General features: G+C 44.5%; 1 pseudogene; it reads right to left on the bottom strand.

Annotated features, from left to right (window-relative positions):
* Positions 1–37,709: 37,709 nt before the first annotated feature.
* On the bottom strand, positions 37,710–128,173 carry LOC102116681 (uncharacterized; annotated as a pseudogene).
* Between the last annotated feature and the right edge of the window lie 16,006 nt (positions 128,174–144,179).

Raw genomic sequence — 144,179 nt, 5'->3', positions numbered from 1 at the left:
TCTGACTCTCTTCTTGGTCTTTTTTGTACTTTTCAAATTTTCTATGATGGACACATTTTAGCCAGCTAATCAGAAAAACAGTAAATGTTGTGTGTGTGTATGTGTGTACATGTGCAAATGCTTACAGAATGTGCTCTATTAAATAGGAAGGCCCCCTGGGAAAGAATACCCTGCTGAGTATTCTATACGGTGGCTATATGGTGGCTCATGCCTGTAATCCTAGCACTTTGGGAGGCCGAGGTGGGCGGATCACCTGAGGTCAGGAGTTCGAGACCAGCCTGACCAACATGGAGAAACCCCATCTCTACTAAAAATACACAATTAGCTGGATGTTGTGGTTCATGCCTGTAATCCCAGCTACTCAGGAGGCTGAGGCAGGAGAATCACTTGAACCCGGAAGGCAGAGGTTGCGGTGAGCCAAGATCGTGTTATTGTGCTCCAGCCTGGGCAACAAGAGCAAAACTCAGTCTCAAAAAAACAAACAAACAACAACAACAAAAAAACCAAAAAGACTTCCCTTAATGCTGACGCACTGCTCTCTTCCTTCCCGGTGTGGGCTGCTGTGAGTGTGGAAAGGGTGGTAACGAGGGCCCAGGCGGCAGGGGTGAGAGGGCCCTGAAGGGAGAGAGGGGTGCAGAGGAGAGCGGCTTCAGGGGTGGTAAGGAGGAATGCTGCCCTTTTGCCCTGAGCTGGGAATTATGAATCCAAGAAAACAACAGTCATAAGCTATTTTCCTTGGCAAAGGAGCTGTATTCTGAGGTTATAACATTGCCTTGAGGATTAAATGATGGTGAGTGGAGGAAGGGGGGAGATGATTAGGCTTGATCTGGGAAGTTCACCCCCTGTGATGTCAATAAAATGCCCAACTGGCAAGATTGAGAGGGTATTTGTAGAAGTTGGCCCTAAACGTGGGGTGTGAGCAGCAATTGTTGGCACATACCCTGGGGGCTGCTGTGGCTCCGTGTTGGGGGACTTGCGCCCAGAGCAGGCAGGGTGGGCACGGAGAGATCTTTCCAGTGCTGGCTCCTGCCGGTCTCAGAGCCTCCGTGCGTGCCCGGGCAGTGCGTGCTGTGCCGAGGCGTGTGGGCTGTGGAGGCAGAGGGCTCTGGATTCCCTCCTGACTTCTCCACTTGCCGAGTGGCCTTGTGTAAGTAATAATACTCACCTTCGCTAGCTGCTATGTCTGGAATGGAGATGGTAACTCCTGTTTTCCTTTAGAAACTCCACTTGCCCCTTAATTGAGATTTTCTAAAATCTGTGAGGGATTCAAGTTTGGGTCAGAGAAAAAGGAAGAAAAAGGAAAAACATAAATAGCCTTTGAGCAATAATTCGACCTGTGAGACCCAAAGAGACTTTGTTAAATTCTATAATTTCTGGAATGGTAGTCCTAGAGGTGGCGGCCAGGCCAGTCATTTGAGAGTTGGGGGCCGGTGAGAAGGAGACACCCAGGATCCTGCTTCAGGCTCCAAGGACGCTGGGCTATGTTGATCTTTGGTTAGAGAATCACAGACTTCTAGAACTGGAAGAGGTCTCAATTTAACAGGGAGAGACGGGGCACTAAATAATTGGCACACAACGCCGGGCGCAGTGGCTTACACCTATAATCCCAGCACTTTGGGAGCACCAGGTGGGAGGATCGCACCACTGCACTCCAGCGTTGGGTGACAGAGTGAGATCTTTTCTCAAACAACAACAACAACAACAACAACAACAACAAAACACCCTCGGCACTGAAGATTGTGTGGCAGATGAACAGCGGATTCCTAAGTGAGGAATATAGTCCCTCTTTCTCTTGGTGTGGCTTCCTGCTTTTTTCTCCTGGTTGCTAGGCTATTAATTTACTGCCAAATGAAACACGTGTGAAAACTTTATACCTTCCTTGGTTTTAATTTTCTTTTGAAACACAATTTCACGCAAATATCTAAGTCCAGATGATTTAGTAGAACGATCCTTTCAGGACTTTCTGTTCTCTAAATGCTGGACAAAGAAAGACTGAAAATGAGAGAAAAAACAAAAAGACACAGGGAGAGTCAGATGCTAGATAAACAGCTCAGTGTTCATTCAACAGCACAAGGCACAGACCCTCGGGTGAGGGTGAATGAGGCTAGGGCTGGGTGGTTCTGGGTCTCGACGAAGGCAGCAACACTGGCCTTCTTGGCCTTTCTTGACATCATGGGGAGTGAAAGCACCCCATGTCAGGTGGGGACCAGTGCCAGGACCACTGTGTGAGGTTGGGGTGGGACAGGCCTCCTCTGCCCAGGAAGGGAGATTGAAGGAAAGCAGTGACTGTTGCCTGGCCTCCCGCTTCCTAAAGCTGCCTCCCCAGGACTACGGAAGGGAGCAGATACCGCTATGTAGCCAGGTCCTGGGCAATGGCAGCCTCTGGCTCTGTCCAATCGCCGGAGTCAGCCCCAGGTAGAGCCTTGAGTCTCCAGTATTAGACTTGGTTGTGAACTGGGGTTCCTGGGTCAGAAAGGAGGCAATGAGGATACTGCCATAGAGGGAGGGAGGGATGACACAGAGGGAGGAAAAATGCAAAACAAAACACAGCAAGCTGCAGCTCCAGAGGCCCCTGCAAGCCCAAATTCCAAAAAGGAAGAGGAGAAGGGAGGCTAAGAGAGGTGGTCAACAGCACCAACAGGCGGGAGAACCCACTTCAAAGAGATACAAGGAGAAATTGACTTGGCAGCAGAAGTCCTGGGAATCTGTAAAACAAACATTAGGCAGCTGTGAAGCAAGATCAGATGGATATGATGAAGAAACAACAAATCCTGGAAATAAAAAATTATTAGCTAAAATGTCAAATTATCTGTAAAAGACTAAAAGTTGTGAGTTATTGAATAAACTCAATAATCAGGATAACGTTTAGTTGGGTAGAGTTGAAGAAAGAGAGTGAGATGAAGAAGAGTATTGAGGACTTCACCCAGAGTACACACAAAACGTTTTTAAAATGCAAGAGAGAACTTATGAGAAAATTAAGCCTGACGGAGAGACTCCCATATGTATGTCATTGAATAGGAGGCCAGAAGGCGAGCGTAGAGGGAATGGTGGAGCACCACTTGAAGAGATAATGGCTGAGACTTCTCTAGACTTGAAGTAAACACAGATTGGGCCAAGCAGTGCTTTCCAGGCGGACGTGTTGGGGAGCTGGCCTTTTCTGCCAGTGCCAGACACACAGCGGGTTGCTGTTACATGTGCTATCTCACGTGATGGCCACCACCGCTTTGCGGGATAGGTGTGATCATCCTTGTTTTCAGATGAGGAATATAAGAAACCTGTGGGTGGAGAGGCTGGCCCCATGTCACATGGTCATAAGTGGTAGAGCTGAGCTTCCATCTCAGGCAGAAGTCTCCAAGTCAAGATACAATGGTCAACTTGTCCCTGTTTGCCTGGGACTTTCCCGGTTTTACCACTGAAAGTCCCATGTCTTGAGCTACACTTCACTCCCTGGGAAACTGGGATAGTTGACCACCCTAGGTGACGGGCATGAACTTTGGAGTTTGCCAGATCTCAGATCCCATTTCTATACTTACTGTGTGTGCCTTAATTTTCTCATTTGCAAAATGGTAATAACAGAGCCAATAGGCAGATGAAATGGCAATTCATTTAAAGCGCTTAGCCTGACACCTGACATCTGCCATGCACTCAATAAATGTTAGATGCTGTTATTTATTTATATCATTACTACATAATTTGTGTGCTTCTTATTATGGTGCTCCACTTCTAGAGAGCAGGGCCTGCTTCTAGAGGCCCTGAATGCCAAGGTTAAGGGTACAGATGTCAACCTTTAGGAGAGTAGTTTCAAAACATGATTGCACATCAAAATCAGCTGGGAGCTTTGACTAAAACCTAGATTCTCCAGTGGCTCACACTTGTAATCCCAGCACTTTGGAGACCAAGGTGGGAAGATCACCTGAGGTCAGGAGTTCGAGTCCAGCCTGGCCAACATGGTGAAACCCCATCTCCACTAAAAATACAAAAAATTAGCTGGACATGGTGGTGTGCACCTGCAGTCCCAGCTACTTGGGAGGCTGAGGCACAAGAATTGCTTGAACCCGGGAAGAGGAGGCTGCAGTGAGCCAAGGTCACACCACTGCACTCCAGCCTGGGTGACAGAGTGAGACTCCATCTCAGAAAAAATAAATAAATAAATAAATAAATTTTAAAAACCTAGATTCTCAAAACACATAGTCTAAAAGTGTGATTCAGCATGTCTGGGATAGGATCTCCTGGTCTGCAATAATTGGTCTTTGAAAATTGTTTAAATACCATTGAAATTTTAGAAAACATTCTAATCAGTGTGTTGGGCAGTTTTGCTATGTATGAATATTTTGAGTTGTGGCAAGCCTTAACTGTGGTCAGATCCACCAAGTTAATGCAAGGTTAGGGCCTATCCTAGCCAGGAGAGGAAAAAGGCCTATTGTTTGCATTTTTCCTAGGACTTGAGCCTGCAGGAGGGTGAAACTACCAAGCAACCTGTTGAGACCCCAAATGGTTTCTAACCCACAGAATTTATCATCCTCTTTCCATCCATCTGTCTCAGGGCCTGTGCCTACCCAGCCATGCTCCTGGCCGCCTTCCCAGGCTCCCGTCTCTGCTGAGAAAGGCATTCCCTCCTCATGACCTCATCAGAAACGGTCCCTTCCTCAGGGCAGGACTTCCCACCATAAATTCTCCATCAGCAGAGGCCCCTCCGGCCAACTGAGGGCGAGTATTATGTTCCAGACAGTGTCCTGTAGCTCTGAGTCAACATGGAGACTCTGCCTCAGTACACCAGTCATCCCTGGAAGCAGTCTGGCTTAGAGGGCGTTTCTTACATGTTTAGAGATTGCAGAACAGTCATCAGTTTTATCCAGAACACTTGTAAATAGTTTTTTGAAACAAATTATCAGAGCCCAAAAGCAAAATAATTCTCGCTTCTACTCCTCTTCCTTTTTGAATTGACATATCTAAACAAAAACCAAAAGGAAGATGCTAAATTAGGCTTTGCTGCAATGAAGAGATAGTGTCCTATCTCACTGTCCTAAGAGGACATATGTAAACGCTGAGTTATTTCTTCTCTCATGACACATCTGTGTGTTGTTCAGGGGACCAGCATTCTGCCAAAAAACAATTTAGGAACACTAGGTAAATGAGAAAACTTTGAACCAGGAGACAGAGAGATCTAGGATGTTGATGTGGCTTTGTCACAAATGGGTCCAATGGCGTCTGGGAAAGGCCATCTCTCTAAGAGTCTGGGTTCCTCCTTTGTGATGGGTAATGAGGTGAGGTGGGAGGTGCCTGGGGGTGGGAATGGGTGGGATTAATTTAGAGTTGTTTTCTGATGAGGTGGCCACTAGCCACAGGTGGCTATTTAAATTTAAATGCAAAATAATTAAAATGAAATAGAATTAAAAATTCAAATTTTCAGCTGCACCGGCTGCATTGAAAGTGCTCCAAAACTATGTGTGGCTAATGGCTACCATATTGGACAGCACAGATGAAACATTTCCATCGTTGTAGACAGTTTTATTTGCAGTACCTGCCTAGACTGGAAAGTATAGTGTATGATTCTGTTCTACCTCTCCTCTGCATAGTGTCCCTGTGACAGACATTGCTAATTGATCACAGCATTCTTGTCTACTATACCCTGATGTGTCTTCACCATTTTCCTTGGAGATCCATTTGTGCTCAGTTGACCTGGAATATGCATGTGAGACAAACCATGTGCTTCTAGGGACCAGATCTGAGTTCTTAACCATTTTTGTGCTGTGACCCCTTTGGCAGTCTGATGAAACTTATGAACTCCCCTCCCAGAAAAAAAAATGTTTTTAAATGCAAAAAAACACAATGTGAATTACCAAAGAAACCAATTACAGTGAGATATAGCTATCAAAATGTTAAAAGAATAAATGTTTGACATAACAATAGATATGCTTTTTTATTATTACATCAAATAATAAGATTTGGTGACAGGTAATTTTTTTTTTTTTTACTTATAATTTTATAATGTTAATGTAATTTTGAAGTGGTGCTGAAAGTAAATGGTATTTTAAGTATTTTGCCAAAGCTACCATGGGATATAAAAATAACTTTGATGTCTTTGATGAAACAAAGTCACAGATATTGCCAACATTATTGTGTGATGCTTCCATTCATAACTGAAGAAAATGCTAAATTTCAGTTAGTAGTTAGTAAAAATAAAGACGCAGTTTTCCCATTGTTAAAAGAAAAACTTCAGCTGAATTAAATGTAACGGAGTTTAATTGAGCAATGAATAATTAGCGAATCGGACAGCCCCCACAATCACAGCAGATGCAGAGAGACTCCTGGGATGCCTGCTGGTCAGAACAAATTTATAGACAAAAAAAAAGGAAGTGACGTACAGAAGTCAGAAATGAGGTACAGGAACAGTAGGATTGGTACAGCTCTGCATTTGCCTTATTTGAACACAGTTTGAACACTCAACAGCGTATGAATGGTTGAAGTATGGCTGCTGGGATTGGCCAAGACTTAGCCACTGATACAGGTGCATACTCCTAAACTAGGTTTTCAATCTTGTCTACCCACTAAGTTAGGTTGCAGTTCATCCACAGGGCTCAAATATAGAAGTACGGAGTCCTTCTCAGGACATATCTAATTTGCTTTAACACCATCAAAATTCATGGACTCATTAAGTTCTACTGACAAATTTCTTAAGGTTCCATGGACCTTTGCAAGGAATCCCTGAAGTAGGTGATCTGTGAAGTTCCTTCTGGATTTGCCATTTTGTGGCCACATAAAAAAATTTCTCCAAATTGTTCATGCATTTATGGAATATCAGTGTGCCAAGGCTGATGTCCCTAACCATAATCCCCCTTCTTCAAGAGCATCTCATGCAGTTGAGGAGACGTGGTCGGGAGTGGTGGAGAGGGGAGCACAGAGTGAAGAAAGGGGTCAGAAGAAGGCTAGAGAAATCTGCCACCTCCGTCACTTCCTGTGGGGCAGATAGGGAGGGGAGGGGCTCACTGTCACTGCTGACTGCAGCAACCACAAAGGGCATTCCCTCCACAGTGAACTCAAAATTAGTGCCGTGAACTCCATAGACAAAGCTAGAAAACCAAATGGTCAGCATCTGAAAATGACACTCCCTTCTCTGAGCACCCTCTAAAGACCTTTTATGTTGTGGCCTTCAGTGCCTTTGGAACAGTTTTATGTCTTTTTCAAAACCAATAGAATGCCCACTTGTGAAAAAGGACTTGCTACAAATACCAGTGACAGTGCAGAAATAAATATTTATAGCCTGGGCTCTGAGACCTACATATTCTCATGTCTTATAGAGCCTGGAGCCAGGCCTATGCCAGTGAAAATTGATTTACACAATAATTTTTTTCCCATTTATAAGAAACATATGCCTGCCACTACTTACTTTTCTTTTTTTTTTTTGTTTTTTGTTTTTGTTTTTTGTTTTTTGAGATGGAGTCTCACTCTGTAGCCCAGGCTGGAGTGCCCTGGCGCGATCTTGGCTCACTGCAAGCTCCGCCTCCCGGGTTCACGCCATTCTCCTGCTTCAGCCTCCCAAGCAGCTGGGACTACGGGTGCCCGCCACCACGCCTGGCTTATTTATTTATTTATTTTTTATTTTTAATAGAGATGGAGTTTCACCGTGTTAGATAGGATGGTCTCGATCTCCTGACCTCGTGATCTGCCTGCCTCGGCCTCCCAAAGTGCTGGGATTACAGGCGTGAGCCACTGCGCCTGGCCCCCTGCCACTACTTTCTTCTGGGGATCTGGACAGATCACAAACTCAGTCAAATGTATAATAATCAGCTGGCTGTAGCAGCAACACCCAAATCAAACTCGATTTCCCATTAATTGACATTTCATCATCTCCAGCCTAGTAGCACATAGCCCCGCCACAGTCTCCACCAGCAGAAGCTCTCCCCCGCCAGCCGGGGACAGGCACTCGGTTTCTTTGGCACTGTCTCTCTTGTGGACTCAGAATGCGTCATTTTATTCTTTGAGTTCTTTGTCATTTACTCATGCATCATTCACTCATTCAGTTTGCAAATAATTACTTCACAGTTACTGTACCCTCAGCTCAGGAATAGATATTGGGGGGATGGGAACTAACATTTAGTGGGTACCTTCTATGTGCTCCGCACAGCACCACGCACTTTCTCATTCCTTATTACATGTACTCGCACAACCATCCCGTCATTCCGGAATTATTATCCCCCAATCTTAGCTATAAAGAGCTCAAGGCTCAGAAGAGTAATTAACTACTTATCTAATTCTCTAGAAAGAGAAAAATGAATAACATGATTCTGATTCTCCAGAAGTTTGCAATCGAGGTGGGGAGACAGTATGATACAGCTGAGGAACTATAGATACAAGAAAGAATTAAATAGCAACGCAAGATAGGGTGATTACATTTTGAAATGAGAGAAGATATAAGAAAGGCACAAGTCACATCTGTAATCCCAGCACTTTGGGAGACTGAGGCAGGCAGATCACGAGGTCAAGAGATCGAGACCATCCTGGCCAACATGGCAAAACCCTGTCTCTACTAAAAATACAAAAATTAGCTGGGCGTGGTGGCACACGCCTGTAGTCCCAGCTATTCAGGAGGCCGAGGCAGGAGAATCGCTTGAACCCGGGAGGCAGAGGTTGCAGTGAGCCAAGATCGTGCCACTATACTCCAGCCTGGTGACAGAGTGAGACATGGTCTCAAAAAAAAAAAAAAAAAAAAAAAAAAAAAAAAAAGAGAGAGAGAGAAAGGAAAAGAAAAAGAAAGGCACAGGGATCATTGTAGACCGGGATAGTCAGTGAAGGTGGGCTTACATCCAAAGATGAAGACTTGGGGATGAAAGAGGACATTCCAGGAAGCAGGGTGGTGTTGAGCAAATGCCTAAACTCAGAAGTTAAATGTAATTTGGGAGATGGAGTGGAGCATGCCATGAAAACTCAGACATGTGGAGTGAGAGTATTCCTTAGCACAATGCCTTATGTGAAGGAATGATCAGATGCATCAGAGAATGAAAAAGTAAGTGGTGGATACTGGTATGTAGGTGGGAATGAAGCTGGATAGATGTGGTTGGATTGGGTTTTGGAGGGCTTTGATTGGCAGGTTGAGGATTGACAACCTCTAGAATCTAGAACACCTAGCTGGAGATTTCATCTGTATAGAAGGGAATTGGATGTTATTTGTGATTCTTTATTTGTAAAGCCTACCCTAGAGTCAAGTATATGAATATCATGAAATCCGAATCCAAGCAAACAAAGAACACGAGTAGCTAGACATTTTTTTAAAAAGTGTAATCATGTACAAAAGCCCTAAACATCCCATGATGCAAGAGTGGTTAAGCAAATTGTGGGGTGAGACTGGAGAAAGGGAGGTCAGTTCAGAGGCTGTTGAGGCTGTGATAGTAAATAGTATCGGAGAAGTGACAGTAGGAATGGAGAGAGGTGGATGGATCCCAGAGATACATCAGAGGTAGAATCTACAGGACACGGTAACTGATAGAGTGAGAGATGAAGAAGAGGGAGGAGTCAAGGATAATTTATGCCTGGGTTTCTGGCTTGGGCAACTGAGTAGATGAAGGTGCCATTTCCTGAAATAGGAGAAGATAAAGAAGTCAGTGTGTCAGGGGAAATGATCAATCTGGCTTTCGACAGTTTGAGTTTGGCATCTGACTAAAGGCGTTCGCCAAACAGCCGGCTGTGTGGGTCTGAAGCTCAAGAGAGAGACCTGAGCTAGAGACTAGATTTACAAAGCACCAGCTTCTAGCTGGTAAGTGAAGGTGTGGGATGGACAACACTGCCCTAGATACACAAGCAGGGTGGGAAGCGGAGCTAGGATGAGGCTGGAGGAACACCAGCATTTAAGTGAGGGGAAGAATTGGAGCCCAGAATGGAGATGGGAAGGAGTGATCAGAGAAGTAAAAAAAATGCCGGGGAAGGAGGAGTGGTCAGCACCCTCAGATGGTGCGAAGAGGTCAGGTAAAAAGTGGACTTCATGGCGACTATTGGATGGAGCAACAAGAAGGCCTTTGATGACTGTGGCAAAGACAATTTTCATGGACTAGTAGGGACCGAAGCCAAATCCAGTGGCTTGAGGAGCAAGCGGGAGGTGAGTCTAGCCACGCCATTCCAGAAGTTAGGCTGTGAAGGACATAAGAGAAATACAACAACAGCTGAAGGAGAACAGGGGATAAGGAAAGACTTAAGATGGGCTAGAATGGGATAGACAGAAACATCTTTAAATGCTTCATGTGGAGGCAGTGGAAAGGACATAGGAAAAACCTGGAAGGCCATATACCCACATGTTAACAGCAGTAACCTGTGGGTAGTGTAATCTAGAGGTTTCTGAATGTTCAAAAACAGGCTAAATGATGTTTGTCGGAGTTTTGGTCTTGTCTGTTTAATTGCTACAAAATTCTCCAAGATGTATCCATTTACATGTAGCATCACACAAGTATGCAGAGATTTGATAAATGGAAGCATCCCCCTGCCTGCCTACATTGGACGGCAGGGAGGTTTGCCCAAAGCATCGCGATGATGAATACCAGTGGTGCCCCGCATCCAAGACGGCCCCAGTGAACCACACCTCCTGGCTTTCAAGCCTTTGTATGAAAGCCCTCCCCACACTGAATCAAGGATGTCTGTGTGACCAACAGAATATGATAGAAGTGACAATTTGGACCAAGGCTAGGTCATAAAGGGATTGCCATTTCAGCCTCAGTCTCCTGCATTGCTCACTCTAAAGAAAGCCAGCACCATATCACAAAGACACTCAAAAAGCTCTGTAGAAAGACTCATGTGGAGAGAAACGGAGGCCTCTGGCCAACAGTCAGCACCCGCTTGCCATTCCTGTGAGTGAGCCATCTCAGAGTGGAGCCTCTAGTCCCAGCAAGCATTTGCCGCAGCCCCAGCAGACCCTTGACAGCACTTCAGGAGAGACCCTGAACCCGCACCTCCAGCTGAGCCTCTCCAAATCCCTGCCCCACAGGAATCAGGAGAAATTCCCAATGATTAGTACAGAAGCTGCTACATTTTGGGGTGATTTGTTACGTAACAATTAACTATTGTGGGCACCCTACACGTGTTGTGGGGCTCATGGGAGCGTCATCCACTAGACGACAGTCTGGCTATAACAGCATTTAAAAATAGAGGTACCAATTGTGTGTTCGATTTAAACAAGTCACATGCTCCGGTACTCTCCTGTGTGAGGAGCACAACCACTCCTACCACATCACACACACACACACACACACACACATTGATAACGCTACCTGTTTTGTAGATAGTGTTTAGTATGTGAGTGTTGTGTATGACTCAAGTATGAGTCAAGCATATGTGGAGGTTTTCAGATGCTATAGTTTTAGGATTTAATTTTGGAGGAAGTGAACTTGAACAGTTTCAAACTGCATAATTAATGACATTCCATTTCCATGACAACTACAATAAATCATGCCTGCTATCATAAACTTTTAGCCTGTGGGAGTTTGGGTCTTCCTAGCTCACATGGGAGAACAAATTGTGTTAGACTTTCATTTTTTTTTTTAATTGTGAAATGACTGGGGTTGAGATGAAGTGGTGGGAAGGGGTGGGGTGGGTGTGCTCCCTGAGAACCGCTGGACCATTCATTTAGCACCTGGGTTTATCAAACCCCCTAAAGTCAGGGGTTAGCTCTTTCACATCTGCCCCATGGCCAGTACAGTGCCTGGCACATAATGCCGGTTCCTTAAGTATTTGTTGAATAAATACTAACTCTGCTTCTCTCCCTGTTCTTTCATTCTACTCGTAGAGTTTAATAAAAACCCTGTGGAAGGTTCAGTATGTTTCACCTCTACAGAGAAGGATTGAGAAAAAGTATTTCACATTTCTCTGGGGTCAGTACGACAGGACAGTGAAATCTCCCTTCCCTTCTCCCTCCTCACGCCCTGGAGCAGTGGACCTGGAGGATAAGAGCTACGCTCCTCTCCTGGACCCCTTCCCGCTCTGTGAGCACTAGTTGAGGAGTGTGTCAACAACAGCAATAGTGGCAGATACTTGGGGGTGTCTGGAATATCTGAGGAATGGTCTTGTGTGCAGAAGTGAAGTGACTTAATGAGTGAGACCCATTGTCGTTCAACGGGGCCCTTCTGGTTTCATTGTGCGGCCTAGGGTTAGAACATGGCAGCTGGGAGACACTTTGATTTCCCAAACAAGCTTGGCCAAGTCTCCCTCTGTCCTCTGAAGAGGAGGCAAATCTCCCCTCAGGGCAGTCAGTGGATTTGCGCCTGGCCCTGGCGAATGTGGTCATTTCCAGAAGGAAACAAGAATACTTTTCCACTCCGGCATTCGGGCCACTGCAGGGCAGGGAAACCACTTGCCAAGTCAGACAAAGACATTCCTGGCTCGTCCTGGGGCATTCTTTGAGCTCATCATCTGAACCTGATGACAAGAGACAGGAATTGCTGTTGTGAGACTCATGTGTCAGGGAGCTTTGCTGGTTCAGAGAGAGGATTGAGGTCATGAGACCAGGCAGGCTACCATGGCCACCAGCAGCTCTTTAACTTCCATGATGACTTGTAGATAAGCCTGGAGAGATGGTTGGCTGCAGAATGGCAGGAACACTTGTCCTGGATTTGGGTGGCCAGGGACAATAGACTGCTCTTGCTGGAATACTTAGAGCAAGAGCACTTGTTTCTGAAACCAGATATCTTATCTTATCATAACCAGCTCTTGCCTCTCCATTTATAAAGGATGGGGTCAGCTAGACTTGGGAAAGGACAACATGACACAGACATTAAAACAATTGTGTGTCCAGACCTGCCCAAAGGCTGTGGGCGAGTTGGCCAAGTGTGTTTCTGGTGCCCTCAGGTGCCCCTCTGTGGAGCTCATTTTGGACCCACAGATGCCCCGTGCTTACTCCCTCCTCTGCTCCATCAGAATTTATTTCAGTAAAGGATTCTATATCAGTCATGCATACTATAGTGGGAATTAAAGCCATTTAAGCTTTTCCTCTGAGTGTGGCTCTCATGCCTTAAAAGGCAGTCTACTTTGATTTATCAAAGGCCACAGTACAAACCTTACTTAATTCAAAGAAATTCTAGTTTTTTGCTACTTTAGAAAAAATGAATTAAATGGTTTTTACTTAAAAAAAAACACTTACAAGGGATGTTAATTAACTTTTTAATCTTGTAACTTTGGGAAGTAAGTTGGACAATTATTATTATTATTTTTAGAGATAGGATCTCAGTCTGTCACCAATGCTGGAGCACAGTGGTGCGATCATAGCTCCCTGTAGTCTCAAACTCCTGACTCGAGTGATTCTCCTGCTTTAGCCTCCTAAGTAGCTAGGTCTACAGCCATGTACCAGCATGTGGAGCTAAATTTTTTTTTTTGTAGGAATGAAATCTTGCTATTTTGTCCAGGCTGGTCTCAAACTCCAAGCCTCAAATGATCCTCTCACCTTGGCCTCCCAAAGTACTAGATTTGCAGGTGTGAGCCACCATGCCTGGCATGGACGATTAGTTTTATTTCTATGTTGCAGGGAGGAAACTGAGGCAGAGAGCATGAATGATGTGCACAAGCTCCACAATGAATTAATGAGCTGGCATTAGCATGAAGGGCTGTGACTCAGGCACCAAGGTCTTTCCAGGGACCCTATATTCCCAGGTAGGCCAAAGAAAGCTCCATATACCTCCCCTCTGCAGGTGACAAGTATTTCATGCCTGAGTATCATTCAGCCCACAGAACAGTCCTAGGAGCTAGGGACAGTGCCTGCACTCACAGATGCAGGCATAGGGGCTCAGAGAATTTTTAAAAGTTTTTAAATGTTTGTGGGTACATAGTAGGTGTATATGTTTATGGGGTAATGAGATGTTTTGATATGCAATGCATAATAATCACATCAGGATACATGGTAAGCAACTTGTCCAATTGCTTACAACTAGAAAGAGGCAGCATGAGATTTGAGTCCAGGTCTCTCAGGCTCCCAACAGTGCTCTTTGCTGGTAGTGGGTCATTTACAGAGTCCCCAGACCCCTCTCAGCATCTGAGCAGAGAGGGGAAGAATGACATGCGAGGTCATAGCTTCCAGGCCTTTAGCTCTGGGGGAATAGTTGGTGAGGGGCTCCTGGGACCTTTCTAAGTCACCATGGCACTGGGAGTTCCCATGATGTGAAGATCTGCTGAGCTGGCTGGAAAAATGTAAATGATGCACTTCTGGCTTTTTGAAGCCACATTCCATTTTAGTGATTTATCATCTTATAAAGGCAGAGAAGGGCAAAAACAAAGTATGGGAAGAAGTGATTTCCTCTAGGGAGGAAGAGACTAGTCCCTGCTGTGCTGTTTATTTATATAGGGTGGCAGATGCCGTTCTTCTCCTGGATGTTAAGGAGAGGGGGTCTGATTCTCTGAATTTTTCCTCTGTGCTGTCATGAGACAAGGTGTCTGGTACAATCAAGAAAGGGCTTCAGTGTCCACTGCTGACTGCCCAGCCCCCAACCCTCTCCCCACCTCCATGAGCCTGTTAATTGGAAAGAAAGGTCATAGTCTCTCTAGCAAAGCTGCCAGCAATTCATCAAAATACTCAAAGAATTTCTCCCAGTTCATCTACTTTCGTGCATTCATTCATAAAACATTCACCAAGCATCTGTTCATATGAGATGTCATGTTACATACATGTGTATATTTATATATACACATAGATAGTATGAATAATGTATACATGTTATATGTATACATATAATATATGTGTAATATAATATAATATGAATATATTGCATATGAATTTATATTACATCTATGAATTTATATTATATATGAATATGTTATGTGCATATTCATATTATACACGTAATATATACATATATTTATACATGTATATACTATATGTATGCTATATATATATACACACATATATGTATATACAGATGAATATATATTATATACACATAGTAATAAGAAGCTAATATTTGGTGACACTTTCTATGTCCCCAGGCACCATTCCAAGAAATTTACCTTATAACTCACCTCAGCCTCGTATTTGACCCCATCAGGTAGGTATTTTATAATCCTTCATTTACAGATTAGAAAAACAAGGCACAGAGAGAGATAAAATAGCTTGGCCAGGACAACATGGAGAGTTGAACCCAGTCTGCCTGAGTGCACTGTAGTGCTCTCACCCATCACAGAATGCCATCTTCAGGAAGACAAGGCATTCTAACAGAGGTAGGAACAAAGCCTGGGGAGTGCGGAGGAGGGCGGGGCTGTCTGCCAGGGACAGGCCTGTGGTGAGAGAAGTTTTCACTGAGGAGGTGGCTTGTGAACTGAGAGCTCATCTCAGCCTCGAAAATAATTGCCAGCCGGGTGCAGTGGCTCACGCCTGTAAAACCAACCCTTTGGGAGGTCTAGGTGGGAGGATTGCTTGAAGCCAGGAGTTCGAGAACAGCCTGGGCAAAATAGTGAGACCTTGTCTCTACAAACAAACACACAAAGAAAATAATTGCTTTTATACCAGCATAATCAATGGTTGCTCCTTCGTCTCTCCATGGGAATAGATTGACAACAATGATCGCAGCAGTAAGAGTAGTAGTAGCAGCCGCAGCCATGGTAGTATTAATCATGATACAATGCTTGATTTGCCCAGCACTGTGACAGCGATCCAGGGCTTTAGATCTGCACGTTTCCCTGGTAACTGATGCCTACTCTTTCAAGAGCAACATCTGTGCTGGCTCCAGTCTATGTTCTTTTTATTTTTATGTTTTTATAGAGTCTCGCTTTGTCACCCAGGCTGGAGTGCAGTGGCGAAATCTCGGCTTACTGCAACCTCTGCCTCCCGGGTTCAAGCAATTCTCATGCCTCAGACTCCAAGTCGCTGGGATTACAGGTGTGTGCCACCATGCCTGGCTAATTTTTGTATTTTAGTAGAGATGTGGTTTCGTCATGTTGCTCAGGCTGGTCTCGAACTCCTGGCCTCAAGTGATTGGCCCATCTCAACCTCCTAAAGTGCTAGGATTACAGGCATGAGCCACTGCGCCCGGCCTATTATGTCTTTTAAGCCACTCAACAATTCTGTGAGGCAGCTTTTATTATTCCCATTGTGCACATAAGAAAATGGAGTCTCCAAGGTGTTAGGTAAACTGTATGCCTCAAGGGCCAGGTCTGGATGGAGCTGGATTTGAATCCAGGTCTGCATGACCTTCCCACTTGACCTTGCTACAATTTTTAATTGATATCTTTCTAAAACATGCCTCACCTGTACCTTCCTTAGTAAAACATAGCACAACACAATGTAACCTTTTTTTTTGTTGACTCAAAGTCACCCTTTTGAACATATTTGTGAAGCCATTGTCTGTGGTGTCCGTTTGAGCACTAAAAAAGGACCTAGCAGCCACCTGAGCCATCATTGACTTAGCCCAAACTACTCTGCTGTTCTTTACCTTCCCAGAGATACTTTTAGGGATTATTAAGCTTTATGAGGTGATGGAGTTTTATAGCACTATAAATAGCTCAGTCTGTTCTGTCCTTAGAGTTGTTGTTTTTTCAGATCCCCTGCTATGACCTTCTTTGTTCTCTGTCATCACTTCTTTAAGCCAGGTACCTGTCCATCTGTTTCCATGACCTCCACGCTTCCAAACCAGCATTTTCCCACTCTCAGTTTGGAATTTAGGGTGGAACTGATGAAAGGTTGTCCAAGGAAACCAAGGATTGTGTTTGAAATGAAATCCAATATGATCTGTGCCCAAGAAAGAATGAAATGCATGAGCTCTGAGACAGCGGTTTAGATGGGACTTCCCAGATAGCTTCCTCGTTGATTCCTCCCAACAAGACTGTGTCATGGGTAGAGATGGTGGTATCTCCACAGTTTTACTTGCTTAGGGTCATGCAGACTCATGAGCTGGAATTGGACATCAGGTCTTTTTTATTGCCTAGTTTCCTGCCACTCCCCCAGGTCAGTTTGCAGCAAATGGTCAGACACTTCTGGCCATCCACCTGTGGCTTCAGTGGGACCTATCAGGTAAGATACGGTTGAAAAGGTCCTTGGAATTTGGCTCCATAAATTTTAAGGGCCCCCAAATGACTGCCTCAGCTCAAAAGCATCTCTCTCAGGAACCCTGACGCCACTCTGTGAGACACTGATGGTAGCTGAAAATGGTTTCTGGGATACTAAACTACTATAACCCATTAACATCTTAAGAGTAATTAATTTATCATTCATTCATGCATTCATTTGCATGCCAGGTGTCAAGTTCTTTGGCCATTAAGATACAAATGAAATAGCCTCAACTGCATCCCATATATGGTGGGAACTGCTTTCTTTCCTTCCCTTCACTGCTAATTTTCCCAGGGATTTGGATCAGGAAATGGGCTTGAGTTTTTCTTTGTCACCTGGGCTCTGAGCACCAGCTTCTGCTGAATTCATTCCGTGGATGGATCAATTCCCCATCCCTATTCTCTCTGGCTTCATTCCAGATGTACAACACAGTTGCATTTCTTTGATTTCCCACAGAAAACATCACCCATACAGGGTACCCGAGGGTGCGTACCCTATAAGCTGCAGATTCAAATATTAACCCCTCTTCCTCCCATTTTAAAAAATTCCTTGACCGTTTTTACTTATGCAGGTTCCTATCGTGTTTATTAGCTCTCTCCTTTTCTTTTTTATCTTCTGCCTTCCAGAATTCTATTTCATTTCTTTTGCTGGTCAGTTTTGTTCTCTCCAGCTCCAACCTCTCTGGATAACATTTTCTCCTTCCATTACACGTTCATTCGTTCATTCAACAAGGATTAAGCAGTATCTATTCTAACATTTATTAGCAATAGGCTGCCGAATCATTCAGCTTTGGTATACGATACAAGTCATGCCAGGCACTGTTGAGGATACAAAGGTGAATTAGACATGGATCCTGAGCCCATGGTACTGATAATCTCGTAGGGGAGATGAGTTACATGCCAGATAACCAGAACGGAAGTTAGAATGTGTTAAGAAATGTAAATGTGTGGGAAGACAGGCCATGCTGCAGGTGATGAGATGAACAGGGAATGTAAGGACGTACTAGGATACAGTATCAAAAGAGGGATTAGGCACAGGAAGCCTTTGGGATCAATCTTTCTCCCTCCATTCCCCCACCTTAAAATCCTGACTCTTCTCTCAGACTGAGCTAAAGCAGGGATGAGAAGGGAAGTGTGTCCCCTTCCCTGGAAGCATGGCTTGGACCTCTTGACTCTGTTAATAGTGATAGCCATGATCAATACCCCCAGTTCTCTGTGTGTAACTATTAGAAGAAGCACCTGCCACATAGTAGGTACTCAGTGTCCCTTTGCTAAATGAGTGAATGGATGTTGAGGAGGACCGATAACTCATTTGGGTTTGGTACAAGATACAAGTCATCCCAATGAAAGCATAGAAAGATATAAGAACCTGGCTGGGAGTCAGGAGATCTGAGTTTTAGTTCTGGGTTTAGTCATCTTTTACCTTCTACCTTGGGCAGGAAGTCACTTATCCATTCATTCATTCATTCATTCATTCACTCAGTTGTTCAAAGAGCACTGGAAGTATCTCCTTTGTGTCTGACTCTAGGCAATGAAAGCTGAAGAATGGGCACAAGTGGGACAGACAGAAACATACCCAAATGATAAAGAAGTTTCATACAATTTAGGTAAGAAATGTAATAAATATTAGAATACAGAGGTGCTCTGAGATCCCTCTTAAACTGTTTTGCGAACAGAGAGGATGGGATGATTGTCTTAACCTTCCTTTGTCCAGCCTGTCTGGACAGTCTAATTTAAAGCAATATCCTTAGAGTGCATTTAAATTGCTTATATCCTGTGACACTGGGAATAGCGAACTCTGCTTCATTCTGAAAAGCATGATTGCATCAAGGAGTAAGATGTAGGACATATGGGTCACATTTAATGAAAATACATAAACTAGTTTTTCTTTGATCCCATCCACTTAACATCCTCCAGGTGAGTTTAGGAGGCACTTACACCTCTAGGTCGGAGGAAGGCTGCAGCACGGTTACTGAGGAGGGATGCGCAGTGCCTGTGTGGGACTCAAGGTATAGGACGCAAGCCAAGCTCTGCTTCCACTTGCTGCTCTGCTGGAGCTGAAATAATAGCATTTATTCCTTATTCTAGAAGTATCCTGGGACTCAGCTTCCACTTTTATTATATGTGTGTATATATTTGCAAAAATACATTTGCAAAGTTGAAAACAACAGAGAAGGCACATGTCAAAATGTTATTAATAATAGCAGTCCAGCCAGGCACGGTGGCTCAAGCCTGTAATCCCAGCACTTTGGGAGGCCGAGACGGGCGGATCATGAGGTCAGAAGATCGAGACCATCCTGGCTAACACGGTGAAACCCTGTCTCTACTAAAAAATACAAAAAACTAGCCGGGCGAGGTGGCGGGCGCCTGTAGTCCCAGCTACTTGGGAGGCTGAGGCAGGAGAATGGCGTAAAACCCGGAGGCGGAGCTTGCAGTGAGCTGAGATCCGGCCACTGCACTCCAGCCTGGGCGACAGAGCAAGACTCCGTCTCAAAAAAAAGACAAACAAACAAACAAACAAAATAATAGCAGTCCACAGAGTTCTTACTATGGATCAAGTGCTTTAAAAGTATTTTTCCAGTTAATCCCCATAACAAATGGATATGGCTAAGTATTCTCCCCATTTTACAGATGAGGAACCGAAGGCATCATTAGGTGGAGGTGCTTGCCTGAGCTCAGTGCCCAGCCCTCTCTCTGCCAGGTACCAGGAACCAGAGTCCTCCTCTGCAAGGAGCTCCCAGTCCAGCAGCATCTCTTCTCTCACAGTGGTGATGTCATCTTTTCAGATGAGAGTCAGGACCCTGAAGGAATTATGACAATCAAGGTAGGTCAAGATGGGAGAGTGGCCACATTACTTCAGTTATTCGAAATATACACATAAGATTTAAAATAACCAGATTTCAATGTTAAGCATCATTCTCATTTTTGAAAATAGAAAAAAAAAATGGAAAAAATGTGACTAAAGAGAAAATAAAGTGAAAGCAAAAATCGAAGAGATTTACTATGAGGAAACGAGGTGTGATCATAGATGTAGAAAATTACAATAATTGTAGGCAAGTGCAGGTGTAGCTCTACAGCAACAAATTGGAAAACCTAGAAGAGATGAAGCATAAATAGATGCAATAGGAGGTGAAACACTTGAATAGAGCAATGCAATTCTTTGTATATAATGCTACTTTATTTAGATGACCACTTCTACCGAGGCAGGTGGATCATGAGGTCAGGAGTTTGAGACCAGCCTGGCCAGCATGGTGAAACTTTGTCTCTACTAAAAATACAAAAATTAGTGGTGGTGCACGCCTGTAGTCCCAGCTACTTGGGAGACTACCACTCCTATATTCCTCAACAGATTTAAAGGAGGAGAATATGTGATCAGATTAATAAAGGCTGATAAGACATCCAATAAAATTCAGCAGGCTTTCCTAAAAAAAATTCTGAAGAAGAATAGAAGGAAATAGCTAAATGTGATAAGTATTATCTATCAAAAGCCAACACCAAATATTACAAATGGTGATACATTAAAGCATTTCCATTTAAATGTGAAGCAAGGCAAGGGTATGCACTATCTCCATTATTGTTCAACATCATTTTGGAGGTGTTAACAAGTTCTATAAGATGAGAAAGTGAAATAACTTGTACAGGTTGAGCTTCTCTCATCCCAAAACCTGAAATCTGAAATGTCCCCAAATCTGAAATTGTTGAGCACTGACATGTCGCCACAAGTGGAGGATTCCACTCAAAAGTACTTAACACAAACTTTATTTCATGCATAAAATTATTTAATATATTATATAAAATTATTTTTAGGTTATGTATGTAAGGTGTGTATGGAACATAAGTGAATTTCATGTTTACATTTGAGTTCCATCACCAAGATATCTTTTATATCTATGCAAATATTCCAAAATATAAAAAAAGTCTGAAATCTGAAACACTTCTGGTGCCAAGCATTTTGGATAAGGGATACTCAACTTGTATAAAATTTTAGAAAAGAAGAGATAAAATTGCCCTTTTAGCCGGTGCCATAATTGGATCTAGAAAACCCAAGTATTCTAGAGTTGGTAGCACAGGTATGTGAATGCTGTCCTTGGAGGTGTGTGCAGCACACTGGCATTGGCTGAAACGTGTGTGTAGTGGCTAGACATGGGAACTCAGGCGACAGCCTCTCAGTGGACAAATGGCAGAATGAGTAGAGTGGACGCATACCATGGAATATTGGGCAGTCATTAAAGAGAATGACTCAGATCAATACTACCTGACTCGAAGGAATTTCCAGGATGTATTGTGAAATTAGGAAGGTAAGGTGCAGACAAATTTGTATAGCAAAGTCCCATTTTTGTGACATAAACTGTGCTCCCATGTTTGAATGAGCATGAAGAAAGGTACTGGAGGATACATGCCAAGGAGGGAGATGGGGAAATGAAGCCAACCAAGCCAAACCAGACCAGACCAAACAAGATCAGACCAGATCAAACTACACCTGACCACAGCAGACCAGACCAGACCAAACACAACTAAACCAGACCAGACCAACTAGTCCTGTCCAGATCAGACCAAGTCAAACCAAACCCAAACATAGCAGACTGTTAAAGTGTCCCTGATTAAGCAACTTGAGTGACATCCCTTTTATGTTATGTATGTGTGTGTCTGTATGTAGATGCATATAATCACAGATGAAATGATGGTCATTGAATTATTGATGGTGACAACTCAGTGTATGGGATCTCAGGTGACTTTTTATTTCCCTTGAACTTTTAATATTATTTGATTTTAAAAATATAGAGAGTATGTATTATTTACATAATTAGGAAAAAATGGAAAATTTTGTTTTCATTGTAGAGTGATTTTTGGAAAAAGGAGGGAAAAAAGGAACCTCATTATTCTGCAAGTGGCAGTATAAGGGGGCCACTCTCCTCGGTGGCCCTTCTGCAGCCCACTTTGGTAAGGTGTATCTATCCCAGAGCCCGCTGTGGAATGCAGAGGCTGAACACTGACCGCACAGACCTGAGGGACCCTCACGCACACAGTACGTTTCTGGACTCCAGCCACATGGCGGTACATCTTCTATGTCTCTGGCTTTTGCTCTGAACCTCTTCCCAGAAATTTCAGGAGAGAGATTGGGAGGGACTGTAGGAAGCAGAGTGAGCTCAAAGTCCTCTTCCAGGACAGGAAACCAAGCCCTGCTGTGGCCCACACAGAAATGAAAAGATAAAGCTGATTGGGACACAGGACTGAGTCATTCCTAAGGGAGCTCACATTTTCACATATTGATGGATAAGAAGAATCTCTAGTTACACTGGTGTAATTCCCCAGGCTTTTCTCTTTCCTGGTCCCAAACTGCTCTGGAGCATGTGGCTTTCCAGGGGGACCTGTGGGATTAAGAAGAGAGTGGGCCTACGGCCCTATTTCCAGTTGTCTACTGTGGAAAACAAAGTACAGGCTCTCATCTGAATCCGTGGCATAGTCTCTGGTTGGGCTTTCTATAATCCTTTCCTGACTCTGCAACGAAGGGTTGAGCACGTCCACACTCCCTTTCTCCCCGCAAGTCTTGATGCTGGAAAGGAAAGCACTGCAAAGCCACAGCTCAGTGTTGCAGCTCTGTTTTCATGCAAAGCTTGAGCTCTCTTTGTTCTCAACTCTGTTGTCCTTTTACTTTTATTTACCTGATGCGAGGAAAGAGTTAAGTCTAATGGCTGAAACATGAAAAATGTCAAAGACCAGCATGAGAACTAGGCCCAGAGGTGCCTCTCCCTGTCTCTTTCTCCAGTAGCTTTCTCAGTTTTGGGGGACATTGACGAAGTCTCCCACAATATCTTGCACTAAGTAGTTGTTTGTTAAATACGTATTGAAGTAAGGTCTTTGTCTCCCCCAATACCGCATGAGAGGCCATGCATGAACCTGCCTGCTTCACTCACATGTCAGCATGGGCTTGTTTATCTGGTTAACTCACAGACCTACCCATCTGTTAGAATAGCTGGGTGTTGTGGCGGGGGCCTGTAATCCCAGCTACTTGGGAGGCTGAGGCAGGAGAATCTCTTGAACCCGGGAGGCGGAGGTTGCAGTGAGCTGAGATCATGCCACTGCACTCCAGCCTGGGCGACCGAGCAAGACTCCATCCCAAAAAAAGAAAAAAGTCCCCTTTCATTCTCTGGGACTCCTTAGGCCCTGATAGAATGAGTCAAGGGCAGACATCTTTTGAGGCCCGGGGCAGTGGGGAGAGGACAAGCAGAGAGGGAGTGGTAGATCCAGAGAGGCCCTGCCACAGAGAAAGATGGAAGGGAATGCAGTCAGGAAAGGGGAAGGAAAGCCCTTCAAGAGAGCTTGGGGGACCTCAAAGATAGCCAAATGGTAATGGCGACAATAATAGGATAATCGCCACTGGGCAAGGATTGGAAGAAAAATCATTTTCTCTCTTGCTCTCCAGGGGATGTTTCTGGATTGCTTTTTCTTTTACTTTTCAGTGTTCCAGCCCAGGAACAGCAGGAAGGGATCCCTGGGCCAATGCCACATGCATTGGTTCTGGGCTTTCATGCCTGGGTTGCTGCGTCTTTCAGTAGGAGATAATTGGGTAAGGCAGGAAGAAGGGCCTTGCACACCTAACAAGGCAGGGGCCCTTGTCCAGCCAGCTGGGCAGGGACAAGGGAGGTTCAGGAGAGGCTAGGGCAGCAAAGAAGTTCACTGTTACAAAACCAGAGAGGTAGGTTGAGCCTGAGCCCCGAGCCCTGGGCCAAGCCGTTTCAACACTACTCTAGCTGGCCTGGGGAAAGGGGTTCATTGCTGGCGCCAGCCCAGGTCTGAGCAGCCTAGGTTCAGGGTGGGTTCCGGTTATACTGTCTGTTTTCCTGCTCCGGGCCCCTCCCCAGCAGGACTGGCTGGCCTGCAGGCCTGCAGAGGGTCAGGCCCACCTCCTCCCTGGGGACAGGAGCTACCCTGACCTGTGGCTCCCTGTGCACCTTGTCTTTGTAACCCAGTGTCAGCTATTCTGGATAGATCCTCCATCTCTTTTCAGGCCTCCCCAGCACTTAGCCAGGTGTCTCCTACACAGGTGATCTCAGAACCAGCTTTGAGGTCACACAGACTTGGGTGCAAATTCTGCCTCTGCCTTGAATCAGCTATGTAGCCATAAGCCGGTGGAATTCTCTGAGCCTGTTTTCTCGCCTATAAATCGGTGATAAATGCTTCTTAGAGCAGTTGTGAGGACTGAATGAAGTAATGCATGGAAGATGCTTGCAGCTCAGTGCCGTGCCACACACACACATACGATGGCCACCAAGCCTGGAAACAGGTCTTATCACTTTATTATGTATTGCAATGTCATATTGATAAGTCATTTATCATGATTTTGCCTGTGTTTGCAGAATCAGTGGCCACTGACTGATTCTGGATTGAGTTGAAAGCCCTCAATCCATGGTCATCCATTCACAGTGACAACCAGGGACAGCAGGTGTCTAAGCACTTGCTGCCTTTCATGGTTGAGATTTCCCTTGGTTGTTTCCCCTCCAGGACACCCCAGCTTTCTCCCACTTTTTGGAAGGGATGCCATCCAGGTCTGTTTCTGATGAACAGGGAAGGTGCTCAGAGGCAGGCGGGGCATGAGGATATCCCAGGGTAAAGTCAGATCAGGGCATCCGCTGATGCGGATGGGGTTGGGCACAAGCATTCCTTAGAGACCAACAAACCATGTGGTACTGACACACCGCCTTCAAGGCCCCACAAATCAGCACTTGGATCTAATTGCTGTTTGCCTGCCACACACAGAGATTTTAAATATTCAGGAGGATCAGAAAAGTGGGCAGACTTTCAGTGGTTGCTAAATCATCAATCTGACTGTTCTATGCACAGTTTTTGAGCACCTATGTGGCAAGGGCATAGGCACAGGTACTAAGAGATGGTCCCTGTCCACAGGGGGCAATGTCTGTTTTCGGGGGAAAGGAGAAAGTGCCCAGGATAGCATAAGCTGGAGAAGCTCACAGGGAGAAAGACCACCCAGACCTGGGCATTTAGTGAGAGTTGCCCAGCAGAGCACCCACGTTGATTTAATTGTTTGTTCTTTCATGGAAACATCACACTTAGGCTACTTTGAGAGAATATTGGTGGTGGCAGTGGTGGAGTGTCAGTAACCTGTGACACTCCTCATTTTGGGCTTCTAGAGCAAAGGCTGGCAAACTTTTTCCATAAAGGTCTAGATAGTAAATACAGTCTTTCCCTGTCCTCCTCCTTCTCCTCCTTTTTATAACCCTTTAAAAATGTAACAACCAAAATAAATAAATAAATTTTAAAAATATATAACAACCACTCTTAGCTCAATGGCCATATAAAAGCAGACCAAGGGCTGGATTTGGTATACAGCAGCAGTTTTCTGACCACTGTTCTAGAGAATTACCAGAAGCCTGATATCATTATTATTAACAATAATAATAACTTAGCCCTGAGTTTAGTGTGCAGACACCAAGCTATGCACTTTACCTACATTATCGTATATGCTTCTCATAACATCCCAGTGAGTGAGGTACTATTATTATACCTTTTCTAGGTGAGAATTAAGGTGCAGAGAGGTTAAGTAACTTTCTCAAGGGCACTCAGCGAGGAAGTGGTAGAGGCTGAATTTAAATTTAGGTCCATGTGATGGAAGCACCCACTTTCTTAGCCTGCATCATGCCAACCTCAGCACTGCCATGTGGGAGCACAAGGAGGCTGGGATAGTGCTTTTCCTTCCAATGGCTCCAGGGAACAACCATGTCACTAATAGGAAAATGTAGGCTGGGTACGGTGGCTCACGCCTGTAATCCCAGCACTTTGGGAGGCTGAGGCGGGCGGATCACAAGGTCATGAGATCGAGACCATCCTGGCTAACATGGTGAAACCCCGTCTCTACTAAAAACACAAAACAAATTAGCTGGGAGTGGTGGCGGTCACCTGTAGTTCCATCTACTCAGGAGGCAGAGGCAGGAGAATCACTTGAACCTGGGAGGCAGAGGTTGCAGTGAGCCGAGATCGCACCACTGCACTCCAGCCTGGTGACAGAGTGAGACTCTGTCAGAAAGAAAAGAAAAGAAAAGAAAAATGTAGAGAAGTAGATGGAATTGGGTAGAGGGTTGAAAGACACACAATCTGGCTTTCTAGTGGTTTCCCTGTACTCCAGGTATTGCTACTGACATAAAGAGGCAGTAGAAGCAGAGAGGATTGTAGCAAGTCGCACTGATTGCAAAGATTATCTTCATTTGATCATATTTAAAATGGGGGTACAGTGGCCACACCTGTCCCCACTGCCCTCCTATCAGCTCGACTATGATAGAGGACTCTCTGCAAGGACTCTTAGTAGCTTCTGGGGCATTAATTAAATGAGAGTCTGGATTTATTCATTCATTCCATATACACATGGCTCCATTCCAACAAGGATCTGATATATATAAAAGATTGCATATGTGATTATTCTTTCTCCAGTGAGAGTGGGAAAATAGCTACCAGCTCTGAGAACATACTTTAAGATTTTTTTTTATTTTTTTGAATCCAGAGAGGAAATTAAAATGAAGAGAAGAAAATAAATGCATTTATTACTTCCCAGAATGAATTACTTAGAAATTTTTAAAAAACCCAATAAACAAACAAAAAAACACACACATACACACATAAAAGAAAGGGGTAATTTTGGGTTGCTTTCCCAAAGACAGGCCCTGCCGCAGTACACAGGACCCAGCTGTTGCCCATTAAGGATGACACAGAGGGCTGGGCATGGTGGCTCATGCCTATTATCCCATTGCTTCCAAGGCAGGAAGATCGCCACCAGTCTGAGGGTAACTCAAGGTAGCCCAACTGAGTGGCACTGACCTCTGTTCCACAGACCCTTGGGCAGCCCTGAGACTCAGAGGGTTGAGAGGTCAAAACTATTTTCATAACAATACCGTGCTGTGTGGACACTTGCACTCCAATGGTGCAAAAGCAAAAGGAGAGTATAAAACGGCTGGTGCCTTAGCATGAATCAAAGCCAGCCCTCAAAGGTGCTAGCAGTCTTGTTCTTCTCTGCTGCTATGCACTCACAAGGAAAAAAAAAAAAGGGCAATATGGGTTAAGAATATCCTGATGAAATGGTAAAATAATTATATGGAATCTCAGCCCTGGAGCAGGAGTCTAGTTACCACCATGTGATGGAAGGGACCGAGGCAGAAAGCATGGCGGGGAGCTGCAGCGGTGCTCTGGAGCGAAAGCACGCGTGTGAAAACCGAACTAGCTGCTTCTCTTTGAAACACCACTTTTAATCAAAAGAATGACTGACAGGCAAACTCTGTTCTCTAGACCTGTATTTGGCAGACAATTTCCTGAATATGGGTGAACTAGATGTCTACTATCGGCCAGAATGGAACAACAGGAACGGAATTACCTTCTCCCACCTTAAAGAACTAAGAAAAAAAAAAAAGCCAGCTAAAATACTGAAAATAACAGGCTCAGGACAGCGAACCCTGAGAAGGGACACAAACGAGCATCCCAGCTTGCTGTCTGGAGCGAGTGTGCAGGCTACAGAGCAGTGGAGGGATCCAAACAGAGCCAGGGGCTCCCTGAATTGAGAAAACAGTGTTGAGAACTCAGGGAGGTTAGGGCAGAGCACTAGAGGGGAGAGAGCTGCTCAGAGAAAGAGAGAGATTGCTCCAGAGATCTGCAGAGGAAAGCTTTAAGCACTGAGCTGAGCACTGAGCTAGGCCTAGAGGCCTGTGCAGAAATCACTTCCTCATAATGGATGTCAGGCAGCAGGGACTGTAGGTAGATGAGGTTTGGCGGGACGCCTAGGGGCCCCATGACTCTCCATGCGTTTTTGTCTTTTATCCCCAAACCTGTCACCCTTCAGAGCCCATTAACCGAATGGGCTGTGGCTCAGGAAATGGAAGCTAGAGGGGACAGAGCTCATGGGCTAGGAGTTCTCTTTGCTGGTGTCTTTGGCTCTAAAGCAGTGCCATTGGCAGAAGTGTCCTGAGACACGCTGGGCTGCCTCACCAGGAGCCTGAGGATGGAGTAATGACACACACGCTGTACAGTGTCTCACGGTAAGTCCTGGAAGTGGCCTACATACGTCCTTCTATGTCACGGGTTTTGTAAAATTTATAGTATAATTATTACTTTTTATATTTTTTTCTTTAAAGGGGCCCCCAAATTAATAAGGTTCAGGGTTCACAAAAATTGGATCCTCCTCTGGTAAGGCAGTTTCCCACACCTAGATTCCTCTTGTTACACAAGAAGCCCCACTAAAAAACCACCCATTTTTCCTTCCTTCATTCATCCATGTAACACAGAAGCTCTGGGGGCTCGCCACGTGCCGGCCCGGCCAGCTCTGGAACTCAGGGATGAACGCCACACCACAGCTGCAGCCCCTGCCTTTGTGCTCTTCAGTCTGATGGGGACCAAGGGAGAGGAGGAGTCACCCGAAGCAGTTGAACTGAACGGGTGGTGGATGCGTTGAGGGAGGGGATGGGCGCTGTAAGCAAGGACACGTCGGGGCCCCAACTGCTGGAGAAGCGGCATTTGAGTGCAACTGTGAACAGGAGCAGGGGCTGGCCAGGCAGAGGGCAGAGGGCGGCTGCCGGGAGGGCTGACTTCCAGGCAGAAGGGGAAGGCAGCTGTGTGCAGGGCGGGGACTCAACTGCCGTGGCACGGTTTCAGCCCAAATCATAGGCTCTTTTTACGATTCTTTGTAATTCTGCTCACATCAAAGTGAAAATTGCCTGCATCTGGACAGCCACTCTCTCCAGGCCAATTACAGACACCGTTTCTGGAGTGTCTCCTGGTAGCTCACCACTTCCTCCCTGCAACACCAGCCCTGTGGGCTTGGCCAGAGCTGGTCCTTGTAGGAAAGCCAGAGCAGTGAGGGACAGGGGTGTGGGGTGACGGATGGACAGCTACAGAGGTGACCAGCAGGACCACACCCCCAAAGGGGCATCAGGAATCTGACCTTGTCAGGGAATGTTGGCGCCCAGAGTAAGTTGCTCCTAAGCCTCTGCTAAGATGTCTGATAGGTGTGAGTATACTCCCCACACCAGGTCAGAACTGACCGCAAAGCCATTTTCTAGGAGGAGGCAGCTGCCCACAAAACCTCCAGCAGCTCCCTGGGCCTGAAATGCCCACTGTGAGAGTTATCCCTTAAAGAGACATGTCCTGTGCCGTTCAGTGAGGCTGAAGCACGGCTCTCTGGGTCAGCGGATGGAAGGATGGAGGCGAGAGGAGGTGGTGAGATCGGGCACTTAGTGAACACCTGCCCATCTTGTACCAGGCATCGTGCCACTGGGCGTTTACAGGTACATCATCAATTCAATCCTCCAGTGCACCTTGGTGGTGGATAGTCTTGTCTCAGATAAATCGAGGCCTCTTGGTTTGCGCTTTAGCTTTCATTCACAAGGTGTTGCATTCAGAAGTAACAACAGAGCTACATCCAAACATAATTGAAAAGCAATTTAAATAGTTTCTGTTGTCTCTTGAAAAACATCTAAGGGGATTATATATCCATCGAGCATAGCAAAATGTTTAGAATTCTGTGCCACCGTGTAGCTGCTCCCACTCCCCGACATCAGAGTAGGGCAGCTGCTCCGAGATCTGCCATTGCCCCCTCTCAAAATCCCCCCTCACTCTCCAGGGACTTCTCCCTTCTCCCCTTTCCCTTTGTGGATAGCTCTCTGCTCTTTCCAGTGGCGATCTAGCTGGCCTTCCCCGTTCTGCTCAATCCTGCAGGCACAGTCCCCAACCTAGGAGGGCCCAGAACCTCTTGCCAAAGGTCTCTGACCCCAGGGCTACATGTTTGTTTTGTGAAGCCTTTGACGTTTGCGGGGAGGGAAGAGGAGGAAAGGGCCAGGGTCTTGTAAAACTGGAGTCATCACGAGGCTGGCCCGCCCAGCACCCGCTGCGGTCTGGTCCTTGTGCCCACTTCAGACCTGCAGGCTGAGCGACTGAGGGAAGGGAAGGGAGAGAACCCTCCACCTGGGGAGGGGAGGCCCCGAGTCAAAGGGGTAGCCTTCCAGGTGTGCATCGAGGTGTGCAGGCTGGCTGCAGTCTGCAGGAGACAAATGTTCCCACCTCTGTGAGGCTCTACTGAGAGACTCAAGGTCATCAGTCAAGATAAAAAAGGACTCTCTGGGCAGAAAATTCAAGCCATTGATTCTTTCTCCACTGGGAATGAGAAGAAAGAACCGTGACCTTCTGTAGCCTACAGACAGCAAGACAGAGGCAGCTGCCATTTGGTGTGAACTGTCTTCCCTCCTGCTGCGCTTGCCCTGTTTCCCCTCCCTCTTCCCTTCAATCTGAGAAATCTCTTGGTGTCAGTGGCTCTGCTTCCATTCTTCCCTCCCTCCCTTCTTTCTTTCCTTCCACTTTCTTTTTTTTGGGGGGGGACGGAGTCTTGCTCTGTCACCCAGGCTGGAATGCAGTGGTGCGATCTCAGCTCACTGCAACCTCCATCTCCCGGGTTCAAGCAATTCTCCTCCTCAGCCTCCCGAGTAGCTGGGAGCACAGGCATGCACCACCACGCCCAGCTAACTGTTCATATTTTTAGTAGAAACAGGGTTTCTCCATGTTGGCCAGGCTGGTCTCAAACTCCTGACCTCAGGTGATCTTCCCGCCTCGGCCTCCCAAAGTGCTGGGATTACAGGCATGAGCCACCATGTCTGGCCCCTTCCTTCCACTTTTTTTCACTCTTATCACCAAGAGGACTGGTTTTTAAAAGAAGTCCTGATCTCATTGTCAGTGTCTGCACATAAGACTCACTTGGGGAACTTTTACAAAAAGGATCTCCCCTCTTTCCAGACCAATTAAATCAGAAACTCTGGGTAGGGCTGGGGCATCCGCATTTTTGAAAAAGCTCCCTCCAGGAGATTCTAAGAGGAAACTAGGATTGAGAACGCAGAGACCCAGAGACTGTTGGAACTGGAAGGCACCTTAGGGCTTGCCAGGAGCCCAGGAGCCCAGGCCTACAGAGCTGGGACTATGCCCCTGCACTGGGTTTGGTGCCTGGCTCAGCAATGGAGGCCTCTGTGGTGTGGGCAGGAACTGCAGGGCCTCTGAAGGTCAAGCTAACCGGGAAGCTTTATCTGCCCCCCAACCCCTCCTACGCACCCCCATCCCCGCCCCCAGCATCCCACCTCATCCTGAAGGTCTGAGGCACCCTCTGAGAAGTGAAGAGAGGCTGGAGGGTCTGGGCTCTGCTTGGCCACCACATCTCCAGCTTTTATAAAGAGCAATACTGCGGCTCTAAATTCCCAAACCCGGGGCATTTTTGGCAAGTTATTAATCCCTATTAAGCCAGCCATTAATCTCAATTAACTTGATTGCTTAATTAGGCAGTGCAAACAAAGAAGGAAGTCCATAGAGATTGCTCCTGGGGCACCAACAGGCTGTGTGGTCTTTGAGAACCAACAGGAGTCAGGGGCCTGAGTTCTGTCAGCCCTTTTGCCAAGATCTGTGTGGAGCACAGCATTTCGCATCACTAAGCCAGGGGTTGATGAATGGGCTGTTCCAGTTAAAGGGTTATGTAGATAAGCAATTTTCAAAGACTTGGAAAAAAAAAATAGATTCAAACTTAAAAACCGTACTAAACAGTCTATAATTTCTCTTTGCTACAAATTGCACTTCAGATGTGTGCCCTGTCATTAGTATTGCACTGTGAAGGTTGATTAGAATCACATAGCACTGTAAATGGTAATAACAGGCACTCAATAAAAAGTTACTAAATAAATAAAAATATTTCTAAGATTCTGAACTGGGCTATCAGGGAATTTACTTTGATTGGTTTATATTAATACATGTTGCCCAGGCACGGTGGCTCATGCCTGTAATCCTAGCACTTTGGGAGGCCAAGGTAGGTGGATCACTTCAGCCCAGGAGTTCAAGACCAGCCTGGGCAGCATGGGAAAACCCTGTCTCTACAAAAAAATACAAAAATTAGCCAGGTGTGGTAACGCACACCTACTCCGGAGGCTGAGGTGGGAGGATCGCTTGAGCCAGGAAGGTCGAGGTTGCAGTGAGCTGCAATTGTGCCACTGCACTCAGCCTGGGCCACAGACTGAGACCCCGTCTCAACAACAACAACAACAAGAATGTATGTTAATGTAGCAAAATTGAAAGTTGTGGAAAAAGACAAGAGAGTCAAGCTGAGATCACCATTGTAAAGTTTTGTGTTGGTGTTTCTAGTTCTGTTTTTTCATGTACATATGCATAACTTTCAAAGATAAAATCTCTGCTAGGCATAAGTGGGGCTGGGCAGATGGCCTGCATGAGTTTTAGGCCCTCATGCTAGATTCTGTTGGGAGCCTGCCTGGATCCTCTATACCGCGGGGGCACCTGCCCCCAGCTGCTGTGAGTGTTGCATGCTGATGGCTCGTGGTTGTTTACTTCTCTGGAGACTTGCCCTTTACCAAATGGGAGCCGCCAACCCTGAAAATGCCTGGAGGTTATCCAGGGAGGGCAATGTCCTTCTCCCAGGGGCATCTCACAGCTCATGACTGCCTGATGCTGGAAGCAAAAACCTAGCTCCTTTGCCTCAGTTGACACTGGAACAGCTTTATGGTGTTTTATGTTTTCTCAGCTTTATGAGTCTTATGTCCCAGAGCAACCTGTGGATCAGGCTGAGGTTAGATTTTTAGCTGAAGCCAGCTCTTTGCTTAGCTTCTTTTCTACCTCATTCGACTTCCTCGACTACGTTACTGGTTTCTCTGGGGCCATATCTATAGGAATTGCTGGCTTAGCTCTACTTCTGGAGCACCTGACCTCTGGCAGCTCCTTTCAGCTCTAGCCCTTTAGGACCAGAGCGTGAGACTTGCTCCTCAAAGCAGCCTCAGCATCACCTGGGGTCTTGTTAGAAGTGCAGAATGTCAGGCCTCAAGCCAGACCTACTGAGTCTGCACCTGCATTTTAACAAGATCCCAGGGAGATTCTTATGCACATTAAAGATTGAGAGGACTATCCTAGATATCAGTGTGGTAGGAGAGAGTGAGGTAGGGCTGGAGGGGAAGGTGGTTCTTCTTTGGCCTAATCTCCACTGGAGCCCAGGGAGGGTGAATGAAGAGGGAAGACTATGTTAGGAAATCTAAGGATTTACGCAGCATCCCTGAAGGCAGGGTGAAGAACACCTTTGCAGTGGAAACATATGAGGAGCTGACAAAAATGGAGGATTCATTCTAGGCAAGGAGGGGTGGTCCCTGGACAGGGAGGGTTGGGTGTGTCGTCTGCGGGTTCTAATTCCTTACCTTCCGCCAATTCAAGGGTGCGTGAGCTGGGGTGAGCCTCTCAGCTCTCTGGGTTTTCTGTCCTTCCATATATAACATATAGGATTTAGACAAGTTGATTTCAAAGATGCCCTACAGGTTACACCCTATATAGGTCCAAGAAGAAAACAACAACAACGAAAATGGCCCCTATAGCTACAGTCACAAATCTTAGGCAAAGATGACAGACACATCAATTGACAGAGGCAGTTGCTGGGATGTAGAACCCATAGCCCCAAACTTAGGACCTGTGCATCAATTCTATTTCATTGCATCAAAACTTTTTTAAAAAAAAGAAAGAAAGAAAAAAGGAAGGAAAGAAGGAAGGAAGGAAGGAAGGAAGGAGGGAGGGAGGGAGAAAGGGAGGGAGGGAAGGAAGGAAGGAAGGAAGGCAGGGAGGGAGGGAGGGAGGGAGGGAGGGAGGGAAGGGAGGGAGGGAGGGAGGGAAGGAAGGAAGGAAGGAAGGAAGGAAGGAAGGAAGGAAGGAAGGAAGGAAGGAAGGAAGGAAGGAAGGAAGGAAGGAAGGTGGTGAGACCAGCTAGGTCGGGGAGACCCTAACCCAGTGGCGCTAGAGGAATTAAAGACACACACACAGAAATATAGAGGTGTAGAGTGGGAAATCAGGGGTCTCACATCTTTCAGAGCTGAGACCCCTGAAAAGAGATTTACCTATGTATTTATTAACAGTAAGCCAGTCATTAGCATTGTTTCTATAGATATTAGCTTAAAGTATCCCTTATGGGAAACAAAGGGATGGGCTGAAATAAAGGGATGGGCTCTGGCTAGTTATCTGCAGTAGGAGCATGTTCTTAAGGCACAGATCCCTCATGCTATTGTCTGGTTTAAGAACGCCTTTAAGGGGTTTTCCGCCCTGGGTGGGCCAGGTGTTCCTTGCCCTCATTCCAGTAAACCCACAACCTTCCAGCTTGGGCATTATGTCCATCATGAACATGTCACAGTGCTGCAGAGATTTTGTTTATGGCCAGTTTTGGGGCCAGCTAATGGTCATATTTTGGGGGGCCTGTTCCCAACAGAAGAAGGAAGGAAGGAAGGAAGGAAGGAAGGAAGGAAGGAAGGAAGGAAGGAAGGAAGGAAGGAAGGAAGGAAGGAAAGGAAGGAAAGGAAGGAAGGAAGGAAGGAAGGAAGGAAGGAAGGAAGGAAGGAAGGAAGGAAGGAAGGAAGGGGTTGAAATCACAGAATGGGTGCTCTCTAAGAGGTACATGCAGTGACCAAGGGAAACAACGGAGTGAGCAGCAATTCTCCCAGCTTGTGGGACCGCATGATATAGACAGAATGGCCCTGACATTGAAGAATGCTCACTGTCATGTCACATTGCTTCCTGCACAGCAATGTGCCTCCCAGAGCTTGCACAGAGTTTGGAGGTCAGTTCCATACCATGGAACCAAATCTGCCTGGTCAAATTCCAGATGCTTAATGAAGAGAGTTGTTTCTGGACAAACTTGGGCTGGCGAGGCTGTCACGCTTCTTAGTCACCTTCCTTCCTTTGGAATTTCCCCTCCTGGCCTCAGATGCCCAGAGCTGCTTAGGAAGCCCTCAGGGTGGTGCCTGATCAAGGCTGACCCCCTATAGACAGTGGTTTACGTTCCAGAATTTTCCCAACCTTTTTCCTTCCATCAAACTTTTAGGTCAGTTTCCTCTCCTGTGCCATCTAATCCAGGAGCCAGTAGTTACATGTGGCTGTTTATGTTTTAAATGCCAATTAATTAAAATTAGGCAAAAATTCAGTTTCCCAGTCTCACAAGCCACATTTCAAGTGCTGAAGAGCTGTATGTGGTTAGTGGCCACCGTATTGGACCATGTAAAGAAAATAGTTCCATCATCACAGAGAGTTCTATTGGACAATACTCGTCTATCAAAAAAGAAAGAAAAAAGGAAGGAAAGAAGGAAGGAAGGAGGGAGGGAGGGAGAGAGGGGAGGAAGGAAGGAAGGAAGGAAGGAAGGAAGGAAGGAAGGAAGGAAGGAAGGAAGGAAGGGAGGGAGGGAGGGAGGGAGGGAGGGAAGGTGCTGAGACCAGCTAGGTCGGGGAGACCCTAACCCAGTGGCGCTAGAGGAATTATTCAGCTGGCAATATATCTGACCAGTATACGGCATACAGGAGGGGGAGTATTCAGAATGCCTCCAGGTTCTGCCTCCACGTATCCACTCCTCTGGCAAGCCGTCCTTTCACTCTTCCTTCAGATCCTACCTGCTGTTCTCTGAAAGTTCTGCCTCTGGAGATCTCTGTGTCCCTCCCCTCCTGGTCTCTTATCACCACAGATAACTGAGCTGTCTACCTTCCATCACTGTGCTGAAATCCCCAGTATGGCCTCAGACTTGCCAGCAGCTTCATGGTCATTGCTCATATTAACTAAAATATCAGGCTGGTGCAAAAGGAATTTTTGAAAACATTGAATTAAAGGTGAGGATTTAAAACAATCAGGGGCATGAAGTCCCTCAAACCATCTTCTGCTTGCTCTTCTTACATCCCCAGTACAGCAAGGAGGCCTCAGAGTCTTGAAGTTGAGAGCCAGCTAAGTGCGTGAGATAAGGGTCCAGTTGACCTGCCTTTTACACAGCCAATGGCATGCCTCTTTTAGGCCCAGCCTAATTCCCTGGAAGAACAATAGTTGTCACTTTTTTTTTTTTTTTTTGAGACAGAGTCTTACTGTGTTGCCCAGGCTGGAGTGCAGTGGCGCCATCTCGGCTCACTGCAACCTCTGCCTCCCAGGTTCAAGCAATTCTCCTGCCTCAGCCTCCTGAGTAGCTGGGATTACAGGCACGTGTCACCATGCCCGGCTAATTTTTATACTTTTGGTAGAGTTGGGGTTTCACCGTGTTGGCCAGGCTGGTCTCAAACTCCTGACCTCAAGTGATACGCCTGCCTCGGCCTCCCAAAGTGCTGGGATTAAAGGCATGAGCCACCATACCCGGCTAATTGTCGCTATTGGACATCACATATGGGACAGGTGCACCCATCATCTCATTTAAGATAATTGAAATATTTCATTTAGTTGGGTATTGGGATGGTTTCTTTCACAGATAATTCCTGTGGTCTCTATTGGGATTAATTTAGTTATTAAGGCAGGGATAGAGGAAGGAAGCAAACACAGCTCAAGACCTTTGCAGATATTCCCTCATTTAATCCTTACAAAAGCCCTGAGTGTAAATCAGGCAGCTTTGCCCACATGAGTGTCCCTATCTCCAGGTTAGCACTGTCACCTGGGTCCCTGGATGGCAGTGACAGTAACAATAAAGAATAGCTATAATAATGATGTTTCACAGTTGCTTACCACTTGATGCTTTTCTCTAATGATGAACTATTTTAAACATATATAAAAAAACACAACACCCAGCTACCCACCCCTTAGATTGAACAAATGTTAACATTTACCATATTCGTTTTAGATTAAAAAAATTATTGCAACAGTTGTAGTGTCCTTTGTATTCTTCCCTGATTCCATTCCCCTTCCTCCTCCTCAGAGGTATGGATTATTCTAACTCGGTGTGTACATTTTTCATCTGAGTTTAGGACTTTTATTGGTACGTGTATATTCAATAAACAATTCATAGTATTTTTGTGTGCTTAAAATTTACATCAATACTGATAAGATTTGGCTGTGTTCCCACCCAGATCTCACCTTGAATTGTAATGATCTGCACATGTCAAGGGTGGTACAGGTGGAGGTAATTGGATCATGGGGGTTGTTTCCCCCATGCTGTTCTCGTGATAGTGAGTGAGTTCTCCCGAGATCTGATGGTTTTATAAGGGACTTCCCTCCCCCCGCCCTCCTTGACACTCATTCTCTCGCCTGCTGCCCTGAGAAGAAGTGCCTTCTGCCATAATTGTAAAAAGTTTCCTGAGTCCTCCTCAGCCATGCGGAACTGTGAGTCAATTAAACCTCTTTTCCTTATAAATTACCCAGTCTTGGGTATTTCTTCACAGCAGTGTGAGAACAGACTAATACAAATACTTTACACATTCTACAACTTTTTCTCTCAGCATTTTGTATTCAAGATTTATGCATATTGATACTTGTAAGATCTAGTTCATTTTATCTGCTGCATAATATTCCATTGCATGAATGAATCATGATTTTTTTTTTTTTTTTTTTAGTAGAGATGGGTTTTTAAACATTAAGACCTTTATTAACAGGTGCTTGGAGTTTGCTGACTTCTTTGAAAAAATCAAGTTGTGAACTTTTATTAAAAATTAAAAATGAAGTTCTTAAAAATCTCAACTTGACCAGCTATGAAACAATTTTAAAACCTTTAAAGACGTATTGAGAAAAACCAGGCTTTAAAAACAAAAAAAACACGTTTGTTATTACCAAAAAGAGATCTTTAGGTAAAATTAATAACCTAATGCTGCATAGATAATGCAGATAGTTCTATTTATCTGATCAACGGGCAAAAAGCAAGCACTTAAGGTCTTCGGCTCCAATCTTTTGTTTATTTCTTATTGCTGGAATTTCATATTTCTTGTTGGATGACTAAACTGTATAATGGTAGAGATGGGAAGCCGGCATTTAGCCCTCCCTGCTCAGCCTCGGGAGCAGACGAATTCTTGGCTGGTGGATGGGCTGCTTTTGTCTCTTTGCCATCTTGTGGTTTAGGGTTTTCTAGGCGTCTGTGTCGGTAATTGAAGTTGCGGAGGTACCGACGTTGAGGTGACTGCTGACCTTGGGTGTCACCTCCTTGATTTTCTTTATCCTCTTCATTGCCGTCCTCTCTAGGTTGTCTTTGGCGAGGAGAGCCCCTGCGGAACGGTGGTCTATATCCCCGATACATACTCTGCCTCACTAGTCTACCTTGTTCTCCTGCACTCTGGTTGTCAGCAGCCTCCATCCCTCCTTCCTGCATGGGAAGGTTGGAATACTGTGGTGGACGCCCATAGGGTCTCCGCATGGAGTCAGGTGGGAACCTTTGCCTGCGGTAGGGCCGGCGTCGTTGGGCCTGGCCTTAGGGAGCACTCTCTGATCCCTCGTTCTTTTCCCCACTCGATTCTGGTAATTTTGCTGGTAATTGCGTGGAGGACCCCTACGACGTGGACAGCGTCTATAATGGTTACAGTCTGCTGCATATGTACTGCCTTGAACTGGAACACCACCAGGACCTGTAACGGGTGCTGCCTCCGCACCCTTTTCTCCTTCAACAACATCAAACTCCACAGTTTCTCCATCTCCTACACTGCGAAGGTACTTCCTGGGGGGTTATTCTTTACGGCAGTCTGGGGTACAAATACATCTTCCTTGGTGTCATTCCTGTTGGTGAAACCATATCCGTTCCTTATATGGAACCATTTTACTGTTCCCACAACCTTCGCTGCGATGACCTTCTTGTCCCCGCCAGTAGGCGTCGCCTATGTGAGGCCACCCCGGACACCGCTCCCTGCACCGCTGCCCGTGGTGCCGGGCTTGGTGTCGGCGGCGCTGAGGGCGTGGGCGGCAGGCGGCTGCTGGGTCTCAGCCTCGCTGCTTAAGGTTAAAATGATGGTGACTGGGGCCGGCTGCGGCAGCTGCGGCTCCTCCCGGGGTGTGATGGTAATTAGGCCGGCGGAGGCGGTGGGGCTGCGCAGGGCTCTCTGGTCTGCTCTCAGCTCCCGCTACCGATCGAACTCGAGATGGGGTTTTACCATCTTGGCCAAACTGGTCTGGGACTCCTGACTCAAAGTGATCTGCCCGCCTCAGCCTCCCAAAGTGCTGGGATTATAGGCACATGCCACCGTGCCCAGCCATCGTGATTTCTTTCTTCATTCTCCTGCTGATGGACATTTCGGTTGCTTCAAATTTTTCACGGTTACAAAACAATGCTCCAATGAGCGTACTTGTATGCCTCTTCAGGCACGTGCTCAGGAGTCCTGGGCTGTGTGTAAGTAACTTCAGTGTTCATGTGATTCCACATGGTCTCATGTTTAATCCTCATAAAGTCCCAGTACGTTTCATTGACTAGGTGTAATTGTCCTGTGATAGACTTGAGGCAGTTCATAGACATTACAACTCACCCAAGGCAAGTCAACCGGCTTAATAAGGTGCTAACGTGTATTCCCTTAGTCCAACATCAACGGATGTGGTTCAAGTGATGGCCCTGGAACTTTCCAGTTGTGCAATTTGAGGCAAGTTACTTATACTTACCGAGCCTCAGTTTCCTGTAGCACTAGGAATTATACCATTTGTTTTGTACTGTTGTTGTAAAGATTAAATCAATGTGTATAAAAAGCATCCAGCCCAGATTCTAGCATGTGGCAAGTGTATATTCCATATTATTTAAAACTAAGAATGATAAATGCTCAGAAATATTTTTAATAAAAGTAATGGATTATATGGGCATTTAATTCCCCAAATGTGACATTGTTTTTCCAATTTCCCCCCACCATTCTGAAACAATCATAATTGTGTATAACTAGTTCCTCAGGATTGTACAGTATGCCAGCTTCTGTGACAGAAGAATGTGAACTAGGAACAAAGGCCACTAGGGCAGAAGCCATCTGACTGTTTTATAAGAAGGTGCATTTTGATAACTAATATTCACATGCCAAAGAAGGACTTTACATGCCACCAGAACACAAACACATCTACATGGTAAAAAAAAAAAAAAAAAAAAAAAAAAAAATCTCGTTCTTTCCCTTACCGTTTGTGAGCATCTCTTTGGAATTTGGTTTTCCTCATCTGCACAACAGATCTTTGTTCAAGAATCTCTGTTCAAGTGTATGCAAGTATATGTGAATGTATAAAATGCCCCATGGGGCCCTTAAGTAAGTATAGATCAGTATAGATCATTCAAACTAATTTTATTCAATGACGCTTGTTCTCAAGTTTCTTGTTCTGATTTTATTTAAATGTGTCAAGATCCTTTCAAGCAAGGCTTGGGTTTCCCACTTTCCTGAAATGTGCTTGGGGGAGGGTGGACATGTAATAACAGTAGACAGAGGTCAGATTTCAGAATTAGACAACTTGGGTTTGCCATATGCAAGCTGTGAGGCCGTTGGCAAATGACATCACCTCTCTGAGCCTACCTCACCTGACAAATGAGTGCAGAAATACCTGCTTTGTGAGGCTGTGGCAAAGATTTGATGAGGTCCTGTACACAAAACACGAACTCTACAAATATTAGCCTCCCTCCTCTTCCTCCTCTCCTGCTAAACTTAAGGCTACTGCCCTCTATACCAAAATTCAAGACGGCAAATTCTTTTCTTCTCCCTCTAAAGGCTTTAGATGCAGCAGCTTGTCATTCCTTCTTTACCACCAACACTTGGAAAGAGGAGGCTGTATCATTGGCAGTATTCTTTCTTTCCCAACTGTGCCAAATTCTCTGCAAACCATCAGCTCTTTATTTTGTGGCTGAGTTTTATAATTTACCAGTTGATGTGGGTATTTACCATCCTTGGAAACAGCCCAGGGATGCTTTTCTCTGGGGGTTTATCAAAACTGCTGAATTTGAACTCTTTCTGCCAAAGCCCCTTCTATAGGATTTGGAGTAGGTTTGTGGATTGGCAGATGCTGTCATAGCAGGAGACATCCGTCCATAAAATGAGGGTTCCACTGAATATGCCAGCATGATGTGCCCATGCACCACCAGAGGGGACACCCAGCAGAGACTGACAGGTCAGGTACAACACAACCCATCCCCGTTCTGTCAGGTGACGCTAGAGCAGAGGCAACGGAACCCTTGGTAATCAATCAAGGTGTCAATCCAGATGGCCTGTGATGGAGGGATGGGGGCTATAGGAGGGCGGGTGGGTAATGAAGCTCTCACAGCTCTCTCCCATGCATGGTTAATGCATGAGGCGACATTCAATCACCTCCCAGCGCAGAAGTTGGGAGCAGGAGAGCAGCTAACTGTGCACCTAACCACATCCCTACCCACACTGCTGGAGTCAGGCTGTAGCTGGACAGTGGCCTTGGACTGTTTCCCAGCACATGATTTCCGATGGGGCCAGAGAAGATTTCCCAGGGACTGGATTAAATTAGCTGGCATTCTTCCCTCACCCAGAAGGACATGGCAGCAGGGCTGCTGGGCTTCTGTCTCGTGTTGAGTGATGGCACAGGAGGTATCACTTTCAATCCTATACAACGCTGGAAAAGGCTGGTGTAAAGGAGGGATATCAGGCATGAGGAACTGGGCCAGGATAAGAATAAGATTGGCAGGAGCACTCTTATTAGGCCAAGGCTGGGGACAAGAACCCAGGGAAGGCAGAGAGGCAGAAGCCACGTGAGGCAGAGAAGCATTTCACAAGTAATATGCTAACAAGAGTTGGCTGCAATGACTGCCTTTGAACAGAGTACCTACCTTGGTCCTGCTGTCCAAGGAAGCTGTCCACCATCCAAGCAGTCATCCATCCATTGCTCCTGGCCTGCAAGGGACCCAGCTGACTCCTCTCCTCCAGCTCTGGAGGTCTCTACACCCACCTGGGAGTGAGGGCAGGTACAGTTCAGTGCCATCAAGGGAGGTGGGAACTAGAAAGAATGCCCCATCTTCTTGGGCTTCTTTTCTTTCTGATTTGTTTTCTGAGGTCAGAGCTAGGAGTAGTTAACAGAGAGAGAGAATGCTATTCCAGGGTCAGGGGACCGTGAAAAATTCCAATGATAAGGAAAAACATCTATGCGGGGAGTTGCATGCAGTTTAGCAAGGTCTGGGCATGTGATTAGCGATGTCAAAGTTCACATGTCCCAAACAATTCCTCATTACGTGACTTCCCCCAGGTCTTCTCTACTCCTCATTCCTTCTTACCTGGGGAGAAGTAAATGGAACTCCATCCTTGTAGCCTTCTAGTAACCCATGCCAAACCCTTTAAAGTCATCCTGACTCCTCACAAACCCCATATTTAATCTCTCAGCAAGTCTTGTTGCTCCTGCTTCACAAATTCCACCATCCAGCTCTAAACCAGCAGCCGTTGTCTTCCTGCTGGTCTCCCTGCCTCCAGTGGTTCCCTCCAATCCACCGTCCAACCTGCCTCCTAAGTGATCTTCCAGAACATGTCACTTCCCTTTTAAGATCCCTCCGGTGGTTCTCTGCAGTTTTTTTCTTTTTGAGACAGGGTCAGTCTCTGTCCCCCAGGCTGCAGTGCAGTGGTGTAAACATGGCTCACTGCAGCCTCGATCTCCCAGGCTTAAGCTATCCGCCCACCTGTCCCCCAAGTAGCTGGGACTACAGGTGGCCATCATACCCAGCTAATTTTTTGTAGAGACGAGGTTTTGCCATGTTGCCCAGGGTGGTCTTGAACTCCTGGGTTCAAGTGATTCGCCCACATCGGCCTCCCAAAGTGCTGGGATTACAGGTGTGCGCCACCATGCCTGGCTGTCTGTACTCTATAGGATAAAATGAAATCTCCTTTATATGGCTCATAATGCCTTTTGTGATATGACCCCTTCTTACTTTCCAGGCTCCTCCTTCAACATTGGCCCTACCTTTGCCCCAGTAAACACAGCCCAGGCCATTTATTTTTTCGTTTTATTAATAAGCCATTCATCAAATATTTATTGAGTGATTACTAAGTGCCAGACCCTGTTGTGGGTACTGGAAATGTAGCAATGCAATAAACAAAATGAATTATCTGCCCTCAAAAAGCTTAGATTCTCTATGGGTTGGGGGAAGTAGGACAGAAGTATTTAAACAGACAAATGCACGGTACATCCGATAAGGGCTAGAGGAGATAAAGCAACGCAGGAGAATGATTGGTAGAGGTTTCTGGTATTCATCCATATTCAGTTGTTCCCTCCTTCCAGACTGCGACATAGGAGGGTCACCCTTCCCTACGCCCCTCACCCCTTGCAGCTAGATGGAGGCATGCAATTAGTTCTTCCAGTGGGTTGTGTCCCTCATTGGTGCAAGATGTGCCAGCATTCACTTTCCCTGCAGGAACCAAGGAGACCATGTGTACCAGTACCAGTAGCTACAAGATGGCAGAGCCTTCTTCAGCCTGGATGGCAGAGTTGCTACTTGGAGGACAGTGGTGCTGGCAAGTTGGTCAGCCTGCAGCAGAACTTGGGAGAGGGACAATAACAACCTAACTGGAGGCAGTGTGTACTAGGCTGCCTAGAGAAATACCTGAGACTAAGTAATTTATAAGAAAAGAGGTTTAATTGGCTCATGGTTCTGCAGGCTATACAGGAAGCACAACAGCATATGTTTCTGGTGTGGGGAGGGGGGTGGCTCAGGAAGCTTCTAAGCATGGCAGAAGGCAAAGGGGAAGCAGGCCCATCACATGGTGAGAATGGAAGCAAGAAAGAGAGCATGGTGGGGCGGGGAGGTGCCACACACTTTTATATGACCAGATCTTGTGAGGACTCACTATCACGAGGACAGTACCAAGAGGATGGTGCTAAACCATTCCTGAGAAACCAATACGATCACCTCCCACCAGGCCCCACCTCCAAAACTGGGAATCACATTTCAACATGAGATTTAGGCGGGGACAAATATTCAGACTATATTACAGTGGCAGTGAGGATAGAGCAGGAGGGGGCCAGGATCAAAAACTCTTTTAGGAAGTAGGACTTATAGCAGAATAACCAAGGGGTTAAGGATGAGACAGGAGGCTGGGATGAGTCCCTGGATGGGTGCCTGGGTGACCTAAAGAACACAGAAGATGAGGTTCCAGGGCTGGGGGAGAGATGATGAAGTCAGCATGGGGCATGGGGAATTTGAAGAGTCTGTTGGAGCCATCTCATAGGTATTTGGATCTGAGTCAGGCACCCAGAAAAGTGGTCTGTGGTGTTTATATAAACTGAGGAGTCCATGAGAGGCAGATGATATTTGAAGCCATGGTAGTCGCTGAGATGACCCAGGAAGAGGGGCAGAAGCAGAAGGAAAAAAAGCAGAGAGCCTCCCAGCATTAAAAGGGGCAGGTAAAGATGTCCTCAAGGAAGACTGAGGAGGAGTAGCCAGGGTGTTATGAGAAGAGCAGGAGAGATTATGGTATAAGATGGGCTTCTCAGAGTTCAACATATACAAATTGCCTGGGGATTTTGTGAAAATGCAGATTCTGGCTCAGTTGGTCTAGGATAGAGCACAAGATTCTGCACTTCCATAAGGCTCCAGGTGATGTTGATGCTACTGGTCTGTAGATCACATGTTGAGTAGCAGAGATGTAGGAGAAATCATGGGAGAGACTTTTCAGGAGGATAAAGTAGTTGGCTATGACAGGCATGCAATGCTTGCCTGTCTAAGGTAGGAGCAGAGAATGAGGAGTACTGAGCTGTTTGGGATTGAGAAATTCCAGGGCAAAAAGACCCTGCTCCTAGTGACCAGGATTACTTGGGCCAGGTAGTGCCATGAGACTGAGCTGCATTCTTGGATTTTGAAGCACATGCTTGCTCCTCTCACCTTTGGTAGAAGGTTCATGTCTCTTGGGACCCTCAGGCAGAGCAGGTGTGTCCCCTCCACCATGTAAGTAGGGCCAGGGCTGTTTGAGCCGACCTCTGATAAATAAACCTGGATGGGCTCTCTAGACTCTCCTTATCCTGTTGATGAGTCTGCACTAATGTTTTAAGCTGCCTTCTGCATGGCATGGTCCTGCAGACACCTGACTCATGGGCTTCCTTAGCTGTTGCACATGTCAGCTAGAGGTACCTTTGGAAGGCAACAGTGTGAGTTCCTCTTCCATGACAACCCCACTTCTGAGAAGGACCCAGGATGCCAGGCTGGAGAGGGAGTTCTCCACTCCAACCTTCTCTGGCTTCCTCCAAGGGCACATACCTCAATGAGACACTTGAAGTGCTCCACAATTTGGACCTTATTCTTAACTCCTACATCTTCCTTAGGCCTCTGTTCCATTCTTCTGGCTCTCTTCTCCTCCAGCCCCAACAATCTACATCTGCTTCCTAGAAGACACCTTGAAATACTGTGCCTTCTTTCTCCACTCTCATATCTGCCAACATTTCAGGGTCCAGCTCAAATTCTACCTCCTCAGGAAGCCTTCCCAGATTTCCCTGTCAGAATGAATCTTTCCTAGCAATAGGACCCACCATTTGCATTTCTGTTTTAGCATTTCCCACAAGCTGCTTTTGTTCATCGACTGGTTATACACATTTCTTTGCCAACCAGTTTATGAGCTTCTGGGAGCTGAAGGCCCTGCCATGTTCATCTCTGTGTCTGGGGATGCTGCATTTGGTTGTTTAGGTTGGACACTGCACAAGAGTACCCAGCTGAGGGGGAGCTGGTGAGAGCTGATGTAGCCTGACCTCTGCTCCCTGGCAAGGGTCTGGGTTGGCCCAGAGAGAGAGGTGACTTTTTCTATTTCACACAAAGGTGCCGTACAGGGTAGAAGGAGGCTGGTCTGTATCCCTCTCAGTCCGTGATTGTTTTGCTTTGTAGGTGACAGGGGCTTCATGATTGTTGTTGGAGTTGATGCTTTCCTGAGCTGAACAGCAAATAGAAACACTTTTATTCCGTTGATAATCAGAAGCCCTCTCACTCCCTCTCCTACTTCTGTCTCTCTGGACCCTCAAGCGATCTACTTTGTTATTCTGGAGAGGCCGTGCTTCTCTGAAAGGGTTTTTAAAATGCTGTCAAGATCCTGACACCTATCTGGAAAGATCTCAGTGCCTCCCTCCCAGACAGCCCCTCTCTGTCCTCAGGCGGGATCTCATAGCTGGGCTCCATCTCTGGGTGGCTGGTAGAAGACTATTACCCGAATCATATGAGAACTGTGTGTAGCTGAGTAGATAATTGTACATATTTCCCCCCCACAAAGTGAAACTGTCCATTTTCCTATTTCCACCCAGTCTGGCCCTGGGTGTTGCCATGGATCCCCACCCTTTGCCCAGCTCACATGGGGAAATCTTGTTAATAAGAAATTTCCTTTGGGGGTATCTTGAGGCCACTTGGACCCCATGTCCAAAAGTCATTACAGGGAGAGAGAAAAGGGGAGTTCGCCCACACGTGCCCTCTTGCCTGCTGCCATGTAAGACGTGACTTTGCTCCTCCTTGGCCTTCTGCCATGATTGTGAGGACTCTCCAGCCATGTGGAACTGTGAGTCCATTGAACCTCTTTCCTTTATAAGTTACCCAATCTTGCGTATGTCATTATTAGCAGAGAGAGAGCAGACTAATACAGAGAGAATGAAGGAAGGTGGGGGAGACAATGGAGGCAAGCTGGCCTTTCTGCCTGAGGCCTGACTGCCTCTGAGGCTGTGAGACACCTGAGAGAGCTGTTCCTGAAAGCCCATTTATCAGAGGTCCTCAGGTGGGGCTTGGCCTTCCAGTCTCCTGCCCTTCGGACTTTATCTTTGCTGCCTCCTCAGCAAATAGGAGGAGCTCATCTTCCTATTTCCTGGGCTCCTCATCTCTGCGTGTCCCGGTGGTCACCTTACTTCTTGAAAGTCTCTGCTCTCCTGGTTCCCACAATATTGCATACTCTGGGGTCTTCTGCATCCATTCCCACCCAGGTATCCATGTCTCCTGTCCCCCTGCCCACCCACTGAATGTTGGGGGACCTCTGCTCTCACACTGCGGGCTTCCCTGGCTGGCCAGTGGTGTGGTGTGTGGCCTCAGAGCTCTTCTATGCCTTGACCACTATGTGAGTACACACTTGTAAATTATTTTTAAAATAAAAATGGTATCCTATCTGCAATGGCTGTGTTTTGTTTTGTTTTGTTTTTTTTCTGAGACAGAGTCTTGCTCTGTCACCCAGTCTGGAGTGCAGTGGTGCCATCTTGGCTCACTGCAGGCTTCGCCTCCTGGGTTCATGCCATTCTTCTGCCTCAGCCTCCTGAGTAGCTGGGACTAGATGGAGTCTCGCTCTGTTGCCCAGGCTGGAGTATTGCGGCACAATCTCGGCTCACTGCAACCTCCACCTCCCAGGTTCAAGCAATTCTGCCTTAGCCTCCTGAGTAGCTGGGACTACAGGCACACACTGCCACGCCTGGCTAATTTTTTGTATTTTAGTAGAGACAGGGTTTCACTGTTGTGGCCCAGGCTGGTCTTGAACTCCTGAGCTTAACAATCTGCCTGCCTCGGCCCCCCAAAGTGCTAGGATCACAGGCGTGAACCACCACACCCAGCCGGTGTTCTTGATTTCAAAGGGTAGCATCACCGTCCCCTAGTACCCAAAGCAGAATTCTAGAATTACCCTTGATTCTTCCTAACCCTCACTTTCCAATTTAACCTCCTAAATAGTTCTGGAATCGTCCTGCTTCTCTATTTCAATTACCTTTACCTACTTAACATCTCTCACCTGGATCATTATAATCATTTTCCTAATTGGTCTTACTATCTCCTGGTTGGTTTCTTTTCAATTAATCCTCTATACTATTAAAAATATGTGCTCTTATTGAGATAGAGTTCATATAAGATTCACCATATTAACCATTTTAAAATTTACAATTCAGTAATGTTTAGTGTATTTACAATGATGTATGATTATTATCACTATCTAACCCCAGAAAATTATGCCAGTGCTTTTTGAACTGTTAGCCTTGATCTATTGGTAGTTTGTGAAATCAGTTTAGTAGTTTGCAACCACAACCAATATGCGTTTCTTCTTTTTTTTTTTTTTTTTGAGACTGAGTCTCTCTCTGTTGCCCAGGCTGGAGTGCAGTTGTGTGATCTCAGCTCACTGCAACTTCCACCTCCCAGGTTCAAGCAATTCTCATGCCTCAGCCTCCTGAGTAGCTGAGATTACAGGCATGCGCCACTGTACCTAGACCACTATATGTTTTAAAAAATGAAGTAGCTGTAGTATAGCTAGACCAGCATAGCATAGGCTAGGATAGAATAGCATAGCATAGACTAGGATAGACTAGAATAGCATAGCATAGAGTAAAATAGCATAGCATAGACTAGGATAGACTAGAATAGCATAGTGTAGACTAGGATAGACTAGCATAGCATAGACTAGACTAGGATAGACTAGCATAGCATAGACTAGACTAGGATAGACTAGGATAGAATAGAAGAGTAGAGTAGAATAGAATACAGAACACTGCAAACAGTGAAAAGTGAAACTACTGTTTCATGAAACTTTTATTTCAGTTAGACTTTTATGTGTGTTCATGGTCATAGTTTAAATGAATGTATTACTGTGGGTCATGATGAAAAAGGTGGAGAATAGCCATTGTGAGTCTACACTATTCAGCTAGAGTGATTTTAATTTGTAAATCTGAGTATGTCCCCCACCTAATGCCTATCAGTGGTTCCCTAGCTTGGTCACTCATTAATTAGGAAATATCTGGTGAGAGTCTGTTGCGTGCTAGTCACTGTTCTAGGTGCTGGGGACAGAGCGGTAAACAAGGCAGATAAAAATACCTGCCCTTGTCAAGTTTATATTCTAGTTGGGTGAATATAATATAGAAATAAACAAGAAAAGCATATACATAAGAAAATTATATAGTATGTTGAGGTGGTACATGCTGTGAAAGAAAACTACTGAAAAGGGTCAGGAGCTTCAGGAGTGTGGAATGAGGACCGGAGGGTGCCGCATGGTGGTCTGGGCAGCCTCATGGAGAAGTAACACTTCAAGAAGACTTGAAGGGGGTGAGGGAGTGAGCCGTGAAGGTATCTGGGAAAGGCACATTTAGGGCAGAGGGAACTGTGGCGCCAAGGGCCTGGGCAGGAGCTGCCTGGGTGGTTTGAGGGAGAGGGAGAACGTGGTGAGAGGGTACAGGCGGGTGGACATGGGAAGGAGATAAGATCAGACAGGCACCTGGAAGCCAGGCTATGTTGGGTCTGTGGGCCGTTGTAAAGACACTGCAGGGGAAACTGAAGTAAAACCTGCAGAGCTTTGAGTAGAGGAGTGATATGCTCTGGGCTACATTTGAAAATATAGGGTTCAATCCTCTTAAACAGGTCCGAGGCCCTTTATATTTTGTTCTAAAATATAAAGATCCAGACTCATTTCTTGCCATTTCTATCAGCAACACCAAAATGTTCACAGTTTTTCCATGATATTTCCCCCTTCTGGGACTCTGCCTGGATGGCTGTGCCTCCCGTCCCTCTCTTTGGCCTGGCTCACCTCTACTCATCCTTTAGCAACCAGCTCAGACACCACCTCCTATTACAACCTCTCCCCGTAGGCTGGGAGACGTACCTCCCACTCAGCCTGCTAGCACCTTCTGTCTCTCCATCAGTAATGTACTTCATTGTACTCGAACTCACGTGTCTGTGTTCTTTCAAATTCTTGATTCCTGGGAGGTTCAGGAACTTGCTTTTTGCATCTTTTTACCCCCATTCCCTATGATAGTGGTGCACATAGGGCATGCATGCAATACACAAATGGTTGTTGAATGATCTGTGGCTGATGAGGATTCCACAAGGTCTGAATCAAGTTTCCAAGGCCACACAGCACAGTGCTCCCCATGCCCTGCCCGGTGCTCCTTCCGCCATACCACGAGACTCCTTTCCCAGGGTGCTCTGAGGCTTTCCTTATGGGGAGGGGTGTGATTCCCCATTGTCCCTGGAAGAATTTAATTTAATAGATGAGACAAAAACCGCGTGGCGGGAGGGGTGGAGGTGGGGAAGATGCTCAGAGAGGCGGCAGCCTGCTTAAGGTTACACTGTGCTCATTGAACTTGGGAGTCCACTTGCAGCGTCTGGCTCTGCACCGAGGTAAATGTACATGGATACTCCACTGGGCCCAGCTGTATCTCTGCTCCATGGAAGATCCCCTTTCACCCAAAGCGCTTCATCAATATTACAACCAGAGAAGGGGGGCCAGCCTGGGCTTTCCTGTGGCCTATGGTGCAGATTGGGGCTTTGACATAATTTGGGAGCAAACTTGGGGACCCCTTCAGGCATCTGAGGGCATCCTGCCCTGGGCCGGCTTACCAAAGCTTGGAGGTTAGGAAGGAGGACAGGCAGACTCTCCCTGTACGTTTCCTGATCCTGTAATGAGAAAGGCTCACAGATATACACAAGGCCAGGCCACTGTTGAAAATGAAATACACCATTTCCCTGCCTAATAAAACTGGTAGCTTTCCTTTCTTTCTCCTCTGTCTTCCTGTAGGCGACCAAGCATCAAACTTTCTGTATACAGTGTAAAGTGCTTCTTCCAATAACCTTTGCAGCCTAGATTTACAGTTTGTCCTTCCCAGGTCTGTTTCCTTATAAATATTCCAAGGTGAGGCTGCCAGAGGGTGATTTATTTACAAGAGGTATCACTTCTTGCAGCTGTGCATGGTGTCCAAGTAAATGGCTGACTCCAGCTCTCACCAAACTCAGCCTTGTTATCTATTTTAGATGAGACCAGGGTGATTCACTCTCTCTCTAGTTTCAATTCTCGCTGAGCTAAAACGATTTCTGCTTTAAAACTGTCCAGAATGTGGGGGGGGGGGGGGGGAAACAAACAAACAAACAAAAAACAAGCCTTGTTATTCAGATAGACAGTCAGATGGAGAGGGAGACAGAGACTACTCGTCTTATCTGAATGCTGTCACGGAGAAAGCACACCCTGACACCACAGCCTGGAGCCTCCTCAAAGCTTCCCACCCAAAGAGGAAGCCCTACAAAAGAAATGGAGGAGAACCCCCTGTACCCTGCCAGCTCTGTCTTACTAAAGGGATGTATCATTCAATACCTTTCCAGGCTTCCCCATTCCCTCCCAATAGTTCTAAAGCTCTTGGGGGCCAAGGACTCCTTTGAGATTTCCCAGAAAAATATGCATGTCCACATATGCCTAGGATTTCAGGAGGGTGCAGGGGAGTGAAGGGAAGCAGGTGCTGCGGGGGCCAGAGGGGAAGCATCTTAGGGGGTTGCAGGGTTGGAGAACAGGCTGTGTGGACAGGGCCAGGGCTAGGACCCTGGGTTGGATGTGGCTACGGGGAGGATATGAGAGGGCATTTTAGGCAGGAGCGAGGCTAAAGGTAGAGGAGCTGAGATGCAGCTGGCTTGCCTGCAGAGCCGCAGTGAAGGGAACAGAGCTAATGCTTGTTGACCACCTATTGTGTCCCAGCCACTATGATATGTGCTAAAGGGCTGTAAACAGGCGTGCTCCCTTGCCTGAAGGAACGCAGAGTCTAGCAGGCCAGGCAGCCAAGGACTGGGGCAGCATTAAGGATGATATGGTCAGAATGAGCTGCAGTCCCTCTCAGCAGGGAGTAAAGCCCTGAGGCTGCAGATGGGAGTCGGTGACCCCTGACAGTCTTCATCACTGGGGCAGGCCCCGACGGCAGGGATGGGACAGGCCAGGCCTTTTGATGTGTCCTTGGCTGCCCCTCTCCATTTAGGGGCTGGACGCTGGGCTCAAATGGGCAATGTTCCAGGGCTTTCAGTGGTCCAGAGATCCCAGCTGGTTCCAGCTCCTCAGAGCAGACATAAAGCGGGTCATTTCTTGCTTTCTGGCATGGTGACTCAGCTGACAAAAATAACTCACGCTAGCAACAGCTCTTTCTGCATCTTGTGGGCTGGGAACGGGTACTAGGAAGGATAAAAACTGCTAAGCAGTGAAACAGGACTCCTCCATCTGACTCAGCCACGGAGACACATAGAGAGACAGACACAGAGCGACAGCAAGAGACAGACAGAGACAGAAGTGGAGACAGAGACATAGAAAGACAGAGTCAGACACCCCCACAGATGTGTTCTGAGAAACTGGGGCTTCTTCTCACACTGAAGCCAAGGCACTCCTCATTTCTAGACTCAGCAGCTGGGGAAGTCACAGGGCTCAACTACCAGGGAAAACAGTTTACAGGTCCCAGGACTTAGAACGCTTTCCCAGGTCCACAGAGCACAAGGTTGTGCGACCCCCTGCAAATGGACTTCTCCCAAAGCCAGTTCCTGTGGCAGCTCCCAACTCTTGCAGGCTCCTGCAGCCCCGTTTACTCGGCTTGAGTGTGGTCTCTGCATTCTGCTCCCAGGAGCCTTTTGTTTTGGTCCCTGGGCACAGGGTCTGAATGTGTACCTAGGATAACTTACCACATGCCCCTTTCCAAAGACTGCCTTGTTCTGTGAGTTGGAATTCGCTGATGAGGAGGGATGCCATCTGTCTTTCCCACTTACCCACATCCAGTCCACCCACCAAAGCTCATTTCATCCCCCTTCTTTCATTTACAGTCAGACAAGGAAGTTCACATTTTCAAATGGGTCTGGTGCCGTGCTGGGTGTAGACAACATCCTTTCCCTCCACCTAGACAATAATCCAAGACAGGTATTATTTAACACACGAGCAAACTGAACTTAAAGAGAACAAATGAGGCCAGGCATGATGGCTCACACCTGCAATCCCAGCACTTTGGGAGGTTGAGGAGGGCGCAGCAGATCGCTTGAGCTCAGGAGTTCGAGACCAGCCTGGCCAATATGGCAAAAAATACAAAAAATTATCTGGGCGTGGTAGCACATGCCTGTAGTCCCAGCTACTTGGGAGGCTGAGGTGGGAGGATTGCTTGAGCCTGGGAGGTGGAGGTTGCAGTGAGCCGAGATCGCACCACTGCGCTCCAGCCTGGGTGACAGAGTGAGACCTTGTCTCAAACACAGCAACAAAGAGGATTAATGATTTGCCCAAGACTGCACCACTGGTTAGAGTGGAGCTGGAATTTGGGCCCAATGCGGTGTTGTACCACATCCCATGGGATGCCTCCTGTGGTATTATACTGCATCCCATGCCTGTGGCTGCCATTGGACCCTATCCCTGCCTGTGTGCCTCTCAGAGTTTGACATGCTCTCGGAGCCTGGACAACTCATCTGAAAATGAAAATTTTATCATTGGAAGGTCTCTTGTCCTATATAATTGGGACTAGTAGTTGGTTGGTTAACCAAAGAATTTGATCAAGGTGAGAAATCATAAAACACGACACATATAACCTCTTTTGGTGTGGATCAAAGGCCTTTTCTCAAAGAACCTGGTGATGAAAATTCTACTTTTCTGTCTTGCGTAAGCTACGCTAATAATTTCCAGTGTGTTTTCATAAAGAAGAGAGAATCCAACATACTCTTGAAGCAATTTGAGTGCAGAATCCTTCTAGATTTATACAAACTTGCTCTTGTTTTTTTTACAGTTATCTCGTCCACACCTCATTGAACAAGTTTCTTAGTGATTCACTTTTATCAAGTCTTTCCTAAAGCAATGTGTTTGACATAAAAAGCAACAATGTCTTTTGTTCCACACTCTTCTTTTTTGGTTTATGTTCCTTTTGGTTAAATTACATAATCATGGTGTCAAGTATAAGTGGTATGGCATAAATAGATTTGGGAACATGAATAACTGATTCTCGGTGAATGTTCTACTCATTTGGAGAGCAGAAGTGTGGAGGCGTGTTATAGATAAGCTGCTAGCTGGGATCATCAGCTGCTGTGTTTGGGGCAGAGAATGGAAGCTGGTTAACCTGGCCAGTCATGGGGAATGCGGTTAAGAGGCTCTGCACAGGACCTGATGGAAGGGTTGGGGTGAGAGCCAATGGAGATACCAGGTGAAAGGATTGAGTAAAGTGGTATCTGTATATAAGCCATCTTCATGATTTTGAAGCCTTCCCTGATGCTGCAGCCCACATGGTCCTCTCCTCCCATGAACCTTCTTCCCCGGGGAACATTAGAGAGCCCCCAACCAGCAGCCAGGAGACCCAGATCTAATCCCAGCTCTGCCACTTCCTACCTCTGTGACTTTGGGCAAAAGACCTAGTCTTATCAGCCAGGTTTTCTTCTCTGTACACTGAAGGAATTGGGTAAAATTGTCTTGAAGGTCTCTTCTGGCCCTGTTCTGAGCATCCCAGGGCCAGGTTTCTTACTAACTCCACTCTTCTCTTTGGGGTTCTCAGTCACCCCCAGGGTTCTAGAACACTCCCTATCTGATATGGTTTGGCTGTGTCCCCACCCAAATCTCATTTTGAATTCTAGCTCCCATAATTCCATGTGTCATGAGAGGGACCCAGTGGGAGGTAATTGAATCATGGGGGTGGGTTTTCCTGTGCTGTTCCCGTGATAGTGAATAAGTCTCACGAGATCTGATGGTTTTATAAATGGGAGTTCCCCTGCACACGCTCTTTGCCTGCCACCATGTAAGTTGTGACTTGGCTCCTCATTCACCTTCTGCCATGATTGTGAGGCCTCCCCATCCCATGTGGAACTATGAGTCAACTAAACCTCTTTGCTTTATAAATTACCCAGTCTTGGGCATGTCCTTATTAGCAGTGTGATAACAGTCTAATACACCATCCCAAACCATATCAACAGCCTCACCTGTGTGCTGTGGTGAGTGGCAGGAGAGCACCTTGTTTCCATCTGTTACCTGGTGCCCTACAAGTGGGATGGCCTGACCTCTCGTGGATGACCAGGTGAGAGTTTTTAGACCCACCAAATACCAAACCATATTATCAAACAAGGATTATTAAACTGTGACTTTGGAGCAAAATGGACCTTTTATAAGAATATAGTATATGATAAAGGAAGCATCACAAAACGGTGGGAAAGGATATAATATTTGGTATTGGAAAAGTTGGATAATAGTTTGGGGACAAAAAAATTTAGGCCCACATCTCAAACTATACATTAAAATAAATGAGGGGTTATTTTTAGATGCAAGATTGCTACAGAAAAAACACAAGAGAAAATATAACTGAATGTTATTAAAGCCTTGGAGAGCGATGCCTTTGAAAGTCTAGAGGCAATAGAAAATTCACAAAGGAAAAGAGAAATCAATTTCATTTTGTAAAAATACATAAAATCAATTTGTAAAATAAATAGGCAAATGAGAGAAACAGATAAAACATGAGGGGTTTATATGTTTATTAAAAACTCATGTACATCAGTAAGAAAATCATTAATAATTTATAATAAACAAATGGGCTGAATACATAGGTAAGTTACAAATGAGGAAATTTAACTGGTATAGAAAAAACCCAAACCTTTCTAGTAGTTAAATGAATGGACATTAAAATAAGAATTAAGAATCCACTAAATGAAGCAGAACATTAAAAAACTTGGCAGATCTAGTGCTGCTGAGGATAGGGCAAAATTGCTAGATGGGAATATAAATCCCAGCCCCTTGGAAACCAATTTTACTACCCAAAATTTTAAAATTGCCTTGTTCCCTTTGACTCAACTTCTAGAAAAGCATCCTAAGAAGATACTAAATATGGATAAAGTTATTTTTAATGAAGATGTTCATTGCATAATTTTATGAAACATATGTTACAAATGAGGGAAGAGTTAAGTATTGTGAAGTATACTGACCCAATTAACTATTTTGCAGACATTAAAAGAAAAAACAAGAGGCTGGGCACGGTGGCTCATGGCTGTAATCCCAGCACATTGGGAGGCTGAGGTGGGTGGATCACCTGGGGTTGGGAGTTCAAGACCAACCTGACCAACATGGAGAAACTCTATCTCTACTAAAAATACAAAATTAGCCAGGTGTGGTGGCACATGCCTGTAATCCCAGCTACTGGGGAGACCAAGGCAGGAGAATCACTTGAACCTGGGAGGTGGAGGTTGCAGTGAGCCAAGATCATGCCATTGCATTCCAGCCTGGGCAATAAGAGCGAAACTCCATCTCAAAAAAAAAAAAAAAAAAAAAGAAAAGAAAGAAAAAAGAAAAAGAAACAAGACTACAGCAAGGTAGAAAATTAAGTTTACAAAAAAAAAAAAAAAAGAAAATTATGTTTACATAGCCAGTCAGTTAATCTCTCTAAGTTTCAGGTCTCTCATTAATAAGGTGTAGATAATAATAATACTACCTTCCTCATCCGATTGTTTTGTGGACTAAATGAGATAATACGTGGTATGTGTTTAGCCCAGCACTTTGGCTATGGTAAACATGCAGTAAATGTTAGTTAATGTTATTGTTTTTGTGATTGTCAAATACAGTTAATACAAATGGAATATGGAAAAAATGATAATAGCTGTGTAAGGGTGTTGGGATTATAGGTGATAATATATCACCTTTTTCTTTTCCAAACTTTATTATTGATATGTTTTGTTTATAATCTTAACAGCTTTATAGAGGTATACTGGACATATAAAATTTACCTACTTTAAGTGTACAATTCAGTAGTGTTTAATATATTGACAGAGTTATACAATCATCACCACAATCCACCACCCTAAAAAGATCCCTCATGCTTGTGGGTAGTCACTCCCCAGCCCAGGCAACAACGAATCTGCTTTCTGCCTCTATAGATTTACCATTTCTGGATGTTTCATATAAATAGAATTATAGGATATGTGATCTTTTGTGTCTGGCTTATTTTGGTTTATAATTTTTAGGAGTTCAAAAACATAGTTTGCCACGGTCATTGTAAAACAAAAACAAAACAAAAATACAACAAAAAGCAACTTCTTAGCATGATTTGCATTTTTAACCAACCTACTGGCATTAGCCACGGTCCTGCCAGGAAACAGGTGGCTCACTCATAAAGGATAACGGGCGAGTTTAACGAAGGGACTATTTACAGAGAGGTCAGGTGAGAGGAGCCAGGGGTTCAGTGAGAAACAGCCCCTGCCCCTGGCCCTAAAGAGACCAAAGGGAAGAGTAGTGTTGCTGGGGCCTGGAGAGGGTTGTACCATGAAGGAGAGGCTGCCTGGAGGGAGCCATGGCCTGGCAGAGAAGGCAGCCATGGCCAAGACTGTGACTGGGCAGGATAGAGCTGGGGACTGTTGAGAATAAACACCCCACCCTCACTCTCTGTCCTCCATCCAAGCTGCTGCTGGCACTTGAGGCACTGAACCTAACTGGAAGGCAGCTGCCCAGGAACCCTGGTGCTGCCGCCCACAGAAGTCAGCCTCCAGGGCCAGAGCAGGGCAGAGAAAGGCCGAGAGCAGGTCTAGAGGGGCCAACGGAGGCAAGTTAGCAAACCACTTTTCCCAGCGTGCCACCCGCCCTCTCTAACCTCCTACATTGTGCACTTAATCACCCAGAAGTACTCGGGATCCTTTAAATGTGCCAGGAACAGTGACATCCTCTTGCCTGTTTCCATGCTGGCACCCGAGCCTAGAATGCTCTTTCTGCCTTCCTGCCTTCGACCCTGGCTCAGGCACCTCCAGGGGTGGGGAAGGGGATTCTCACCTGTGGGATCCCACCATAGGCGTTTCGTTCTGCCAGAGCATCAGCACACTTGGCTGTAATTATTTGCTGGCATGACTATTCTCTACACAAAGCCACATTTCCCTGGAGGGGAATGGCTGTTTTATACATGGTGCCTGGAATAATGCCTGTCATATGGTAGGTGCCCAATAAATATTTCTTAAATCGAACAACGTCCTCTATTTTGTGTTTCTCCCACCCCTACCGTCTACTGGTTTAGAGAATTTATTTTAGTATGCTGCTGGGTGATGAACAATTTCAAATGTGAGAGTTTCTCTCTGAGATAAGTAAATTCCTCTGATTTTAGAAAGATGCGAACAACCTAATAATGGTGGAAAGAACAGGTGTGACTGTCTCTTTTGAACAGATGTGATGCGATTTCCTTACAGTTGTAAGTGGTTTCCATTGTCTCGCTATTTTCTCTATGGTATTTCTCCCACATAAAGTCAACCTCGCTAACCTTTTTGCTCAGCTCTGAATGGGACTTGTCATTTCTGGTTGGGGAGACATTAACCACCCTTCAGACAGACAAAGAGCGAAATGAAGTGAACCCGGGGCACACACCCACAATACAGCTAAGGGGAACTCAGGCGAGAAAAGAAACCTTGCTTTTGAAATTACCAGACCGTTCTCCCACTTAGCTAGTTCTCAAACTCATGCAAGAATCTTCAAGGGAAAGAAAAAAAACTCAGTGATTTTCATACTCAGGCACCCTCCTGGCTGAAGAGATACTTCTATGTGCAGCCTTGAGGCCAATGGCATTTCCTGACTGGCTGCCACAGTGAACATTCTGTCAGGGGCGTTGTGCTCCAAATATTGTCCCTGGCAGAGTGTCTCTGGGCTGACACCCAGTTTTCCTGCCTGACAGGCCGGAGGATGCTTGGGAGGCCACAGAATTGGGATGAGTGCCACAAAGCAGGCTGGAGAAATTCTAGTTGCTGGGCCTAGGGGCAAAGTTAGTTCTCTGGAGAAAGGAGAGAGGATGGTGTTTGGGAGGGTGACTACTGGTTCCCTAGAAAAATACAAAATGACTATAATGTCACCCAGATTACCATGAAAATGTCCCTTTCAGGAATAATTCAGAGAGGCAGACTGGTATAGTGAGAAGATGATCCTTTGAGAAGACCCATGTTGAGGCCGGGCGCGGTGGCTCATGCCTGTAATCCCAGCACTTTGGGAGGCCGAGGTGGGTGGATCACTTGAGGTCAGGAGTTCGAGACCAGCCTGGCCAACATGGCAAACCCCCGTCTCTACTAAAAATACAAAAATTAGCCAGGTGTGGTGGCACATGCCTGTAATCGTAGCCACTTGGGAGGCTGAGGCACAAGAATCACTTGAGCCTGGGAGGTGGAGGTTGCAGTGAGTGGGGATTGTGCCACTGCACTCCAGCCTGGGTGATACCCGGTCTCCAAAAAAAAAAAGAAAAAAAGGGCCCTGGCTCTGGTCACTTATTGCCTGGGGACTTGAGGATTGAGGATTCTTAGGAATCTATTTAAAAATAATATTCTATTAGCTTCTTAATGTAGTCCACAGGGCACAGCTTTTGGATCATACAGACCTGAGTTTGAACGCAGGTCCTTGTCATTTACTATGTGTGTGGATCATTTTTCTTTTGCATAGAACTTTTAGCTGGGCACAAAGCCGCCACGCTAAATGCTCCATTTTCCAGCCTATCTTAAAGCTAGGTATGACCATGTGACTAAGCTGTGGAATTGTGAGTGGGAATGTGCAGCTTCCTCCTTTGCCCTGACAGTGAGAGAAGGTGTCCTGCCCTCCCTTCAGGCTTTTCCTGTTGTCTGGAATGCAGACTTGGTGGGGAAGTCATCTTAGATCATGCCAAGTGTCCCAGGTGACTGGCAGAGCAAACACAATTCATCCCTGGATTTTTTGCAATTTCGATCCAAGCCTTAAAAAGTTCTACAAATAAAATTCTAAGGCACGTATGCTCACTGTAAAGGTATACAGACTTGGAAAAAACTATTTGCAGATGACATATGTGACAAAGAATTTGTATCCAGAATACGCAAAGAACTCTTACCACTTATTAATAAAAATATAAACAATTTAAAAATAGGCAAAAGGGTGGGCATGGTGGCTCACACTTGTAATCCCAGAACTTTTGGTGGCTGAGGTCGATCACTTGAGGCCAGGAGTTCAAGACCAGCCTGGTCAACATAGTGAGACCACCCACCCCAGTCTCTTAAAAAAAATACAAAAATTAGTGGATACGGTGGTGCCTGCTTGTAGTCCTGGCTACTCAGGAGGCTGAGGTAGGAGGATCATTTGAGCCCAGGAGGTCAAGGCTGCAGTGAGCTATGATCATTCCACTGCACTCCAGCCTGGGTGACAGAGTGAGATCCTGTCTCTAAAAATAAAATAGGCAAAAGATTTGAATAGACATTTCACCAAAGAAGATATTCAAATGGCTAATAAGCACATGAAAAGATGCTCAAAAGTATTAAGGAAACACAAAGTAAAACCACAATGAGATACCATTTCACACCCACCACAACAATCAAAGACAGACAAGAACTTTGGGCCAGGATGTGGAGAAATCAAAATTCTTCAACATTCCTACTGGGTAGGAAGCTACTTTGGAAAACAGTTAGGCAGTTTCTTAAAAAGTCAAACAAATACTTGACACATGACACAACTTTACACCCTGTAGTATCTACCCAAGAGAAATAAAAACCTATGTCCATAAAAAGACTTGTATAATGTTCACAGCATCAGTGACTGAAAAGTAGAAGCAAGTCAACTGCCCATGAGTTAGCAAATGGATACAATGAGATAGAGTCATACAGCAGAGTACTAAATGGAATGCTAAATGAAAGAAGTCAGACATAAAAGCCACATATACTCTGGTTTTTTTTGAAATGTCCGGGAAAGGCAAATGTCCAGGAGAGACTAGGGTTGCCTGGGCTTGCAAGCAAGGATGGGGATTAATTTGAAATGGGTACAAGAGATATTATTGATATGTTATACAAGCTGTAAAACTGGATTATGGTAATGGTGACATAACTTGATAAGCTTACTAAAAATCATTGAATCACATGTTTCAAATGGGTGAATTTTATGATATATATACTTTATACCTCGGTAAAGTTAAAAGGCATAGAATTTTACACCAATAAAACTTTCAGGAACGGGAGCAAAATAAAAGATTTTCAGAAAAACAAAAATCAAGAGAGATCACCGTAACTACATTTTCTATTAAAGGAGCTTCTCAAGGGCATGTTTTAGAAGAAAAATAATGTCAAAAGGAAGGTTGGAGGTATTAGAAGAAATGACCACTAAACAATCTAGGAAAGAAGGAAATGTATTAACCCAATTTGCAAAAGCCTACAGCAAGCATTAATCTAATCGCAAGATGTCTCGCAAGATGTCAGATGGTTTCTCTTTACAAACAAGTTCAAGCTAGGATGTGTTTCATCATCAGTTCTCTTCAATTTTGTCCAGGCCAGTAGCAAAACAAGAAGAGGAAATAGAATAAGGATCAGAAAGGAGGAAATAAAACTGTCATGGTCTGCAAATTGTATGATTATCTTCTCAGAAAAACCAGAAGAATTTATGAATACATTATTAGAATTGATGAGATTTTAGCAAAGTTAATAAAAAATTAATACACTAAGTTCAACTGTATTTCCACAATCAGTTTGAAAGTATAACTGAAACAATATTTATAAGAAAAACAAAGTACAAAATACTTATGTGTGTACCTACCCAAATATGTGCGAAACTCTTCATGGATAGTTGCAACACTTTACTGAAAGGCATTAAAGAAAATGCAGATAAATTAAACCTAAATCATATTCTTGGATAGGAAGATTCACTATTGTAAAGATGTCAATTCTCCACAAAGCAGTTTAATACAGTTTCAATAAAATCCTAAGAAGATTATTTGTGAAACTTGAAAGTTTTATTCTAGAATTTTAAGAATTTATTGAAGATTTAAAAAAAGCCAAGAATAGCCAAGATACTCTAAGAACACAATCTTGGAAATCATCCTGCCATATAGCAATATTTAGTATTAATATAATTAAAATAGTACCATGTTAAAGCAGGGATGGATAAATAGATCAATGGAATAGAATGGAGAGATCAGAAACAAACCTACACAGATGGAGAAACTTGATTTTTGTGAGAAAAGGCATAGCACATCAGTGGGGAAAGGGATGGACTATTCAAAAAAATGATACTAGAATAATTGGTTATCCATTTGGGAGAAAATAAACTGAATCTCCACCTCACATCATGCATAAAATCTATTTCGTTGATTAAACACAAAAAAATGCAAGCCAAATTTATACATGTGACACCAACTTGCATAAAAACTACACACACACACATCCTCAACACACGTAAGAGTGCATGAAGAAACTGGTAAAAACTGAATAAGTTCTGATAGCAATGTTTACCAATGTCAATTTGCAGGTTTTTATATTGTACTACAATCATTTAAGATATTGCTATTAGGGAAAACTGGGGGTAGAATTTGCAATTTTTTGTGAGTCTATAATTATTTCAGAAGTAAAAGTTAAAGTGAAAGGAAAAACATAAACGTACTTAGAAGGCAATATAAAATATTTTATGACTTCAAGGTAGAAAAAACTTTCTTGACCTAGACACAAGATGCAGGAGTCCTAAAGAAAAAGATTAATAAATATATACTATGTTAGAAACTTCTTGAAATGACACCATAAATAGGATGAAAATGCAAGAGAAGACATGTGGCATATGTAATCACCAAATAATGTCCAGAATACAAAAATAACTATGAAGCACTGAGAAAAAGAAAACCCAATAGAAAAATAGGTTAAACAGACATTTTCACAGAAGAAATCCAAACAGCCCAGAAGCATAAGGAAAAAAAGCATACACAACCAAACCACTCAACCTAATGAGTGATCAGGGATGTATTAAATAAAACTCAACAAAGTACCATTTTGCATTCAACAGATGAGCAAAAGTTTAAAAATCAGACAGTATCAAATGTAGACAAAGATGTAGAGCAATAGGAATTCACATATACTGAGGATGGAAATATAAAATTTATATATCTGCTATAGAAAAGTGTTTGGCAATAGCTACCAATGCCAATCATACAAAACTGCATGACCCAGCGGTTCCAATCCTGGGTCTAGAGAAACTCACGCACATGTGCACCAGGATACGTGAAGAAGAATGTTCCCGGCAGCATTATTCCAGATAGGCAAAAACCGGACACAATACAAATGTCCATCAAGAGTTGATTAGATACACTTTAGTATACTTATATGATGGGATATTATACAACAATTAAAAAGAACAAGCCATAGCTCTACAAAACAAAATGAGTGACTGTCACAAACATAAGTTTGAATGAAAGATGTTAGGTGCTAAGAAATACTAGCGGATGACTCCATTACTAGAACAGGTGAAATTAAGCTATATTCCTTAGGGATTATATATATATATGGTAAAACAAAGGCAGGAAAGTGGTTACCACTGAGGTGGTGGAGTGAGATTTTCTTTCGATGAGGGAGAAGTAGACAAGGGACTTCTGGGGAACTGGCAACTAATCTCAATGTAGACCTCGGTTATGGTTTTATTGGTGTCCATTTAATAATTATGTTCATTTGTATGCATGGTGTATAGACTTTTCTATATGGATATGTCCCAATGTAAGAGGAAAAAACTACCCCACCTTTCATCACAGCATTTATCGTCAGATGATAATTGCGCATTGAACTATCAGTTAATTCCATTACAATGCAAGATACAGGAGAGCAGGAGCTGTGACTCATGGCATGCTCACAGCCTTGCTGAGCATTCAGTGGGTGCTCAATGAGGGAATAGTAAACTGATACTATTTACAGTTAAGCCTGGGCTTATGAAAGGCATCTGATTTTGTAGCCCAGGAATGGCAGAGCAGGACTCAACCAGTTCCCCTCCCCTGTGTGTGGGGACTGTGACCAGAAAGAAGCCAAGAACTGAGCAGAGACCGAGGATGGACACATCCTGTTAAATCTGCTGGGCCTTGCCTCGACAAATTACATTAGACAACTCTGTGGTAGGAGATTACAGCTCAGCTGGATGACAGCCTCCTGATCGAGCTACTCTACCACTTACCGCCTTCGACATAACATTCTTCAGCGATGGTCTTTGGCAAGAGCCTTCACGGAAATGTGCCTGCCTGGAGCCAGCTCCTGTCTGGAGAGGTTCCTGTAGAATCTTTAAATGATGACATCAGTCTGCATATGCCCCAGCATCAGGCTGCTCACCCAGCTGCCTGGAGATAGTAGCATCTTTTCTTTTCTACATGGGCCCCGGGGACAGAGATAAGGAGGAGAAAGTTCAGGGGTTAGGCAGTCCATCATTGCACAGGCAAGTTGTGGTCTAGGTGGTCCAGACAAAAGTCTGTATTTCCGCCTTCCTGCCTCCACAGGCTTGCAGTCTGGCCTCTGACTAAGCCTGGGGCAAATTAACCCAGTCATGGGTTAAGCCATGAAGAAAGGTGCCAGGAAGTTGGGGCACATACATGAGATGTATTAAGTCTCGGGGGTATACACTTGGTCTTCATTCATTCCTTCAATAAGTGTGTGTGGAGCGCTTATGTGGGCAGATGCTGCAGCAGGCACCAGGGATACTGTCCAGCAGGGGACTGTCACACCAGCTTTTCAGATTAGACTGTGTGGATGTTGTTCAAGAAGGAACAGATAGGGTAGAATTGATCAGCAGTCTCCAGATATGGGTTCCAGAGGATTCCCCTTAAGGATGGAAGGCAGTAGTATTAGGACCAAGGAAAGGAAGCACCTGGTCACATTGCCAAATTTCTCTATGGCAAATACTGGAACAGGTTGGAGAATGTAAATGTTTACAACATACATTTTTAAATGAGCACACCATAAAGGGAGACACAGATGTGTAGGGAAAGACTCCAGACATTTGAAGCGACAGCAGGAAGGGCGATTGTTCTTCCCAGAGAGCTGTGCTTGGTCCTGCTGCTAGAGACAGCATGCTTGGCTGTAAAAACCTCAGTGTGCCCATCTCCGTGGCCCACAGCATTTATGGAGCACCCCCTAGACCCAAGCTCTGTGGTTGAGTGGTAGAATCCAGACTGAGTTACTCAGCAGTATAGTTCAGCGGGCCCGTGCGGTGATGTGCCTCTATAAAGCACAGTGTCCTTTTTTTTCCTCAGAGTTCATCTGGGCACCTTTTAAAATTTGATCACTCCTGCTAATGACCACAAAACATTCACCGGTTGTGTGAGGAGCATGTGTGTTACTTGTATAAATGTTGACACTGAGAGGTGACAGGCAAGTGTGGAGCTGTGTATAAGAATCAGATACATTTCTGATCATTTATGTAGTTAACCTTCTTGAATTTAAACTTAGAATTCCTACTTTGTGTAGTGTTTTTTTTTTAAACTTTGTGTAATGTTTTGTGTGAAACACAGGCATTTCTGACTGTATATTTACTTAAAGAATTTTATGCATTCTGAGCTCTTATTTGTTTAATCATGGATTTGAAAGTTTTAAGAAATACAGAAATAGTTCAACTATCAGTAGGAGCTTTGAGAAATCACAGAAGAAACATTAGTTAACCATTACAGGAGAAAGCAGATAGACTGCAAGACAGATTTAAACTCTATGATAAAGAGGATAGACAGCTGGGTGTGGTGGCTCACACCTATAATCCCAGTAATTTTGGAGGCCAAAGCAGGAGGATCACTTGAGGCCAAGAGTTTAAAACCAGGCTGGGAAACATAGTGAGACTCCATCTCTTAAAAAAAAAAAAAAAAATTTAATTAACCAGGTATGGTGGTGTGCACCTCTAGTCCCATCTACTTGGGAGGCTGAGGCGGGAGGATCACTTGAGCCCAGGAGGTCGAGGCTGCAGTAAGCTATGATTGTGCTACTGTACTCCATCCTGGATGTCTCAGGAAAAAAAAATAAAAAGAAGATGGACAGAGAACTTTGAAAAAAAAACCTCATTGGAATTGAAAAGCCTGAAATGCTACAGACCTTAAAAAAAAAAAAAAAAGGAAAAGAAAAAAAAGTAATACCAGCTGCAAACCTTGAACAAGCTGCAAGCAGTATGGAAAACTTTAACACAGGATGTTTCTGTTTGATAGCGAGCCCTGCACTGGAGTGTGTAGTGAAAAAAGAGTTTGGACTAAATCACAGAAGATTTGAAAGCCAGGGGGATATTGTCAGACCTGGGGTTTTATAAGTAACCATGGTAGCACTGTAATGTGGGTTTAGAGAAGAGCGAGGCTGGAGTGAAGGAGGCCAGGCTGGAGAAGATGCCAACAGCCCAGGGAGAGATGATGAGTCTGCTCCAAGGCAGGGCAATCAGGATGAGGAGAATGGCCAGTTTGAGAAGCCTGTGAAGGGTAGAGACAACAGACCTTGGTGGCAGGTAGTTGATGGAGAAGGAGAGCCCAATAGGACCATGATTCTAGAGAGGGTGAGCCCAGGCCAGTAGAGGGCTCAGGCTGAGGGCAGGCATGGATCCAATGGTGGGCATGTTGGGATCCTTGTGGAAATGTCAAAGGGACCACTCAGAGAGAAAGCTTAAGGCAAGAAGGAGCATTTAGGAGAGGGCAGAAGAAGACAAAGGCAGTAGGCGAGGCTGTGAGAGGTAAGTTAGCCTGGTAAGGTTATTTCTTATCATCGTAGCAGTGAAAACAATTCCCCTTGACTGGGTGCCTCCAGTGTCCTAAGGTCTTTGCCTCTGGTACTTCTTTTTCTTGCCTCTTCCCTGCATTATTGAACTTCCTGGGTCCCTTCCCACATTGCCCTGGAGTTGACCGTGGACTCCTGGTTCTGGTGGGGAGATGAGTTCTGGAGCTTCTTCCTTTACTGCCCACGTGGGCCAGAGCCAGAAGCGATTCTTGGCTCAAGGCAGGTAGACAGAAGTGAATGACCGGAACGATCCTCGGACCTTACCCTGCTGCCTTTAACAATTCAGCTCTAAATTCACACCCCATGACCTATGGGAACCTATAGTTTCCAACGCACAGGAGCAGTCAACCTGAGGGGTTATTTCCCATAAGATTCCTCTGCTAAAATAGCACCTTGTGATTCTCTTGTTCAAACAAAAGCACAGCTGGGAAACAAAGATGCACTTGGGAAGACATTTGCACATTTGCCTGGAATGTGGTGTCAGAACTCAAGACCAGGCTCTTAATGGAATAAAGTTGGGATAATTCTCATGAACTATTGAAGACAGAGCAGTCTTGAGGGGAAGAGCACATCCTGAGGGCTCAGACTGTGGCTGTGGGTGTGGTGTGGATTCAATATCAGAATCTGGAGAAATGTTTGCCAGTGCCTCTGTGCCAGGTGCTGTGCTAGGCCCTGAGAATGGGAGACAGTCTGGCTGTGCTTCCCTTTCTGTTTGCTCCAAGGAGAGGGAAGGTAGACGCTTAGAGTTTGTCAAGGGAAGTGTAGTCCATCTTAGAGAAGTCCTATGTAGATAGTCAGTGGGCGAATCCATTATAGTGAAATAAAATAGCAAAAAAGAACACCAAATGAAAGAAATTTGGATGGCAACTTAAGATCCTCAATTTTTATATACCTCAAAGACAGGAATAACTAGAAAGACTTTTGTTTTACAGTAAAGGGCAAATCAGAAGCTTCCTTTCTGTTTGGGATTGAGGGACAACCTGTATTAAATACTGCAGTAAAGCCAAAAAAAAAAAAAAAAGATAATGCAAAATATATTTCATTGAACTAAAGCATTTGTGTTTCTTTTAATTTTGCTTAAGTTGATATGCATTTAAGTCTTGTTTAAAATTGTGTATTTTTATATAATGTAAAAATTTGCAATTGTTTATTCTCTGCTATTTTGATATTTTAAAATTATTTTTCTACAAAAGCATAATGGAGTAGGGTCTTTAAATTATTTATCCATGCCTCAGGGAAGCATGTCTGTGAGATTTTAAGATTAGACATAGGCTCTATTATTCAGCTGGTAGAGGGTTATCTAGATGACAGGAATAAGAAAATCTCTATGATAACACATATGCATAAAAATGATTATCAAAATATTGTATATAATAGCAGTAAACTGAAAACAAGCTAAATGTCCAACAAAGAATTGAACAAATTTATCATGGGTATAACCATACAAAGTATTTCTACATTGCCATTAAAACATGATCATGTAGAGTATATTCTAGGGATTTAGGGGTGAGTTTGGGTGTAAGAGTTCTAGGCAATAGAAAATCCCTAGGCTAATGGGTATTAAAACAATAGCTTTATTACTAACCAGGCAGGCACCAACCGCTCCCTGTGCAGGGCTGTCTTTGTTCATTTGGGCTACTATGACAAAATACCATAGACTGAGCAGTTTATAAACAATGGAAATTTATGCCTCACATTTCTGAAGGCTGGGAAGTCTAAGATCAAGGTGCCAACAAATTCTGTGTCTGATAAAGTTATGCTTCCTCATAAATGGTGATTTTCTCACTATAATCTCACAAGGTAAAAGATTCAAGGGTCTCTCTGGGGTCTCTTCGTTAAGGGCATTAATCCCATTCCTGAAGGCTCTGCCCTCGTGGCCTAGTCACCTCCTAATAAGGTCTTATCTCCTAACACCATCACCTTGGAGGCTAAGATTTGAACATATAAATTTTTGGGGGGACACAAATAGTCCATTGCAAGGACTCTTTTGAATCAGCTTCCTGGGAGAACAGAACTTGGAGTTGAAGCCAAAGCAGAGCCTGCTACTCCTCTGGGATCAAGACCTGAGGACCTGGCTACTGGGAGAGCTGGGCCTACAGAATGGACTCTGAGTCCAGTCCCCCAGCTGGCTTCCTGGACTACCAGCCTGTCTCACTTGCCTAATTACTGTGGATGAGAGAATAAAAGAGGCAGTTCTGGGCCTTCCCCTGGGTGAATTTACCCCATGGAGACAGGAAGTCAAAAAGAGGTCATGTAAGCCTGCCCCACAGGCTGACCTTTAACACTTTAAACCCTGTCCACAGCAAAATATGGCCTAAGTATCAGCCTTACTAGCTCATAGCTACTTCAGTACGCCTGAAAAGAGTAGCTGAGTATGGAGATAAAAAACCAAGTGGGGCTTAGCCTGTGAGGGTTCTTGGCTGTGCCCAGGGAATTCAAGGGTGAGCTGGTGGTCACAGAAAACAGCTTTAAGCAGCAGTGTTACAGCTCTGGCAGTGTCAGAGCTCTGTGCTCGCTCCTGCAGAGCAAGGCTACCCCATAGGCAGTGTGCTAAGAGTGGCAGCTCAGGGCAGTTTTGCAGTCATGTTTAGACCTACTTTTAATTACATGTAAATTAAGTGGCATTTATGCAAAAATTTCTAGGGAAAGGCTAGTAACCTTTGGGTTGTTGGGTCATTGCCATGGAAAGGCACAATAATTCCCAGGTGTTGCCATGGCAGCAGTAAACTGACATGGTGCACTGGTGGGTGTGTCTTACAGAAAGCAGCTTCTGCCCTTTCCTGGTTTTAGGTAGTCCTCAATTTGGTCCAGTGTCTGAACCCTGCCTCTGGAGTTGAGTCCCACCTCCTACCTCTCTTACAACATTCCCAAGCGGGAGAGGAGTGGCAGTCCCCTCTTCTTTGGGCTGCAGCAGGAATATGGAAAGAGTGAGAACAGTGTCTCTCCCCTCCCATATATGCTTATTTGTTAGGTTTTGAAGGGAAGGCAAGGGTTAAAGACACACACACACACACACACACACACACACACACACACACACAGAGAGAGAGAGAGAGAGAGAGAAAGGGGGTGGCTCGACAGCAAATGCAGGTTTTATGTCCAGCATAAAATCTACGGAAGTGGGGGACCAGCCTAATGCCAGAGCCCACCGCTGCTTACAGGCTGATGCAGTTTCTAGGTGTGGGCAGGAAGGGTCTGGGCAGTATGGCTCGCTGCCCAGCAGGATATTGATAAGATGGTCCCATGTTGAGGCGATTCTGGCCCTTGTTCCTGAGGAATGTGGTGCCCCTTGCTCCTGCATATGATAAGAGGCAGGCTGTTTCTTCCGTTGGGCCTTTGTCTACCTGTGGTCAGGTGGCTAGGCAGGATGTTCCTCACAGCCCGAACTCCAGGGAAATGCTTCACTTTGACCAAGGTCTGCAAAATGGCAGGCAGCTTACAAAATGGTACAGTTTGGACTAACACTTAATAAATTGAGAAAAATATTCGTGATATGTGAATATGATATTTACATTTTCATATGCAAAATATATTTTAAATATACTTTATATTTTTAATTTTCTTCTACCATTAACATTCATTACTTTTGTACTCAAAATACAAATAAAAAATACTAACATTAGGGGAAGCTGTGTGAAAGTTGTACTGGAACTCTCTGCATATATTTGCAACTATTCTTCAATTTTTAAATTATTTCAAAATGTAAAAGTTTAAAATATGCTAGCCTTGAAAACACTATAAGATGGTGGAAAAAACACGCCACAAACATCTTTAGGTCAACTGGGTTTATGTATCCTTTCTGTCCCAGCCAGGATGAAGTAGCAGTGACTGAATTTACTTTCCCACATGAAACAACTAAACAACTGGGTCAAGTATATGAAATAATGGTTTTCAAGACATTAGACAACAGGCAATGAAGGTTGGAGATCCCTACAGTTACCCCAGCTTGCTGCATGGAGAGTTTCCAGAACGTGGCATCGGGACAGGGAACCCAGGCAGAGTCTCGGTGGGCTCCCTGAGTTGAGGAGATGGAGTTGGGATTCAAGGATGCCGAGGTGTCTAGATTTGACAGGGCGGGGCACCAGAGAGGAGAAAGCTTTACAGAGAGGAAATTCCAGAGACCAGCAGCGTAGTCAGCTGCCTACTGACCAGCGTATTCATATGAAGAAACTACCCAAGGCCGGAAAACCACCCTAAAGGATTAGAAGGAACAATCCTTGAAGACCACACAGAGCTGAAAATAGAGCCTGTTTCCACAGCCAGACTGGAAAATTCAGAGAGCACTGGGTAGAATACATAGGAAGGCTCTGCCTCAACAATGGGGAATAATTAACCCTAGGTGGAGTCTTGTTGCAGATATACTGAATAAATCACAAAAGCAAGATCCAAAAGCATCAAGTTGTCCCAGAGTAAAGCTCCGAAAGATTTATAGGAATACAAAAATATCCAACACCCGACAATATCTGGCACCCAATAAAAAATTATCAGGCAGGCAAAGAAGTGGGAAAATAGGACCCACACCAAGGAGATCAATCAATCAATTGAAACTGACCCAGAACTGACACAGGTGTTAGAGTTAGCAGAGAAGGACATTAAAACAGTTCTTATAACTGTGTTTCATGAATTCAAGAAACTAAAGACTGAACAGGTGAAGTGGCAACATGGAAGATATATAAAAATCTGAAAGCAAACATCTAGAGATGAGCACTACAGTATCTCAGGTTAGAATAATGGAAGATAAAACACCGTAGAAGAAAGATTAGAGAACTTGAAGACATGGAAATAGAAACCAGACAGAGAGAAAAAAACATTTGAAAATGAAAAGCATCCATGAGCTGTGAGACAATTATAAGCAGCCTAATATAAGTAACAGGATTCTTTGAAGGAGAACGGGAGAAGATTGGGAAACAAAAAATTATTTGAAGGAATAATGGCCAAAATGTTTCAAATTTGATGAACACTGTAAACCCACATATCCAAGAAGCCCAATAAACCGTAAGCATGGGATATATGGAGAAAGCTACACTGCAGCACACCATCATCATATTGCTCAAAACCAGGAATAAAGAGAAGCTCCTAAAAGCAGACAGAGAAAGAAGGCAAGTTACATACGGAGGAACAAAGATAAGAATGACCGCTGTTATTTATGTATTTATCTATTTTGAGGAAACCGTACAAGAATGGAATAACATCTTTAAAGGACTGGAAGGTGGGAACCCAGTCAACCTAGAAGCTATACCTGGCAAAAATATTTTTCACCTGAAAGTAAAATAAAAATTTTCAGACATACAAAATCTTCTAGACTTCATCACCAGCAGAACCAAAGTAGGAGAAATGTTTAAGGGGCTGGGCGCAGTGGCTCATGCCTGTAATCTCAGCATTTTGGAAGGCTGAGGCGGGAGGATTGCTTAAGCCCAGGAGTTTGAGGCTGCAATGAGTTATGATGGTGTCACTGCACCAAATAAAAAACAAAACAAAACAACAAAAGTGTTAATGGAAGTTCTTTAGACAGAAGGAAATGACACAAAATGAAAATATAGATCTAAATAAAGGAATGAACAGTATAAACTGTTAAACTTCATGGCTAAATAATAGCATTTTTCAATTATTTAAGTCTCAAAGGTATTTGGCTGTTTTGAGCAAAAATAATAGCAATGTAGTGTAAAGTTTATAAAATATGTAGAATTCTGTAGGACAACAATAGCACAAAGGTGGAGACGGGAGAAATGGAACTTTCTCTGCTGTCCAGGGAAATGGAATACTCTGCTGTCCAGTTCTCACACACTATGTAAAGGGGTGTGATGTTGAAAGTGTTGGGTGGGCTGGGTGCAGTGACTCACGCCTGTAATCCCAGCACTTTGGGAGGTCGAGGCAGGTAGATCACGAGGTCAGGAGATTGAGACCATCCTGGCTAACATGGTGAAACCCTTTCTCTACTAAAAATACAAAAAATTAGCCAGGTGTGGTGGTGGGCGCCTGTAGTCCCAGCTACTCAGGAGGCTGAGGCAGGTGAGCCGAGATCGCACCACTGCACTCCAGCCTGGGTGACAGAGCGAGACTCCGTCTCAAAAAAGAAAAAAAAGAAAGTGTTAGGTGATAAGTGAATGGTGTGCACTCTGTTTTTTTTCTGTTGGGACTGATAGAAGAGAACAAATGGGAAAGGACATATTCCAGAACATAAGCAAATAAGCTTCCATATTCCCAGAGGGTGCCATATTCTGTTCCATATTTTGAGGCCAAATACCATCATGTGATAAGGTGAAACACTCAGATTGAGGAGTTACTCCGTGAGACTGAGGCGCTGTAGAGAATAAACAAAGTGGAAGGAAGGTGGGATTCAAAGAGCGAGTCAGAGTGGATATTGAAAAGGCCAGGTTTCAGGAAATAAAGTTTAATGGAGGGCGGGCTCCTAAGTACCAACAGTGAACTTGCACCAAGAAGCCCCACGTCTGCTACTTGGTATGCCAGGTTTCCCTACATATAATAAAGCAGCCAGCTGTGAGACACAAGGAGAAAGCCTTACCACCACTCCATGGATGAAAAAACCAAGGCACAAAGAGACGGATTTGCCCAAGGAGATGATCAACAGTCAGAATCAGCTCTAAGATTCAGGCTTCTTGACTGGTGATTCCAAATTCTGTCAATTTTTAAATTGGTGACTCTTTAAAACTTTTTAATGAAGTATAGTATCTAGACCAAAAAATGAACAAAAAATGTTTCAGAAATGAACACACCAATAGGGCTAGCTCCCAGATCAAGAACAATGTTCCCAGCCCCAGAAGTCCCCTCCTGTCTTTTTTCAGTCACTGTCCCTCTGTCCCTCCAAAATAGCCACTATCATGACTTCTAAGAGCATAGAATACTTTTGCCTGTTTTTGTCCTTTCTAGAAATAGAAAAATAAATTGTGGGGTTTTTTTGTTAGTTTGTTTGTTTGTTTTGTTTTTTGTTTTTTGCTTCTGGTTGCTCTAAGCATTATTTTTGTGAGGTTCGTCTATATTATTGCATATTCAAATAGATCATTCTCATTGCTACATAGTATCCCATTATTTGATAATACCACAATTTACGTATCCCTTCTATCAAATGTCAAGGGCACTTGGGTAGTTTCCAGTCTGGTGCTGTTACAAAGAGTGCTGTTATGAACATTCTTGAAAGTGTCTTTTGATGAATATATGTACACAGTCCTATTGGATGGATATTTAGGACTGACATTGCTGAGTCTTACAGTATATGCATATTAAGCTTTAGTAGATACATAGATACTGTAATTGGCAAGTTTAAATTTTGTCTATCGAAAGTTAAAACTCACCTGACTATAAAATTCTGTATTTGTTTACATCCGGGCATCTGTCTTACATTGCTGGATAATTGTCTTCTCTTCTCATCTAGATCTTGAGGAGAGGATCGTGACTTAAACTTGCCTCGAATCTCTAGGGTGCTGGGTACTTGGGACTGGATACAGAACACTTGTTATATGAATACTTTCTTATTCAAATGTACAAAGAATTGCATAAACATAGTTCTGCTTCTAGAAGAAAGCCACAGACTTACACTCAAAGTCTAAGGCAGGGCCACAAAACATCTCAATAGAAAGAATAACTAAACCAAGATTGACTTAAAAACTTGATAGCAGAGGTCATGGCTCATTAATCTTTGCATCCTTCACAGTGTCCAACACAATGTCTTATACATAGTAGGTGCTCAATAAATATTTGCCCCCAAAAATGGAATCAACAAAGAAATGATTGTGAATTGCTTATATCACATCTAGCTCAAAGTCAAGTGCTTTTTGAGACAGAAAAACAAGATGAATATAGAATTGGGTAAAAGTTGGAGGAAAACATGCATTAATCCTACTCATGAAAAATATTTCATATAAGGAAAGCAACTTCATTGTTTTATTTTTCAGCCACTCCTCCCAGAAAGAGAATTCCTAAACCCCTTGCTCTGATCCTAAACAATGTAAAACTAAAGAACAGATAAATTTGAGGGCTGGAGGTTATATTTTATTCCTCAATAACTAGATGTAGCAGGAGAAGAAAGATTTGAAAACTTTTTTTAAGACCAGAACTTTGTCTAAGAGATCTCCCCTTCAGAGGCTCAAGGTAAGACCTGGGAGTGGTGAGGACACAGACCCAAGGGAAGGCCGGATCTTTGGCATGGGCTTGAGTGTCAAGCAACTAAGCCTGGACTTCTCTCTCTGGGCAGCAACAACATTCATAAAGACAGCGCAAGTCACAAGAAACAAAGATGAGATGCTGAGGCATTCCTGAAGGGCCTTTGTGAAGAAAAGGGGAGCTTGGAAAAGAGATCTGAAGTTGACAGCGTCTCTGAAGGGTCCCGCAGTCCCGGAAAGACTGAGAGCTGGTTACACAGTTGTGTGCATGTCTGCTGAGGGCAACATAAAGGAAGTGCTTTTTGTTCATTTCAAAACCAAATAAATGAAATACAAACCTCGGCAAGTTATGCCCAGTGGCATGTTTTGACATCTCACTGGAAATCAAATTTCTGCCCCACGAAAGTCAAGAGGTTTTGGCCAGGACCCAAAAGCCTTTCTCAAACTTCTCATTAGCAAACAAGAGAGTAATCTGAGGTTTCTAACCCATTGTGTAAACTGCAGTATCTCCCTTTCCCTAAAACCAGAAAAACCCCAGAATATGTTCTAAATGGAAAAAGAGCTTTCCTGCAGCTGAAGACAGCGGAGTGACCTCAGGGCCGCTGTAGTCAGGCGAGCCAAACCCCTGGGTTCTAGAGAGGAAGGAAAGGGAACACAGCTGGGGGTAAGGGTGAGAGGGGTCATGAAGGGAAAGGACGGGAAGAACAGGGAAGTACTAGGAAGGTCAGAGACAAAAAAGAAAATGAACATTTATTGAGCACCTACTGTGTACCAGATTTTTTATATAAAGTATTTCATTTGATCCTCAAAGCAACTCTACAAAATAGGTCATGGTATCTGTATTTTGATGGTCAAGAAGATTAATCCTCACCTGAAATTTCATGGCCAGTACTCCCTGACCCCTGGGCAAGTCGGCTCCTAATGTGGACTCCATGCCTTAGAGGGCTTCACTTTGGCCCTCCTCTGGCCACACTGCTATCCAAGAGGTAAACAGTCCCAGGAACAAGGAGGTGCATCCACGCAGAGCCTGTGTGACCCTACTAGACAGTACTCCAGGTTCCTAGAACCCCAGAATTTTCTGCCCAAACTTCTGCTCACAGTCCACTGGCTAGACCTCGTTATGTGCCTCCATAGAGATACAAAGAGAGAGATGTAGAGCCTGACTTCCCAGCAACAACTTCACAGCGCGGAAGGGCAGCATGAATCTTGTGGTCAGTTAATCATCTTAGGCATTCATGGCCTCAAACCCAGGTCAGTTCTATGTCGTGAGGAATCTGTGTCCCACCGGATTGCTACTGTATTGCCTGAATTTGGTCTTCTATGTCTTGTGTGTGCATAAAGGGCCTTATCTGGTCAGGTTGCTCAACAGAGATGAAAACACTAAGGAGTCGCTTTAATGTAGGAGAAAGAACATCGAATGCTCAAATAGATGTCAGCAACTTGGACTTAGTAGATTCGGTGCAATTCTTCATGGGTCCTGAAGTCTTTAATCTGAGAGACAGGGAAGTTAGCTACATGCAGGGACCATAGAAATCATAGCCACAGCCGGACTTTTCATCCATTTTTTTATCAGATGGCAATCCCACAGTCTATGATAATTTTGGAAAATTCTTCTGGTCCCTAATACAGCCAGAATACCATTTGCCACTACTATTAATCAGATTTTACATGTCCTTTACCCCATGGTTAGGGCCAAAAGGTTTGGGAGTCAGGCAGTCTTTGGTTTAAATCCCGGCTCTGCCTTTTACTAGCTGTAAGACCTTGAGCAACTCTCTTCACCTCAGTTTCCTCATGTATGAAACAGATCTCAGTACCACCTAATAGTGTTGTTGTGTGAAGATTAAATGAAAGCATCTGCCCTGGTGCTTGACACATGGTAGATGCTCAATACATTTAATTCCCTTTCTCCTATCTGTAGCTGACAGGAGCTAGTTACACTTGCGTATTTATTCTCCTACCATCCATCTAGTGATAGAAATATTCAATACAAATTCTTTTCCCAGTATCCAGTGTTTATACAGGTACATATTTACGCAAGCTATTTTGACAATTTGAATTAATTTAGTTTTTTAAAGAAGAGCTTTATTGAGATGTAATTCTTGTACCACAAAACTAGCCTTTCCAATTATACATTTCAGTGGATTTTAGTATATTTAATGGTGCAAGCAGCCATCACTGCTATTTAATTTTAGGACATTTTCATCACCCCCAAAAGAAACCCCAAACCCATTACTAGTCACTTCCCACTTTCTCCCACCCCCCTCCCAGCCCTAGGCAACTACTAGTCTACTTTGTCGATATAGATTGGCCTATTCTGGACATTTCATGTAATTTGTAGTCTTTTGGGCTAGGTGCAGTGGCTCATGCCTGTAACCCCAGCACTTTTGCAGGTCGAGGTGGACAGATCACTTGAGGTCAGGGGTTCAAGACCAGCCTGGCCAACATGGTGAAACCCCATCTCTACTGAAAATACAAAAATTAGCCAGGTGTGGTTTCGGGCACCTGTAGTCCCACCTACTCAGGAGGCCGAGGCAGGAGAATCGCTTGAACCTGGGAGGTGGAGGTTGCAGTGAGCTGAGATCGTGCCACTGTACTCTAGCCTGTGTGACAGTGAGACTCTGTCTCAAAAAAAAAAAAAAAAAAAAAAAGTCTTTTGTGTCTGTTTTTTCTTTCACTTAGCATAATGTTTTCAGGTTTCACCCATATTGTAGCATATATCAGCACTTCATTCCCTTTTATTCCTGAAGCATAGTCCATAGTCCATGTATACTACATTTTGTATGTTACATATACTACGTTTTGTTCATTCACTGGTTGATGGTCACCTGGATTATTTCTCCCTTTTAGTTATGAGTAATACTGCTGTGAACATTTGTGTACAAATTTTTGTGTGGACATTTGTTTCAAATTCTCTTGGGTATGCACTTAAGAGTGGAATTGCTGGGTCATGTAGTAACTGTATGTTTACACTTTTGAGAAGCTGACAGACCTTCCAAAATAGCTGCACCATTTACTTTCCCATCAGACAGGTAAGAGTGTTCTAATTTCTCCACAACACTTATTAATAGCTGTCTTTTTAATTATTACCATCCTAATGGGTAAAGTGCTATGTTATAGTGGTTTTGATTTGCATTTCCCTGATGGTTAATGATGTTGAGCATCTTTTCATGTATTTATCGGCAGTTTGTAGCTCTTCATTGAGGAAATGTTAATTTAAATCCTTTGCTCATTTTTAATTGGGTTATTTGTCCTTTTATTGAGTTGTAAGAGTTGTTTATAATTTTGAAAATAAATATCAGATATATGATTTGAAGTGTTTTTTCCGCTTCTGTGGGTTGTTGTTTTACACTCTTGATGATGTCCTTTGAAGAACAAAAGTTTTAAATTTTTATGAAGTCCAATCTGTTTTTTCCTTTTGTTGTTTGTACTTTTGGTGTCATATCTAAGAAGGTGTTGCTTATCTAAGGTAATGAAGATCTATTCCCAGGTTTTCTTTTAAGAGTGTGTGGTTTTAGCTTTTACATTTAAGTCTCTGATCCAGTCTGTGTTAATTTCTGAATATGGTGTGAGATAGAGATTCTGACTTAACTCTTGTACGTAGATACCAGTTGCCAGACCAAGCACCATTTGTTAAAAAGTTTTTTTTCTCCAATGAATTGACTTGACACTCTAATACAAAACCAGTTGACCACAAATGTGTTTCTTTCTCAGCTCTCAATTCTGTTCCATTGATCTATATTTCTATTCTTATCCTGGTATCACATAATATTGATTGCTATAGCTGTGTAGTAAGTTTTGAAATTGGGGAGCGTGAGTCCTCCAATTTATTTTTCAGGATTGTTTTGACTATTTTGGATTCCTTGATTTTTCATATGAATTTTAGGATCAGCTTGTCAAGGTCTGCAAAAAAGACAGCTGAGATTTTGGTAGGGGTTGCATTGACTGTGTACATCAAATTGGAGAGTAATGCCATCTTAATATTAAGCCTTTCAATCCATGAACATGGGACATCTTTTTATTTATTTAAGTCTTCTTTAATTTCTTTCAGTGGTGTTTGGTAATTTTCAGTGTACAAATTTTAAACTTTTTTGTTATATTGACTTTTAGTTTCATTTTTCAGATTGTTTCTTGTTAAAGTATACAAATACAATTGATTTTTGTATGTTGTATAAATGTATAATATATAAAAGTACTTTTTTGTTTGTTGGTTGGTTTTGATGGGGTCTTGCTCTGTTGTTCAGACTAGAGTACAGTGGTGTGATCTTGGCTCACTGCAACCTCCACCTTCCGGGTTCAAAGTGATTCTTCCACCTCCGCCTCCCAAGTAGCTGGGATTACAGGCATGCACCACCATGCCCAGCTAATTTTTGTATTTTTGGTAGAGATGGAGTTTTGCCATGTTGACCAGGCTTGTATAAGTGTGTATTTGTATTTTGTCATGTATCCTACAACCTTTTGAACTTATTTAATAATTGTAATAATTTCTAGAATTTTCTGCATACAAGATCATGTTATCTATAACTACAATTAGTTTTACTTCTTCCTTTACAATCTAGATGCTTTTAATTTTTTTTTTCTTGCCAATTGCCATGGCTAGAACCTCCAGTACAGTGTTGCATAGAAGTAGCAAGAGTGGACATCCTTCTGTTATTACTGGTATTAAAGGAAAAGCCCCCAGTCTTTCACTATTAAGTACGATGTTAGCTGTGGGTTTTTCATAGTTGCTATTTATCAAGTTGAGGACATTTCTTTTTATTCCTAATTTGTAGATTGCTTTTATCATGAAATTGAAGTGGTGTCATTGTCTGGGGTAAATATCCAAGGTTCTTTGTCTCACACCAAGGAAATCAAGGACATGGACACACAAGGAATGAGGTTAAGAGAGGAGGTTAAATAGGGGAAAGAAAGAGAAAAGCTCTCTCCTGAAGAGAGGGGTCTCGAGCAGGTCTTCTGGTCTGTGGTGAAATGCAGGAGGTTTTATAGATGAGCTTGAGGAGGTGGTGTCTGATTTACATAGCGCATAAAAGATTGGTCAGACCAGGTGTGCCATTTGCATAGCGAGTGAAAAATCTAGCCGCCTCCAACCTATTTTATTATGCTACCTGGCCAGCACCATGTTGCCTGCTTCTTTGTGCACATGGTGACAAAGAAAAGGGAAGATAGAGCCTCCATGCTGAATATACCTGGCTTCCAGGTAGCCCTTTTCTATTGGCACAGCTGCCGGCATTCAGCTGTGCAAGCTTCCAGCTTGCTTATCTATGTTTGCAGCTCGATTTTTCAGGCTGCTCTTTGTTAGAAAGGAAATTACTTTGGGGCTACTTTTTGTTAAAAGGGAAATTCCACTGATGACTCTGTTGCTCTTGCTATCTGCCTAAATAATTTCTCCTGTATCAAAAGGGTGCTGGATTTTGTTAAATGCATTTTCTCTTGTCTATTGAGATGATCATATGGTTTTTGTCTTTTTATCTTGTCCTTTATTTCACTTGATTGCTTTTTGTATTTCATACCAAACTTGTTTTTCTGGGATAACTCCTTACTTGATCATGGGATACAGTCATTCTGATATGTGGCTGGATCTGGTTTGCTAGTATTTTGTTGAGTAGCTTGTGCTTATATTTGTAAGAGATATTATAATAAATGTCTTTGTATGCTTTTGGCATCAGGATAATACTGGCCTCACAGAATGAGTTGGGAAGTGTTGCCTCCTGTTCTCATTTTTGGAAGAGTTTGGGAAGGATTGGTGTTAATTCTTCCTAAGTACTTGGTAGAATTCACCAGTGAAGGCATCTGGGTCTGGGCTTTGCTTTGTGGGGAAGAAAGAATGTATTACTGATTCAATGTCTTATAGGTTCTCTTCAGTTTTTTATTTCTCTGTTAGTCAGTTTTGGTAGTTTGTATGTTTTTAGAAATTTTTATGTTTCATTTAAGCTATTGAATTTTTTGGCACACCATTGTTCACAGTATTCTTTCACAATCGTTTTTATTTCTGTAGGGTCTATAGTGATATTTCTTTCGGTGTTATTCCAGATCTTCATAATTTGAGCCTTCTCAATTCTTGGTCAAGCTAAAGTTTTGTCAATGTTGATCTTTTCAAAGAGAGGTTGTCTTTTAACCACAGCATAGCTGAACCTATTCTTAATAAACACGTGAGGAGATAACATACATAATTTTCCAATCTTCTTTCAAAGGCTTCTAACCTACAATTCATTCAAGGGCTATGGCCAGCCCAACTTCAGTATACACCATTCACATTGCCAGTGTGAACATTCCACAAACATTTGTGGAAGCTCTACTATATAGAAGCAGCATTTGCCATGCTGTGGACCTCCAAACTGAGTGGCACATGCTGGATAGTCTCTGTGCTCAGCGTTACAGTCTCGGGTAGAGTTCAGGGGTGGAAGTTGGAGTCAGTCTAGGATAACAGCTAGATAATACAATGGGATAAGACTGAGGCCACCTAAGTATGGCTGTGTAAGCTATCTACTCCACAACTCTAGGTTCCAGTGACCTAGGCTACTGGCAATATGAATGGTGTATACTGAAGTTGGGCTAGCCGTAGCCCTTGAATAAGTGCTGACACTGGAATATCTGTAAACCAGAAATAAGATTCTAAGCCTCTTCCCCCAGCTGACTGAATACACCTCTTTTCCTGACCAAGGAGATTCCAAAAAAACCTGAAAAACTAGTTCAGGCCATGAGGCAAGTGGGGTGGGGGTTGGATATGCCTCAGTATACTCTCCTCTCTTTGGAATTCAGGTACAACTGGCCAGCATTAACATAAAAACAGAGGTTTTAAGACTGAAAAAAGAGAGCCCGGCATGGTGGCTCACGGCTGTAATCCCAGCACTTTGGGAGGCCGAGGTGGGTGGCCTCGAGGTCAGAAGATCAAGACCATCCTGGCCAACATAGTGAAACCCCGTCTCTACTAAAATACAAAACATTAGCCGGGTGTGGTGGTGCATGCCAGTAGTCCCAGCCACTCGGGAGGCTGAGGCAGGGGAATCGCTTGAACCCAGGAGGCAAAGATTGCAGTGAGCCAAGATCACACCACTGCATTCCAGCCTGGCAAAAGAGCGAGACTCTGTCTCAAAAAAAAGAAAAAGAAAAAAAAGACTAGCAATAAGATACCAAATTCCAGCCCGACTCTAGTATAGCATCACATGACAGACAGCAGGCCCTGAAAGAAATCAAAATATTTTACCCCAAAATATATTTTTTGACATATTTTGATACAGCCCGTAAAACTGTCTCTTGTAGAAAAAATTTACATTCTGTAGAGAATCCCCTTCCCTTTCCAGGTCTTTTTCTGATCCTGAAGAGATTAGCTAAGAATATAGCACATTTTAAAGGTCTGAATAGAAAATATTTGCCATCGATTGCCTCTAAGGGCGGCCGTCTATAAGACTTCATCTGTATAGTAACAACCTTGGTCTCTATAACCCTTTATCTTAACCCAGACATTCCTTTCTCTTGATTCTAGGTCTTTAGGTAATAATTCTTTCAACCAATTGCCAATCAGAAAATCTTCACATCCACTTATGACTTGTAAGCCACCTCTTTGAGTTGTCCCATCTGTCCGGACTGAACCAATGTATACCTTATACATATTGACTGATGACTTATGCCTCTCTAAAATGTATAAAACCAAGCTATAACCCAATCACCTTGGGCACATGTGGTCACGAGTTCATGGTTCTCACATTTGGCTCAGAGTAAATCTCTTCAAATATTTTACAGAGCTTGCCTTTTTTCATCAACAATGCCTACAGGGATCTGGAGACATAAATGAGAGGGCCGTTATTTCTGGCTGTTGGGGGCAGGGCAAGAGAGAGAGAAATATCAATATTTATTCCATCCATCTCTCCTCCATACCTTCATTCTGCACCTCTCTCTTCTTTGGCAAAATTTCCTACTTTTTGAAAGCATCATAATTTCTAAAATGATTCTTGGCCCCACGCTTCTTTGACATGCCTAGGACTTGGCAGACTCACAGGAAAATGAGGTCATTTTACACAAACCTTGTAATGATTGAAACCTGTGCTTTCTTTGGAGCGCAGCAAGACGGAGAGAGAAGAGGGAAGTAACCTGGGACATAATTAAATCAGCCCAAAGATCCGAGCTAGGAACTCTTCTCACTTGAAGAGGTGTAACAGACAAGGGCCTTTTACTCCTGCGAGTGGGTTTCACACCATTGATGCTAACACTTGTCACCTGTAGGCTAGAAGGATGGCTGGGCCTCCCACTCTTCTCAGCTGCTTTGCACATAAAATTTGAGTGATGTTATTTTAGAAAGGCATTTAACGCTGATGCTGAAAGACTGCTCTGCAGTGGCTCACACATACCTGGGACCAGGGCCGGTGCCTGTCCATCACAGTCAAAAGGGCAATCAGTGTTGTCTGAGTAACACTAGCTGCCCAGGGAATAAACTTGAGAGAAAGCGGTTCTCCTCCTGACCTCTAGAGTTGCCAATTCACATTCTAGCAGGGCAGCCGGCAGATTAACAGCCGCAGGTTTTCTCCCCACCTCGACTCCTGAGATCTGTAAAGCCACCTTCTGCCAGGGATGCCTTGGAGAAGTAGGTTTTCCCAGCACTGCACAATAGTCTGTGCACATACAACAAACTGCTTTTTTATTTTTTTATTTTTTATTTATTTTTATTTTTATTTTTTTTTTGAGACGGAGTCTCGCCTGTCGCCCGGGCTGGAGTGCAGTGGCCGGATCTCAGCTCACTGCAAGCTCCGCCTCCCGGGTTCATGCCATTCTCCTGCCTCAGCCTCCCGAGTAGCTGGGACTACAAGCGCCGCCACCTCGCCCGGCTAGCTTTTTGTATTTTTTAGTAGAGACGGGGTTTCACCGTGTTAGCCAGGATGGTCTCGAACTCCTGACCTCGTGATCCACCCGTCTCGGCCTCCCAAAGTGCTGGGATTACAGGCTTGAGCCACCGCGCCCGGCTGCTTTTTTATTTTTAAAAGAAAAAGGAAAAGAAATTTCCCTGAGGTTCTAATCCTTCTCTCTATGAAGCCTGTCTTTCTAGTGCTGTTTGTAAAAGGAGGTTTCATGAGTTGAGGTTGATTTTTGCTGCAAGGATACAAAATTAAGACATCTTTTTGGTCTGTTCACAGCTCTTCTATGGCAGAGGTTCAGAGGTCTGCTGACCAAACGCAAACGGAGGAGGAGAGTAGGGGGCTAAGTGTGGGCTGCTGGAAAGGATTAATGATACCAGAGTCTGGCTGTGCTCTGCCTCTGCAGGGTAACAGCTCCCAGGTCCTTGGCCAGATCACAGAACTTCTCTGCTTTAACTTTTTTTTGTCTGTTTACATGGGAGCAAGGTTTACCTACCCCTTGGGTCCAAGATAAATAGATAAGTATGTGTGGGTACTTCAAAAGCTAAAAGTGCAATAGCATTATGAAGGGTTATTGTTATTTTGCTGAATAGTCAATGTTGGATTGTTCTTCCTTATGAGCACTAACACTATTCAGCAAGTCCAAGGAATTCATCCCACTAATGCATATTTAGAACCTACTAAGTGCTGGGAATTGATTCTGCCAGTTGGCATTCAGGCTTGACATATATATACACATACATGCATGCACACACATGTGCATACACACACACACACACACACACCTGCTTGCAGCTAGGGTGCACTGAGATAAGGCAGAGAGATCACCTCAGCCTGCACAGCTAGCACCGCAGGCAGATGGCTGCCTTGCAGATAAAAGGGTTTAGTGCCATAAACACGTGCACCCTAAGGACCTTGGAAGGTGGTTGGTGTGGCTCAGTGGGGAAAGGAGAGAGCCTAGACTCAGTCAGACCTGGGTTTGAGTCCCAACCCAGTCAGTTACTAATTTTATTAACTGTATTACCTTCAGCAAGACTGAGTCTCAGATTCTCTGCTTATATAGTTACCCCCACCTCCAAGTGCTCTTGCGAGGATTAAACGAGATCAGCATGGTGGAGTCCCCAGCGGAGAAGGTGCTCCTTCAGTGCAGACTCCTTCGCCTGCCTGGACAGCTTATCAGTCTTGTTTAGGAAGAGTGGAAGTCGAGCATTCATTCACTCCATAAATATGCATGGAGCACCTACTATGTGCCAGACTGTTCTAGATGTGGGAACATAGCAGTGGGCAAGGCCGGGGAGGTCCATGTCTCCTGGAGCTCACATCTACCCTCATGCTTCTTATCACAGGGATTGTTTAGAGGACACAAAGGACCTTGAAATCCCAAAGAAGGATATTGACTTGGCTCTGTTCTTCTGACATGGAATAATTGGTTGGGTTTTTACAGACACTGCCTTATTTTAACTGCTGTCTGACATCTGGTAAAGAATTAAGTCATGACTTAGATTTTAATCTGTTCTCAGTATTTGCTTTCCAGTTGAAATGGTAGCTGTCAAGTTGCCCCAAATAGAAAGCTTGTGAGGGTCCCACAGACAGAGGGGCACATGCTACAGAATGTGCGTCATCTGCAGCTGCCAGCATGGGGAATTAGGAAGCGCATTGCCCAAGGGGCTTGGCCATATGCTTTACTGAGAGCCCAGTGGCAGCGCTGGACCCCGAGGTGGGACACAGATGGCACAAGACCTGGGTTTCCATCATGACTCTGCTGTGTGCTGGCCCATTGACCTTGGATAACTCCAGCTCTTTGCACCACAGTGGCCTCATCTCCCATTGAGACTGTCATTGGTTCCACTGTCCTCTGGTTTTTATAAGGACCAAATAAACTAACAAGAAGTTTCTTTACAATAAACACACACATGCAGAAATGCAACATTTGACAACAATTATATTCTCTCATTTAAGGACCATCTCACTGTCTGTATCTTGATATTGTCATCATCCTCTTCATGCTCATTTTTACTTGAGCCATTAGTTTTCCCTGGTAGAGAAAATGAAACCTGTTGTCAGTTACAAAGCTGTGTCTCTGGACCTGAATTTAGCTGGGTGCATTTGTGACTATAAAAACAAGGAGGGTAGGGGGAGACAAAGAAAATATGTGTGGGGACAGGGAGGAGGCAGGCATGCAGGTTTTGCTGGTGTTATAGACAGACCATGAGACCTCCTCACACCAGACTGAGGCGGGACCAGCAGGCCCAGAATAAGTCCACCTGCCCAGGATAAGTCTCGGTGTTTGCACCATCAGCAAGGCCTGGAGGTTGGGTGCAATGACCCTATCGACTGTGTCCTTCATCATCCAAGGCAGCCGCCAGGTGTGGTTGTCCTTGCACGCTTGGAACCTGACCTTCAGCTGGAGCCTCAGCAGCCACAGTGGTGCTAGCCTGGGAGTGGGAATGGGGTGGGCACTGGGGGTTGTGTCTTCCTCCAGGGCTCCTGGTACCCTAAAGAGAGGGCGGATCCTGTAGCATTTAACATTATTACAGTTCAGCCAGGGCCTTCCATGCCAGAAGCTGGCTCTGCTTCTATGCTCTGGTGCAAAGTGGGTGCAGATCTGGAACTCCTGCCTCTTCTGTGAGGGACCCACGGGGTGGGACTCTCTGATCTGAGAGCAACAGACATAGAGGCTGCTGAGTGGCGAGGGAGGCAACCAGCCCGGAACAGCAGCGACTGTGTCACGGGCGGGAAGAAATCAAAAAGAAGGAAACGAACATTTGAGTGAGATTGCACCATGCACTTACACTAGGGGCTCACAGCTGGTTTGCTGGGGCTCACGTCTGGCTCTGCTGCTCCCTTCCTGTGGGATCACTTACCTCTCTGGGTTTGTTTTCCTCATCTGAAAATTCAGGATGATCCCCGTGGGTGATTTTTGGTTGCAGGCGTTAGAAACAGACTGGTTCACTTAAACAAAGGGGAACTTATGAACTGGATACAGGTGGCTCTCTGCATGAAGGGAAGGGCTTCAGAAACGGGGCTCAGAAACCTCAGGCTCCAGAGTTACTCCAGGGGTACCAGAAGCCAGACCCGGACCAAGGTCATTTGGGAGCTCTCTACAAAGAGTGGGGACGAGTCAGGTCCTCTGAAGAATCCAAACTCTGGGGACAGCCTGTATTAGTCCATTCACTCTGCTGATAATGACACACCCAAGACTAGGTAATTTATAAAGAAAAAGAGGTTTTTCTTTTCATGGACTCACAGTTCCATGTGGCTGGGGAGGCCTCAAAATCATGGTGGAAGGTGAAAGGCACGTCTTACATGGTGGCAGACAAGAGAGAAAATGAAAACCAAGTGAAAGGGGTTTCCCTTATAAAACCATTAGATCTCATGAGAGTTATTCACTACCACGAGAACAGTATGGGGGAGCTGCCCCCATGATTTAGTGATCTCCCACTGGGTCCCTCCCACAACACACACGAATTATGGGAGCTACAATTCAAGATGAGATTTGGGTGGGGACACAGCCAAACCATATTACAGCCTGACTGGACTTTTGGGGTCAAAGGGCCACTCACTGACTGAGAAAGGATGTGAGACGGTCCTACCAAGACCACACACAACAGGACAGAGTTTGTTTCCCAGAACAGAGCTGGGGTACAGTCCAAGAGAAAATGCCAGTGGCTGCAGGAGGCTGGAAAGATCACAAAATCCACAGCAGAGGACAGTAATTCCTGCTAGGTAGGGCCATTGTGAGGCGGATATGAGATCAAGCAGTATAGCACTTAGCACGGCACCTTGTCCTTACTGAGGAATCAGCAACATTCAGCTGCCCTTACAGTTACTTACCTTAACCCTCAACAACTCTGAAATATCTTCATTCTCCATTGTGAACCCGGGACTCCAACTGGTGAAAAGCATTGCCCAGGGTTGCTCAAGTGTCAAGCAAGATTCTGACCCCAGTGTTGCCTTCAGAGCCAGCTACGTACATTGCAGAGCTGGGTATACAATGCAAATAAAGGACCTCTTCTTTAAGAAGCAGGAAAAAATCCTGTTCATTAAAATGTAAAGCTGTTTCCTTTCTTCCAGTGTCTCTTTCTCAACTGCCTTGGTGTGTTTTTAATTTGCTACTTAATGTCATTCAAAGTAAAGAAAAATTAAAATGTAAAATTATTAGCATGAATTTTACTCTCTTTTTTATTATGCACTGCTGGTTTTATTTTTTTATTTTTATTTTTTGAGACAGAGTCTTGCTCTGTCGCTCAGGCTGGAGTGCAGTGGCGCTGTCTTGGCTCACTGCAATCTCTGCCTCCCAGGTTCAAGCAATTCACCTGTCTTAGCCTCCCAGGTAGCTGGGATTACAGGCGAGCACCACCACACCTGGCTAATTTTTGTATTTTTCATAGAGACGGGGTTTCACCATGTTGACCAGGCTGGTCTTGAGCTCCTGACCTCAGGTGATCCGCCCACCTCGGCCTCCCAGCTATTGAAAAGATATTTGCCACTTTTTAAGCAAATGAAATTGATAGAGACAATAACCTTTCTCTTCACCAGTTTCGGTATTTTCACTTTAAAGAAAGAGCCATTGTAGTAGAGAACAGGAAATAGGATTTGACCCGCAAGTATTTCAGTTTACCAACTCTGCATCAGGGAAACTTCTTGGGTAACACCGTCCCCACTTAGAAGCTTGTGGGAGTTGGAAATCTCCCTCAGGAGTTGGAGAGTCTTTGTTTGCCTGGCAGAAATAGGACCTCTCCAAGTCTGCAAGAAGCCCTTGCTGGTCAAGGAGCCCGGTGGGAGGTGGGCTGCTTCAGGCTGGGGGCAGCTGAGAAGTCAGCTGGTGCATTGCCTTTTAGGATGGGGAGGCATCTCATAAACTTCCTCCCCTCTGCCCACACAGAAATACTATATAGTTTGCAATTAAAGCCAGGCTTCCATTGATACTGGAAAAAAAGGGGGCTTGATCCAGACCCCCAGAGAGGGTTCTTGGATCTCATGAAGGAAGGAATTCAAGGTGAGCTGCAAAGTGCAGTGAAATAAGCAAATTTATTAAAAGCTACTCCATTACAGAGTAGGGTGTCCTCAGAGAGCAAGCAGAGGCATGTACCATCTTTGTTTTAAGTTTTTCTTATACAGAGGTCCTAACTATGTGAAGACTAAACTAAGCTGTGACTACATGAGGGTGAGCAGACTGCATGACAAAATTTATTATTCTATTGACTTAAACAACACTATCTTTGACATTATCATATGTGAGTATATCAAAGCATAACTACAATGATCTTGAAAGCATATATTGTTATGGGTATGGGGACATCTGGACTTTCTGTTGTTGTAGGAGTTTGACCTTGCAGGCATTACCAAGCTGCTGCCTTAGCTGTAAACATCCTATGACCATGGGTTGTGACTGGCAAGGATTGGGCCTTGCTAGTTTTAAGATGAAGTTAATTTTAAAATGGCGCCACTCTGGCTCTCCTAGGCTCCTGCTTCCCTAATACCATGCTCCTTTCCTTTTGTTCTAAAATGTGTGTGGAGCCCAGAATGCCCTGAATTCTCCACGGGCTGGATCTGTATGCTGAATGTTCCAGGGACAGGTCTGTGCAGCTCAACTGCTGCAGCAACAGAATAAATATTTTGAGAGTTCCAATTTGGAACCAGCTGCAGTGAAATCGCTTCTTTCTGGCTTGGGTCAGAAAGTTAGAGAAGAAAACCCACTCTCATACCAACTTGTCTGCACCTGTTGCTCAGGCCCTTGAAGCCCGTATGCCCCTGGTGGGCTACTGGGCTGGACCAAGTGCTGTGCATGGTCTGTCTAATGAAGCACTGAAGTGCTGCCTGCCAACCCTGTCCCTTGGGGACCAGCAGCACACAGGGCACTCTCATTATGCTTCTGTGGTAAGAGCTGGTGCCTGGCCAGCCTTCTGAGCACAGGTGCCACCAGCAAAATTCCCTTTCCTTACAGTTGCTCCACCACTCCAGGTCAGGGAAAGACCCGGGCTGGTGAGACCCACTCACTACTCCTAAAACAACGGCAAGGGAAGGCACCATTGACTGTGCCTGTATCCTGACCCCTCCTGTCCCCACCCACAGCACACACACAGTCCTGCTGGTAAGGTCCAGCACAGGGGCCTGGGGGGCCTCAATGGGGACTGGGGGACCGCACTGGCGTCAGTGAGTTGGAGTGAGGAATCCGTCAAGTGTAGCAACCGCAGCAGAGGACAATGGAACTGGCACCTTTGCGTGACAGGGTGTTTGCTCACATTCCAACTCCTCCAGAAAGCCTTCCTTGACTTCTCCAGACAAGAGGGATTGCTCCTTCTTGGCAACTCTTACAGTACAGATAATCTGCACTATAAAATGTGCCCATGGTTAGGAACACAATCTGCAGGCCTCAAATCCCAGCTCTTCCATTCACCAGGTGTATGACTTTCGGCAAGTTACTTAACTTCTCCATATCTCATTCCTTTACTTATAAAAAAAATAAATAGAATAGTGACAATGCCAATTGGACAGGGGAAGGAAGAACATGATTTAATATACATACATTGCTTAGAGCAGTGTCTGGCACAAAACGAGTCCTCCACAAGAGGCTACTATTATAATCATACAACTATTTTTTTAATGGTACAGGATCCATAACAAAAAGTTTATCAATTTAACTGTTTTGAGTTACAATCAGTGGCATTAAGTACATTCACCTTGTTGTGCAACCATCACCACCATCCATCTTCAGAACTTTTTCATCATCTCAAACTGAAGTGCTGTCACTCATTAAACAATAACTTCTGTCAGGCCCTGGGAACCACTATTCTACTTTCTTTTAATTAACATAACTTTTGGTTATAAAGTGTCTTTTTTAAATTTAACAAATATATTTATTGAACAGCCACTTTGCACCAGGAACTGGAGTAGAATCTACGGACAGACTGGTCATCAAGACAGGGTTTAGGACAGTACAGAGCTTTCCTAATAGGCGTTTGAGATTGACATGAAACAAACACACAAGACAATCTCAGACAGTGATGCATGTTACTGTTGAGAAAAACTACCAAAACAACAACAAAAAAACATGACATGTCCTTTGAAATCATATGGGGGCTTTGTTTTAGCAGGACTACCCAAAGATTATTTAATTTTCTAGAATATTTGCTTGACATACCTATTTACTATCTGATCAGGGTCTAGACACTTGGAAGTGACCTGTTAACTTGTAGATTTCTAGCACATAGAAAAGATAATCCAAAAGGTTATGGTTTTGTTATCCTGTAGGACAGTAAGAACTTTTATATCTAACCTAGCAATCTTCTAACATGTTTTCTCTTTAATGTCTCTAAACACCCAGTTTCTCAAATGCTTTTGGAACCAACGTTAAGTAATCTTACTAGTTCCTGCGTTAATCAGTTAACAAATCTTTGAGATGTGTTTATTCTATTTTTGTATGAGAGCTGTGTCTTTAACTTTTGAAAATTATACTTTGCCACTCTAAGGAACGGAAGTCAGGACAAAGGGATAGAGTGGCTGGAGCTGGTATGACAGCGTTTGAGACAGGGTGCTGAGGGAAGACGTCTTTGAGTAGGAACTTGGATGATGAGAAGGAAACAGACACCCCAGCTTCTGGGAGAAGAGCCTTCCCAGCAGAAGGAATGGACAGGAAGGGCCAGGGTGCTCCTGGGACTGTGAAGAGACCCATGTGACCAGGGCAGCAGGCCAGGAGAGTGGGGCTAGACTGGGTCAGATCCTGAGGAGCCCTGTAGCCTGTGCCGGGCCGGGGCTGGGGTGGTCAAGTCCAACTTGAAACTGATGTTGAAGAATAGGCTCTATCCTCATGACAGGCACGTGTCCTCAGGCCACTCTTCCTATCTCATTGACTCCCCTCCTTCTCCCCATCCCATTTAGTTCAGTGAAGCCAACTGATGCTGGTTCATCTTGGCTGTGTACATCAAACTGCTCCAAACCTGAAGCCAATTTCTTCAGCATCAGACCTTGCACTCAGCCCTGCCTGTGAGACTTTGGGGATGGGGAAGGGGGGCCCAGCACTGGACTGGCTGCTCAGGAACCCAATGTGGGACTTTAGTGGCTGCCTGTGAAATTCCATGGGGGGCCCAACAGTCGTCCGTGGCCATTTGTGTGTTGGGCTGTCGGGCGACCCAGTCCTGGCACCTCCTCAGAGGAGCCGCAACTGAGCAAGGACCTCTTGCTAAAACGCGAGTGATTTCTTCTAGTTCTACAACCCTCTAAGGTTTCCCTGAACAACCCAACCTGCCCTTCCAATCTCCCCTCCTGCACAGAATTGAGTCCTCAGGGCAGCCCTACTGAACAGCGCCCTCTAGTGAAATTTTGTGTTCCTGTTGTAACCCCTGAAGACAGGAATTGCTGCAGCCACCAAGGAGAGGGGCTTTTCTGCAAAAGGCAGAACCCACCCTATTCTTTCAAAGCTCTGTTGTGCTCCTACTGTGTCCCAGGCACTATCAGCCACTGTAAAGTGCTGGCAGCAGTGTGAGAGCAGGGGCCACGTCTGTCTTGGGCACCACTGGGCCTCAGGACATATTTCCCAGCATCTACTGGATATTCTGTAAGTACTGCACTAGTGAACAAATAAACAAAAATAAGATGCAGTACCTAAGTGTGGGGACTGCTCAGTGTTACTTCAGAGCACAGGGATGAGCAGGAGTTGATTTATGTCTTTTTAATGAAGCTCAACCTAATGGGCAGCTGTGTATAGTATTAAGCACAAGAATTCTGGCATCGGACTGCCTGGGTTCAATTCCTGGCTCTGCCACTTATTAACTCTGTGACCTTGGGCAAGTTACTTAATCTCTCTGTGCCTTATTTTCTCAGAAATGGGGAAACCTCATAGTATTGTCATGAGGATTCAAATAGTTAAAGTTGGCAAAGCACTTGAGAAAGTGCCTTGCACATTCTATGTACAGTGGCAGATTTTGTTAAATAAGGGAAGACTTGCTAAAAACTAGAGTGATGTCCAACAATAAGTGGTTGCCTAATAAGGTGCTGAACTGCCCACAACCAGAGGTATGGGCAGATGTATTAGCTCTTCCAGACAATTAATAATATCTATTATCTATTGAACACTTAATATTGTCCAGCATTGTGCTAAGCACCTTACATTTATTATCCTATTTTGTCTTTACAATAACTCCATGTTACTATCACCACTTGACACAGGAAACAGGCTTTGTGATGGCCTGAGATCCCTCTGTTTGAATGACAGATCTGGGATTCTATGGATTCTGAAGTGAGTTGTGCTCAGAATTCAGAGAACACTTGGGTGTCTGAGGTCACGTAGGGCATGGGAATCATGGGGAAAAGGCAGGTAAGCAATCCGTGGGCTGGAGGGAGGAGACTCCGGGGACAGCCAGAGCCCAGGGCTTAGTGATAAGGAACCCTTTGTGCTGGTGTTCAAGGACAAAGAGTGGGTGGGGACTAGAAGGTGGAGAGTTTTTGCAGCAGTCAATCAACCAACAAACCAGCCAACCAGCCCACCAAGCCAGAGACACACTGTATATTTGGTAATGAATGGAAGGAAGGTGTTGGGAGGTCGCTCCATAGGCCCCCGCTGCAAGACACCGTTATGGCTGGTCAGGGCCACTCTTCATAGCAAGATAGTGTCCGCTGGGGGAGAAAGAGACAGACAGAAAGTACTGCAGAAGGAGGGGGCAGCAGGTAGATGGGATAGAAGATACAGGTAGGGGCCTCTCCTTGGGAAAGAGGGGACAAACTTTCCACAGTAATAGCAGGATAGAGGAGATGAGTATGGATACATATTTAGGAGCAAAGAAGAAAACCAAGGGGGTTCTGCCTTTGTCTTTACTGTAAAAAAGGAACTGAGATACTCTGTTCAAGGGTTGAGGAAGTGAGTTTTGGGACTTGTGAAAGGCAAAGTTTGGAATAAACCTGAGGAGGTGTGCTAGGAGAGCAAGCAGGGAAGAGGAATCTTGTTAACCTGCAGGAGGCCCTGCTGGAGACAGAAGGCAGGAAATTGGGCTGAGTCAGGGGTGACCATTCGTAGTATGCAGGAGAGGCCACTGCTAGGCCATACTCACTGCTATCCAGCCGTCTGTTTTTCCCACAAGGGCCCAAGCTCTGGGGCTATGGAAGCTGTCCCATCCACCTAAGAGTAATCCTTCTTTCTTGACCAGCCTCCCGGAAACTCTCAGGGTCCATGAGAGCCACTTCTCTCAAGGACCCTCCTGCGGCTCCAGGCAGCATCAGGAAACAATTGCAGTGGAAACTCCAGACAAATCTTTCTGCCACCCCCACGTGGGATCTGTAGCTCTAGCACCTTCTTCCCTATTGTCTGTGAGGCAGGATGGCCCTCCGTAAAACTGTGAAAGGGTGAGGTATGTCTTCGGCCTGTAAGCAGCCCTCTCCTATAGGCCCCTAGAGGTGGGTTCTCTTCCAACAGCTACAGCGCTGTTGTGGCTTAAAGGTTTAGAGCAGCCTCTAACCATCTTGCATATCCTATTCCCTCTCCACACTGACTCTGAAAAACACCAGTGGCCCGAGAGGAACATGGCTGGAAAGTCCACGCGGTTTCCTTAGGTATGTGGGACACCTCACTGCTAAAGCATTTCCCACAATCATTTCACAGGCCTCTAAGTGGGCATCCGATGAGCGTGACTTCATTTTCCAGGTGCGAAGGCTGTCTCTCTCAGGTTCCGCATGGTCGGCTAGAGGCAGCGGGCCTTCTGAGCAGCTGTCTTGCTATCAAGGCAAGTAGTATCTGTTTTTGTGGTGTGTTCACCACCACCCCCCTACCCTGAGGGCCCCTCTCATCATTACCCTTACTGTGGAGGGCCAGGTGGTTCGGGGCAGGGATGGCAAACTCTTGAAACACACGTCTTGTCATGTCCTAACCCGGCACCAAGGGCAGACCGCAATAATATATCATGCCTCGTTGCTCAACACAGAGCTCCAGGCAGCATCAGGAAACAATTGCGGTGGGAACTCTAGACAAATCTTTCTGCCACCCCCATGTGGGATCTGTAGCTCTAGCACCTTCTTCCCTATTGTCTGTGAGGCAGGATGTGGCCTTCCGTAAAACAGTGAAAGGGTGAGGTATGTCTTTGGCCTGTAAGCAACTCTCTCCTATAGGCCCCTAGAGGTGGATTCTCTTCCAACAGTCATTCCTGCTCTGTCCCACTCCCCTCCTCAGGGGCCTGAGGAGCTGAGCAGCTACTCTAGTCACTGACTGGTCATAATGAGGAGAGCGGTGGGTTGGCATCACACCTGCATCTCTGCAACACTGTGGCTCTGAGGCTGTGTTCTCCTCCATGCGGGATACTGATTACACCTACTCGCGGGTCCTTAGCACGCGAATAAGGATCAGAATGGAAGTGAGGTCCTGTATTTGTAAGGTTTTTAAATTGCAGTGATCTCTGGCCTCCTAAGAAAGCCTCACTTCTAATCGCCAGCACCAACCCTCCCAGGTATTTTAACAGGGCACAATTTTTGAATCTGGAAGGAGTAATTCTGATGGTGGATGGGTAAAAATGTGGAGCTCTTTGGGCTAAACCCGGCCTTGTGGCACCCTTCGAATACTACCTCATGCTGCGGCAGAACTTATATTTGCACGATGCTTCCTAGTTGATAAAGGGGTTGTCACTTTAGTTCAAGATCCCTCTGTTGCTATTCTAGTGGCATCGACTTGCTATTCCAGTGAGGCTTTGTGACTTTCCTACCTGGTAGAGACTACAAATCCCTCTCTCTCATTCATTCTTTCTTCCTTCCTTTCTTTTTTTAAACCATGGGATCATGACGAAGGGTGGCTGGCTGGGCAGGGAATCTGGTGGAAAAAGGGCGGCCTAGGCTGAGAACACCCAAGCCGGGAGCATCGCCCCCACCTCTGTCACCAGGGCAGAGAAAGAACAGCCAAGCTGAACTGAGGGTTATTTTTAGTCTCAAAGATGCAGCCTTTGAGAACAAACAGCCTAGGAGGACCTGCCAAATGAGCGTGGCCCCGCAGGAGGTGTCAGCATGCAGCTGCTTCACGTTGCCCCAGTCCCTCCGGAAACCAGAGCTGGGGCAGTGTGTGTGTTTCCTCAGGCTGACTTGCAGGGCACCCCGAGTGCCACAGGGTCCTGTGAGGACAGCGTGAGAGCCCCACGCACCATGACCTTTAAAACCAGCCTGGGCTTAACCTGAACGGGCTCCCTCCAACACCCTCCCACAAGAGGAGCCAACTTTGCAAGGGCCCCGCCTGCCTCATTTGGTCCCATGCTCCTGTCTGTGGCCCCTCCCGCTGCCTTCGTTACCACCCCAGCCCCAGACTGCTGGGGGACACCTTAGAATATCGTTTTCTTCTTCCTTTCTTGTTTCCTCTCCTAACTTTTCTTCCTTTACTCTCTGTAACACAGGTAATCCATATTCATGGTGGAACAAATTCAAAAATTGAGATAAGTGAAAAAGAACAATCCCGATGACCAGCCCTGCCCCAGCCACTGTGAGTGGGCGGAGACTGGCACTTGCTAATGTTTGGTGGATGTTTTTCCGGACTTTTTTCTGTGCATACTTACTTATAAGGCACTTATTTTTTTTTCAAAAGCATGGAATCCCACCCGCGGCCTGGCACTGAGGAGCCAGGACAGCCACTCATTCAGGAAGGGCCTCCACCAGTTTGGATGATGACTGTTATCTCCCAGTAATGACCTGCAGCTCTGTGCAGGAGGCTGTTAGGACATGACATTTCAAAACAGAATTGTTCTGAAATAATTTTACTTGGCTACAAAGAACAAATAGCAAGAGTGATGCCAGTCCGAGGTAGGATAGGCGGCTGCTGGGCAGATGAAGTATTTTTTGTGTAAGGTAGTGATGATCTCTGTGGAAGGTTACAGTTTTTGCTTGAGCACAGTGCCTGGTCTCTGAGTATTGCATGGCAGTGTTTGATAAAGGCAACTTTCTTCTTCATCCTCACCTGTCCCAGCAGGAATCATTTTGCCTGTGTCAGGCTTTTATTCAGGGGTCACCTGATTCAGAACCAACCCCCACCTCCCCACCCAGTGTACTGGCTAAGAAGACAGACTCTCAAGTAAGAAGGCTTGAGTTCAAATCCTAGCCCTGCCTCTAAATAACTGTGTGAAATTGGGCAAGTGGTTTAGCTTGCTTGTGTCAAATTTCCTCATTTGAAAAACAGGGATGAAGATAGAAGATACAGCTGGGGCTTGGCGTGAGAATTCAGTGAAATGAAACAGGTAGAGCACTCAGAAGACAGCATAGCACATAGCGAGTGCCCACTAATTCATTCTGCTTCTGCTATTATTGTTTTTTCAACTCTTATGGAACGGTTCCTGTGTTAAAGGCACTTGCTTGGATTCCAGTATGATTTAGGGCAAATTGGTGAACTTACCTCTTTCTTACTTCAGATAGGAGCTCAAGGCAGTTGGGGAATGAGATGAGGGATAATTTCAGGTGCTTGGATATCAGGAGATTGAATAAGTTTGCATTATGGGGTCACTGGAGCTTGTTGACACATTGGGAAAATGTTAAGAGCCATGTTACTTTAATTGGGACTCTCATAAACACACCACTCCCGTTGCTGAAGGTGGATCTTGAGTACATCAGGGTCCAACATGCTATTCATGCTACTTTTGTGTATGTGTGAAAGCTTCCGTAATACAACGTTTTTATACATGTATAGGTATGTGTGTCCTGAAAAAAAATCTACAAGCACTCTATTTTACTTTCATACTTTTACCAAATTGTTTTAATATACATTTTATACAATGCTCATGAATCTTTTTTGTTAAGATGACAAAAGCACTAAAAATGCATCCTCGTTGGACGTACTGGTGAGAGAAGCCACAGGTGGTCTGTTACAAGGTTTTCACTCTGGCGATCACATTTTATTGCACTGATGACATGCAGAATTCCTTAGCTGACAGGTGATGGGGACAAAGAGCAGACACCTCACTGGTGCCTGGTGCCAGGCTGCCTGCTCCCTTTGCCCTTCCTCCCAGTCTTGGCTTCCAGCCCTTGTTTCAGGTCATACATCTCCCATCTATGTCAATGCCCAGCACATGGTGTGCCCCATTAAAACTCTGAGAACAGAAGAGGTGGAGGTTAGAGACATTCATCCAGATTAATCACAGAACTTTCCACCTCAAGACTGGGGTCATTGACATCTGTCCCCTCCCTCTTCCAGGCCAGCCTCACCACCTCTTTCTCTTTGGTCCTGGCAATCCCTCCAGACTTTTGGCAACAACATAGAGGTCACATTCTTGTTACTACGTAGGCCTGAATTCACCTTCTTTTTAGTGATCGGTCATTCAGATGTTTGGCCTGGGTTTGTTGCTACCACTATTATTATTAGGAATAATTGTAGCTGTCGATTATTGAGTGGTTATTGGGTGCCAGATGCCATACATCCATAGGCATGGTCTCATTTAATCCATACAACAGCCGTGAGGGAAGTACTGTTACTCCATTTCACAGATGAGGAAATTGAAGCTTGCAAAGGTTGAGTGTTACGGCCATAGAGCTAATAAATGGAAATTGTAATTCCAGGCTTAAGCTAATAAATGGAAATTGTAATTCCAGGCTTACTTATTCCGAAGCTCATGCTCTTCACATCTTGCTTATTTGTGATTCTTTTTCCATCTGTGGAAAGAGGAGGGGGGTGTAAAAGAATGGCTTTCACTAGACCTACAGTTCTGTTGTGGTTTTGTATGTACATGGTAAATGGAGACTACCATAATGTGGACACCCTTGCTGTCTAGGCTCTAGTGTCTTATAAAAGGGCTCTAAGGTGTGCGTGTGTGTGTGGGTGTGCGTGTGTGTGGGGGTGTGTGTGTGTGTGTGAGCGCGCGCACACACACTTCTAAATGTAAAGAGAGGGCCATCCAGAGGTAGAGGGCTGTCAGGTAAGAAAATGACTCCGGAATTCACACCCGGGTTCTGCCTCAGCTCTGACACTCATCAGCTTGTTATCTTAAGCAACCCGCTTCTCCTCCCTATGCCTCGGTTTCCTTATTTGTAGAAGAGGAATAACAAAGCCTAGGTTACTGTTAAGTACATTAAGTGAGATCAGTGGAAAGTGTCCAGAGGAGTACCCAACCAAAGTTGGCACTCAAAAGTAAGGGTGTTCCTGTCCCACATTCCCCAGCACAGGAGGGTTTCCCAAAGCAGCGCTGGGAAGAGAGAGAAGTGTGAGCCTTTGCCTGGATGCGTGGGCAAAGATGCAGTTTGGGGGAGGAGGGTACTCCGCAAACCCCAGCAATGTTTCCACTGGGCACTGCTGGGTTGTATGTTGGGAGCTTTGGAGTGAGGTTTGGGCCCCACCCCGCCTTGGTCTCCCCAGCTGCTCGGGAGGGTGCAGGTCTGCTCCCCACACACACCCTCCCTTCTGCTTTCTTCCCCACGCATCTCAACCTAACCAAAGTTCACGCCCAGCCCTTGCTTTCATTCCTGACTGCCACTCAGGCCACAGCCACGAGGGGCAGGAGCCACACTGGGCAGGGCTGCAGGTGGTCTGCAGGTCCCAGAGGGCAGTTCTGGACTGAAGAGTTAGCCAACCCCTGCTGTGAACCTCCTACTCTTAGAAAACAAGGACTCCAAAAGCATTCCTGTCCCCTCTCCCGACCACAGACAGACAAAGCGACCCACACAGACTTAGACACACACACATAGGCACACAGACACATAGAGACACAGACCCCCACCGCAAAACATGTACAGATATGCAAAGACACAGCCACATAGAGACAGACACACACAGAAATATGAACAGAGACAGACATATACACACATGGACCCACGCACACAGAAACATGTACAGATATACAAAGACATGCAGAGATGCCCAGACACAGACACACAGAAATACCCAGACACATAGAGACACAGAGGCACATGCACAGATGCAGACACACACGGAGACACTATGACATGCGAACAATGTGTGCGCGCACACACAGGTTCCCTCCCACCCGGCAGGCGCTGCCCTCTGCCCCGTGGCCCCCACCCCTGCAGCTCTTCCTCTTTGGTCTAATAAGGGTAGGTGAGAAAGCATTATGAAATTCCAGAGATATTTCCCAGCTCCCCACATGCTCCTCCTGTGGTGCGTCCAGTTGAATGTTCAGCTCTGGGCAAGTGTCCAGGGCCCCGGGCCCCAAGGCTGAGTCATGTAGATGAAGATTCCGAGGCCCTGAGTAGCATTTCTAGATCCCCAGCCTTTAAAAAACACCGCAGGATGCCCTAGGAGGCAGCGAAGTTTCCCACAGACACTCCACTTGGTGCAGATTTAATCACAGGGCATTTAAATAGCATCATCTGGAGGTAATTTGGAATTGACATTACCAGGCTAGAGGAAATTTTTTTTTACCAAAAGAAGGGTTTGGAATATTATATTGTGTTAGTTATCAATCAGCCATTTCCAGGGGATTACAAAAGCGGTAAGACCTGTTTTACACAATATGTTAGAACAATTTACAACAGGATTTGCTCATCACTAGTGTAAATGGTATTAGTTGTTCCACAATGCTTGGGGCAACAAATGACACATTTCATGAATTTCTAAATCAAATCATTCTAGACCCCACACCTACCAGGACCTCAGAAATATTCAATCCCAGCCTCTTTTCAGGGCCCCTCCTCTCCTGCTATGCAGAACTCTGAGGCCTCAGGATCCTGGAAACTTGGGGGAAAGGCATCGGGTCTGTGATGGTCACTGCCCGGTGGCTTATTGTCCACGCCCAGGTAGACCAGTAAAAGACTGCCGCTCATGGCATCCTCTTCAAATTCAAGGCCACAGTGCAAGTGTCCAGTCCTCAGAAGCACACTGCCCCCCCAGCCACTCCCCAGAGGCCTTGGCACCTCAGGGTCCTGGGTAAGAGGCTGGGCACCCAAGGGTCCTGCCAGTCCTTGAATGACCTCCAGCCCTCGGCCCCCTCCCCAGCCCTCGCAATCTCTAACAGTAAGTGTTAGGTCTACAGACCCTTAGAAAATCAAAGAAAGGCCTTTAATTTTCCCCCAGAGCAAGAGAAGCCTAGCCTTCAAGACACGAAGGCCTCTAGAGAAGAAGAGGGGAAATCCGCCACATTCTTTTCCAGTGAGCTACAGAGGAAAAACAGACATGGTTAATTTGTCAATCACAGTGGCCAGTCACTTAGTCAATAATTACCTGATTTACTTAGTAATCCATACTCTTCGGGGAGTAGATAGAGTTGTGGTCCAAAAAAAAATCCAAAAAACCAACAAACAAAACCCTTTCTTTGAATAAAGATGATGAAATCTCTTGGCTTCTGTAATTTTCAGAGTCCTTCTGGAACACTCCTGTTCAGACATGAATGGGTTCAGTCCCATACAGCTTGGTGTCTAGTAGCTCAGTCTCTTCGTTCCCTTTCATGGAAGAGTTGTACCCCTATTTGAGGACTGATAAGGGTGTGATGAGGGGTGTCCCTCAACTCAAGAAACCCAATCTAGCTCCCACTCACACCCAACACCACACAGGCAGTAGAGCTTAAGGTTGGAAGGGATGGCTGTGGAATCAGATAAAACAGAGTTTGAGTTCTGGCTACATCACTTTTTATCTGTGTGACTTTAGGCAATTTACTTTACCTCTCTGAGCCTCAATTTCTTCCTTTCTAAAATAGGGATGATAAAGTACCTCATAGGATGATGTAGAAGTTAAATGGCAGACATGCAGACATGCCAGGATAGTGGCGTAAATTCATGCCGCAATGTACGCCCTGTGCTCCAAATACTCTCTGCTCTATGTGTGATAGAGAAACGTAAATTAAAATGATACAGCCGCATTTGAAAAGCAGCGTTAGTGTCGCTGATGACAAGACCAAGATGCACCTATGTCCCTCCTCCAGGGTCCCTAATGGGATGGAGCCCTGTTTGGCTATGGTGGTGATGAGCTTTCTCTTCATCCCTTTTTCATTCTTCCCAGCCCCCGCCCCACTCCTATTCCTTGAATCATTTCCTAAAATAAACAAGCTGCAGACAAGCCATTATTTCAGAGTCTGCTGTGTGTGTGTGTGTGTGTGTGTGTGTGTGTGTGTGTGTGTGTGTGTGTGTGTGTTGGGGGGACTAAGACAGCTAGAAAGGAGAAAAAACAAAGCAAGGCAAAAGGGTGGGAAATAGAAAACAAAATATGGCAGAAATCAGTTAAACTACATGTCATTATAATAAATGTAAACAGATTACCTCTCAAATGAAACATTCTCAGATTAGATAAAACAAATGAACAAAGTTTCTAAGAGCTATACCTAAAGCAAGACCATAACAATTGGAAATAAAAAGTTAGAAAAAGAAATACCAGTCCAATGCTAACCAAAACATGAAATATATATTGTTATGGGTGAAACTGTGTGCCCCCAAAAGATATGTTGAAGTCTCAACTCCCAGTATCTCACAATGTGACCTTATTTGAAAAGAGTCATTGCAGATGTAATAAAATTAAGATGAGGTCATATTGGAATAGGGTGGGCCCTTAAGCCAGTATGACTGGTGTCCTTTTTATTGTTGTGGTTGAGATAGAGTCTCACCCTGTCACCCAGACTGGAGCGCAATGGTGCCATCTCAGCTCACTGCAACCTCTGCCTCCCGGGTTCAAGCGATTCTCCTGCCTCAGCCTCCTGAGTAGCTGGGATTATAGGCGTGCCACCATGCCCGGCTGATTTTTTGTATCTTTAGTAGAGACGGGATTTCACCATGTTGGCCAGGCTGGTCTCCAATTCCTGACCTCGTGATCTGCCTTCCTTGGCCTCCCGAAGTGCTGGGTTTACAGGCGTGAGCCACCGTGCCCAACTGGTGTCCTTATAAGAAGATGAGAGACACAGATGCACAGAAGACAGCCATGTGATGGGGGAGGCAGACACTGGTGTTACGCTGCCACAAGCCGAAGAATGCCTAGGGCTACTAAGAGCTAGAAGAGAAAAGAAAGGTTCCTCTCCTAGAATATTTGGAGGGAGCATGGCCCTGCCAATTTCAGGCTTTGATTCCACTTTGATTTCAGACTTCCAGCATCTAGAACTGTGAGAAAATAAATTTCTATGGGTTTAAGCCACCCAGTTTATGGTAATGTGTTATGGCAGCCCTATGTAATTAATATACATATCTAACAATATTTATATCAGACCACATAAAATTTAAGACCTGATATGGTTTGTCCCCACCCAAATCTCATGTTGAATTGTAATTCCCAGGCCCTGGTGGGAGGTGATTGGATCATGGGGGCGGATTTCCCCCTTGCTGTTCTCATGATAATGAGTCAGTTGTCATGAGATCTGGTTGTTTAAAAGTGTGTAGTACTTTCCCCCTCACTCTCTCTCTCCTGCTCTGCCATGGTAAGATGTGCTTGCTCCTCCTTCGCCTTCCACTATGATTGTAAGTTTCCTGAGGCCCCCCAGCCATGCTTCCTATACAGCATGCATAACGATGAGTCAATTAAACCTCTTTCTTCATACATTACCTAGTTTCCCATAGTTTTTTATAGCAGTATGAGAACAGACAAATACAAGACCAAAGCATTATCAAGAATAAGAACATTGCAAAGTTATAAAAGCAACATCCCATTAAGAATATATAATGGTTGTGAATTTGTATGCACTTAACATGACTAAATTATAAAGAGAAGTTACATTCATTCATATTCACCATGTAATGTATTTTTTAAATTAACTCATACATTCATCCCTATCATGGTGTAATATTTTTAATGTACTTTATCAGGACCAAACAAATCAAGCAGTAAAACAGTAAGGATATGTAAAGTAAAAAAGAGTAAGGATAAACAAAAAGAGTAAGGATATGTAAGGTATGAAGAGATAATTTAGTAAACCTGCTCCAATATAGAAATATGGAAGCCTGCATCAAAATAGAGAATATATATATTTTTCAAGCACATGTCGACCATTTTAGCAAAGAGAGTCTCAAGAAATTTCAAATAATTTAAAGCATAGAAATCATATTTTCTATGCAGAATACTATTAAATCAGAAAAAACATACTCCTAAGTTTACTGTGGAGGAAAGGGAAAGTTTTAATAAAAAATTACAAAATATTTAGGTTTGAACAACTGTAAAAAATCTACTCAATAACACTTGTGGGAAGCAGATAAAGCAGTACCTAGACATATATTTATAGCTTTAAGACATGTTACTGGCAAAACAGGATTGAAAATAAATGAATGAAAAGAATACCAAAAGCTATTTTAGAAAAGAATAAATGAGATAATACGTGTAAAGTCTTTTGCATAGTGCTTGACACTCTAAGTATTCAATAAAAGGTCTTCCTTCCACAGTAAATGGAAATTATAGTTGTTGTTTTTCCACCTATATCTTTCCAGTGAAAAGAGATTTTCTTTCCAGGATTAAATTAAAACTTCATAAGTTACTATGGCACACCAAGAAGGAGATACCTCTGTGCCTGGAACTTCAGAAATTAGTTTTTATACAATTTTGCAGAGTGCAGTGATATCCCAGAAAGATAAATTCTCTGGCCCAAGTTGATCTCTTCTGCCTCTATTAAATATAAACCTGTTCCTTACCCATTGAATGGGCTAGAGACAGAATCCAGAGGTCACAGTGACATGATATGTATTAGAAGCTAAGTTCCTAAATACAAGCTGCGCTCTGAAAACCCTTATTAGCATCCAGGGAATTCTGTCATGAATCCTTATTTTAGGAATGAAGTAAAGATTTCGGTAATTAGGGAGTATCACCTTTCCTGAAGGTACTGTTGATAAACCAGTCCCGTAAAATTATTCTTCAGTAAAGGAGTGGCCTTAGGCGCTTAATGACAGGGTGTTTTTTCAATAACTATTTTTGACTAACAAAATACTATTTGGGGAACATACAAAACCCTCAAAGGAACTCAATCAATGCTATTTTTAGATTGGAAAAGTGATCCCTTGACAGAATTTGTTAAAAAGAAAGCCAAGAAATCAGTAGTAGTACCTCATTAGTAGTATTTGACTTTTCTATCTATATTAGTAAAAGTTTATATGTCAAGTTGGCTCCAGAAGGTCTTTTTTGTTTAATTTTCTCATTTGGAAAAAAAGCCTAGGTTTTCAGGGTTGCCTTTTATCCAAGCATATGTATTCATCTGCAAAAGAGAAGAGGGCATTGAGGGTCCCCTTCCCTGACACTCCAGGTCAAGCAGAACCACCTGTGGAGAAGGCAGCAGCTGACACTGAAACTTGCTTTAATTTGTGCCACTTTGGTGGGTGTGTTCTAACTGTCCAGGAGGCTGAGCACATTGGGAAATGAGGTCGCTTAGAAGGGATGGCCTTCACTGATAGGTGAACACTTAACTGCCTGGCCCTTCCCAGTACAATTTGCTAAGGACGCTGGGCAGCTCTTGGGCACTAGTTCTTGAGAGGGCTTGGTTCTGTCATCAGAGGAAAGCCCAGCATCTATGCAGCACCTTGCTCTTGTCATGCAGCTCCCCAACACCCCTTAGGGTAGGGAGGGAATGTTCTGTTGCCCCCTTTAGACAAGTGACTAGACTATACACTCCCAGATTAATGACAGGAGAGGAGATCCATCCTTCAGCTGTTGATGAGGGAGGAAGACTTGTGGGGGAGGATGCTTGGTTCTCAGGGCCCTCACCTGCTCCTTCTGTACCTTGTCTTTGAGCAAACCTGCTTCCCTGTGGGATAAATGAACATAACCCATACCAACCCTCCTTGCTGCCAGATACCTACCATGCTCACTGCACCTTCTTGACCATTGTGCAACTAACACCCAGCACAGAACATCCATCCACACCCATGTATGTCTTGAGTGTCCGCTATGGACTTGGTACTGTGCTTGTACTTGGGATGCAGTGACAAATAAGACAGACTGAGAGCATTGCTGAAAACCAAGCTTGGGTGTGTCTGTTGTAGAAGGACACATTTCTGTGGAGAACAGGGCTGTGGCGGGCGGTGAGCAAAGTAATGACCTTCTGTCTGGCTTCCCCCCTGGAGAAGCAGCTGAGCTGATTTTCTCCAGCAGCAGCTTCAAAAGACAAAGCTCAGCATAGCAGAGAACTACTAAAACCACAAGTCTGAAAGGTGTACGATGCCACAGAGAATGTGTTGCTTCCCTCCTCATTCAGGAGGTCCCCAGGCATCGAGGCAGGCAGTGAGGGGGTGGTTCTTAGATATCACTGTCCTCTGTGGTGGTGAGACAGTCACCATCTGCACAGGCTTCACCTGGGCCTGCAGAAGCAGTGCCCCACCCCCACATGCCTTCCAGCTGCAGACCCTCTGAACTGTAAATAAAGCTAATTGTAACTGAAATGAGGGCGTATAAGACATCCAAAGTTGTTTCCAATTAGTTTGTTTTTTTTAAAGTGCTACTTTGCACATTAGGTAATCATCACTTTCAGCCTCTCCGAGCAGAAAGCCCAGAGCACATTCTCTTGGGTTCCTGGGCAGAAAGGCAGAAGTCTCCGTTTCAGGGTAATACAGAAACATTACCCTCCCCTGTTAACTTTGCTAATAAAAGTTGTACGTAGCTAGATCTTAGGGTACATGAACGTGACCACAGAGTTTTCTTTTATGATTTCTACTTTAAAAATTACCTTATAGGCCAGGTGCAGTGGCTCATGCCTGTAATCCCAGCACTTTGGGAGGCCAAGACAGGCAGATCACGAAGTCAAGAGATAGACACCATATTGGCCAACATGGTGAAATCCCGTCTCTATCAAAAATACAAAAATTAGCTGAGCATGGTGGCGCACACCTGTAGTCCCAGCTATTCGGGAGGCTGAGGCAGAAGAATCTCTTGAACCCAGGAGGTGGAGGTTGCAGTGAGCTGAGATTGCACCACTGCACTCCAGCCTGATGACAGAGTGAGACTCCACCAAAAAAAAAAAAAAAAAAAAAAAAGAAAAGAAAAAAATTTACCTTATAAACTCATCTGAATATCAAAGCAAGCTCTTCCTGGTGAATTGTTTTTCCTTCACCAGCTCCGTCTCCAATAATGCTGCCCCATGTGGAGGTTTGTGCAGAGACTTGGCCAGGTGGTAAAATGACCTCATTGGTTTGTTTGTTTTGGGTAGAGGAAGGTTGTTTCAGCTGAGTTCAGAAGCTGAACATAAGGAAATCAGTCCCATTAGAAAACCACCCTGATGAGCAGGAGTGAACTAATGTGGTTAGAACACCTTTGTATTAGTGCTGAATTCACAAACTCCCCTACCCTCAATTGTTCACGAAATTCTGAAACACACAAGTGGAAGACCTCAGAGTTACTGCAATCCCACTGATTGGACCTCTGCAAGCTGTAAAGAGTCCCTCCACAACGTGTTCAGAAAACACAAGTGGGATGAAGTTCTGGATATGTGAGTACAATAGCTTCAAGCTCTGTGCCTCCTCCAAGCCTCTGCTCACGCAGTTCCCATCTTCTAGGAAACACTTTTCCCCACTTCCCACTTGGCCAACACGTAGCATTCTCAAGGGCCAGCTAATGTCCTCACAATTCATCTTGTGATCAGTATTGGGAAAGACCTTAAATACCATCTGGTTCTAGGAGCTACTCCCTTCTAAAATTGAATGTCCTCTATAATTTCTAGCCAGAGTTGAAATACCATTGATGACTGGGGGCTCAATCTCCTGAAGATAACCCATTTTATCTTCATATAGCTTTATTTGTATTCATGATAATTACTACTATTTGTGGCAAGTCACCTTATAGTAGTTGACAAATGTTACATGAATGTAATTCTCACAACAACCCTACGAAGGAAGTATCGCTGTTATCTTCTCATCTCATTTTACAGAAGAGAAGATCAAGTCTGAGGGAGGCTCAATGACCTGCCCACGGTCACAGAGCAGGAAGCAGCAGAGCCTGGAGGTCTAACTCCAAACATTGTGTGCTCTTCGCTGCTGCACTGCAACCTCCAGGACTTCCTGCCGTGCGGAAATTTTTCACGGTCACAGGCGCACTCAAGATAGAGTTGTGCACAGTTGTCAAATGACCTCTTAGAATTCTCAGTGCTTAGAGTCTGTCCTGCACACAACATAGCAGGTCATGACCTAGACTTGCAATCTTTCATTGATCATTGTTTCAAGAATTTAGTTTCACTCTCCACCAAAACTAAGTTCCTGGAAGGTGGGACCATGCTCTATGCTCATTTTGTGTATTTAACTTTTGTGTGCTTAATTTTCAAGACTTTTTGCATCCATTTCAGAACCTATTAGGTGGGTGAGCAATTGTGGGTTTTGCCGTTAAAAGTAATAATGAAAACTGCAATTATGTTTGCACCAACCTCATAGTATAGACAGCACTGAGCACATGGCAAGTGCTGATTGATTGAACAGTGCTGGGGAGAAGAGCAGACAAAGAGGCAGGAGCCCTGGATTCTAGTTCCAGCTCTGCCACTATAAGAACAGTCTTCCCCACTTGCCTCAGTTTCCCCATATGAACTGGACGATGTGTGCCACAACCACCTTTTGATTGGTGCTCTCCCAGGCTATAGGACTGGTGGCAAAGCCAGGAAGAACTAGCCCATTACTCAGACTGAATCATGCCCTCATGCACTCACCCAGGAAGCAGTGATCATCCCCTAGAACACAGCTGGGACAGGGAGCGGGACGTCACCCACAGGACATAGACTAACTTCTGCTGGCGCTCCTGGTCTATCCATCCCTTATGCTCCTAGGCCAGCAAAAAGCAGAAATCCTGCACAATTCATAGTCTTTCAGTCTCTCACATGCCTTAGGAAGTTTCTCAGTGTTTAGCAAAAGATTTTTGTCTAATATCAATGAGAAACAACAGAATATCTAGAAATTTCCTTGGGAAATCCCTTACTGGCTAACTCACCAACGAAGTAAGGAAGCTGGTCTACGTTCAGCCTTCACTACTGTGTTGGGCAATTTTTCAATCATTTATTTGTTTATTTCACAATATATTTTTTTGTGGGTCTGTCATGGACTAGACACTGTGCAGGGTGGTGTAGATACAATGATGAACAAGACAGGACACAGTTTCTATCTCAGGGGGCTTACAATCTTGCTGGAGAGGGAGATTTAAGCAAATAATCATACAAAGCTCTGATGAAAATCAGATAAGTGCCACAAAGAAAACGCACATAGAGCGCCAACAGGGAGGCCTGACTTGAGGGTGGGTTTGGGTCGGGGAGGGTTTCTGGGTGGAAGCTGCTTTTACGCTAGGACCTGGCACATCCAGGAAAGAGAACGTGGTGGGGTCTGGGGGGTGCTCTGATCTACAGCACACTGTGGGAGACAGGAATCAGACTCCTCATCTCAGCTCCGACTCCCAGTGACTGTGAAACTGTGTGAGTTACCTCTTCTCTCTGGGCCTCAGCTTTGGTTTGGTTTTGTATTTTCGTCGTTGTTGTTACTGGTTTTCCCCATCTGCAAAATGAAGATCTGTTACTTTAAGCAAATGTGATGCTCAGATAAAAGCCATGGTTAAGATGTCACCTTGAAGACTGTCGTTCTGCACAAATTAACCAAAGGGATCCTTATCATGGACTCTTCCCCTTCATATCCACCTCATCTGTGAAAGGGAGAGTGTCTGAGGGAGAATTTCATTTGACATTTAGAAAAATGACAGTGAAATGGGTTTTCCTTATTTGGATTCTCCACTTTATACGCCATATACCCAGATTATATACAGACACATGTGGGGGGCTGCAGAGGGACTGGAAAACCTGGTCCCAGGTGGCCTGCGGACGGGAAAGCCAGCAGACGTGTGAGGGGAGAAAGGTGCTTATTAAACAAACCTCACTGGCAGTCCTTCTCCTCATTTCTTTTCCAGATGCGCCTCAAAATGCTCCGCCAAGAATTCTAATGAGAAACAGATTTCCTCTGGCTCAGCCCGTCCTTCACCTGCAGATTTCTAAGCGGAGATATTGCTGTCCGCTCCTGCCGAGAGTCGAAGAGGGGGGGATTGTTTTAAATTCTCTTCTGCAGGAATTGGAGCTTTGAACGTTCAAGAACACATTTCAGATTTCTCTTCTTTTATACTTTAGCCAAAAAGCACGGGGTCAAAATATGAAAGGAAGCAAACACAGTTATTTGGTGGAGGATTGGGGCTAATCACTCCCAAAGTCCTGGTCACTCATCAGCAAGCCCTTAAGTTGAAAGTGTAGGGATCCTAGTTTGCATGGAGAAATGTTTGTTCTGTCGTGTGAATGTTCCTGTTTGTGGTCCCACCCACAGACTCCAGCGTGGGTCAATGACTCTATAGTGAAGCAAAGAAAGCCAAGGCAAGACCTTAGCCAGAAAGATGTGAAAGTGGGTTTTGTCCCTTTAACCTGAAACAGAGGTTATGAAAGAGATTAGCCACCCTCTACTATGTGGGCTCAGGAAATGTCCTGAATTTTCATAGCTGTGTAGAGTTTGAAGACAAACATGGTCTCTGCTTTTGCCCTTGCGGCCAGAACCCCAAGCCTGCCTGGCCCCCTGCAGCCCTGCCATTGTCTCTCGCAGCCCCGTCTCCATCTGTCTTGTTTGCTCTGTTTCCCACAGGCTTGGCCTGCTCAGTCCACAGGGTGGAGGAAGGGTGGGGGCATTCCTTCCAGCAACCCAGTGCAGACCCTCAGCTCCCCCTGGGTTTACACATCACTGTGGAAAGAGCGTTCTTTTTATTTCCTATGTCATCCTGTCTCAAAAAAAGATATTTCTTAAAAGCTTCCCTTCCTATGAGCAATCAGGATGGAGGTTTGCTAAAAAATACTTTGGCTTGTGGCTGGGCATGGTGGCTGACACCTGTAATCCCCGCACTTTGGGAGGCCGAGGTGGGCAGATCACCTGAGGTCAGGAGTTCAAGACCAGCCTGGCCGACATGGTGAAACCCCGTCTTTACTGAAAATACAAAAATTAACCGGGCATGGTGGCTCAGGCCTGTAATCCCAGCTACTAGGGAGGATGAGGCAGGAGAAACTCTTGAACCCAGGAAGTGAAGGTTGCAGTGAGTCGAGATTGCGCCACTGCACTCCAGGCTGGGCGACAGAGTGAGACTCTGTCTCAAAAATATATATATATATCTATATATATACACACACACGTATATATGTGTAGGTATACGTATATATGTATATATATGTGTAGGTATACGTATATGTATATATATGTGTCTATATGTAAATATATGTGTGTGTGTATATATATAAAAAATATAGGCTTTTATCTGGGTGTGGTGGGAAAGGAGAGATCTTGACTTCCCTTGACTCTGCCATCCCAACTTCTCTCCCAGTACCAGATTCCCTTTCATGAGAGTGATTTGCTCTTTGAACCAAGTTTCATCAACAGACAAGTTTGCCAAGACAAACTTTACCTGGGAGGAACTCCCCTGAAAGCCTGGTGTTCAGAGCATGTGTCGTCTGGCAAATGAATGCTCAAGGGCTAAAAACTAAATGGAAAACGACTTCTGTTAACAAGTTTGTCAGCCTAAATAACAGACACTGAGAGGAAATTCGGGAACAGGTATTGCAATGGAATATGCTTCCCATAGTAAACTGTGCGACATTCACAGAGGTAAAGGAAGACAAAGGTTTTTAAAGGAAAAAAATGAGGAGGATGACGTAATTGTTTTGAGATAATTATCCTTGCCTGCGAAGACCAATAACAAAGGTGGTGTCATTCCCAGGTTGCACAGGCAGTTGCTGGGCAGTTGTCCTCCCGGAAGTGTTTTTGTGTAAGGTTGTGATGGTCTTTGAGCGAGGCTGTGATTTTTGCAGTCTTTTGTGATAGTTCTTGTTATCAGGCATTTGTGCATGAGAACCCTTCTTCATGGCCTTCCCGGTTGTATTTGTCAGGTTTTTTAATACAAGTGACTCCACTTTGATTCTGACAACTTTCACAAGTTACAAAAAAAAAAAAAAAAAGCTGGAAGCAAAACTGGATTTTTGATATACGGAATCCAGAGGCTGGGTGAAGTGGTGTATGCCTGTAATCCCAGCTTCTCGGGGGGCTGAGGCAGGAGGATTCCTGTAGCCCAGGAGTTCAAGACTAGCCTGAGCAACATAGAGAGACCCCCATCGCAAAAAGAAAAAACTGGAATCTGAACATCACATCAAAAATAAAAAGGCTTAACAAAAGAAAGGATATAAGGAAATATTTCAAAATGTACTCAGGCTGGGAGGTGTAATGGGATGAGAATGAGCTTTGGAGTCAGGCCACCTGCTTCCCTGGGAGCTCTGAGCAAACCATTGTATGTCATTAAGCCTCAGTGTCTTCACCTGAAAACAAATAAGGCTTCTCCCCATGAGAGTTCTTGCAAGGATTAAATAAGGTGATGTATGTCAAGTTCTAACGTGGTACTAGTCATGCAAAACTCTTGTTGGACTACTGTTCTGCATCTTCTAAATTTTCAAGATGTGGATTTTAACTTCATAAAGGGAAACATTAAGCTTAAAATCATTACAGCAACAATATGGTTCATGTTATAGGGACATTTCACGCAAAGAAATATTACCCAGATTAGATGTCGCATCTGGAGTAGGATGACTTCTAAGGACATCCTGAAGCTTTAGTAAGATCTAGCCTAAAAATGCGATCATTTTGTCCTGCCAATAACAGAGGCTGGGACCTTAATCTGCCTTTTTAGTGAGCAGGTTCCCTGTCTCAGTCACTGGACTCCTCCAGGCAGCACATCTCCAGGATGCTATTGCCTCCCACGGTGATGCAAGGAACTTTGCTTTCTGCTTTGAAATATGCCCCCGAAGGCCAAATCCCTCTAAGAAATGAGAGTCCCACCATATCCTCTGAAATGGCAACATTCCTCTCATCAAACATTTTTATTAGCATCCTTTTGTAACCCATTAAGTCCTTAACAGCAGCTTTGAGGAGTCACACCTGTTTTTCATCAGGCTTGCAACTGTAAGCCAGCACAAACATGTGTGATAAGTTGATGCTCAAATACCATGACACACTCCTTGGATTTACTAGCATTTAATAAATGAAGGAGAAAGCTTTGCCTTTTATAGCCCTGAGCCTCCCAGTCCTAAAGCAGATGGAGTGGTTGCCTCCTGCAAAGCATTCATTGCTCACTGCTTCCAAATCCAAGGAACAGGCATCTCGGATCATTGTGCTGTGAGGGCAGGAGGACCCTTCTTTTGGAAAGCGGTAAGTCCAGTGTTCTCAACCCCGACCATTGCTCAGCATCAAATGGGGAGCTTTTGAAAAATACCCAGGCCTAGGTACCAGTCCCAGAGATTCAGATGTAGTTGGTGTGGGGGGAACTCTAGTAGCCTGAATTTTTAGCAGCTTCCCCAGAAGTCTCCCATCCATAGGCAAGACTGATATCTGCTAAAAATGATTTGGACCACAGGCAGTCTAGGGCAGTGGGAAGAACCTGGACTTTGGAGATAAGAAATAATGGATTTAGATTCAATGTCTGGGAAGGATAAGCTGTGCTATTTTAGACAAATTTCTTAAATTCTTTGAGTCTTAGTTTCTTGACTTGAAAAATGAGGTTAACAATATTTATCTCATAGGCAAATAAATGGGAGTTTGTTATGTAGATTCCCCTGGTGCCATCTTCAGACTGATAAGGATTTAAAGTTATCCTCAATAATCAACCTTTATCTTTCTCGCTAGAGAGGGGAGGAGAGACACCTCATAAACTTACGTCCTGCTTTTAGGGTTTTAGGCACATTTTAGGGGAGGGCAGAGAGCTTTTCTTGTATCTGCTCTTTCTCAGTTGCCTTCAGCTCAGAACAGTCCTCATGCCAAAGTGGCATATTTTGGGGTGGCATCTATAGGCGTCTCCTATACAAATCGAGACAGAGTGGTATGCGTGAATGGAATGAGAAGAAAGCCTAGCCATAGACCCACGCAAGTGTGGTCAATTGACAAAGATGTAATGGCAAATCAATGAAGAAAGGATAGTCTTTTCAACAAATTGTGCTGGGATAATGGGATATCCATATGCACAAGTAACAACAAAAAATCTTGACCCTTGACCCATACCCTAGGTACCTAATTTTGTACCTTGTACAAAAATTAAAATGCATCATAGACCTAAATGTCAAACCTAAAACAATAAAACTATTGGAAGAAAGCTTAGGAGAGAAAATCTTTGTGATGTTGAGTTAGGCAAAAATTTCTTAGATACAACAATATCAAAAGCACAATCCATAAAAGAAAAATTGATGAATCAGAGTTCATCAAAATTAAAGCCACTTGCTCTGTAAATGACACTGCTAAGTAAATGAAAAGACAAGCCACAGACTAGGATAACGTATTTGCAAAGGATATATTTGATAAATAACTTAAATTCAGAATATATAAAGAATCCTCAAAACTCAGTAACAACCTAACTAAAAACACGGATAACAGATTTGTACAGGCGGCTCACCAAAGAACATATATAGATGGCAATTAAGCATAGAAAATATCCTCAGCTTCATTAGTTATTAGGAAAATGTAAAATAAAACCATCACACACCTATTAGAATGGCTAAAACAATTTTTTTTAGATGATAATATCAAGTCCTGGTGAAGATGGAGAGCAACCACACCTCTCACACATTACTGGTGGGAGGGAAAAGTTCGGTGAAAAAGTCTAATAGGGTATCTCTGGATTGAAGAACTATAGTACCTTGTTTTCTGTGTAGATGGGCTTGATCCAAAGGCAGGAGTGGAAAGTGAGTGGCGATTCGTCCCGAGGTCAACCACAAAGTTAACTGTGTTGAGAAAATCAGACCGGTGGTTTCAAATCCAGGTCAGTGGACCCCTGAGGATTTATCTGAAAAGGTAGTGAGTGGAACTATGGAGTTATTTTTCACATTTCAAGAAAAAGCTTAAGGAAAATCATGTTTTACCTGAGATAAGGTTCTCTTGGCAGACTGAGTAAAATCTCATGTTCTTTTCCTTTTGGCTGGAATTTATTTTCTGCTGATTATATCTATTTCATAGAGAATTTTTTTAAAGCCAACATGCAAGTTGGTGGATAAAAATATTTCATAGGAAGAGGCCCAGCAGGAAAAGTTATAGAATGGGGTTTTTGGTGATGAAAAGTTCGTGACTGGCCAAACTAAGCCATGCATTTGAGGGTGATGAAGGAACACTCTCCTTTAGCAAGGTCTGTGTAAGTTTTTACTTGTCCAAGATCGCTTAGGGGTTGTTGTAGCTGATGTTAGAGAACCCTCCCCCCGCCCCTCAGGTCTCTTCAGGTCTGTAGGAGCTCCAAATGGACCTGTGTGTAATTTGGAGACTGGCAGAAATATAAACCGTTGAGTCTGATTCAGCACCACCACGCATCACTCTTTTTTTTCTCTCTCTTTTTGAGGTGGAGTCTCGCTCTGTCGCCAGGCTGGAGTGCAGTGGCGCTATCTCAGCTCACTGCAACATCTATCTACTGGGTTCAAGAGATTCTCCTGCCTCAGCCTCCTGAGTAGCTGGGACTACATGTGCATGCCACCAGGTCCAGCTAATTTTTGTATTTTTAGTAGAGATGGGGTTTCACCATGTTGGCCAGGATGGTCTTGATCTCTTGACCTCGTGATTCACCTGCCTTGGCCTCCCAAAGTGCTGGGATTAAAGGTGTGAGCCACTGTGCCTGGCCAGGACACTCTTAATGAAAAGAAGTACATTTCCAGGGCCGAAACTGAGCCTCCTTATTGACATTAGCACATCAGTTTTATGATTGTTCATCATAACAACACATTAGGGTTTTGCACCCAAGAACACTCGAAAAAGTGACAGCAAGCCCTGGCTGAGGTTGGAAGATGTAGGAGGTTGTAACAGCAACCTTAGACGCACCTGTGCGCAAGCAAATTAACATGCCCTCCCCTTCTCGGCTTGTGCAGAGCTCAAGGGAGCTTAACGGGATTAGGAGCAAATACCTTGTTGTTATTTTTAACATTGCTCAACTCTCTTGTAAATCTCTCCATTGTCCCTGCCAGTAACCCCTTCCTAAAGGGAGGCATCCAACCTCAGAGACATAACAGGCAGAACTGGCAATAATTCATTCAAGGTCTTACCTAGTAGGGGCCCATGGAGTTTTGTAACTAAAAAAGAGATTCATAATGTGGGAGAAAGTTTATGGGCCTTGAAGTTAGATAGACCTAGATTTGAATTCTGATTCTGCAGCTTATGAGTCTTGGTCAAGTTATCTTGACCCTTTAAACCTCAGTTTCCTTTAAAATGAGGATGTTATCTACCTCATAAAATTACTGTAAAGATTAGCAATAATAAAGGGAGAGTCCCTGACATGGAGTCATGGAAGTTATCACCTGGTAGATGCTTAATAAATGTTGGCTACACACACACACGTGCATGCACACACACTCACCTATATATATATGCACATATATATATACACACACACATTTAAAACTTAATTACTAGATAATTAGAGGAAAAATAAGATGTACACTCTTTCACTTCTGAACGTTTCTGAAATTCGGTTGTGTCTTTTAATTGATGTCAACCCAAATTTACTAGCAGCAAATAGAGGAGTGAGTTGTGACATGGTTGTCATCACTGAGCTATGAAAACTTAGCTAAATCTTTCCAAAGAGATTGTGGAATTGAGAGCTGGGAGAGGCTTCTGTGGTTAATTTGTGCCCTGTGAAAGATTATCACTAGATACTGCACATTCATCTGTCAAAAGTATCTGGGTGACTTTCAAATTTCCAGTGATGTGTGATTCAATTGCAGAGAAAATGAAACCATGAGTTTAACCAAATAAGAAATGCATGCAAAACCTGGCATATTAACTGTCTCTACTAAGTCTGCTCAAGAGGTCGAGTTCACGGGTACAGGTTCCATAAGTCTACATTTCTATGACAGTATTTGCCTCAACAGGGAAGTCTTCAGACTATAAATGTGAAGGAAATTTAGAATTGATGGTGATATTAAAGAAGAAAATGCTGTATGATTATATAGATAAATGTGCATGATATGGTTTGGCTCTGTGTCCCCACCCAAATCTCATCTTGAATTGTAACCCCCAAGTTTCAGGGGAGGGACGTGGTGGGAGTTGACCAGATCGTGGAGGCAGTTTCCCCATGCTGTTCTCATGATAGTGGCGGAGTTCTCAGAGATCTGATGGTTTTTAAAGTGGCAGTTTCCCCCGCGTGCTGTCTCCTTCCTGCTGCCATGTACAACATGCCTGACATGCCTTGCTTCCCCTTCGACTTCTGCCACAATTGTAAGTTTCCCGCAGAACTGTGAGTCAATTAAACCACTTTCCTTTATAAGTTACCCAGTCTCAGGCAGTTCTTTATAGCAGTGTGAAAATGGACTGATACAGTACAGTATCGTTTGTTTTTAAAAAAGTGTTTAATTTGATATTTTTTTCCAGTAAATCTATATTAAGCTGATGCTGCATCTTATAACTGATGGCATCTTATAACACATTAAATACGGTCACACTAAACCACCTCTCCCATCCCTGGCTAGTACCACCTGTGCTCATGTTGATGTATTCTGTGACATTAGCTGACTAGGCTGATTCAAAATTAGCAGTGGCAGGCAATCTGTGTGGCCAATGAACACTCAGCCACATTAATGATTAGGAAAACAAAAATCAAGACCGAAATGAAAGACCATTTCATTTGGCCAAAAAACTGTCAAGGTGTAATAATTCCTTTGGAGAACAGTTTGATATTTTCTCATGAGGTTGAACATCCACATACTCTATGACCTAGAAATTCCAGCCCAAAACAAGAGTCTCTGCATTTGCACACCAAGAATCACGTACAAGGAAGCGGCTGGTTCCGTTTGCAGCTAATACAATCTCACAAATACTTTTCTCCAAGCAGTCCCCTGTACTTCAGTATTTAGCAGAAATGCTTTATGCAAACTCCCTATTTTGTCACACAGGATATTAAAAAGACATGCATTCAAGGGTTGAAACTGACTAAAATTAATAACTTTTACTGCTTCGTCAAGATACAATCTTGAGTGAAATTGGAAAATTTGTAGTGAGGATGTATGGGAGTGAATAATTCAATGACTATTAGTTTTGTTTAGTGCTATTGTTTGATCTGCGTTAAGTCACCTGCAGTTTTACCTACCATTGCTTTTGTACATCAATGTGGAAAAGCAAATAATATCTTAGAATTATTATGAAAATAGGTTTCATTTTGCAGCTTCCTTGAAAGGATCACAGGGACCCATGGGGCAGACCAGGCTCCAAGAATGCTGCTGTACTACAACAGTATTCCAATATATGAATATATTATAATTTATTCTAGTGTTGTTGCACATTGGGGTAGCTTCCAGTTTCAGGTTATTACATACAGTGTGTAGCAAGGTTTTAGAATATATTCTTCTCCCTGCCACATAAAAGTGTACTTAACCCAGCACCTGGCATACACTAGGCATTTAATGAATTGCAATCGTGGAAATTCCTTTACAGAGGAGTCCTCATGATGCTCGGTTTAGGATTCCCCTGCCTCTACCTCGTACTGTACACAGTGGGATCTCTATACAGATGATAACAAGATCTTTTCTCAAAAAGCCATAGAAAGAAATGAATTAGTTATTAAGAAAGGCAGAAACTGGAAAAGTAACTTCTGCCCTTCTCCCAACCTGGGACCCTGGGATGCCTCCAACCCCCGGCTGTTACTCAACTTTTCCATGACTTAGGAGGAGTAAAACCCCTGGGAGAACAGATGCTTCCTCCTGACAACTGCTGCCCAATCCCCAAAGTCAGCAGCTCTCTAGCCACTGCAAGTCTGCATGGAGAAAAGCTGGATGTCTGTCCCTAAGGCGTCCAGGCCTCCCTTCCCCAGACACCAGGACCCAGAAAGGCCTGCTCCCTGCCCTCTGGCAGCCAGATGCGGGGGTTGGGATTCATGTTTCTGTCATTTGAAACTTCGACCCTTGGAGGAAAGATGCCAAGATGCAGGGACAGTTGAAAGGTGACCTCGGGCAATGGCAGGTGTTTCTGGGATGTGTGCTTGACCTGCTGGCTGCTGTCTAGCCTCTCTTGGTTCCTATCTATTTTCCAAGCCCCACTTCTCCAAAAAGTTCTGCTGATTCTGGAACACCTCAACATCCTCCCTATAGATTTCTTCTTAGCTTACATAGGCCCACTGGTTTCTGTTACTTGCACCCAATGACCGTGACTCATTCTGCACCTTCATCAGAAGCCTATTCTGAGAATCTGCTCTCAGGAGTGGACAAGGGTCAGGCCTGCCACCCAGGGAGCCACATTAGGAGTTATTAACATGTTGGAGCAGCCCTTTGACCCTTCCTTTTAGCCCTTATCTTCCCATTCGCCTCTCCAGGCCTCCCCAGACAGACTGTCAGCCTTCTAAGCAGGCAGTACCCATGGCAGGCTATGGTGGCATCATGCCCTCACAGCCTCTGCTCCCACCGCATTAGTCATGACCACCCCCACTCTCCCAGCACCATGTCCTTGCCTCCATGAAGGACAGATCACGTTCTCTTGCAGCTGTTTGTTTACTCACCTGCCGTCCCACCTGCTTCTGATCACCTTAGGCCTGTGAGCCATCAGCCCCTGATTCACAAACGGTGACGCAGAAAGCAGTTTACACCTTTGCCAACCCCAGCACCCCAAATAGCCAAGAGTGAAGGATAAAAGGTGCTGTTCTCACACTGCCACAGGAGCCTGAGGGCTGAGTACACAGGTCTACAGAGAGGAGTTGCTGTCACGGGGAAGGTTGGCCTTCACAGCACAGAGCTGAGCCATTTGCTTGGTAGAGCGTCCTCTCCTTCGTTTCCCGAGGACTTTTCCTAGCAGGGCACTGGGAGGAGCTGGCCCCCAAAGGAAGGCTGGAGTCACCCACCAGCTCTCTGTCCGGCCCGAGAGAGCAGCTCCAGCAGCCACTTAGAGGAATCTCTCCGGACACAGATGTGTGACGTTCCTCTTTACTAGAGGCAAGAATCTCTGAGCGCGCATGTGAGTGCTTCTGCACCCCAAGTCCGCTTCAGAACCCTGTAACTGCTGGGACAGCCAGCCAACCCTGAGAGGCGAGATCATGACTTTGGTTGGAGGGTCCTCTGTGCTGCTCCATGACACTCATGTATGAGGTCTTTCCTGACAGCGCAACTCAATGTGGAGCCCAGTGTCTTCAGCCAGGCTGCACGAGCTTCCTTCCCTGCACACCACTCCTCTGGGAAGAGAGTCAGAGGAGATGGCACCTGGATCAAGCCGGAGTTCCACTGCTGAGGCCTCATGTGGCTCCCTCTGACTGCCTGACCCTCTCTGCCCCCTGCTTTGGGCCCCATTTGTCCAGCAACATCCTGTTAAGTGCTAAGGCTTGCCCTCCACCACTGCAGAATTGGGGGCGGGGAGCCTTGGAGGTCATCCAGGCCTGTGCCTGTAGGACCACCTCAGCATTGACCACTGGTGTGGGCAAACCGCTACTCCCCACAGGTGGCTTTACCGAGACAAGGGCTAACCTCACTTAGGTCCCAAAAGTGAGGTTAGCCCTCTTTCTCATCATGACCCAAGCCCAGGAAGGTAGGATGCAGGGCCTATTACATTATGGCTAGAAAGTTGGAGGGTTTCTTTCACCTGGGCATGTTGGTAAATAACCTGCTGAGTGGCCACGGTCACATCCCAAGAAGGATCCCAAAGATGAGTTTCACCCACCAATGCTCCTGAGATGGCCAAAGGCAGGCTCCTTACCCCAGAAACCAGGCACAGGAGGCATAGGGAGAGAGAGATTGGAGTGTTAAATTTAAATCTCTCCATTTAAGTTTACATTTAATATTTAATTTAGGAAAGAAAAGTAAAATTAAACAGATTGCTCCGCTGATTGAAACTCCTGATTTGTATGTTTCTAAGCTCAGAGAATGATCCCTCGAGGACTCATGGCTGGTGGCCACCCATGATGAGACAAAGGCAAGAAAGGGGCCCTGGGCTCACTGCACTTCTGGCCCCAGTGCCCTGCACCATTCCTGCTCTGCTCCTCACCCCAAAAATGCCAGACAGCAGAGGGAACCCTGGGCTGAGACGGAGAGACCTGGGACCTAGTGCCAGCTCTCCCATGGAGTGACCTTAGACACCCCCTTTCACCCACCAAGCCTCAGCTTCCTCATCTATAAAGAAGAAGGACAATGGGCTGTCACTTGCAAACCCTGTAAAGTTTTTATAAAGCTCCAGCAAGACAGGGCATGAGAAGCGTGCCGTGGGAAGAACCTTACAATGCGAGCTATTGTTAGTGTTATTTTCGCTCACAGAGTGTGGACATCCCTGCCTGGGAGGTGGCATGAGGAGTATGCCAGGCTGGCAGGGAATGCAGTGGCCACAGGGGACCTGGCAGTGGCCTGTGATTCTAGACAGCGTGCCCAGCAGCTAGGTGTCTAAATAAGCAAACGCAGACCTCCCTGAGGGTGTGGACAGTCATGCACCCCACAGAGGGTCTGAGTGGGTAGCTATGGACACCCCAGGTTTCTGGGCCAGCTGTTCCTCCAGCCTGTCTTGGAGCTGGAAGCAGAATAGCAACCAGAGTCTGGAGTCAGGGTTGGGGTGGGGGCTGCTGCGAATCTGCCTTGAGCATTTGCTGTGGGAATGCTGGTGGCCACATGCTTTCTGCCATTGCCTGCCTGGCTGGGTAAAACTGAGCTTCTGTGCCTTTAAAATTGTTTGACATCCTTAAGATTGGAAACAGAGCTCCCCAGTGGAAGACCAGCAGTAGCTATGGAATGCTGTTCTAATATAAAACTTGCTCTCAGTGGATTTAAACTGATACTCCCACTGGCAGGCTTTGGAACGAAATCACCTATTATGGTCCTGGAAAAGGCCCCAGATTCTCTGGGCTGATCCTTTGCCCATGTGGGTTAGCGAGAATAGAGCTGTTTTCCCTCTCAGGCTATGCAGCCCCATCTCCCACCCTCGGCTGACCAGACGACCCTGAGATTCTAGCCGGGATGCAGGACTGAGAGCTCAGGGCTTGGGGGAGTCCCCGTGGTGTTTTGCTCTAAGACACTCTCTAGCCCAACCCCTTAGGGGTGCCTGGCCAACCACTCGACATCAGCAGATGGCAAAGCCCGTGCTGGCAGCCAGGTCTCCATTCCAGGCTGCCTCCCTCTCCCAGACCATAACATCAAGGATGCGGGCCCATTTCGCAGTGGGGCCAAGCCTGGGTACTCCAGTTTCTCCTCATGGCCAGTCAGCTCCCGAGGGGACAGTTCCTGTTTCCCACTGCGGAGTCCCTCATGACCGCTTGGGGACTCTCCAGCTCCTCCCTCCTGGGTCTGGCCCCTCCATGGTCAAGTCCTTTGTTCCAATGGAGGCTGTGGAGGCAGAGGAGAGCAGGGTGAAATCCTGGTCTGCCACGAAGGGCAAGTTACTTAGGCCTTTCTGATCTTCAGTGTCTTCTCCTGTCAAATGGGAATAGTGATCACACTATTTCAGCGTGAAGAGAATGAAATGAGCTAGACTAGAATCAACAGCCTAGCACGGTGGCTCTCAGTGTGGTCCAGGAGTCCCCAAGACCCTTTCAGGGTAGCTTCGAGGTCAACACTGTTTTCATGAAAATACCAAGATGTTATTTGCCTTTCTACTCTCATTTTCTCACCCTCCTGGTTTCCAAAGGCTACTGGCTCTGGCAGCTGTTGGGATGTGTGCTGTGTATTCTTCTTCTTAAAATATTCTCAGTTTCAATTTATAAAATTGTAATGATCCATAAACAGAAGTCTGGGGCCATCAATCATTTTTAAGGGGTCTCAAGACCAAAAACATGGAGAACCACTGGACCAGCACAACACTGGGCACTTAGTAGGTTTTCTTTTCATGGGCTCTGAGCTATCTTCTTTGCCCTGTTTCCCCATTCCTTGATGCAGGGAGTTCCTGTCCTTTGCACCATAAAGGATGCATTTTATTGTTCATTTACTCCCAGTCCTATTCGCTGCACCTGCCCATGTGGAAAGACTCTAACTACCAACTTAATACCTTGGTAGTGGTTTTCCTTTTCTCATGTTGCACGAGCCCGAGTGCCCACAGGCCAGTAGTAGTATTACCTCACTATGCTGATTTCATCCTGGTAAAAAAAAAAAAAAAAAAAAAAAAAAATACATTGGAGTGTTATGAAGGCTGAGCAGCCTCACGGAAGTTTGTCATGGTCAGACAAAGACCTGTGTGGGCTGGACAGAAATCGGGGTACAAAGGAATGTGGCTTTAGCCTTGGTAGTTTAGGCAAGATCTGCTTTGCTTTGTCTTCAGCCTTTGGAAGGCCACATCCTCAAATGCCTGCTTCAAGATACTGTGTCTTCCCCGAACCTGAGGGTGATCAGTGATCTTGTTACTGTCTCTGCATGTTGTTGTATTAGTTGGGGTTTGGTCAGAAAAACAGAAGCCACTCTAGGTATTTAGAGAAGGAAGGGGTTCAATACAGGGAGCCAGAGGCATTCACAACCTCACAAGGGCAGCAGGAAGAAAGGTCAGAGATCCCAGGGCAGTGGCTGTGAATGGTGTCAGCTTCCAGCAGCATCGAAGTGGGGGATTCTCAAGGAGATGCCCCAAACGCCATGCAAAACCCCACAGGAGCTGCTGCTGCTGTCAGCCTGCCTGTCCTGCCTCCCGAACACTGGCTTCTCCTTGTCTTCTGCATCCCCCAAACGAGCAAGTGCCTCTCGCGGGTAGAATCTAACGTGAAGCCTGCCAGCCAGGGAGTCTGGGAAGTGTTGCTTCCAGGCTTCTTGCCCCTCTGGTTTGGGCGATTGCTTAGGTCAGGGAGTTGACACATAGTATCTCTCGTGGTTGCATATCATAGCTAGCCTGTGAAATAATGGTGGTTGTAGGAACAAAGTACATCAATCAGATATACTGTTTATTAGCTTTTTTTTTTTTTTTTTTTTTGCATTTTCTGTTTTTTGAATATTTCCTCTTAATTTTTTTTTTTTTTTTTTTTTTTTGAGACAGTCTCACCCTGTCACCCAGGTTGGAGTTCAGTGGTGCCATCTCGACTCACTGCAAGCTCCGCTTCCTGGGTTCAAGCAATTCTCCTGCCTCAGCCTCCCAAGTAGCTGGGATTACAGGCACCAGCCACTATGCCCAGCTAATTTTTTGTATTTTTAGTAGAGAGAGGGTTTCACTATGTTGGCCAGGCTGGTCTTGAACTCCTGACCTCCTGATCCACCTGGCTTGGCTTCCCAAAGTGCTGGGATTACAGGCGTGAGCCACCATACCTGACCCTCTCAAATTCTGATAAGGATTCTAGATGTATATTTTGGAGAAAAACAGCTCCTTGAAATATATGTAATTATATGAGTAAAATGATGCAAAATGTCGTGATGATTGTGAATGCTGTTCATATTATGCAAAATATAAGTATTAAATTCACATAGTTTAAAAAATGAGAGGCTAGGTGCAGTGACTCACACCTGTAATCCCGGCAGTTTGGGAGGCTGAAGGCAGGAGGATCGCTTTAGGCCAGGAGGTCAAAACCAGCCTGGGCAACATAGCAAGGCCCCATCTCTACAAAAAAGAAATTTTCTAAATTAGGAAACTAGTTAATAAAAATATTAGGAAAAATGCATTATCTCTAGCTGAGAAATAATATTGTCTTTTTTTACTAAGTTGATAGAGTTTAATACTAAGCTTAATAAGAGATTAATAAGAATTTGCATGATAATTCTAATCTTTGTAGAACTATTTTATTCACTAGCATTTAAACATTAATAACTGTAATTTGTAGCTATTTAATTTTTTAGGGCAAACATATTTCAGGAATATATTCTACTTGGAAATTCTTCACATTTTATTAAAGATTAATTAAAAGTAGAATGTCAGTTTTGCCACCAACCTCAACTTTTCACAAGGTGGAAAAAAAATCTAAAATCACGTAAACATGTATGATAAATTATCTTCAATCCAGAAATAATAAAGAATATTAGCCAGGTACAGGGGCTCATAGCTGTAATCCCAGCACTTTGGGAGACCAAGGCAGGCAGATCGTCTGAGCTCGGGAGTTCAAGACCAGCCTGGGCAACACAGTGAGACCCCATCTATACAGAAAATAAAAAACAAAATAGCCGGGCATGGTGACACACACCTGTAGTCCCAGCTATTCAGAATGCTGAGGTGGGAGGTTCACTTGAGTCCAAGAGGTCCAGGGTGCAGTGAGCTGAGATCACACCACTGCACTCCAGCCTGGGTGACAGAGTGAGACCCTGTCTCAAAAAAAGAATATTAAGAATATGAAACGAAGTGCTAGAGGAAAATAAGGGGCTCTAAACACACTTTGATCTTCCTAATCATCAAACTTCATAACAATACATTTTTGTAAAAATGCTTTAAGAAGGTAACTTCTTATAGTTTTGATTTCTGGAGACTGAATTTTTAAATTGTCAGGATGATTGCTGTAGACCACCAATCATTTTCATAAGCTTAAGATAAGAAATGTTAAAAAGATTTTCCTAAGTTATTTTATTCATTCCCTATTTCTGCTGTAGCAAAGTAACCACAGATTCAGTGACTTAAAACAACACACATTTATTATCTTACAGTTGTGGAGGTCACAAGTCCAAAACAGGTTTTACTGAGCCCAGAGTTATGAGCAGGATTGTGTTTCTTCAGGAGGCTCTAAAGGAAAAATCCATTTCCTTGCCTTTTCAGCTTCTGCAGGCTGCCTGCATTCCTTGGCTTTCAGCTTCTTCCTCCATCTTTAAAGCCAGCTGTAGTATCTTCAAATCAATTCTCCCACCACCACCTGCCTGCACCCTGCTCGCCTCCTTGCTCGCCCCCTTGCTCTTGCTCGCCCTGGCTCACGCTTGCTCTTTCTCTCACCTCTTCTTCTTTTGTCACACCTCCTTCTCTGACTCCATGCTTCTCCCTTCCCCTTATAAAGGCTACGTGATCACATTAGGCTCACTCAGTTAATCCAGAATAATCTCCCCATTTCAAGATCTTAATTACATCTTGAAAATCCCTTTTGCTTAGGGAACACTCATAAACTGTTGGTGGGAGTGTAAATTAATTCAACCATTGTGGAAAGCAGTGTGGTGATTCCTCAAAGAGCTATAAACAGAACTACCATTAGACCCAGCAATCCCATTACTGGGTGTATACCCAGGGGAATGTAAATCATTCTATCATAAAGATACATGCACGTGAATATTCATTGCAGTACTATTCACAATAGCAAATACATGGAATCAACATAAATGTCCATCAATGACAGAATGGATAAAGAAAATGTGGTACATAAACACCATGGAATACTACGCAGCCATAAAAAAAGAACAAGATCATGTCTTTTGTGGGAACATGGATGCAGCTGGAGCCTCTTATCCTTAGCAAACTTACACAGCAACAGAAAACTGAATACTGCATGTTCTCACTTAAAAGTGGGAGCTAAATAATGAGAACATATGGACGCAAAGAGGGGAACCATACACACTGGGTCTACTGGAGAGTGGAGGATGGCAAGAGGGAGAGGAGCAGAAAAAATAAAGAGTGAGTACAAGGCTTAGTACCTGGGTGACAAAATAATCTGAACGAAAAACCACTGTGACATGAGTTTGCTTATATAACAAACTTACACATGTACCCCTGAACCTAAAATAAATTAAAAAAAAAAAAAGAAACACTGCAAAATCAAAAAAGAAAATCCCTTTTACCAAGTAACGTAATATGCTCACAGGCTTGAGTTATTAAAATGTGAACATCTTTGTGGGCTATTCTTCCTATCACAGTTATGAATCACAAAAACGTGTTACTGAAAAACATTTTCCAAAATTACATTGCCTTAAGTCAAAAGGTTAGTGATACCATCAAATGTGCCAGCTAAAAGTGAACAACTACTTAGTAATGTAAAGGTGCAGTATAATAACTGTTGGAAGAATCCGGCAACTGACAGTGCTGTCTGTTTTCCTGTATCATGTCAAAGTTTAACATTTTAATAACTAAAATAAGATTTTCATAGTACAATTATAAAAATTGACATTTAAAAATAAAATTACAGGTTTATTTGTATATCTCAGAAGGTTTTCTGTGATCGTGATATTTAGCTTTTGTTGAATATCTATTTTGATACTTTGGCTTTCAGTTTTAGACAAAAATATATTTTGGATACACTTTTGCTATGCCTTTCCAATTGATATAGCACAGGGGTAGAGAGATAGTAATGCTACTTTTCTTTCTTTTTTTTTTTTTTTTTTTTTGAAATGGAGTCACACTCTGTAGCCCAGGCTGGAGTGCAGGGTTGTGATCTTGGCTCACCGCAACCTCTGCCTCCTGAGTTCAAGTGATTCTCGTGCCTCAGCCTCCCGAGTAGCTGGGATTACAGGCATGCACCACCGTGCCTGGCTAATTTTTGTATTTTTTGTAGAGATGTTGTTTCGCCATGTTGGCCAGGCTGGTCTCAAACTCCTGGCCTCAAGTGATCCACCCACCTTGGCCTCCCAAAATGCTTATTTTTCTTTTATTAAAACATTATACTTTTCTTTATGCTCAAAATAATGGATATATCATACATTGAACTTATTTGAAACTTCCATTGTACATTTTCTGTTATTTGTACACAGATGGCATGAGACTCATTCACTCACCGAGGACAGAGTTATTAACATGGTAGGAGATAACAAGTCTGTGTAATTTTAAAAGTTCTCTCTTTTTATAAATGGACTTTCATAGTTTTAATTTTTTTTTTTTTTTTTTTTTTTTTTTTTGGTGGCTTTCGTGATTTTCTGAGCTAACTTCCTGGAAAGCAGGATTTAAAACCTGGATAACAATATTCCAAGGAATGGCACTATGAGGGGAATTCCTGGTTTTCTGGTGTTCAGCTGACTGACACTGGCCCTCCAGGTCCCTGTTGATGGGCCAAGCTGAGGGCTGCAGGTGCCTCTGTGCATATCCAGGACATGTTCCTCGCTTGAGCAGCCAAGAGGCTAGGCAGAGTCTTATTAGAACAGAAGCCATTTCCTATTTCAATTCATTTCCTTTCTCTCTCTCTCTCTCTTTCTTTTTCTTTTTCTTTAGACAGGGTTTTGCTCTGCCACCTAGCCTAGAGTGCAGTGGCACTATCATGGCTCACTGCAGCCTCCAATTCCTGGGTTCAAGCAATCCTCCCGCCTCCGCCTCATGACTAGCTAGGACTATACATGGGTGCCCACCATGCCTGGCTTATTTTATTTTATTTTATTTTATTACAGAGATGGGGTCTCACTAGGTTCCCCAGGTTGGTCTCAAACTCCTGGCCTCAACAGATCCTCCAGAAAAGTTTGTGCAGAAGGAGTGGCTTAAGTAATTCATTTGTGTACAGGTTAAGAGTAAGGACCCTATTGGAGAAAGGGATGAGGGAGAAAGTTTAATCCAAGGATCGACTCCAGGGGTAGGGCAAAGGAATAGGGGTTGGTGATAAGGGGCAAGAAGTAAGCAGAGACCAAAAGAAATGCTGAATAAGTGCTTGTGTTAATTTTCTAGGGCTGCCCATAGCATCACAGACTGGGTGTTTTAGCAATATAAACTTATTGCCTCACAGTTCTGGAGCCTGGAAGTCCAAGATCAAGGTGTTGACAGAGTCAATTCCTTCTGCGGGTTCTCGGGGAAGGATCTGTTCCCGGCCGCCTCTTTCTTTGGCTTGCAGATGGCCGTCTTCAGCTTACATCTTTTCATATCATTCTCCCTCTGTCCGTTTGTCTCCACATTTCCCTTTCTCTGTGCTGGGTACCATTCTAGACCTTTTATGCATATTTGTGCATCTAATTCTCCATATCACTCTGACATAGGTACTATTTCCATTACTCTCTTGCAAAAGGGAGCTAAGGTACAAAGACTGCTAGGTGGCAGAGCAGGATTTGAGCAGCCTGGCTCTTAACCATTTTGTGGTTACCTCCCAAGTGCATGCAATACAGAACTACTGCAGGGCTGAGATGGTGGAAGACAGCCTGGGGCATTACCAGTCATGGCACATGAGCTATTTAGGAAGAAATGATACTTTTACACTTAGACAAAGCACTTCAAAGATTGGGGTGCACCTACAGCCACTGTTTTACTACACAGTGTCTCTTGGCTGGGCCCAGGGGCGCAGGGCTGGAGATTGGAATTAGGTAGCTTCAAATGGATTCTCCTACCTTCAGTTTTCTTTTGCAATAGCACCAATATTTGTATGTTAGATCCCACGACCACCATTTCATTTCATTCTCAAAAGGAGCCTGATTCAAGAGAATCAAGGCTCAAACGGGTTTAAGAACCTTCCCAAATTCACACAGAGAGGAAGGACAGAGCCAGGACTAGAGGTTGGGTTTCCTGACTACTGACCCACAGCAGCTGCTGCTTCTTGGGACCCTGTGGCTTCCCCAGGGGACATGTCCTTCCCCAGGAGAGTGTGGGCATGAAGGGATTCTTCCCGGGACAGAAAAGCATCCATGTGTTCAGGGAGCTCCTTCCGCTCCTGCTTCTGTGTCTGCTTCTGCTCTGGGAGGGCAGGGTCTCCAGCTCTGTGCTTCCCCAGCATGGAACACAGGGTCTGGCACAGAGAGTCCCGGATAGGCAGGGCTGGAGGGGACCTGGAGATTGCCTTGTTTTTAATCATTGTTAAAGCAGCAGAACATTTTTCCAAATGGAATATACATGGAACCCCAATACAAAAAGCAGATAAAAGCAGCACTGGTGAAACAAAGCGTGGGGGTCCAGTCCTAACCTTTAGCCTCCTCTTCATAAGCTCCTGCCCAGGAGGCTCCTGGGAACCTCTTAAAAACCCTGAACTCCAAGGAAATTCAGAGTGAAAACTGCCAACCTCATCCACCTTCTCCACAGCTGGGAAGACTGAGGCTCAAGAGTGGGCAGGTGACTTCTCGTAGATCCCTAACAAGGGTGTCAGGGCCAGGGTCATGAAGACAGGTGCCCTGACTCTGAGTCCATACTCTTTCCAGTACCCCACCCTTCTATCTTCATAGCAGGTATTCAGTAAATATTTGTTAAATGAATATAAAAACTTTCCCAGAAAGTCTTCCATGATTTATCCCCTGTCCTGACCCCACTTTCTTCACCCTGAGAGCCTTTTTTTTTTTTTTTTTTTTTCCCTGAGACAGAGTTTCTCTCTTGTTGCCTAGGCTGGAGTGCAATGGCACAATCTCGGCTAACTGCAACCTCTGCCTCTTGGGTTCAAAGCAATTCTCCTGCCTCAGCCTCCCGAGTAGCTGGGATTACAGGTGCACACCACCATGCTCGGCTAATTTTTGTGATTTTTAGTAGAGACAGCATTTCACCATGTAGGCCAGCCTGGTCTCAAACTCCTGACCTCAGGTGATCCACCCACCTCGGCCTCCCAAAGTGCTGGGATTACAGGCATGAGTCACCACTCCTGGCCCTGGGAGCCTTTTTGATTCCTGAGTTGGTTCCAAGCATAGATCATGTACTCCATCAACATTAGTCACTGCTATCTCTGGTGCCATGATGGTTCTGTTTCTAAGGCCCATGGTTACCCAGATGAGAGCTAAATTCATACCAAGACTGCAGCAGTGCCTACAGCATTGCTCTGTCATGGGGCGCCAGAACTGCTGGTGACCTTCCGAGCCATCCCGCTCTATTCCACCTTCACTAGTAAGGATATTTTTTTTTCCATCTTTATTTTAGGTTCAAGGGGTACATGTGCAGGTTTGTTACATGGGTAAATTGCATGTCACGGGGATTTGGTGTACAGATAATGTTGTCACCCAGGTAGGTATAATACCCGATAGGTAGGTTTTCAATTCTCACCCTCCTCTCACCTTTACCCTCAAATAGGTCCCAGCGTCTATTATTCTCTTCTTTATGTCCATGAGTACTCAGTGTGTAGCTCTCACTTATAAGGGAGAACATGGGCATTTGGTGTTCTGTTCTTGCATTAATTCACTTAGGATTACGGCCGCCAGCTCCAAACATGTTGTTGCAAAGGCCATGATCTCTATTTTGTAGCTGCACAGTATTCCATGGTGTAGATATACCACATTTTCTTTAGTCCACCAGTGATGGACATCTAGGTTGACTGTATGTCTTTGCTATTGTGAGTAGTGCTGCAATGAACATACATGTGCTTGTGTCTTTATGGTAGAATGATTTATATACCTTTAGGTATGAATTGCTGGTGGAATGGTAGTTCTATTTTAAGTTATTTGAGAAAAATCCATACTGCTTTCCACAGTGGCTGAACTAATTACATCCCCACCAGCATTGTATAACCATTCCCTTTCTCTCTAACCTCGCAGGCTTCTGTTATTTTTTGATTATTGGTATCTCATTGTGGTTTTTATTTGCATTTCTCTAATGATGAGTAATATTGAGCTTTTTTTTTTCTGTGCTTGTTGGCTGCATGTATGTCTTTGAGAAGTGTCCGTGTCCTTTGCCCATTTTTTTAATGGAGTTGTTTGTTTTTTGCTTGTTGATTTGTTTGAGTTCCTTATAGATTCTGGATATTACACTTTTGTTAGATGCAAAATTTGCTAATATTTTCTCCCATTTGTAGGTTGTCTATTTATTAATAGTTTCTTTGGCTGTGCAGAAGCTCTTTAGTTTAATTAGGTCTCGCTTATCTTTTTTTTTTTTTTTGGACACAGGGTCTCACTCTGTCACCCAGGCTGGGGTGCAATGATGTGATCATGGCTTACTGCAGCCTCGATCTCCTGGGTACAAGCAATCTTCCCTCCTCAGCCTCCTGAATAGATAGGACTACAGATGGATGCCACCATGGCTGGCTAATTTTTTAATTTTTTGTAGGATGGGTTTTTGCCATATTGCCCAGGCTGGTATTTTTGTTTCTGTTACAGTTGCTTTTGGAGTCTTCAACATGAGCCTTTGCCTCAGCTCATGTCCAGAATGGCATTTCCTAGATTTTCTTCTAGGGTTATTAGAGTTTTAGGTTTTACATTTAACTCATTAATCTATCTTGAGTTGATTTTTGTTTATGGTGAAAAGTAGGGGTCCAGTTTCAGCCTTCTGCATATGGCTAGCCAATTATTCCAGCAGCATTTATTGAATAGGAAGTCATTTCCTCACTGCTTGTTTTTGTCAGCTTTGTTGAAGACCAGATGGTTGTAGGTGTATGGCTTTAATTCTGGGTTCTATAACCTATTCCATTGGTCTATGTGTCTGTTTTTGTACCAGTACCATACTGTTTTGGTTACTGTAATACAGTTTCAAGTCAGGTAGTGTGATACCTCCAGCTTTGTTCTTATTGCTTAGAATTACTTTGGCTATTAGGGCTCTTTTTTGGCTCCAAATACATTTTAGAATTATTATCACTCTGTGAAAAATGTCACTGGTGGTTTGATAGGAATGGAATTGAATCTGTAAATAGCTTTGGGCAGTATGACCATTTTAACAACATTGCTTCTTTCTATCCACGAGCATGGAATGTTTTTCTATTTGCTCGTGTTGTCTCTGATTTCTTTGAGCAGTGTTTTGTATGGTTTTTCTCATTTCCATTTTGCTTAGTTCAGCTCTGATTTTGGTTATTTCTTTTCTTCTGCTACCTTTGGAGTTGGTTTGCTCTCATTTTTCCGGTTCCTCTAGATGTAATGTTAGCTTGTCAATTTGAGGACTTTCTAACTTCTTGTGGAGGCATTTAGGGCTGTAAACATTCCTCTTCATACTGCTTTAGCTGCAAGATTCTGGTTATGTTATATCTTTGTTTTCATTTGTTTCAAAGACTTTATTCATTTCTGTCTTAATTTCATTATTTATACAAAAGTCATTCAGAAGCAGATTGCTTAATGTCCATTTAATTGTATGGTTTTGAGAGATCTTGTATTGATTTCTATTTTTATTGCACTGTAGTCTGAGAGTGTAGTTGGTATGATTTTGATTTTTTTGAATTTGTTGAGAATTGTTTTATGGTTAAGGGTGTGGTCAATTTTAGAGTATGTGTCATGTGCAGATGAGAAGAATGTATAACTTGTTTTTTGTTGGGTGAAATGTTCTGTAGATGTCTATTAATTTGGTCAAGTGTCAAGTTTAGGTCAAAAATATCTTGTATTAATAGTATTCTGCCTCAATGAGCTGTCCAGCACTGTCAGTGGGGTGTTGAAGTCTACCACTTTTGCTGTATGGGTATCTAAGTCTTTTCTTAAGTCTCTAAGAACTTGTTCTATGAATCTGGGGCTCCAGTATTGGGTGCACATATATTCAGGATAGTTAAGTCTTCTTGTAATGGAATGCTTTATCATTATTTAAAGCCCTTCTTTGTCCTTTTTGATCATTGTAGGTTTAAAGTTGGTTTTGTCTGAAATAAGAATAGGGACCTCTGCTCTTTTTTATTTTCCATTTGCTTCATAGATCTTTCTCCATCTCTTTGCTTTGAACCTGGGGGTGTCCCTGCATATGAGATGGGTTTCTTGAAGACAGCATATAGTTGGGTGTTGCTTCTTTACCCAACTTCCCACTCTGTGTCTTTTAAGTGGGACGTTTAACCCATTTAAATTCAATGTTAATAATGATATATGCGGATTTGGTCCAGTCATCCTGTTGTTAGCTGGTTGTTATGTAGACTTGGTCAGGAGATTTGGTCAACCTTTAAAACTATCTACCTGTGCAAGGCACTGCTCTGACTCTAGGGACACAGATGAAGACACGTGCTTGAGAACAATCACAGGCTTACCATGTACAAGGCTCTGCGCTAAGCCCTGTACTAGCTACACTCATCAGGGCTCATTTGGTGACAATCAACAAAAATTCAACCGAAACCAATATAAGTGGAGGATTTATTGGAAGGACCTTGGGCTAGCTTACAGAACCAGGAAGGAAGAGCTATGGGAGGTAGGGCAGCTCTGAGATCCTGGGGACCAATTCTCTTTCTTTTTTTTTCTCTCCTGTCTGATTTTTCCTTCATGCCCAGGGACAAAGCTTTCAGAAGCAGCTCTGAGGTCAAATCCTTTTCAGCTTCCAAAAACGAAAATAAAAAAGAAGCATTTAGAAAAATTATGGGGAAGGGCTTTAGCCTGGTTTGAGACACTTGTCATCTTTGGCCCAATTACTTATTTGGGGGGCTGGGGTAGGCAGGAAGGCAGGAAAGAAAGGAGGAGTCAGGGAACTGAAACCAGTCCAGGCAGGGTCTCCTGTCTCCCATTCCCCTGGTAAGAGCGTAGAGGTGCTCGGAATATCCAGTTGGCCAAACTGCAAAAGGCCAAATTGTTTATTTATTTATTTATTATTATACTTTAAGCTCTAGGGTACATGTGTACAACATGCAGGTTTGTTACATAGGTATACGTGTGCCATGTTGGTTTGTTGCACCCATCAACTTGTCATTTACATTAGGTATTTCTCCTAATGCTATCCCTCCCCACCCCCCCAACCCCATAAAAGGCCCTGGTGTGTGATGTTCCCTGCCCTGTGTCCATGTGTTCTCATTGTTCAGCTCCTATCTATGAGTGAGAACATTCGGTGTTTGGTTTTGTGTGCTTGTGATAGTTTGCTTAGAATGATGGTTTTCAGCTTCATCCATGTCCCTGCAAAGGACATGAACTCATCCTTTTTTATGGCTGCATAGTATTCCATGGTTTATATGTGCCACATTTTCTTAATCCAGTCTATTATTGACGGACATTTGGATTGGTTCCAAGTCTTTGCTATTGTGAATAGTTCCACAATAAACATATGTGTGCAGGTGTCTTTATAGTAGCATGATTTATAATCCTTTGGATATATACCCAGTAATGAGATCGCTGGGTGAAATGGTATTTCTAGTTCTAGATCCTTGAGGAATCACCACACTGTCTTCCACAATGGTTGAACTAATTTACACTCCCACCAACAGTGTAAAAGCATTCCTATTCTCCACATCCTCTCCAGTATCTGTTGTTTCCTGACTTTTTAATGATTGCAATTCTAACTGGTATGAGATGGTATCTCATTGTGGTTTTGATTTGCATTTCTCTGATGACCAGTGATGATGAGCATTTTTTCATGTGTCTGTTGGCTGCATAAATGTCTTCTGTTGCGAAGTGTCTGTTCACATCCTTTGCCCACTTTTTGATGGGGTTGTAAATTTCTTTAAGTTCTTTGTAGATTCTGGATATTAGCCCTTTGCCAGATGGATAGATTGCAAAAAGTTTCTCTCATTCTGCAGGTTGCCTGTTCACCCTGATGATGGTTTCTTTTGCTGTGTAGAAGCTCTTTAGTTTAATTAGATCCCATTTGTCTATTTTGGCTTTTGTTGCCATTGCTTTTGGTGTTTTAGTCATGAAGTCCTTGCCCATGCCTATGTCCTGAATGGTATTGCCTAGGTTTTCTTCTAGGGTTTTTATGATTTTGGGTGTTATATTTAAGTCTTTAATCCATCTTGAGTTAATTTTTGTGTAAGGTATAAGGAAGGGATCCAATTTCAGCTTTCTGCATATGGCTAGCCAGTTTTCCCAGCACAATTTATTAAATAGGGAATCCTTTCCCCATTGCTTGTTTTTGTCAGATTTTTCAAAGATCAGATGGTTGTAGATGTGTGGTGTTATTTCTGAGGCCTCTGTTCTGTTCCGTTGGTTTATATATCTGTTTTTGTACCAGTACCATGCTGTTTTGGTTACTGTAGCCTTGTAGTATAGTTTGAAGTCAGGCAGCGTGATGCCTCCAGCTTTGTTCTTTTTGCTTAAGATTGTCTTGGCTATGTGGTCTCTTTTTTGCTTCCATTTGAAATTTAAAGTAGTTTTTTCCAATTCTGTGAAGAAAGTCATTAGTAGCTTGATGGGGATAGCATTGAATCTATAAATTACCTTGGGCCGTATGGCCATTTTCACAGTATTGACTTTCCTATCCGTGAGCATGGAATTTTCTTCCATTTGTTTGTGTCCTCTTTTATTTTGTTGAGTAGTGGTTTGTAGTTCTCCTTGAAGAGGTCCTTCACCTCCCTTGTAAGTTGTATTCCTAGATATTTTATTCTCTTTTTTGTAATTGTGAATGGGAGTTCACTCATGATTTGGCTCTTTGTCTGCTATTGGTGTATAGGAATGCTTGTGATTTTTGCACATTGATTTTGTATCCTGAGACTTTGCTGAAATTTCTTATCAGCTTAAGGAGATTTTGGGGTGAGACAATGGGGTTTTCTAAATATACAATCATGTTATCTGCAAACAAAGACAACTTGACTTCTTCTTTTCCTAATTGAATACCCTTTCTTTCTTTCTCTTGGCTGATTGCCCTGGCCAGAACTTCCAATACTATGTTGAATAGGAGTGGTGAGAGAGGGCATTCTTGTCTTGTGCCAGTTTTCAAAGGGCATGCTTCCAGTTTTTGCCCATTCGGTATGATATTGGCTGTGAGTTTGTTATAAATAACTCTTATTATTTTGAGATACGTCCCATCAATATCTAGTTTATTGAGACTTTTTAGCATAAAAAGCTGTTGAATTTTGTTGAAGGCCTTTTTTGCATCTATTGAGATAATAATGTGGTTTTTGTCATTGGTTTTGTTTATGTGATGGACTACATTTATTGATTTGCATATGTTGAACCAGCCTTGCATCCCAGGGATGAAGCCAACTTGATCGTGGTAGATAAGCTTTTCGATGTGCTGCTGGATTTGGTTTGCCAGTATTTTATTGAGGATTTTCTCATCGATGTTCATCAGGGATATTGGCAAAAGCTAAATTGTTAAACATCTATATTTGGCTAAGGTTGAGGCTGAAGCCAAAAGTCACCACTGAACTTTGAGATTCCAGAAGAAATCTGAAATTGTATTAAATAAGTATTATTGTTATGATGATTTCATTATCGAAAAGGTTAGTAGTTACATGTTAAAGGGTGAGAACGTTATTTCTCAGTGCAATGTCATTTCTCTGCTGGTGCTCCTGTGACGATTATACTTTTGACACAGAATAGTCACTCATTTCAACTAATATTTAATATCTGTTACGCTGAGCAGAGTATAATTCAGAAAAAAAGTTTTTCAGTAATATGTTTTCTACAAAGAACTTTGTACCTATAATTCATTCTTGGGCAAATCTCTGTTCAGTATGGCAAGCTGGCTACACTGGGCATACAAAAAGCCTCTGAACCATACCAGGCAGGACGGTCTGGGTTTCATTCATTCCGGTTTCTGCGAGGGCCCCTGCAGCTGTGAGGAGCTTCAGTCGTCCTGTCAGCCCTACTCAGAGGCATTTGGCCTGCAGAGAAATTTTCTGGTTTTCTCTCAACTTCGAGGAAAGACAGTTCAAAGATCTAGATCTATGCCTTCAGCCTCACCCATGGCACTTACTCTCTGTAAGGCTCATGCCTTGCTCTTTGTTTTCTCTGCACCTGACTCTTCTTCCTGCAGACTGTGTGCTTCCTGAGGGCAAACTCCCTGTTTGTTCATTCTTGGATTTTCCGCACCTGGCCCATACCTGACCCCCAGGGTCCTGGAGCACTGACTGTGAGCCAGGAACTGTGTTGATGTCTCATGAGCTCATCTAATGTAATATCTAGAAAGTTCCCATGTACCTCCACCTCTAAGACCACTGTCATGTATATCTACTGGAAAAACTGACTTGTGAACATTGACTGGTGCCTAAGGCAGTCCTTGGAACATAGAAAATTGCCAATAAGATAAAATATGAGTTTTGGGAACCATTTGAAATTGGCATGAAGTTTTTAGTCACTTAACACCTCTGATAAGCACTGCTCTAGGAGCAGAGAAAGGGGGACTGAGACATCAAAGAATTACACAAAATGACTGGGCAATGCCTGCAATATGGTCACTGAGAAGGCTGAACATTAAATTGTCTATTTGCTGTGATTATATAAAAAGTATAGGATCTGGAAGTAAAACCTGGAAGTGAAATTTTGAGCAAAAGAAGTCTAATGAGGGTTTCTTTTTCTTTTTTCTTTTTCTTTTTTTTTTTTTTTTGAGACGGAGTCTCGCTCTGTAACCCAGGCTGGAGTTCAGTGGTGCCATCTCGGCTCACTGCAAGCTCTGCCTCCTGGGTTCACGCCATTCTCCTGCCTCAGCCTCCTGAGTAGCTGGGACTACAGGCACCCGCCACCTCGCCCGGCTAATTTTTTATATTTTTAGTAGAGACGGGGTTTCACTGTGTTAGCCAGGATGGTCTCGATCTCCTGACCTTGTGATCCACCCGCCTTGGCCTTGTAAAGTGATGAGATTACAGGCATGAGCCGTCGCACCTGGCCGAGGGTTTCTTTTTCAAGGTTTAAAAGCTAAGCATCGATCTAACTTAGCTGTTTATTTACTAATTTATATCCCTACTTTACTCCATAAGAATCTAAGGCGACTTAGAAGCTGGTTTATACATCCGCTGAGGCCCATCTGAGAGGCTACAGGTTTTTGTTCTTCCATTGCCTCAAGGGCCAGACCTGGAGAGAGACAGCAGGGTTTCTCCAGGGCCGGCCTGCCTCGGAACTACCTGGGTGCTTAGGAACAACAGTGGTGGCTGGGCCCGCTCTGGCACCTGCTGAGTCAGTCTCTGTGGTTGAGGTGCCAGATTCCTATTTTTCTGAAACTCACTGGGGCATTCATTCGGCAGGTTACATTTTGCCAGGGTTAACATCCATTTTGCACCTCTGCCAGGGTGAGGTTAGGGGAGGAGAGCATGGGTCCTCATCACAGCCCCAAGTCTGCTGTGGGAAGACTGTTATTAGGGACACCTCCTATCCTCAAGGCTGGCCAAGAGCTGGTGGGGAGCTGGCCCTGCTGCCAGCCCTGTGGGCAGTGGTAGTGAGCGTGGGAACAGGACATGAACGGTCATCTGTGGCAGGACCCTCCAACTGTGGCCCGTGAGCCAGCAGCATGGGCATCACTAGGAATGTGATGGAAATGCAAACTCTTTGGGCCGTTCCCCAAACTCACTGAATCAGAGACGAGGGGACTCAGCACCTGCGCGTTACACCGTGTGGGTGATTCTGACTGGCATTTCAATGTTGGCAAATCACTGCTCTGTCGGTCCTTCTCCTAATTATCTCCTTCTAATCTCCCTGCAGCCATTTGAGGTGAGGGGTGGCAGCACCCCATTTCAGAGAGTTTAGTTATCTGCTGTGTCCCAAAGCCTGCCAGGAGCAGAGGCAGGAGCCGAGTCCAGGACAGGTGGCTTCTGGCTCCTTCCGTTCCTCAGATGTCCAAGAGCAGCTGGTGATGGCAGGAGTGGCCGCTCTCCTCCTCCGCACCTTGAGAGAGGGACTGGGAGGGGTGGGGAATGCGGGGAGCAGCCTCATTGCCAGCAAGGCCTCTGGGGAAGCAGGGAGCACCCACGTGCATTCCTGTGCTGTCTCACACCCACCTTGCCCCTGCATAGCCTTGGCCTCCCCATGGCCCTTACCGCATCAGGCAGCCCAGAAATGGTGTGTCCAGGTAAGAGCCTGGAAATGAAATTTTCATTTAAAAAAAGTCCTTCCAGATTTACAAGGTGTGTGTGAAGGGAAGGTGCTTATACCTGAGAGGGTGTCCATGGATTAGGAAAGTCAAAATGGTGAGGGGTCTCTCACCTGCCAACACCACTGTGGGTAGGGTGGTCCCTGCTCCTCCTGGCCACCTTGCTGTGCAGGCAGTGGCAGCAGGTTCACGCCACAGACGAGGAAACTGAGCCTCCGTGAGCAGAGGGCAGTGCCAGGGCTCACCAGGGGATTTGGACACCTAGACCACTCTCTGCTGCAGCCAACCCTGGGCTCGGGTCCTGCACTGCCTGGCAGAGGCTGGTACAGGCGTCCAGTTGCTTAGGAAGAGGCTGTAGCCTCACTGTGGTCTCTGCCTGTCCAACCCAGCTTCCTCTCCCTCTGTGCAAAAGGGTGGCTGGGTTAATATCACATGTTTTCATGTCAACCAGCAATTTGGATTTCCTGAAGGTGTTTGTTCTGGGGAATAGAGGGGTGAAGGATCAAGTTTCTCCATCTTACTTTTTCAATGATGAGGACAACCTCATGCTTCCTGAGTTGGGAGCAGCACTTGCCTTAGAGTCTGAAAAAACAAAGGTGGAATTGTCATTTCTCCCCCTTCCCGTATTGAACAGCTTGCACCTCAGTTTCTTTATGTAACAGTTTGCACCTCCTGGGACAACACAACCCGTGTGGCAGAACTTTTGTGAAGAGTCAATGAAAGAGCGTATGTGATCTGCTCGAGCAGTGACCGGCACAGAGGTGCTGAAGAAATGCTTGTTACTTTCTTTCTAGGTACCTCGGAGTCCGTGTTCACACAGTGTAAATGCCATCTGTGGGAATTGAGGACACTGTCACTAGAGACAGCAGTTCAAATGACAGACATAATTAAGAAAACCCAATATACTATAATTCAGAAAATCCAAATCTGCAAACCACATAAAGGCAAATTATTCTCTTTGAAGAAGGATTCTTCTATTTTAAAAAAAGCCCAAACAAAAAGCCCAAAACATACCCAGAGATCTCCTTTAAATCATGTATGGATTTCATTTTATTCAGTCTCTTCAGGAATATATTTATTGAGTAAAGCATAGATTGAGTGACCACCTGGCCATCTCCAGCTCAGAATTACCCCAAGTAGTAGGAGAAATTTGCTTTTTTTTGTTTTTGTTTTTTGTTTTTTTTTGAGACAGAGCCTCACACTGTTGCCCAGGCTGGAGTGCAGTGGTGCAATCTCGGCTCACTGCAACCTCAGCCTCCCGGGTTCAAGCGGTTCTCCTGCCTCAGCCTCCCGAGTAGCTGGGATTACAGACACATGCCACCATGCCTGGCTAATTTTTGTATTTTTAGTAGAGACAGGGTTTCACCATGTTAGCCAGGATGGCCTCGATCTCCTGACCTCGTGATCTGCCTGCCTTGGCCTCCCAAGTGTTGGGATTACAGGCGGGAGCCACTGCACCCGGCTGGAATTTGCTTTTTTAAATTAAAGTTAACCTTGAGCTCAACAAGATTAAAAAAGAATTCCACTTGAAAATTCTTAGCATAAATGTCCCATTATTCTGACCTACACAACCTACGGGTATAGGCCAGAACAATGGAACATTTGTTCTATATCCATAAAGAAAATGCCACAAAGCGAAGTGTTCATAAATCCACAGTAAGTCCTCACTAAATGTCATTAGGTTCTTGGAAACTGTGACTTTGAGCAAATGACGTATGACGGACAAAACCAATTTTTTTCCTCATCAACGTTATAATGAAATCACATTGAACAAAACGACATTATTGAAAACTTGCTGTCTGTTGCTTCTCTTAAAGTCGAAGTCTCCAAGAACCTACTGATGACCTTAGGTGAGGAGTTGCTGTACAAGCCTGCAACTCACAGGAGAAACCATTCTCACTGGACACTCGCTGGGCCTCTCTCTTTATCAAAATCATTTTTAAACTCTGTGGCTTTGGGCCTTGGGGGATGCCTCTGAGCTTCAGCATCTGCATCTGTGAACAAGGCTGGGACAGATGCAGGCGTCAGACAACGGGTCCACATCAGGTCTTGCTCTGAAATGCGTTTTCTTCCCTGTGATGGTGGTAATGGGATTTGGGCTGTGACTATTGCTACCATTTCTATGCTGTCATAAGAACACTTGTTATTGATTTTGACATGAAACAGTCTTTTAAGCTGGTGCTGTGAGCACATTTCACCCTTAGCAAACTGTGGAAAAACGCTTTGATTTGAGGGTTACCAGGCTTAGCTGGGCGCAGGTGGGAATGAAGACACCAGGGAGATGCCGTGCCGACTGCATGAACGCCCATTTTCAGACCACTTGGAGCCCCTGCTGCTGGACCCGCAAACCTGTGGGGAAACTCCTTTCCAGCTTCTTAAACCTGGGCTTCAGGTCAGACTCCCGGAGGATCTATATTTAAAACATACAGGTGCCTGGGACCCAGCCCCGACAAGCTGCATTCGAGTCCTTGGGATGCTGTCATGCAGCCTGTCTGATTCCAGGCCATCGTCATGAACTGAAGGCCCCTTTCACCGTCTCCCGCCCAGGAGGGCTCCCAAATCACTTTAGGGTTCAAGCAATAGCCAACGTGCCTTCCGCTGCATTCCTTTCCCATGCCAGATCTTTTCCATTTTATTCCAGCCTCATAAGCATTGCTTTTGTGCTTGGCAAGGTAGTAGATGTGCAGCGAGTATTTCATGCAGTAATTTTGCTGATTAGGACACAGGCTCAGGGGTAAGAGGCTTGTCCAAGCTCGCACAGCTGGAAAGTGAGGACAGCAGGATTCAAAGTCAGTTTCAGCTCCAAAGCCTGTGGTCTGTCCACTGCCTGCAAATAAGCCAGTAACACCTGGGCCTGCAATCTGCAGTCCATGAGCCAAATCCAGCCCGCTGCTTATTTTTGCACAGCCAGGGAGCCAAGAATAGCTTTTACATTTTTAAAATGTTAAAAAAAAAAAAACCATAAAAGCATGCACATTAAAAAAAAATGCAACAACAGAGGCTGTATGTGACCTGCTAAGCCTAAAATATTTACCATCTGGACCTTTAAAGGAAAAACTTGCCAACTGCTGATTAAGACTGTGACATATGTCCCCTTCTGAGCTCACCCTGGGACAGTGGTGAGATGACACTGGGTCAATGTGTCCATCCAAAGCTTCACTGTCAAAAACACAGCAGTTCTGAGTCACTAATGTGACATAGGACTTCAAAGACTCTTCGTAATCCTTCTTTTGCTGGCTTGGCCCGAAGGTGGCACATGTTCCTGTGGATGCACCAGTGTTTGCTAGAGCATCAGAGAGATGAGGGCTTTGACATTTTTCACCTGCCACATTAAGAGTTTTCCAGGCCGGGTGCAGTGACACACACCTGTAATCCCAATGCTTTGGGAGGCTGAGGCGGGCAGATAGCTTGAGCTCGGGAGTTTGAGAGCAGCCTGGACAACACAGTGAAACCCTGTATTTTCAAAAAATACCAAAAAACTAGCCAGGCGTGGTGGTGTGTGCCTGGGGTCCCAGCTACTCCGGAGGCTGAGGTGGGAGGACCATCTGAGCCTGGAGAAGTTAACACTGCAGGGAGCTGTGATTGTGCCACTGCACTCCAGCCTGGGCAACAGAGCTAGACCCTGTCTCAAAAAAAAAAAAAAAAAAAGGAAAGGGAAAAAAATGAGTTTTCCATTAAGGAGTTAAGGGGCCTCCAGGGCCTGAGGCCAATGGCTGGTTGTTCCCTTATATCAGAAGCCAGAACAATCACTGACCCAGTCCTATCATGTCCACTCTTGGCTGAGCCTGGCAAAAATTCTGTGAGGTTGAAGAGAGAGAATTGTTCTCCCAATTAAAAAACAGAATCTTCTTCTTTACAGAAAATAAAGCCGTGGCTCAGAGAGTATAGGGATTTGCACAAGCACACAAAATGGTGTGCTTTGAACCTTGTGGCTGGTCTTCTCATCTAAACATCGTGCTTCTCTAGCTTACAGTGTCATGGCTGGGCACGGGCTCAGTGCCCTGTGTTTAGAAAGAATACCCCACACTTACTTGGAGTTCCCTAACAGATCCTTTGGAGGCTTCTGCCATTCTCTAGGGATATATTCCTTTGTTTTGATCTATTTTCTATTGATTAGGATATTATATTACCCCAAGCAGATATGAAGTTATGAGAGACTCACTGGATTCTTGAATAGAAGTGCTGTAATTTTCTCCAACAGGATGGATGACAACCCGAAAGGTTATAGTTTTGCTGCCTGATAGGATAATTAATTTCATAACTAGTTTAGTAATCTTAATTGCAGTATTCTTTTTTCTCAGTGATAATATTCTATATATATGCTAATGAATCTTGTCATTCTGCTGGTTCTTTCATTAGTGAGTTAAACCTTTGACACATGCTCACTAGATATTTGTATGAGCCATGTTTTGAACTTTTGAAAAATAGACTGACATCCTCATCATGCCTGCAAAAATGGAGACCTCCAAGATCAAATCCACCAAGCTGCAGTGGTCACCCTGGGGTCTGAAATCTTTTCTCTGTGGGTGTATTGATCTGTCAAGAGAGGGCCTGAGGTGGTGGAAACCTTTGGAGAGCACAGCTCGGTTTAGCTCTTGGTTCCACCTTTTAAAAGCTGGGTCATCTTGGCTGACTTGTGAGATGTCTCTCAGTTTTAGTGTCCTCAGCCATAAAATGGAGATAAGGCTCCATTTATATAATGTTGTTACATAAAAATTAAATAACAAATAATATTAGAAGACAGTGGTTGAGGATACAAATTCTTAGCCAGGCTGCCAGGGTTTGCTTCTTGGATCTGTTGTTTCCTAGATGCACAAAATTTTCTAGTTGATTTGATTGTGCTTCCATTTTCTCATCTATAAAATGGGGTTAGACCCTACCTTACAGGGTTACATGTGTCAATATTTAAAAAACCCTTGGAACTGTAGTCGACTGGTATACTGTAAGCACTTAATAAGTGTTATCTGTGATGAGGAAAATAACGATATTCATAAAACACCCAGTAGAGCCCCTAGTATACAATTTATTCTCAAAGAATTGGTAGCTGTCAAAGATCAAGGATATTCATCATCCAGACTCAGAGTCATGGCAAAAGACCTGTTAATACATAAAAACAAAAAGTTTCCAAGAAGTAAAGAAATGTGCCCAAGATCACCAAGCCAGAACCAGAACCCAAGTCTTAGATTCCAGGCCAGATTCTGTCCCTCGTGCAGAACTTAGGAGCTAGACACCGAGCGCAAAGGACAACCAGCCCCGCCATACAGGGGCTGAGTCTCCTTCCTGCCAGACTCGTCTCTGTAGCTTTTGGTGATTCCCTGCCCAAGGAAATGTCTTCCCCGTGCTGCTACTGCTGCTTCTAAATCAACGCTTTTGTGGGGCCACAGGGAAAAGTCAGAGCCTGAGCAAAACACACCAGGTCAGGGATGGAGCCGTTTAGTTCCAGGGGCAGAAAAAAGACCAGGACTGTCCTGCGCCCTCCCCCACCTTCCAATCCCTGGGGTCCTCAGCTCCACGCTCATGCCTCCAGTCAAAATAGTTAAAGATTTCCATCCTAAGTGATGATGAACAGGAAAAACAAACCCATACCATACCACATACCCAAATACCAGACATTCCTCAGATGGTTTGCTGTGTAGGTGATTGGCCACAGACTTCTCTTGCTTCTCAGAGAGCGGGGATGGAGACTAGGGGTGGGGAGACGGGTGCCCCAACTGCTCATCCCAGAGTCTAGAAACAGGACTGGGATGGCTGCTGTCTGCAATAAGTCTGCTATCCTTTTCCACACCCATCAAGTAAGCCATATACTGGAATTGGGGTGTTACCAACATCACACTCTAAAGATGCATCAAAAACTAAACATTTTTTGAAGACCTACTGTGGGTCTGGCATCATGTTAGGGGCACAAGTGCTCAGTTAACTCTTGAAAGTGGACGCAATGGGGTTTTCATTGGTCACATTTTCAAGATTGCTTTCATGTAGGTGTGAAGGAAAAGGGAACAAGATTTCGCTGCGTGCCTAATATGTGGTCAAATGCTTGTTGGCCTTTATCCTATGCGACTGCTATCTGGCATTAGTTAGGGTGCCTTGGCTGCAAGCCCAACTCCAGCTGGCTTAAATGTGGCAGAAGTGTATCTGGTTAGGGATTGGGAAGCCTGGAAGAATTAGGTTAGACAAACTGATCGACACTGCCACCAAAGTATAGATTCTTCGATTGCCTTCATTCCACCATCCCTGGGGGAGGCTCCATGATGAGGCTGGTGCTGCTTGTGGTC

This window comes from Macaca fascicularis, chromosome 7 (genome assembly GCF_037993035.2).
Source record: "Macaca fascicularis isolate 582-1 chromosome 7, T2T-MFA8v1.1".
NCBI classification, from domain to species: domain Eukaryota; kingdom Metazoa; phylum Chordata; class Mammalia; order Primates; family Cercopithecidae; genus Macaca; species Macaca fascicularis.
This window is presented reverse-complemented; position numbering and strand designations above follow the sequence as displayed.